At 44.6% G+C, this 125,326-nt stretch overlaps 1 protein-coding gene and 1 long non-coding RNA gene across 9 annotated transcripts; both read right to left on the bottom strand.

Annotated features, from left to right (window-relative positions):
* Nucleotides 1–33,703: 33,703 nt before the first annotated feature.
* On the bottom strand, nucleotides 33,704–42,492 carry LOC106036404 (uncharacterized). Of its 2 annotated transcripts, none has more exons than XR_007166152.2 (4): nucleotides 41,756–42,492; nucleotides 34,515–34,613; nucleotides 34,315–34,410; nucleotides 33,704–34,194 (listed from the first exon to the last, which is right to left on the bottom strand). It is a non-coding gene; the product is annotated as an uncharacterized lncRNA (long non-coding RNA). The 2 variants fall into 2 exon arrangements; XR_007166151.2 differs by having other exon boundaries at nucleotides 34,510–34,613.
* Nucleotides 42,493–52,753: 10,261 nt separating this feature from the next.
* Nucleotides 52,754–115,669, bottom strand: SV2B (synaptic vesicle glycoprotein 2B). 7 transcript variants are annotated; one of them, XM_048072005.2, is made up of 14 exons: nucleotides 115,347–115,669; nucleotides 110,516–110,623; nucleotides 83,807–84,699; nucleotides 72,139–72,319; nucleotides 71,470–71,621; nucleotides 69,333–69,466; nucleotides 68,599–68,688; nucleotides 66,311–66,421; nucleotides 65,115–65,203; nucleotides 64,185–64,349; nucleotides 61,815–61,948; nucleotides 60,676–60,876; nucleotides 58,545–58,704; nucleotides 52,754–57,583 (listed from the first exon to the last, which is right to left on the bottom strand). In XM_048072005.2, exons 3-14 carry the CDS (start codon nucleotides 84,321–84,323, stop codon nucleotides 57,400–57,402), a joined length of 2,118 nt encoding a protein of 705 aa, XP_047927962.1. In that variant the 5' UTR covers nucleotides 84,324–84,699; nucleotides 110,516–110,623; nucleotides 115,347–115,669; the 3' UTR covers nucleotides 52,754–57,399. The 7 variants fall into 7 exon arrangements, with proteins under 7 accessions (XP_047927962.1, XP_047927960.1, XP_047927959.1 ...); XM_048072003.2 differs by lacking the exon at nucleotides 110,516–110,623; XM_048072002.2 differs by lacking the exon at nucleotides 115,347–115,669 and having other exon boundaries at nucleotides 110,516–111,457.
* Nucleotides 115,670–125,326: the final 9,657 nt, after the last annotated feature.

A 125,326-nucleotide genomic window follows, 5' to 3' on the forward strand; every position in this document is an offset into this window, starting at 1 on the left:
ACCACTGTATACAAGATTCTTATTTTAGGCTGTTTCATTTAATTCAGTGACGAGCACCAGAGTTTACACGCAAAAGGAAGGTGCATCTGCAGAACACGCGGAGTTCGTTTCTGCTGCCCTATGCAGACAGCGATGCGCTAGAGCTCCATGGGAAGAGGCAACACAGCAGCACGCAGCAGTGACCGGTTCCTGGGGAGCATTTCGCCAGCCCTGAGAGTTTGCAACCTGTGAATATCTTCGTTTGGGCCCAGCAGTTTCCCCCCAAAACCCTGACTACTTGCTGAGGCACGATGCGGTGCAGCTGGGCAGCCGAGCATCCTGCCTCAGCCCCCCTTCCCCTGCCCCTGCTCGCTCTGCACGCTTGGTGCCGGGGCCCCTCCGTGTTCTGAACAATTCTTCATGAGAAAAAGGCCACAGAGTCAGTGCCGGGAACATGGGGATTGAATGACGAAAGCCCCATTGAACCGACAGGAATTTTGCCTTTCATTTCAGCGTGGCCAGGATTTACCCACAAGAAAAGAGGGGAGAGTTTCTCAGATTTCATTCAGTTTGGATAAGTACCAACAATTTGTTTGGTTATCCCAGAGCCTTTTATCTGCAGTAAATACCCGAAGAAAAGGCCTTTGAGCAGACAGATTGAGAGGGTGTTAAATAAGTTGTTACCCTTTTGCTTATTCTGAGTGCAAGTAGCCAGTTTTCATTGATGGAGGCTTTACAAGGCTGCCTACATTAGATCAAGAAGAAGTAAATTGCATCTGAGACTTTAATGACGGAAATTTAACATGCTGCTTATGGCTTACCCTGGCCGAGCCAGCAGATCGATGCACGAGGGTCATGCATTATTTCAGCTGAAGAACTGTTGACAAGCAGTGCTGTCGAGTTGCAGAGGAGGATTCGAGAGACATACCTACAGAAATAGCTGCCGGCAAGGAACGTTTTTCCTTTACCAAAACACACAAAAACCTGATACAGAGAGGTCTCTGCTGCAGTGAAACTTCACCTCGTGACTTCTCACCTTCAAAAGTCTCTGCTTTTTGCTCAGGACAGACTCCTGTGCAATGCAAACAGCGGTCTGGTTTCAGCGTAATTCTCAGTGCTCATGCCAGAGAGGTTTAGTAGCAGCCACGAGACTGAATCAATATTTGCAACAATTACACGGAACTTTACCTTCAAGCTTTCTGAGTTCAGCCGTCTTTTAAATCTGGCAGAAATAATTCTCCAGCATCTACCCGCTGGTTTTTAGCAGTAGACTTGAACAAACGGCCCTGGCAAGTGGGCCAACAGTCCTGTCCCTGCTACTCATGCAAATTTGACTCAGGATTTACATGGGGCCACACCAAAAAAGTAGTAAAAGTGTTCTGAGAACCTGAAACACCCAGTATCGTTTGAGCCCTGTACTCTGAGCAGCAAATACTTCAAGGCAGCAAATTTATTGCCCTTAAAAGAACTTATGGTTGATGGTTCATGAGTGTTTAACGAGTCTCCTATACGGCAATTCTTTCTCTGGCAGGATATCGATCCAGCCTTTCTGCCAGTTCCTGTACCAGTATAGTTACTGCCACAATTACTGCTACAGCAGTAAAATTTCTTGAACGGACGTTCATGCTCTGCAAGGTGGAAATGCAGGGCCGTGTCTGCTCCTTCCCAGCAAGCATCCATCAGTCTCTCAGGAAGCAGAGAGCTTTGAACATTTCTGGAGCTGCAGACTGGATTTTCAAAATTGGATGTTAAGAACAACAAAAAACACAGAGCAAGCAGGAAAGGAACAGAATTCATTTTTTGGTCTCACACTAACCAGTGTTCACTTCTTCGAGGTACAGAAATCTCTTCCTGCACCTGCCTGGTGCAGAACAAGCTGTGAGCACTGCGTCTTCCTCCTTGCTCTCTCCGCTTTCTGTCCTCCTGCCCCTGGTAAATGCTGCACAAGCCCTGCGAGGCAGCTGGAGAAGCCCATTTGTATGAGAAGATGTGACCGCAGAGCAGAGACATTTGGGTGAAGGTCTGCTCTGCCCCCATGGCCAGGTGCCCACACAGTGCTGCTGTCACGGACACAAGGAGGAGAAAGGAGTAAGAGGGGCTGCAGCTGCTGTGCCACTACTTTTCCATTAACTATCAAGAAGAGCATGCGATGCATCCCTGTACCCCTCTAGCTGTCAAAGGTATTAAAATGCCCAGTGCCATCTGACTGGGAATGGGAAAGGCAGTGGTGGAAAGACAAGTCACATTAAGCAAGCAGGAAGCGAAGGGGCCAGCTGGTATCTTAAGAGGGTGTCATTTGTAAGGCACAAATGGGTCCGAATGAGCAAAGGGAGGCTGCGACCCTGAGCACTGAAGCACGTACTTCTCTTTAAGCAGTTGAATAATTCCACTAAATTCATCGGCAACAAGATTTTTGCCCAATTCTTTTCTGTGCCTAACGTTCCCTGGATAACAAACAGAAGTGATAATATCAGCTTGCCAGTTGTTGAGGCTTACAGGCTAAATGTTTGCAGAGTGCTTTGAGATAGGAACCTAGGAAACAAGCCCAAAAGGGACTCCAAGGGAACCAAATCTCATAGGCACATCCACTGCTTAATATCTTTGATAAATTTAACAAGCTCCATCCTGAAACCTGTTAAATTTCTCACCCCTAGTAGTTTGGCTGGCAAACTATTCCCAAATGTTACCTTTCTGAGGATTAGAAGAAGAGCTGTTAGTATGGGTGACTGATGAAAGAAGAAAAGCCATTTAAAAAAAGATTATCAGATGCATCATGAGCCAAAGGGAGCAAGTGCACTCTGAACAGTCCATTTGCTTCCTGCCTGGCACTGGGCACAGTCCCCCCCGTCCTCTGCCACCCTTATATCATTGTTCTCCCTCCCTCGCTATTTCCAGGCATTATTTCCCCATTGCCTCCTTCTGCTCTCTCCAAGCACTGCGACATCCTAAGCCTACCGCCATCTTCTTCCTAACAATTCTGGGATACTGTCCCCCTCATCCGCCTTATTCCCACCTGATTTAAACATCAGAAATCCAGTCTTCCCCTACACCCCTAAAGCACGGACATTTGCCCCTTCCCACTGAGCTCCTGGCGCCCCATTAGCACCCAGCCCCACCCCAGGCTGGGGCCAGGAAAGCCTGTGGTTGTAGAGAAACCCCTCTAGGTTTGAGAAGATAGCATTTCTTCCCCTCGTGACGAAAATGAGTTTTATGGAGAAAATGGAGAGCGTGATGGAGGGGTCTGTGGGTAGCGTGGCTGTACCATCAATGTGGGGCTCCCAAATCCTGCTGGTAGCCATTGGGGCAGGCTGGCGGCTCAGTCAGCACCAGGAACAGCGAAGGCAGGAATGAACTAAATCTGCAGTAACAAGCCATTATTTTTCATCTCTTTTCAGTCATTATTTCCTAGGATGAGAAATTGCTTTTGTTAAACATTTTAAAATTGAGGCCGCTTCGTGCGCAGCAGTCATGATCTGCCTGTCACTCTCAGCTGACGGCAGGGAGAGGACCTGGTTTTGGATATCATCCATCACTGACTGATCCATGCTGCCATGTGACGAAGGGCAAGGAAGGGAGGAAGGAGGGGGGGGGGGGACTGAGAGGTGCAGAGGGCTGGTAAATAGCATACAGAAATTTCATTTTCGGTTGCCAGCTCAAAAACAGCCCCAGCTTGCCATGGCCCAAAGCCAATTCCCGTTGAGCGCGATGACTTTGGTAGTTGCTCTGCACTTATTGGACAAGCAGCCAAAAAAATCAACAACAAAAAGCTGTCTTTGGAAATGATCAGACTTTGCTAACAGCAGCTATCCATCTTGGTCTGCACTTCCCCTTGGAAACAGCTCCCAGTAATTAGCAGGACTCGTGCACCTCTCATGGAAGTAAATAGAAGAAGTTAGATAACCCCAGACCTGCCGCCATCTCTGGGAACATCCTCAGAGAGAGCGAAACCCGCACAATGTGTTCGCAGCAAAAGCAGCAACTGGCACCACCAAGAGCCAGTTTGCTCCCTGGAAAAACGTTGCGAGCATGCCAGTGGGAGCACGGCAGGGTGAGCCAGGAATTACCGCCCCACAGCCACCCCCTGCCAGTGCAGGGCTGGTCAGGGCAGCGAAGCAAAGCCCCCTCCATCCTGAGCTGGCAGCTCTGGAGGCAGTCCCCGTGCATCTGCTCCCCTGCACACAATGCCTTTACTTCTGGCTCCACCTGATGAGCTCCGAGCTGGCAGCCAAGAGCGACGGCGATGGCGGCGTGGATCATTTCCTAGCCCAACAGCTGTGCTGGCAGTGCCGATTAATGTTTCAGGATAACTAACTTCCTCCTCATCTGTGATTCCTCTGCATCTCTTAGTCCGCTCATGCGGAAATGGCTTAGCGCAGGATTTAAGCGGCGCTCTTCCGCAGACACGCTTTGCCGGGTGTTTGTTCGTGTTATGGCACATATCCACTTGAAAGAAAAAGCGTGTTTAGGGTAACGGAGCAGAAGGACAGAGAGTCATCATTATTTTTTTAAGCTGCACTGGGGATTCCAAAGAAATCGCTACCCGGCAGTGGTGTTCTTGGTGGTCAACCTCCAGCAGCTGCTCCACAAATAGGAGAGTTGGCACGGAGCATGGAAGCTGTTGGCACCACCAAAACTTCCCCATCAGCCCTCAGAACCCTTCTAGCTAAAGAGGTGGTGTACAACTTGCTGCATGGAGGTCTCCAGGAGATTTTGTTCCCACCAAAGAGCAGCTGGTGGTCAAGAAGGAAAGCACAGCGCATGCTGCGATAAGCATCTGGCCTCAGGTTTTAACCTCTCCATCGCCGTAGAGTCCTGATTTATTTTCTTGTCCAAAGGAAGGAAAAGATCACAGGGCTTGGTGTTTTCCTGCTCGTATCAATGGGATGCTTTCTATTAACTTGAATTGTGAAAGATCAAGCTCTCAAACCACGCAGGAATAACCTGCGTGAATCTCAATAAAAGTCTTTCCCATCCTTTTATAAATTGAACTACCTTGGAACAGTAATACAGAAACAGCATCGTGGAGGAGATGGATGGAAATATATATATTTTTTTCACTGCCAGATTGAAACTGTCTGACTCTCATGATATTTCATGTTTTTCTTAGCACTGAAGCTCCTGCAGATGTATGATTAGATAGAAATCTCAGCTACTGGTAAAAAGAGGGAGTATGTTTTCAGCCTTCAGGATTGCATAGGAAAGCTTGAATTCAATGTTAGGGCTTAGGAAGCAGAAGGTGCATTAAAAATAAGTTGAAATATCATGTGTTCTTGGAGGCTGACTCATGCATTGGGGACTGCAAATTCTGGAAATGGTTAATTAGTACAAACACTTGAGACATTCTCAGCTTGAGCATCTTCTGCGCCAGGATCACAAAGGGCCAGGAATTAATCTATGTATACAACAGCAATGGGAATTACACACCCTGTTGTATTTTAATATCCATCAAGAATTATGTTGGCATATTTAGATCCCTCTGCAGCTCTGCACCACAATGGGGTTTACTCTTCTTTAAAACAAGCTAATCAGTACCTGCGGAAGGCACAGCAGATTTCAGCACAATTCATTAATATATTACATGTTATATATAAAAATATGTATTAATGAATCTCTCCTGCACCAGGATGTACCTCTTCAACAGAGGATTGTCCAGCTCATATTGAAAAGTGATGGTTATAGATGCAAAGGTGTAAACTAGCTCTTATTTTCATTTTCTTATGGGAGGTCACACATTCTGTGAGAACAATTAAGGATCTGCTAATCCAAGGGTCTCAGATAAGAGGCTGAGTAACTATTAAGACTTAACTGACTTAACTTTATTGAAGGAAATAGGAAACACAAAACAAATTCTTGACATTTCATTCCAGAGCTACCCTTACAAAACATGAGTCCTGTCATCTATTTGCCTTGTCCTTGAAAAATATACACACAAAAAGGGAAGATTTTACAGCAGAAAATATCAATAATGTCTTGAGGGAGTCAGGCAAAATTGGTTTGTCTGTTTACAAATCAATACAAAAAAATCCTCTGTAAACCCAGTACTTATTTGACTTCGACGCCTGAGCATTACTGTGGGTGTAAAGGGTTGTTCTATGTAACGTGTCATTGTGCGGAGCAGTGAAGCTGATGTTCTGCGTTGTATTTCAGCTTTTCTCTCCGTATGCCTGTGTCGGTATTGTCCCACACCGATGTGCTTCATCTGTGACTCGGGGACCTCCTGAGGCCTCCCTCGCCTGTCCGAATGCTCCTGGCATTTAGCACCCCTGTCCTAATAAGTTTGGGAGTAAGTGGGAAAGGCTATGTAAACTCATCTGGGACAAGAGAAGGGAGCTCAGGACTTGTCCGCTGAAACCCAGGGAAGATATTCTCTGCAAACGTCCTCCTGGGAAGGCTGGGATCTGTCCCTGGGAAAGGGGATGGTTTTGTACCTGGGCAAGACTTTAGCTGGGGAAAAGGAGAGCCCAGAAAGCCCAAGGGCATTCCTTGTGTAATTGCCAGGAATCTGAAATGTTGCCCAGAAAAGGCACGAGGTGGGATGCAGAGGGAGAAATGATACCTTTCATTAAATTAGCTGAGCAGACCGGTTGCAGTACAACAGAGGAACAGAGAAAAGGCAGCTGGCTCCCAGGCACACCGGCCCTTCTGCGGGTCTGAGACAAGGACAGCAGGCTTGACAAGCACCGCCTCTGCCTTCGAGCACAGCACAGGCCCCAGGCACCAGCCTGAGAGCTACAATTATGAAAATATTGCCCTTAATGGTGTGCAAACATCGCTTGTAGGAAGAGGGATTGAACAACCTAAAGAGTCAGCAAGAGAAAAACTGACTGGGATGAAATTGCATAAAATGAAGGTCAACACCCTTTCTATTTTCTCCATCAGGATTTAAAAAGAAATAAAGGAATAAAGTGTAGGACATACAGAAAGGCCAACAACAAGAAAGAAGTTGGTTTTTGTTTTTGCTTTTGTTTTTGCTTTTTGCCAGCCAGCAGTAAACAACAGACATCTTTCAGAAAATGAGACATGTCCCAAGGAATTTGAGATGGATCATTGCCTTTTATGAAACATTAGATGTGTCTGGAAGTTAACACTGAAAATTAGAATGCAGAGAATAGGCAGACCACAGAAAAACATCATTATGTGCAATGTATTGACTTTCCTTTCATTGTGGGGAAAACAGTATTATTGTTTAGGTAAGTAAATGAGAATTCAAATGGGAGACCAAATCCACCTTGCATCTTGTTTTTCGGACATGATGAAATTTGCTGCAGTGTCCTGTATTATTGCATTATACATTACTGCCTGGAGAAAAGTTTCTCCCCAAACAAGCGGATGAAAATATTTTGAGAGAGATCACAAAGGAGCTTAGAGCAATGAGCAAACACCAAACAGGCAGCACCAGCGTGATTAAATTGTCTCTGCCTGCTCCCCCGTTCGGAGAGGGATGAGCTGGGAAAAACATGGTTATTTGCAGAAGAAACAGATTCCTATCATGACAAGATCAGGGAGAAAACTGCTTTGAATTCTCCCTATGCCTTTTGTGCAGCAAATTCTCCGACACAAAGATTTAAAACTCCCGCATGTTGGAGTGCTATCACATTACTATTTCCAGCGACAGCGGTCTGCGTTTAGATGCTTTTGTTCTCCATCCCTCCCTTCCCTGCTTCAGGTGCTCTTTATTACAGCCATCTACCTCTTGGTTAACAAATTATTGTGTTACATGAAGGGGAAGACTGGCTCTCTGAGAAGCCAGGTGATGAGCCGGGTGGTCTGTGCTAGGATCTTCTTCCTCGACCCTTCGCAGCATCACATTTGCAGCCCCGGGAGGACGGGCTGTGTGAGCCCCAGACATCAGTGTTGGCACGGTTGGTGGCTGCCTAGGGGCCACTCGGAGCACAAAGGCGGTTGAAGAGCCCTGTCACCGCTCCGTCCCAGCTCCGCAGGTGTCCCTGGTGGCACAGCCTGGTGGTGGATGGTGGCCTGAGATCAGGAACCGGCGGCCGTGCTGCGACTTCCCCACCTGGTTTTGCGGCTGAGCTGGAGGTGCACGTAACCATGCCCCAAATTCAGGAGGGGGAGCTCGGAGATTTCAGGTCACCTACTTTCCGAGGCCGCCCACCTCTGTTCTCATGGCCCCGCGGAGATGAAGCTGTCGTGTCTAAGTTGGACACCTCTGTTACGCAGCCTGATCACCGCGGGGCCGGCCTCAATCTGCTCCGTGGTTTTGCTGCGCTGCCGTCCCTGGGCAAGCAGCGGGGACGCTGCTGCATCCCCCTGGCAGCAGCAACCTCTCCCTGCCCTCTCCCAGGGGACCTGACCTCAGCTGCTGCCAGCACGCGTCCTCTCCCAGCTTCTCCTTTGTGTTAATCAATCCGGAACATTTATCAGAGGGTTTGCAGTAGCCTGGCATTTGTACTGACAGCGAGCCGGGTCAATGTGTAAGGGATGGCCTCAGCTTTCCCAGGGATTCAGTGTCATTTTGGCCTCTTTTAGAGACCTGTTATTCTTTTTTGTCCCTGAGAACAGGTCCTGTTTGTGTCGGGGATAAGTCCAGCAAGGGCGACTCTCAGATAAGTCAGAAAATATGCAAACAAGAAAGATTCGGAGGAAGGCAAGATATTTTTCTCAAGGTTCGTGTGCTTTAATGAAGGACTGAAGACTAGTTAAAACTTTATTTCAAGCAAAAGTTCATGTGTGTAACTTGAGATTAAAAGAGATCAAACGCACCAACCACAAGACTCTAGGGCCTGCTGGAGCTTTTTTCCTTTAAAATCATACTTTTAACACTGAATTTTCAGTGTAAACCTGTTTGTCTCTCTCTGTGGTCCATTAAATGGAACGCCAATTTCAAACTCCTGCTGAAGACATCCTACAAATATAAGTAGGCTTAAAGAAGGCGGAGACATTGAAAAAGCAGTTTTCTGGGGATAAAGTGCATTGCATATTGCCCAGCTGTGGTTTGGAGGTTTGCTCCTTTTTCCTCCTCCCCTTCATTTGCTGTGTTGTGTCTTCCCTCCTGGTAGTTAGCAAGAAACTGACACCTCAGAGACGAAGTGGGTGACTGAAAAATCGCCAGGGCCTTTGCTGGAAAGCCTTGACTCAGAGGTACCTTCCACTGCAATTGAGTACGAGCTTGCGTTTGGATATTTGATGGAATCTGGCTGAATTCAAATTAAACTGTAGCTGGGAGAGGAATAATGCGAAGGCAATCTGTAGTAATGGTCCCAAGTAGTGCCGTTTGCAGAACGACACCGTGCCACTCACTGCGCATTGCTGCCGCGTTGTTAATGAGACCTCTGAACACGCCGAGCCCATTAATGATGGGGAAAAGCCTGCGGGGATTTTCCCTGATGGGGAAAAGAGCTGAGCACCCGCGATTTTTGGAGGCCCTCGCCACGCTCCCTCTGCCAGCTACAGGCACTTCCGTGCACCCCGCAGCACCCAGGGGTGCCCCCCTCACATCTCTCCTGGCACGGCACACGGGAGCCCTCCCTAACCCACTCCAGGGTGCAGAGACCAGCACTGCAAACAGCCCGCTACTTTGGTGCCTTGAGCTCTGATTTTGCTAAGGACGGGCCAGGAAATGCTCCCAGCAGCAGCGGCTCAGCTGCCTGCAGCGTGGGCAGCACCGCAAGCCCTGTCCCACGGCGGGCCTCTGCTCCAGCATGGCTGGAGAAGCAGAAAGGCAGGATCTCCTCCCTCCTCCGACGGCTGCTGAAATGTTTTTGCCTGCAAGCCGCTGGGCCCTCTGCAATTCAACAGTGTCATCCGCTGCTGCGACAGCTCTTCCTCCTGTTCCCTCACTGTCATGCGGCTGCCAAAGCCAAAGGAAGGTTGTTTATAGACCTCCCCCCAAAACAAACCAACAAAAACTCTCCTGGTTAAGTGGAAGACTAAACCTGGAGATAAAGCTGGCCAAGAGGTCACCTCTGAACCCCTGCAATGGTCGGAGATATGCACGGTTCATTTCTAAGCCGGGTAAGATACTACAGAGGTCGCTGAGCACAACTGGTGAGGTGGCAAGCGCTACCAGAAAGCCCCCTCAAAGCAAGGAGCTTCAGCAGAAAGGTAATCACACCTTTCAAGCAGCTGGCTTCTCGCCAAGCGAAATAAAGAAACTTTGGGCCATCACCACTTCCTCCAGCACTGCTGGGGGGCATTGGCAGGGAGAAGAAAGCGGACATCCCCTCAGAAGCTCACACTGATCTCCTAACTGCATCCCCATTAAACGTCGCTTCCTGACCTTCCCCATCCCACAGGTGTTCCCGACGGTGTCTGTGTCTGAGCACTGATCCCTGCTCACGGTGGTGGAGACCCTTTCAAAGAGCTGTCACCAGGCCAAAGGGAAAAAGACTTGTTTTTCCCACTTCTTCTCGCCGTCCCCATTCAGCATTTGGCGCCGCTGGTTAAACCGATAAGCAGCAGATGAGAGGGGGGCTGCTGCCATTTGGATCTCGTTAATGGCACTCTAAAGTCACAGTGGATTTTTCACTCCAGCTTTCCCCGGATGCAGGAGAGGACGAAACCACTGTGGTGACAGGCCCGGAGGGATATGCTCTTATCTCACATGATGGAGAGCTTGTGCTGGACCTGGAGATGTGAGCAGGACAGGGCAGCCCCTGGGGGACACATGCAGGAGGCACAGTTAGGAATGGGGAGAGAAATTTATCCTAAACAGCAAGTGGGAGCAAGCAGGCATGATCTCTCTAAGTGCTATCTCTGCTTCAAAAAGAAAATCCTCAGAGATTAAAACAGAATTTAAAAGATCAAGTGGCAAAAGTTCTTCCATTTTAGGCGGCTTCACAAAACAGGAGAGAAGTTGGGCAGATCCTTGCCCACCACAGCTCCAGCGGGTATAAAGCTGCTTGTTGCAGGACACGGACAAGCCTTTTGCTCTGGGGACCAGGAAGAAACACGTCCATGGAGCAGGTCACTGCTGGATCTACCCCTGCATCTTCTGGATTATCTGGCTCTGCCCGTGCCTGGAACAGGGTCTGAGATGCAGCAGGTCCTGGTGTGGGCAGGTCTGGCTATTTGGGCTCTGCCTTCCATCAGCTCAGACTCTGCCCTCAGACCCAAAGAAGAACCTTTCTGCCAACATTGACCATTTAAACCCAAATTTTGTGCTCAGAATATTCATTACGTTAAAGAAGAAATCATTATTGGACCAGATTCTGAGGAATAACATTCACTCTGGATTTGTAATACAAACCATAGCCTTGTGCTGCCCCATGGGGCATTTATTAAGCTTGGCCCTCAAAATGGGTTATCAAGCCCCTGTCCCAAGGTATTTCTATTTGCTTTCAATTACAAATGAACATCGTATAAGGACCCCAGTTTGCCTTGAAGTAATTGATTTATCACTTAATAACACCCCTGCTGAGATGGGGCAAGAGGAGGCAGAGCCTGAGCAATGGTTCTGTTGTGCTGTCAGTATAAATTAGAGCTAAAGACATTACTCTTTAACCACAAGCATTGGGGTTTGTGGTTGTTGTTGTTTTGCAAGTGCAATTTTCAGCTGACAAAAGGTTTTTCTGCACAATGGATTCTTTCCTGTTTAGGGTTCCCTTCCACACAGTTTTCGCAGCCTTGCTGCCCTCTGAATCTCCTGCAGGCAGCAGCGTGCAGGGGGAGAGAGGGTCAAACTACAAAAAAAGAGAGATTTCTGCTTTCTGCTCCATAAATTGCAACATACAGCTAAAGATGATAATTACAGAGAAAAGGATCATCAATTTACACTCCACTTTCTGAAAAAAAAAAAAGTTTCAATAGACCCAGGGAAAGTAAAAATTAAAAATGAAGAAATCTGTTCTACTTTATGTATTATTGGAGAGGAGAAGAGAGAGCTGACTTTTGAGAAGCCCACATAAATTGAAGACTCGATAGTCCCTGAGTTTACCCAGCCCAAGACTCAAAGGTAGCATCAATCAGCCTGTGATTTCTTTGGGCAGAACAGGAAAAAAGAACCCAAACTCTATAAAGTAATATAATCCAGTGCTTATGGGGTTAACTTACTATGGCATAAAGAATTATAGGGGGGAGAAAGATTTATTTATAAGTTAACATTTTTATACACACACACGCATAAACTCATTAAATTGCTAGAATGTATAGCAGGAACATTTAATACATTCTTCAACTGCAGAGAAATTTCTGTTCAGCTCACGAATTCATCACCAGCGAGAGATAATGAGCTTTTTGCTGTAGGATGTAGCTCCTGGTGAAGGAGAAACTAGAAAACCACACTCTTCTTTATATTAAGGCTAGACCAAGAAGAGGAAACTGGAGTTAACCCCTGTCGTTTTTACTAGGTATGCCCATAAAAGCCATACTAAAATTAGTATAAAGAGGTAAAGGCGTTTTAAACAGAAACTAAAACAGAACTGATGTACTTCATTGCTAATAAAGAACAATTTCTTCTAAGCAAAACTTTTCCAAAATTTTGTTAGACCTTTTGTACTCACAGTCTCTTTGGTCTGGAAGAACAGAGTGAGAAAATCTTGGGAATAACTTTCAAAACATTTTCTTCTAGAAATTATTTAATTTACATATCCTTTTACCATTACTGTACAGTATATTGGGTCTACCTTATTGCAATAGTTACCTAATTCCTTTGTATTAACATAATTTCTTCACTTTTATCATGATTCAGTTCACAATGATCTTACAAATATTTCCTGAAAATCACTTTGGTTTTCAGTAACTTTACCGATATTTTGTCCATACCCTCAATGTCAAAATGACTTAAATTCAGAAATAACCTCCCAAAACCTTTGCACTCAGTACACATTCTAACCAACAAATTAACATTTAACTCGAATTCAAACTGTTTTACCCATATAAGAAAGATTTTTTTTTTTCCTATGTCAAAATAGCTGCTGTTTTGCAAAGGGGGAGGTAGAAATAAAGTCCTAAAGATGCCTTTACTGTTCTCTCTGATCTCGCCCCACCTTCCATTTGCTCTTGCATGGAAAACATTATTTGTTAATAAAGATTTTTTATTATATCAGAGAGATACAGATCAGTACGTCAGTGAGTGATTTGGTACTCTGAAAAAGGATACGCAGACCTTATTCATTTTTCCCCCCTTGTTGGTGAAAGAGAGATTTATTTTTTTTTAAGTTCTCTATGTTCTTACAGACACTTCACAGAATAATTGAGCATTTCCCTCTCTGCACTAATAGGACAGTCATTTCAAACCCATGAAGTTAAAGGAGAAGCTCTTTTATGAGCTGCTGAAGAATGCACCGTGCCATCCAACATCAAACATTCAGTCAAAAACATAATTAAGCCATTCTCTAAGTAATAGTAATGATCTCTTGTATTTTCCTAGATGCTTTCATCCCTGCAAGTACTATATCTGAGAACTTGCAGACCTTTTCCTGTCTTTCTTTCTCAATAGAAATTAAAAAACAAAACAAAACAAACAAAACACTTGCTTTGATGAGATAATTTATCCATTATTTATTTATTTATCTATTCATTTTTATTTTAATTTAACTTTCTAAATATTTATTAATGGGGCAATTTTTAAAAATCATGGCTGGGTCATGTATGTATGTGCATGAATGTATGCCCAGGCTAGAATTTCTTTTTCTGGCTGTTGAAGGGCATCAGTCTCTTCACGGTACTCTGCAGCTCTCCAGGACTAGAGGCCACTTTATCAGATGAAATCAAAGATGTGTTTCTTCCACATTTTCTTCTCCACATTTTGCATAAGTATGCAAAAACCCTCCAGACCTGCAACATATTTTTTTGTTTTGTGTGTGGTTTTTTTTTTTTCCCCTAGAACAGGAGGCCTCCCTTTTTCTCTCTCTCTCTCTCTTTTTTTTTTTTTTTCTTTAAATTAACACATCTTCAGGGACAAGGCTGCGAGTGCTCTCTGAAGAGCCTTGACTGCAGACAGAAGCCCTGAAAGGCGTAGGTGGGCAGCAAGGCGAGCGTCACCGCATCCGCACTTCGTGTTGGTAGCCAGCCCACACGCCGGTGGCATCTGTTCATCTCTTCATTTAAGCTTGTCTCTCCCTGCAGTCCTGGGAGAATGATGCCTTAATGCAAGCAGACCCGGAAAATCAATATAAAGTGTGCCCCCTTCTATTTTATTTATTCCTTTGCTTTTATCTTTTTTAAGGGAAGGAAAAAAAAAATCTCTTGCTTGTTCATCCCTTGTGAGGGATTTTAAGGTAATCTTTCATCAGCTTTCCTTACAACCACAAGAAAAAAAAATCTCTCTCTCTCATTCTTACTTCAGGCAACTGAAGCATGAAATGGGAAATCTCATCCACAGTGGAGATCAAATGTGTCACTTTATTTATTAATTTCATGATCAGCTGAAAACTTTGATTCAGTGGACAACACCAGCCAGAGTGTTTTTGATAAAAAGCAAGAATAAGAACTAGTCCTGGAGAGGTTGCTGAGGATCTCCTTTTGATTATTTACATGGAGATTCAATGACAAAAGTTGTTTAAAATTAAGAAAGAAAGAAAGAAAATGAACAAAACCAGAAACCCTTGTGTTTTCCCTTCCTCTGCCAAGTCTCTCATCATGGCTTTGGCCACATCATATACAGTCCCATGCCTCGATTTGCAGATTTTGTAGGGGTGTAGCTTGGTTTTATGTGACCTTCAGTTCAATTTAGCTCAGCTGTTGTTATGGCATGGTGTTTTCAGACCCTGAAGTCCTAGCTTCAAGTTGTCACTGAAATAGTATGAACATTATTTAAATATTTGCAGTGCTCACATAGTGCTTTGAGCTCTCAGGCACTGTGGAAACGTCTGGTATTTTCTTTGTAAAAAGCATTTGCATGTATTTGAACATTTAAAATCTTGCAAGAAAAGGAGAAGGGGACATACTAGAAAAGGAATTTTGTGTTAAAACTAAATGCCTCTGAAATGAATATTAGTAACTTTAATAAAAACATCTTCAGCCTCGCTGGGACTTGTAAACCCCTTATTACTTGATATCTACATATTGTGGCTAAAAAATAGTGGTCTACTAATTTTGAGACATTTCATCCACCCAAGTAAATTTCCCATTTTTCTGAGAATGACTGTAGTAAGAATTTTAATCATCTAATTATAGTCTGTGTAGTTTGACACCATTAGCACAGCACCTAATTGTACCTGTGCACTGATCCCAGTGCCAAGGTCCTGGCAAAACAACAGCCTTATGAGAGAAAAGAGAATTAGCAGGTACAGCTTTGTGTGGAATAGATCACTGAAGCACAAAATTAAGATACCTTATTACCATGAAGGAATCTCCAGTGAGACCCCTGAGCAATAGCCAAAGTTTACTGGGAACATATTTATTAGAAAGGTGGCCTCACGTTTTATTTAGCTGTATTTGGCAAATAGAACACATAAGCACTATCTTTCAAAATCTACATTTTCCTTTTTTTTCCAGGGCAAACATAAGGCACCTTGCACATAGAACCAGCATCATATAAATCAGCCAAAATTTGCAAAAATACTCAAATTTGTGGGAGCATAGTGAAGGAGATCCCTATGTAACACTGAAAAATGAGCTCTCAGATACAAAATCAGAAGAACTGTAAAGGCAGAGAGACCCTACCAGGCACAGACATCAGCTTAAGTGGATAGCACGTCCCATTATGATATCCCCACTTTAAGAAGGATACTGAAAAATTAAAGAGGGATCAGAAAATATGTGAAGATAGAGCAACCTGCTACCTGTCCAAAAATAATAATAATAATAAAAAAGACATCTGAACTGTTTAGTGCATTGCTGATGAGCTTAGAGGGCAATGTATCATCATCTTTAATAGCAGCAGAGGGAAGAAAAAAATCAGAAATGAGGGCTCTTCAGTGTTGCAGGCAAGAGCAGAGCAAAATCAAATAGCTAAGAGCTGAATTTGGATCTGTCTGCCCTCTGACTAAGAGATGGCTGTTAAACAACGTGGCCACTAGCAACATTTCCCCAGGGTCATTAGTAGATTATGCAGTGATGGATATGTTTTGATTAAGAGTGGACACAGCTTCCAAACCTCTGATCTTCATCCAGATGTTAATTCGGAGACGTCTTCTGGTCTGTTTTATGCAGGAGAATTGACCAAGATGATCTGAACAGTCCCTCCTGGTACAATAATCCATGAGCCTTATCAATAATTTACACCATGGCTCCAGACTTCACCATGGAATCACACAGGCAAAGGATGTGATGAAGAGGAACAAATCCAGCCCAGATCTTTGTTGAAAGCCGCCCTTTTAAGTAGGATTGCATATAATGGTTGATTCACCCAGCCCCCCTCCTTGGGCCACCATTTAATCATCCAGAGGGAAAACAGACTGACATTAGGGATGTGCACATATGCAAACCAACCTGTTTTATTACTATGAGGCAATTAAGCTCATAGGTACAAAACAATTATGCTTTTAAGTTTGCTTCTTTCCTTAAAGAAAAGCCTGTGGCATTTAAAAATGTATGTTTATTATTGGGATGCAGTTGTTTGTGATGTTTAATGGATGTGGGGCCAGAGGGTTAACCGTGCTGCTAGATGGATTTACAGTAGACATCAAAAAGAGCATGAATGAGTCCCAGTTTGACAGCTTGTAGATAAACTGTAGATGGGAGGCATAATTTATATGTATTTTAAAAATTCAACAACAACAGCAAATAATTCAAGGGACTCTAGCCAGCTGGTCTTCCTTCTAAAACTGGATATGGAAAGCAGGGAGACTTTGCACAGCAATGGTGACATGCAGAAGCCTTCTATATAAATTTACACATTTATCAAGTCTTTGTGGAATAATAAGCTACAATCTAGCCAGCCCGGGGCAGCCTGCTGTAATTGTTATGATTTGTTTTCCAGATACAGTACAAATTCCTTGGTAATCTTTCCTGAATTTTAATAAGGGGAAGGGAAGACTTAATTAAAGAGGCCTTTGTGCTGTTCTATAGCGACTGCCATCTGCAAGTGCTTCAGTTCGGTGTCTTATCTCCATCGTGCAGCCCGCAATTTCGCCTTTGTAGACAGAGGTGGTAACTTAGGCTTGAGGAGTGAAAGAGCCGAGCAGCGTGTTTTTCGGGGAGCCTGCACCACTCCAGCATCTTCAGTGGCTGCTGCAGAGAGGCAAGGACACAGCCCTTTGATCTCCTCTGCTGCATTACAGGCTGCTTAATAGCATTTATTCCAAGATAAATTAGGGAATACACGGTTTACATATGAAAGAGGCACGAACCTTTCTTTTTTTTTAAGGGGTATGTACAACGTAATTGACTTCTATCAAGCATAGGCTCTGGTGTCAAAAGGGCCTTTTATACATTGAGCCAAATAGGCTTTTATTTTTGCAACAATGAAATGAGCAAATATATCTTCCCAGTAGCTCACTGGCACATCCCAGAAGACAGAAAAGAAGAGATGAGCTTCTCAGCTACAGTTCTATATAAAAAAAAGTTTAAGATTTATTTGGAAATAAATCTCCCTTTCCCATATTTTTGGGAATAAGCAACTTGTATTACAGAGCTTATAATTAAGCATGGCCACCCAGTTTACAAGGCTCTGAAAATCCAGATAAATGACAGATTAGCTCACAAACGTAACCTGGAAACTGGTTTGGGATTCAGAGTGGATTACATCTGACAACAGGCAACAAGAACTCCAGAAATTGTCTCCTTGGCTTGATGCAATAAGAGCAAGCTCCAGGGACACCTTATCGAGCCCTTGCTCCCTCCTTTTCTGCTATTAGGTTTCTGAGCTTGTGATAGGGTTTCGGACATCTAGGTGCACTGATATTAGATGGTCTTAACGGGAGGTATGCAGGTGGCAGGCACTGAGATAAAATGGTGAGGATACCTATGGTCCATGTCATACATCATATACACCTAGCTTCTGTTGCAGCAAGGCAGTCAGTTAAGTAGCCTTGGCAATGTGATTTGGTAATTTATAGATAGCCCTATAGATAGGGGTTCAGGATGGAGCTCTGCCTCAGAATATAGGGGCTGGTCCAATCTGATTCATGCCAGGGGTCCTCACCAGGGCAAGAGCAGCCTCTCCACCACTTCTCACCAGATCAGACCTTTGGTCCTGGAAATAACATTGCCAAAGGGCATCCTTTGACTTCTGATACGTTTCCCCTTCAGAGACATATTTTACAGTTCAGGTCAGCCCACACTGTCATCTGTTGGTTAAAGACAAAGTCATCACTTTTCCACTTGCATTCACAGCCAGGTTACTTCAAATTTTCAGTGAACTCGAACCAGTCGTTTGAAGTACAGGTGAAGTAGAGTCAATAGCTGCAAAAACCTCCAGGGCAGGACCATTTGGTGCAGATTGTGCCTCCTTTGCAATGAGATGTAGGACATATTTAAATTTTCTAAGGAAAAGAACTAAGCAAAGCTCAGTTAGAGGATTCTGCTGATTTCAGCAGCCTGGTGAGAAAGGGTATCCGTCAGTCCTATGGCCAAATCACAAGACAGGTGGGATTTTAAAGATAAAAATAAATAGCTGGAACTCCACGTAATTACACACAGAAAACTGTGAAAGGGCTTGCTTTGATCAGCAACTTTGACGTATGTTACAGGAGGTATTAATGTGTTTCCTCAGAATAATTTTACTGGGAAAAATGCACATGTATATAATTTTATTCACATTTTGCTATAAGGAATTAAAATCTTGGCCAACGTCTAGTTCTTCCTGTTCTGTTTAAGGAAGCCTAGTACAGTTAGGCAACCTTTGCTATTTGCTCTTTGCTTTCTTTCCTGATATTTGCTCTTTGCTTTCTTTCCTACACCTCTCTCCCCTACCCACCTACCCTACATGCCCGGTGGGCTGAGGAGCTGCTACGGCCCCAGTCCTGCTGTCCAGGTGGGAATCCTCAGCACCTGAATTGTACTTGCACCAGGGAGAGCTTTGCTTCCACGCTGATCCCCCACAGGAGCAACCAGGACACTAATTATTAATCAGTTAATGTGGTGACTGAAGAGCCAAAACTATGATCCCTAACATCCACCCCATTTAAACCTGTCCTTAATATGTGTGTACCGAAGAAGTGTCTTGGAACTTTCTGCCTTCTGCTGCACCTTGATATGAAAGCCCAGGGTTCCCCTCATGAGGAGAAAACAGCAGCAGACCTGGCAGTGCAGGTTTCATTATTTCCTTTCTGTAGAGAGATAGCACGTGTGGCACGATGCTGCTGCGTTAGCTGATGGGTGGACGAAAGCCTAAACTGTGGACACGGGGAGTAATTTGTTTAAGAAAATGAGGATCTCATTTGCTTCTTTCTCTCCTCTTTCTTATTTTATTTTTGTTTTCATCAAAACCTATTCAAGCAAACAACTTTTTTACTACATCTAAATGCATTCAGTCTGTATTTTATTATTATTGTACTTTTGTGTCCTTCCAGCTCTGTTAAGATAGATCAAAACAATACAGGAGCTTACGTTACTGTCAGATTTAATGTGCCGACCTCCTTATATCCCCCAAAGCCTTTTCAGATGCAGAGCTACATTTAAGTAAGCAATTAATCACGGCATACCTCTTCCAATGCAAACACAATTTGTTGGCAATTTAAACTGCAATTCCAGCTCTTTTGAAGTTTCCTTTTCGAGCTAAGGCTTGTGCAAATTTTGATCTCAGGCAGTACCTGTCAAATCATCAGAAGGCACTGGGGAGCCTCTGCGTGTCAGGAAGGATCTCCAGTTCTTCACTCATCTCAGTGGAGGTCAGGGACCAGGCAAATTCAGTCACACATATCTGTACATGGCAACCACTGGACTAAAACCTCCCTTTAAAAAAAAAAAACAAAAAACAAAAAACTTTACACACAGTGTCTCAGCTAGCAGGACGCAGCCTTCCTATAAAAAGAGGAGGAGAATATTTAATTAAATCTATGATGCTCTGAAACAGTAGGCAAGAGGGTGTGCTTGGGGAGGGAGAAGTGAAGTGAAATTCAAGTGCTTTTCTGAAGAGATGGGCTATCTGTGGTTCAGCTGTCATGCTGGCTGCAGACAGGACTGTTCCAGCAGACCCAGAGCCCTGACAGAGCTGGGAAATACTCACACTGGGGCTGGGGGCAAAATATGTCTTTCCACTGGAGCACTACAGGAGGTACGATGGCTTGTCATGCTGTAAATCGTCTTCGCTGTGTGATAGATCACCTGCTCCTAACCCAACAGTAGGCACTAGAGCCTGTGGACAGCAGACCCCATAAATACACAGAGAAAAACCAGAGGGTTAACACAGGGCTTGTTGTGTTGATTTTTGAAGGAGGGCATATAATTCATCACTTGGGGGCAATCACGAGAGGGATATTTAAATTACTCTGAGAGCACAGAGCATATAAATAATAATGAACAGAATAAAATGCAAATGGCCTGGAAGGAATCTATAGTCATGAATGAAATCAGCCCTCTGATCCTAATTGAAATGAAAATGAGATGCATATTCAATATGTGCTTAATAGAATATACATAATATGAGCATCCTGAGCTAATGAACAAGACTTTTCAATCACACGGATACATATGGGCAGGCACCCCTCCTAGGGAGAGAATGCCAACAGAGGCACCCACCCCCACCAACTCTGCACACATAGCTATGTACATATACACATGCATAATAACTATGTATATACACGCATGCATACCATATAATGGAAACAATGAACTTTTAACCAAACGGTGCTAGATCACAACTGCAAACCTTTATGAAAAGACCAGCTGTGGTTTTTGAACATCTTTGAAGCAGGTATTTTGCACACCGTTCCAATATTTATTGGAAGGTTTTGTTTGTGTCGGAAATAACATGGGCCAGGGCTTTATTCTGCTTCGCATTTTGTGTCATTTCGCAGTAATTGATTGGGTGCTCACATGCTAATCGGTGTGGCTGGTTTCTCAGTTGCCTTTTATTGGAGATCACTGACCTACACAAAGCAATGGGAGCTGTTGCCCTTTGAATCTAATTACAAGGAATCAAATTATTTCCTGACACAGGCTGGAGTTGGGTATCTCACATCTCAGCAGATGTGCACTGTTGCGATGATGCCTTACTCTACATGTTCAACACTGGCACAGTCCCTTGAAATAAGAAAAGAGCTACCTTTTTAAAGCAGATCTGTGGTGTTCTGAGTCTTGGAAGAATCACCGTGCTGTCCACCACACTTGCTCTTTCCTCACCGCAAAAAAAAGGATTAGACAAATTCTATTCCCAGGTTAAAACCCCAAAGCCTGAGAATCCCGGCTGCAATTCTGCCACTGCTCATCTCAGAGGTGTCTCTTGCAACCTCTGTGCCTCAGTTTCCTCATCTCCACTTCACATCTCTCCTTTTTTAACATTGCAATGGGGTTTTGAAAATGTTCTGTGCTAAATCCTGCCTAAGAGTACCTAACAGTTAAACAGATTGAACCTAGTTTATTGCTTTGCAAAGCAAATGTCATCTGTATTGAATTTCTTTCCTCATATGCTAATGAAATGCTCCTCTGATATTTTTTTTCTCCCCATTTCTGTGGAGGCAGTGTTGTTGGGAAGGTAGCTGAACACAATAAATTAAGGGCTAAGATTCTCTTTCTTGCTTTGGTATCCAACAGAAATGCTACTGCCTTGTCACTGCTGAGCCAGGGTCCCAGTGGATATCAGACTGAGGAGGTCTTCATCTCAGACCTGGAAGAGACATTATTTGTCTCCCACTTAGGATAGAGGTGCTCAATGAAAGCAAAAAAGTAAGTTTCATTATTTCTTACATTGTATGCATAAAATACTGTGGCTGCAGCGGTCCCGGCTGAGCTGCTCCTGCCCCCCATGCCCCATTGCTCTTCCCAGTCTCAGCTGAGGCGTCCCCTTTCTCGGAAGTGAACATGGCCATTTGGAAGGCCCCTTGGCCAAAAGCAGTTCATGGAGCCAGCTGAATAATTGTTCCAGTTATATGCCTTTTTCTTCCAGCAGATGGTTCTCTATGGCTGTTCATTTGTAATTTTGCTCTTTGTGTATTGACTCCAATCAGTGGGGAGCCAAGATAATGGGAAACGTTGACATGACGGATCTATCCTTGTCACCTGGCCTGGATCCTCTCACCCTGCTTGCCCAGAACGGGAGTGCTGGGTTCCAGCCCTTCCTCCCAAGGACCCTACAGCCTCTGCTTCTTCAGGAAGGTGGCTGTGAGTCATAAGAAATAAGCTTGTAAGAACGTGAATCTATCCTAGTCTACTGCTGCCAGGTACAACAGATGCTATCCATTAGATTTTACTTTCCCAGAAATTCCTCTGATTCATAAAACATTCAGGACTGTGGGCCTCTATTTGGTCCACTCCTGCTCCCCACTGTGTAGGCTTTGGCAGTGGAAAAGGGTATGAATGATTATGGAGCAGGTCTTCTTCTCTAATACTTTGGTTGGCCAGAGCAGTATTTCCTAATCTGTGGGCCTCTGATCCTGGGGAGTCTTCAAGGCATTGGGAAGTGATTTTCCAGATGAGAAGAAGAAAGAGAAAAGAAAAAAAGGAGATTTAAAACTATACACACGAACACCCATGGATGCAAAACAAAACAAAATTGAGAAGAATTAATTCAAGAGCATTCAAAGTTCAGCCTTATTTTAGGTTTTTATAAATGAAAACTCATGTAGCTACACTGCATCACAGTGTATTTGGAATTTGTTTCTTTATATTTCTTTTTCTGGATTAGGCAATCCTTCAGCTGAAAAGGCCAGGAAACTCTGAGCTGAGGAGCTCAGGAGCTGAGAAGAAATTCCTCTTGCTGTCTTCCCTGTGGAGCAGCACTCCAGGGCAGATGTTTGTCCCTGGGCATCCATGACGGCTCTCAGCACATCCCTTAATAATGACACAAGACAGACGAGAATTACAAGGATTAATCTAGAGCACACGTTATTGCTGCTGGCCCTGGCAGGAGAAAGCGCAAGCACATGCTGAGCTCAGTGCTGGGAACTCAGTGTCACAGCTTGCAAGGAGGGTACATCCCTGACATGACGGGGACATGGTGATGAAGCTGAGACCAGATTTGAAAACCTGAACCTACACCTCGTATACCAAATGGGCACCATTGCCAATGCTAGAAGATACCAAGAGTGAACCAAGAGTGATGTGAGAATGGCTTCACATCAGTAAAACGACTGTTTAGATGAACTCTCCTTTTTGGAACATCAAATGTACATATGCAATAATACATCAGTAAGATACACCTATTTCTAAACTTACCCATGCTATATAGAATATGAGCAGGAATCATTCACGTAAGACTCACGGGCTGATGACAAGACAATACTGGAAGCTTGCGGAAAAACTACAGTTCAAACTGATCTGGAGAAGTAAAACATTCAGGATCAATCTCACCCTCTTCCTCACCAAGACATCCTTACCTTCTGTTACTAGACTTCAAAAATTATCAACTTCCTTTTTCTCTATACCATTCAGGACAAAACTCACCCTCTTCTCCACCAAGTTGTCCTCACCGTCTACTACTAGACCTTTTCCCTACTGCAATGTCATCCTCATCTTTTGAAAGACTGTTGCATTGTCAGTATCAAGATGAATTCAGTACTTGCTATGCTGGTTTCATTTTTTTTTTCCCCTAAGCAGAATAGATTTTATTTTTAAAAGTGAAATTACCAGATGGGAAGCTAATTTAATAAGCTGATAATATCTGTTCATTTTAATTAGAAGACTGCACATAGAGCTGTTTGCTTGAATTACAACCCGAACACAACTGAAATATTACAAAATTGCCAGATTTGATTTTTTTTTTTTCTCCAAGCAGGAACTTGAAAGTACTTTATTTAAAAATGCATTGGAGAAGATAATATTTAATCTACAAGGGCATACTTGAAGAAGACTGACTCAGGCACTCAGAGACTTGGAAAATGACACAGGTAAAAGCAACTGAGTTGATATACAGTGAGGACCACCAAATAAGAAGCATAAAACCTGCAAATAAACAGACCAGTTTTGCCATCTAAACCCTTCTTATGGGCAGAATGCTTCTGTGATTCACAACACAGAGCTTATTTTAATATGTTGCTCTCTCTGCACATATCTTCCACAAATGGGAGAACTGGGCTTTACCTTTGTATTCTCAAAGTGTTTCCATCAGAAAAACACCTTACAGAAACCAGACTGACTGGAAGTAAATGCAGAGTTTATGGATTAAAAATGCAGATACACAGATGCAGGATAAAAATCAAGATGTATCTGCAAGAGAGAATACTATGTAGACCCCAAAACGTAAGAGAATATTCTGCTTTTACATGTACCTACTTCCTAACTCCGTTTCCACTGGAGGAAATAATAAATTATTTTTTAAATTCCATTTTTGCCCATGGAGCAATCTCAGAAACATTAATGAGCAGGAAATGTTGTCTGATAGTAATGTGGTTAAGAAGCACATTACTTTATAATCATTTTACTTGGGTTCAGATTAAGACTTTAAGTCCCAGAAGAAATGTTTCTCACTTTTTTTTTTTTTTTTTTTTTTTTTTTTGCCAGAGATTGTGTACTTAGACCAATTCAGACTGGAGGTAATCCCAGCTTTATTTTACACTGGAAAAAGGTTAAGGTAGAACACATCATGGGAAAATGTTGCATAAAGATGCATCTGACCTTGTATATCAGTGAAGACACAGAGGAGGTGTGAGCTACAGGAAAGGCAGTGATTTATCTAGAGGAAATGGGAGGAAGGGAGATTTTCCTTGTTTCTAGAAAAAAAAAAAATCCAGATTTCCCCCTCACCCCCAACACTACCCCATGTATGTGAAGTAGTCAATGTGAAATGAGTTCTTGTTCTTCAGCTGCTTCAGCATGCGTGTCTGCTCCACCAGCTTTCTTAGTTTAACTTAATTGCAAAGCCCACGAGGATGGTGTTCCCTCTCCCTGCTGCTACACCACTGCAGCCAGCGTGGGTTTCAAGCACTACTGATCTTCACATGAACCAGAGGCAAATCTTAGGGTTCATTCCTTCTCTCTTGTGCTACTAATTCAATTCTAGCAAGCAAAAAAGTGTTGCCTACCCCTGCCATCATTGCAGCCCTATCACTTAACCTTGGAAAAAGACTTTCCGGAAAGAAATAATCCTGGGAATAATTGCAAATCTAGGACCAAAAAGTCTGAATGACCTCCTTTTAAACACGACAGAAAGCTGTTGGCAAACCTTTACAGCTACATTATAAGATAAATATCCATCCACTCTTGGTTAAATTTCAAATGAACATGATCTAACTAATCAATTGTTGTTTATTTAACATGCTCTAACTACTCAAGTAAATCTAAATTAATGGCATGAGTAATTGGATTCATTTAAGACCTTGTGTTTCCTCTCCTTGTGCTCTGCTGCTCACTGCTGCTTAAATGGAAGCAGCCAAGCCACTTTGTTCTGCGGGCCACACAGCTGATACTCTGATCACCCGGATCTGGGGCCCTGCTGCCCTTTTCAGAATTATTCAAACACAAGCTCAGCATCTCCTACACGAGATACCTTGTGATTAAACCTGCCAGGTAACTCTGAGCTCCAGAACAACTCAAAGCTGAGATTTCTAGCAAAGAAGAGTAAGGTGTACAGAAGAGAAACTAGCCAGGGTTGTTCCCACTAATGCTTTCTGCCTCAAGGCCTGCTCTCCCTCCTTTAACGTCCAGTGACACGCTCTCCCACAGCTCTCCTCCCAACACACGTCCCGACACCTTTGTCCCATCCCACGAACCACGTGCTGTGATGGGTCCGCATGTGCACAGCACCTACCCATTTGGTGGACTGACGTACAAGTTTTCCACTCTTTTCTGGGGAGCTGGTTCTGCAATATTCTTGATAACACAGCACGCCTGTAGCTTCTTTTTCACTGCGCAGCAGGGGATGTGTGCTGCTCCTTGTCTCAGGTACACACATGCTCCAAGCACTTTCGCATTGAAGGATTTAAAATGTTTTTTTAACCTCTCCCTTTTTGAAAAGCCAGGACTTGGGGGGGGGGGAGGAGGGGTAATTTTCCACTTGCAGCTTGCTAATGGCTGGTTTCAAGAATCACTTTAACTTCTCTTATTTAAGCTGCAGCAGCCTCACAGATCAGCCCTTCCCTGTCAGTGCTTTTCTGCCACACTTGTAGATGAGATCTTACGGCCCTTCTTCCATCAGTGGCCCCCACGCTTTGCTGTGCGGTCCTTGACACTCCTTTCATCTGGCAGCTTCTCAAAACAGCAACAGGGAGCCCTCTCCGAGCTGCTTTGTACAGCTGCTCTGTCCTCCCTCTGCACCGAAAGCAAACAGACTCCAGGCATTCACCTCGACTGCAATCCATAGGAGAGGGGAAAAAACTCCTTGCTCTTTTACCTGCTGCTGCTCTAACGGATCTCCTGCAGGTCTGGGCCAGCTGTGGGTAGCAATTCTGGTCCAGCACGAGGTAGGCTGACGTTAGAAACAGGAAAGTTTTAAGCACTATTTACAGCTTTAAGTGGTCTTAGACAGTCAGGGGTAAAGGCAAGCATAGGGCAGCACTTAACCGAACATGAAACAAGCAGGGTTACCAGCAGCCCGCCTCTCCTCTGCTGCTCCTCTCCTCTTTAGGCTCCCCAGCAGGTTTCAGCTGAGTCTGGAGGCATCTCCATCACCACCACCCCCAAGGAAAGCTGCTTGGTGCAGGGACAACAGCCCAGACCCTAGCCTGCATCCACCCCTTGCTGCAGGAGGAAAACAGCTCTCCAGATAAGCTGGTTCCAAATACGCAGTGGCACCTCTTCCAGAGCCTCAACTGCAAAAATGAATTCCTTCCCCTAATGTTGATGGGCATTAGCTGCTGGAAATCAGGCTCCTTTCTGTTCTCCTGGAAGCGAGGACAGAGAGGAGACCTTCTCCACAGCAGACACTTTGGCATCATTTAATCCAGGCCTGGGGTTTCTGATGAGCCTGTAATCCAGTTATTCAATTAGTAATCAAGAAAGACTGCACGCTTCTTCCATCTTATCACAAGGAAGGCTGGGGCCTCCTGTGGCAGCTCTATTTATAGCTCCCTTACTCCCCGTCCCCTCTCTCACAGGCATGGGGAAGGGTAAATATTTGGGTAGGAGACATGGGATTTTGCCAATGTTATGTCACAATTCATAGCATTTCCAAGACTATGTCTGGAGGCTTCTTTTTCTCTCTCTCTATATATATATTTTATAGAACAGATATTTTATGGAAACAAAATAATTTTCACCTAAAATCCTGAAGTTTTAGTAAGGTGATTTAGATCCAAAGGGGATGAAATATGTTATTTCTACCAGAATATTTCTGGGAGAGAACAACTGCCTTCTGGACTCTCCCTGAATAGATCTGCGCTCTCCATATTTTAGCTAAAATGCCTCGTGGGATAATGCAGGTTTCCTGAGGCCCTGCACCCCTTAGCCCACCTGCATGGGTAAAGTAACTTGTGTGAGGACGGACAGGCAGGAGAGCAGGACACGGTATCCTGGGCCAGGAGCAAGCTATATTATGAGAGCAGCTGATTTTTCTGACTCTGGCCATGCAATTGCTGACTCTGTTTCAGATTATTTTCCCTAACTTTCTATAAGCACTAACAGGCTATAAATAAACCCACAAAAAGTTACTGCCAGGGAAGGCTAATGCCTGCTGCATTTAACAGTGTTTAGGACTTTCTTTTTGTGCCAGATAAAATCACTGGGATGTTGGCTGTGTCTAGTACTGCATTCCGGCATTCCTTTGCTGGTTCAATCAATGACCCTAGGGTGGGTTTTGCAAGATGCTGAAGGAATTAGGTGCCCAGCCTGACTTATTTTGGCCATTTGGCTGCCTAGATTTACCTTAAAAACGTAAACCTTGAAAAAGCACACCTTGTATTCAACATGTAGCCTACTGAGCAGTCTTCAGAACTAATGAAGTTCTTTTTCTTTGGGCTCTTACTTGAAGCCTTCCTTTGGCTTCTGGTCCATACAGCAGGCAAGAGACAGTGTTGTGAACACCTGAAAAGCAATTTTAAAGTCAGCAGCTGTTGAGGGCCTGCTTCTTCATTGCCCTCCCCTGAAAAGTTTCATGAAACACTATTTGCTTTCCTTGAGCTGCTAAAGAAAATATTAGACAAATTATGGTTCCGTGCAGAGGTGTGTGCCTGCCCTAACCTCCCACATCTCTGTGGTATCTGGAAATCTATTGACAAATTATTTCCTATCTGCCGTTCACAGTTGCTAGATTCATGGGATGAGAAAGTCTTTATTTCTTTGCAGGGCAGAACTGAGTCAACTAGATTAGAAAATGTTACTTTCTGATAGATTTTCTTTTTTCCTTTAGATGTCCAACAGAATGCTATACTGAGGTGCACTGAGAAAAAATAAATTCCACACCAGAGATATGATTTTTCTATTAACCCTCTAACCCCAAACTTCTTCAGGGATTTTTTTTTTCCTTTGAATTTCTACAGAATTCTTCCATAAGAGCTGAAGAAGTTTGCAGAAATAAGTCGTTCATGTCAGTATTTCCTAATGCTTATAAAACTGTTCATTGTTTTTAAAAATTGATTCCTTTTAAATATATAATCAAGTTAGAGATGAGATCTTTTGAAGCTTCAAGGATTATCTTGCAGAGCCGTTCATTACCAGGCTCTGGTAAAACTCCAGCCCTGTGTGTTACCAGTACGAGCTTCCAGGAAAAAAAGGCTTCCCTGAGCTGATATCACACACAGTCCTCAGCAGAAAGCTGGCGTTTAACAGGACTGGAACATTAAATGAAATTGTGCATTATGGACCGGGCATTCGCTGGCCCACGTGGAGCAAGTACTTTGCAGCCACGATTGCCAGCAGAAAAACCCGCCTGTAAAACAGTCACTGGTACAGGTAGGGGCATGGAGAGAAGCACTGTTAATCAAACTTCCTGAAACATGAAAAGAATCTATTTAGTATGCAGCGAGTGTTGAAGACAGCTCTGAGCAGGAACATGCCTCCGTGCTCCAAAGGGAGACTTTCCACGTTTTGATTGCACGAGTACTTGGAAGAGCAATACGCAGAGCGCTGCCATCAGGGTCACAATTGCCATTTGCAATCAAACACAGCCTAATGCAACGTTGCTCCTTGTTCTGTTATTTTTATTTATTTATCTTTTTTTTTTTTCCTCCATACGAAATTTTCTCTCCCTCATTCCTCCTCTATTTATTGTATCCTTTCAGGCATTAATTTCATCACTGCTAAATGTAATTTCCTACCGACTGAGATGGAATGACAGTCAGGCTAGGATTTACACTTCCAGTCTAATGAAACCAGTGAAAATGATTTTTAAATCAATGCAGGAAAATGCAGGAGGGGAATTTCAAGGATCCCTGCGTTCATGGGCATGATTGTATGGGATGGAAGTAATAACTTTGATTTGCTTTGATATGAAGAGTTTTCTCATGATTCTCACACAACAGTTGTCCTATAGTGCTGCTTTATAATATCTAATCTAAAACCAGTGACATTTGCTACTGGTAGGACCACAGCTTAACAAGACTGTCCTTTCTTCTCTACCCAGATCATTTCACTACCTTTTTCTTTGCAAATGTGCTTTCTTCTGGAAGCTGGGGTTGATTCCAAAAAGAGTTTTACTCATACTCAGGTCAATGGGCAACTGTGTATGATACAATTTAAAATGATCACATACAAGATATAAATTCAAGATAAGCAGTGCTGACAAAAAAAGGCACAGTAAATATTGAAACCATCTTCTCCTTGTTTTTATTTCCTAAAACTTCAGGACTTCTAGTAGCTTCTTGTAAGAGACAACTAAAATTTGCTCCAGTACTCGGATGATTGATGTTTGCTGCCTAGGGTTTGGGATTTTATCCTGAAACCTGGGGAACTACTTAATTTCAAGATTGTTCATACCTATATCTACATTTAGTGATTCAAGATGTCTTTTAGAAAAAGGCCAAGGTAGCAATGACTCCCTTCTATTCTGGGTATGAATGTGAGTAGCCTGACATTTCTGTTCAGAAGGCACCCAACAAACTTATTAATCTTGCTGAAATTGTTTAGGTATTGATGCTTACGTCAGTGTTTGGTGTTACTAATTATTGTATTAGAAAATCAGGGATATAGAACTATTCCTAATTGTTGATGGCTGCTGTGTACTAACAGGAATTTCTTACCGCTTGGACTAGAGCATGATTTTACCTAAGTAGATATAATTGACTTCACTCTGCCTTCCTTCTCCCTGGTGCACTATTACTGGTGCTCTGTTGCACTCATTCTTTAGGGCAAAAGGATTCACCAATTAAAACAGTTTTAATTCCTGCCCACATACCATTGTGTTGCAATGCTGTTATTTTTCTTTAAATTTTATCTGTCATTTGCCTAGTGCACGTGGAGTTACGGAGATGAGCACAGTAAAAAATGATGCTCCAAAGACTTTTCAGTCTTCCTTAGTTGTGGGAAAGATCTGCTCTGCATGCTGAGGTTGTGCGGAGATGTGTAAAGGGAGTAATGATTTGCCAGACAGATGTCCTGTTGGGCTTTCTTATGCCTACGTGTTTTGTTTTTTTTTTGTGTTTTGTTTTGTTTTAACTTATTCTATGTAAGTATATGCCACACCCAATCCCATGGCAACTCAGTGTACACACACACAGACATACACAGACAGGCTGTTACCAAGGCATCGGCAACACACACACGTGTTCTCTGTCACTATGGTGACAGCAAATATTTTATGCTTTTTATATGTGGGTACATACGTATATATTCACGCATACATATTTGCTCCATTACAGCTTTTTATGCACCCCTGATGCAGTACACAAATGGGGCCAAATCCTGCAAGCTTAGAGCTGAGTAGTTTTGCTGTGCACTTCTTTACGGAGTCTCATAAGTCAATGGGATTTTCCTTGGCCTGAGTTATATACAACAGACAAGTGTAAATACTTCTGAGGTTTGCTCACAATCAAAAAAAAATCTTGAATTATGTTTTCATCCAAAAAGGTACAAATCCTTTCATCATCTATAACCCCAATGCTTTTCTCAAATAATTAAGCCAGCTTGCTGTTGGTAGCCATCACATTCACCTACACAAGCCTAAGACTTTCCAAGTTCATGAGATGAACATAAGAAATGGCTTTCATAACCAAAGCTGTTACCAGCTCTCCCTCTATTTCCCAGTTTATCTCCAGGTCTCTCCCATACCAGATTCCCCGTGAGGCTGGCCTCACGTTACAGCGGCATGGCAAGAACCCCCTCTCCTGAGAACGTCTGTTCCCCCTGACCCCACACAGACACAATGACTGCAGTGCACAGAGTGCAGCAATTACCCACGTGGCAGAAGTCCTGCCCAAAGATTTATTTACTCTCTGCTCTTAATTTTGTCCTTGTTCTGCATCCTACAAAGGTTCCTGTCCCGCTGCCAGGCCTTCGGTGCCTGCTATTTATTTTATTTACTGTTGAGAAAATGCAAAGATGTGTAAATCCATAAATAGCTAATGTAAGAAATATTGCTCCTGTGACATAAATCTGAGACTTTCCACCTCTTGTATCAAATGAATGGTCCAATGGGCCAGGCAGCTCCATCCAAGTCTCCCAGGATCCGGTGACATTTAAATAAAACTTAGCTTTCAGGGTTAGGGGAGAAGAAGAAAGGAAGAACTGAATGAGTTATGAAAATATAAATTAAACTGCACTACAATTGATTTACAGCATCCTGGGTCACATTAGACAGCCAATGTGTCTGTTCTGAGACCTTGTCTTGTTGCTTTTACATTTATGTAAACTTATTTCAGTTAAAAAGAGAGCAAGAAAGGAAAAATCAATTGAAACAGAGGACAGATTTAATTTAGCTGGGGGGAAATCTGATCAAGGAAGGAAAATGATGGAGATAAAAGTAACCCCTGTCCCAATGTAGAAAGAGAGGAGCTGGCCGTCTGATGTTCATTAGAATTAATTAACAGTGTTCTGCTCCTCTGGGGCCTGGGGGTGAGGAGGGTGAGATTTGCTGCTGTTCTGAGAATGACTTGGAAACACAGACCAAAGGAAAGGGGAGCCAGGGGTTCTCCCTCTTTTCTTTTTTAAAAAGACAATGGGTTGAAAGCTCTGGGTGCAGAGCGGCAGAAGCACGGCCGTTCAGCCACAGCCCTTTCCCACCACAGCTCTGTGGAAGCAGGCAGAGAGAGACTGGGAATCTGTTGTAGTTTACTGGCAAGGGAGGGGAAGATGTCACCAAATGCAATGGGGGTGACAAAGCCTCGACTACAGGAACTTTCGCACTCCAGGGTGAATCTGTGGCCAACCAGAAGATGATGGTTTTTGGCCAGTTTACCTGAGAAAATGAGGTTTATGTGATCAACTCTACATATGCAACTGTTTTCTCTTTGCCTATGGCTCTCTAAAAATCGTTAAGAAGTCCAATGACTGATTTGAACCAGATATGTGAATACTCTGAAAAATGTTAAGTTCCCAGAAGGAAATAGTCCAGCAAGTAGAAAAGAGTCTGCATTTATGTTCAGGTTGATACTAGGGTTAAACCCCTGTTCCTTATTAGACACCAGAGAAGCAAAGAAAGTCAGAGCTATTATTAGTGTTCCATGGGAAAAGCTGCATCCCAGACTATTAAACCCAGGATAATCCAAACACCAGACACAAAATGGCAGGAAAGAGGTTTCATAAATTCAGCTACTCACAGATCAACATGTTTTTTTTTGTTTGTTTGTTTGTTTTAATCCATCACCATGAAGTTCTGCTAGGAAGCCTGCTCATGCCAGCCCTGACAAGCACGGTGCCCGCACTCCACTCACTACGTGCCGGAGGAGGCAAGGCAGCCAGTCCAAGAGTGTAAGTTAACCAAGAAACCTGCTTCCAAAAACATGGTAGGCAGCTGGGACAGAAGGACACAAACTGTTTGTTTGCTTTGGATTGAAAGGGGAGGTTTATTTTAAACTTCATTAGGATTTTTGGGGGATGGAAGAAATCAGGCTCTACTAAACGCAGGGAAAAAGTGAATTTTCAAAACCTGGAGGGGATCAGAGCTTAAACAAACAAACAAAAAGTCACTGAAATTTAACCATGCAAATGTACTTGACTGATTCCCTGTTCAGAAAGTAGTGCCCAAGAACAAATAGTTCTTTGGCTGCTGAAATGTTACAGGATATTGGCAGCCCAAAGAAATGAAAACAACCCCCTGAATAAAGACGTTCTGTGCAGCCTGAGCTGCTGTGCTGCTGCCCTGTGGTCAGGATGTGGGAGCGCTATCAGGATGGTGATGGCTGAATGATTTATGAAGTCCCTTTTTCAAAGGATGCCTTGATAGGTAAAGCTGATCCTAGCCAGCCACGGCATCAGTCACTGAAAACTCTACGTTACAGAAAAGCAGAGAGTGGGCCATAGCTTCACTTGCTGCTTCCCCCGTCAGTTTGGAGAGGGATGGAACATGAACAAGGTGGGTGCATCATTCAGTCTGGCATTCAAGAAACTAAAAGCAGGTGAAGCAAGGGAATAGGGATAAAATGGAGGGCCCCATTAGTGTTTCCATCTCTGCCTAGAGCCATCTCTCTGGACCTGCAGCAACCTCAAGCCTTCCTTGTTTGGGAAGGTATGATGTTGTTGAGAAAAAAGGCTTTTTAGTTAGGAGCAGTTGCCCAATGGAAGAACATACACAATAAATATCCTAACTGCAGTCAGGTTTAGGCAGTGGGAAAAAGACTGGCGAGGAGCAAGAAGCCTCTTGAACTGCACTCTGACAATCAAAATTGTCCAGGCATTTCAGCTACAAAGCTACCTCCAAACACACAAGCAGGATGAAGCATGAACGTAGACCAAGATCTGAATTAGGTAGGTCAATCTTTCTTCAGCGATTCTATCACACTAAATTCAATCTTTAGTTCAGAGAGGAGGCACGGAGCTGAAAATTGGAGCTCAGCTATAGAAATTGAATCTCACGAAGGCAAGAAAGCGGTCAGGCACAGAGGGAAAAGAAAATAATTTCTTAAATATTTTCCCCTTTGGTTTCTCTAGCTAAAGTCAGTGTTTGCCAAGAAATAATCCATCCATGGCTTTCCCTCCTGTGCTTAGGGAAGTAATCCACTGGGGGCTGGAATTTGAAAGCCCAGCACCCACCAGCCAAGTTTGAGCTATGTTACTGAGCACTGTTTTTCATAACTAGTCCTGCTGGCTCTTCAGAGAGGAGAGGGAACCCTTCCCTCCCCAGGGGAAAAGAAAGTCAGTCTCAGCCGTGGTTTGCACATATCAATGACCTCGAGGCAATAGTGCACAGTCATCTGGTGCCACTGAGATGTCCATCTACCAGAATTAGATGCTCCGTCGTCAGTAGGACTGAAGAAGGAACAGATAAGTGTTCTTAGTCAGATAAGTGTCTCTCCCACTCCCACAGAAAGCCCGGTGAAGTTGTAGAGATCTACAGAGAGCCCTGTAATTTTTGTGGTTGCCACCTACCTTGGAGCTGCTGTGGTTCTCCAGGAGCCAAGGGCATAGCTCTGTGTGGTCCTTTGGGGACAGTTCAGGTCTTGGTGTGAAGAGTTCTGCTTTGTGCTATCCAGACATGAAAGTTCAGTCACAGAATTTTCTGCACCCAAAAATATTCAAATGAGAGACAATGAGTTGCTCCTCTTCCGGGAGCATTCAGATTACCTCACCTCCCAGCTTGGCAAAGTTCTTGCAGGCACAGCAGATTATCAACTGTAGTTATAATAGTAACTCTGTATTGTGATTTAACACATCTTGCTGGAAGCACTCTGCAAAGAACCAATATGGCAATAATAAATAACAATTTAGAAATGATCATCAAAGTGGAAAACCAACATAGATGAAAACTAAAAAGCCAAAGGGCATCATTAGAAGGAGGGGAAGTCTTTAGAATGCAGCCAGGATGCAGAAAATGTCTATTCATAGCCAACTTTCACCTGCTCCCTTTTCCCTTCAAGAAAAATGTGTATTAGAACTTAACTTTACAATTTATATGCATTAGATTTCAAAGAGCAAACACAGCCATGAGCTCTGGTTGCTTTGAGATCTCATTCACCCTAGCTCTCTCCTCATAGATATTATACAAACTTAACAGGTAGTAAAGGAATACAGATATCTCGACTGCAGTGGGGCTCAAAAATGTTTTCTGCTCTCACCTCAGTGAAAGATCAGGATTCTTATGGACTTGGGCCAATAGTTAAATTACTACAAGCCACAGTTGTACTGGTTATGACTGCATAGTCCAGTAACAGTGACACATGGGGAGAAGCAGGATAGCTTTAAAGTATTACAGACGTGATTTACCATGCTTCTTAGATTACTGTGACTGTACATTCTTATAGAAATCAAGGGTTTTCTTTTTTCTTTTTTTTTCTTTTTTTTTTTTTTCTTTTTAAGAGAACATTCATTTTCACTGGAGGGAAAAGTGCTGAAGAAATGTCTATTGTTTCCTTCAAAGTCTGGGAATGCGCCTAGAAAATAATTGAAGTTCTGAAAGAGAATATTTTAATTTTCCCCTGAAAAATACTGATCATTGACTGTCTAAATTGCAGCTTAATACAGAATAGGAAAAAACAATGAAAACAGGAAAAATCAAAATCTCACTATCAAAAACTAATTTTGACAACAACAAAAAAAATATATATTTTTTTTCCCCTCATTGGTGAAGTCTTTTCTTTCTGTAGGTTATTTTTACAAGTTCACTGGTACCAGCTATGTTCCTTTTCTCCTCTTCTAGGTGAGCATTTAATATGATCTTTTTCTTGACCACTCCAGAACATCTAAATATAACCCACAGTTTTAGGAGCTGCAACCTTATTTGCATCTACTGAATTGTTTCTCATATTTCTGGGAATTACTCTGGTTATTTAGCAAATGCTGTAGAATATCTCAAAGTCATTGGCAAACCCTCTTCTGGAGGTAACCAGGATTGGTTTTTCATGAGCAATCAAAGGCACGGTGTTGAAGGTCTCTCCTCCCCCCATCCCAACATCTGAGCACTTTTTAGCCTTTAATATCTTGGTGTGGGAGGCAGACAGGCCAGCAGGCAGAGCCAGGCCCAACACGTGGCACTGGAAAAGGCTGACCAACAAGGCACAAGTCCCCGACACCACATTGTCAAAAGCAACGTTCCCATTTAGTCACTTGCACTCAGTGTCTTTCAAGCCTCATTGAACTCCGACGGGGTAAAGAAGTCTTTGCGACGAGCGTTCTCTGCGTCCCCAGGACCGAGATGTTTAGAGGACGTCAGTGCCATCACTCCAGCCTGGGATAACGCTGAAACAACTGCTGTCAGCGCCGTGATGACGACAGGATGGGGGAACGCTGTTAACAACGGGCGGCCGTCAACACTTCCAAAACTCTCCTCCGAAATAAGGCCACTGGGTTGTCTCTAAATCTTGCTCTGGGTGCGTGTCTCGCTGTGAGCTGCGGTGTTTGGGGTCTGTCCGGAGCAGCGAGCGGTGCAGCAGCCGCCAGGACCCCAGCCGAGGGTGGCAGCTGTAGAGGCATCGTTACGTCCTGCCTCCCGCTGCGCCGCGCGAGCTACTGCTCCTAGCTACGATGGGCTTTTTTATTTCGGTTCGGTTTATGTGTGACATAATTTCCCCATAAAGGAGGGCTGATTGTAAATCCAGATGGAAATGGAACAGTTTGCATGAAATGCACTTTAATTAATTAGCTAAATGCTCGCAAAGTGCTTTGAAGATGTAAAGCACCATACAAGTGTTAAACGGTAATAATAATAAAATAACAATAATTAATTTCCCCAGGAAGCATGTGTACAGAACATGCCCAAAATATTCCTATCTAAGAGCAAAGAAACCAATAACAATAAAAATAAAAAAAAAATCCACTTTACTTCTGACATTCTACTGAGGGCCAAGAACCTCAATAAGATAAATTCATTCATTTATGCATCCATGGAGACAAGAGTTTGCATCTAGTCTAAAATGAAAATAATGTCCACGGTGCCCATCAGTCAGCGTGACAGACCAGAAGTATAATTTTGAGCAGTTAAGCAAGACAGAGCTGCTCAATATTGAGATGCCTGATAAGGGGACCTGACCACTGCCTAATCGCTGATTTCTTTTCCCATAAAACCAGTATAGCCCAGCAATACAATGGCCCGCAGTGGCTCAAAGTCTGGTTGTTGGTCCGTCTCCTCTGTCTTACAGAAGAGGAAGGTGAGAACCCAGGCTGAGATTTACTCTTTTACACAGTGCTCCTGGCTGCAGTCTGGAAAGCTGCTCCCCTCCCTTGAGGAATTGTTCATTTTGGTGCCTCCATCCAGAAAAATACTGCGTGCAAGTTAGTGAGAAGGAAAAGCTATTGCAAAGACTAATGGAAATATACGCTTGCCAGAGGATTTGCTCTGGAAGCATTTGAAGGTTGTCCTGAAGGCTCTGTAGGTCTTCAGGATAAATCATCTGTTCAAGTGCCAACCTCGTGCTGTATCACCAGGACTGCACTTGCTAAAGGAAACTGGGCTAGATCATCCTCACTTTGGAGGAGGGAGATGACAGCACAGTATTTCCTCAGCTTTGTGACAAACTTTCACTTGAAATCGTCCCAGAATTGTTAACCTAACCGTGACATCCCACAAAGTACATCTGCTTGTGCAGGTCGCTGTGGAGACTAAAAGGTAGGGCAGAGACACTCTGTAGATGGTCTGATTTTGCCTTGCATTTTTCATGCTTTATACAAGTGCATGGATGAACGGTGAAAGTTTATGTCATTAATCAGTGGCTTATACCCAGAGCATTAGGGATTTTAAAGCTGAGAAGATAATGTGACAAATGAAAAAACGATGTGAATTAATGAAAAACTGACTTTTCCTCTTGATATTAATTCAATTCTATGGCAAGGGTGCAATCAAATTCATGTAGAGGTTTTGATGGATATGGAGAGAGAGGAAAGCACCGTTTATCGCTTGGAAAAGCTTCACACAGCACAAGAACAGCCCCTTTACAATATCGTAACTGCAGGAGGTGTCATCCACCATGAAGCCTGTGTGATGGCTATGCCCCCAGAACTGGGAGGATGTAAGGGTTGCAGATGAGGTATTAAGCTTCTCTCAAGAGCCTGGGTCCAGGAGTTTACTTTTAATCTATGTTAGAATTACGAAGTTGAGAAGAAAAGCTGTGCTGCTTTCTTGCAGAAGGACTCTGGCACCCAGTGCATCCACAAAAAGAACACACGAGTCACAAGTCGAGCAGAATTCTGTGATTTTTTTTTCCCCCAAATACTGTTCTGTATAGTAGAGCATCATATAACAAGAGGCACTAAAATGAGAGATTTTAACTTTACCAAACTTGTACTTTATCTCTGTGTCTATAAGTACCGTTTAAAAAAAAAAAAAAGTAAAAAAAAATATGATTCTAGATGCATCTGTAACCTTGCCACCAAAGCCGAGAGAGATGCAATCTCCACCAGAAGAGGTAACGAAGCATTTAGAAGTATTTTCACATTTCTGAGTCCAGCCAGTTTCCCTAAAGCAAAACCTCAGCTTTGCCCCAAAACAGGAATGGTATCTGACAGTCAAAGAGAATTTCCTTGAAAAGGAAGCCTAGAGTATGAAGAAAAAAATTAAGATTTTGAGCATGGAAAAACAGGATAACTTTACCCTGATCCTGAATTCATCCCATTTTTACTGAGAAGCAATAGGGAATTTGAAGTCTCCACACAGCCCCAACAGCTCTGAATGAATAAAAAGATTGAGACTGACCTGCTGAATTTGACCATTATTTTAATGAAAAAATCCCATCTAAGGACTAAAGGACTTGGCCCTTGGAAATCCAACTTGTACTTGCAGAGCTGTTTACTGACCTTTTCTGTAAGCCGATGTAGTCACGAGCAGTAAGATCAAAGGCCTGATGAATGTCTGATGTGAAGTGAAAAGAAAAGGCTTCAGGCTCTTTCCCTTAGAGACTGATGAACACTCATTTCCAGTTAACTTAATAGGATATATGCTGAAAGAAAGGACTCCTGTATGCATTACGTTGAATGCAGTCTCTTGTATTTTCTCTGCCTAAGTGGCCGATCTGTTGTAGTGAGTCTCTGTGTTAACAGATACCAAACATTGTCAGATGAACCTACCTCTTCAGGGCTCAGCTTGCAAGGCTCTGGATGCACCGTGCTGTAGATATCAGACACCCAGGGCATACTGGAGGTTTGGGGTGGGTATAGAAACTCAAAGATATGGCTGGTTTGTGACAAACAGCTATGACCTAAGCCTCCAGTGGGACCAGCAAAGCTTCACTAGTTGGAGGGGAGCAACGGTGATAACAACCCTGGTGGTCTGAGTGCTGTTTTAGGGCTGTGAAACAATTAAAGCAAGGGCATGAAGGAAGAGTGTACTTTAAGGCAGCGATATCAGCATCAGACTTGAAGCTGACAAGTGAAATTGAATAGTGCATTTCCTGACCTGTGAACATTTTACTTCCAAGCCATCTCCAAGGACTGTTTTTTGGCATAGGAACAAAGCCACACACCTTGAAGGAGCAATGGTGAGCCCAGAGGGAAGCAGCCCACTGCCCATGGTACGGCTCAGCTTTCCCCATACACCTCTCAGCACCAACTCCAGCAAGCTCCATGGAAGGGAGGAACACAAAAATATTCCTATTCACATGCCCACTGATAGTTCCTAGCCCAATCCCCTCCGTACAAAAGTAAAACCCTAAGCAATTTGAAAAAAGACTATATATTCTTTCACTTCCACTTGGAAGATAATAATTCATTCCTATACATAATGATTTTGGAAGGGGCATAATGAAAGGGAAGATGGAAAATGTCAATACCATTCAATGAAATACATTTAGTGAAGCTAAGCGTTTGGCCTTTGTCAATCCTGCTGGGATAGTCAGGGCTGTAAAATGGTTCAGTGCTTGTCTGCACTTTTAAAACCTTTTATTTTATTTTTCTCCTACAGGAGATAGTGTAATGCTGGAAAGACTGCACATTTACCTCTGCAGAGGATCTAAAAGGAGACATGCTCCTAAAAGTGCATTTTACCTGGGGAAGCTGCAGCTGCTATACCTGTGCTGTACCCACACGCTACTCTTTCAAATTTAGCCTAGCACTCACTCTCTCTTTTCCCTGAGACTCAGCATTCCCATTCCATATCAAATGCATGTGGGATGCTACCATGCCAGTCTCCAAAAGAAAAACTGCTCCAAAGAAACTATAAACTATCTCTGTTGTAGCAGGTCCTAATTGCACAAGGATGAACAAAACGAGGTTTGCCACAATTACCCTCTGCAAATCAGGACTGCAGAGACAGCTCTGCAAATATCCCTGCCTGCCATGTTTTCTGCAGCCTCCTCATGGTTTTCTTATCCTCCATTCTGTTTTCTGTAGAGTTAGTCTTTGGTCCTAAGCACTTTGGTGCAAACACATTCTTTATTTTTTCTTGGGATAGCACTCACCACAGTGGCAGATAGGATTTTACCCAGGCTTCAGAGACCAGATGATGGTCACAATACTAATTAATAATAGCTCCAAGCACTGCTAGGCCTCCTCAAAGTTTTAATCTCTTTATGCTGGGTACTTCAGTTTGCTTTTGTATACAACTGTGTCCAGAATTGCCCTGACTGACAAACTGCCAGTCAGCAAGAACAGCTCTGATTTCATTACCTCCCAGATAGATGTACACTGGAAATAATCAGAAGAGCAAAAGGGTCAAGTCACTTCTATAACTAACTAACATAGGCACGAATTTTGTCTGAGGTTCCAGTCCTTAAGCAGTCATCCTACAGCCTGTCTGCTGTGCCTTACAGACACCGTCCACTTTAACTAATTAATACAAACTTTGGGTTTTAAACTAGAAAAATGGAGATGTCAGCAAGAAAATGAACCAATTCAGGAGCTTCAGCCCTTCCTGTGCCTAAATCCAACTGCTAGTCTCAACGGTAATAAATTAGTGTTTAAAACACTTCAGCTTTTCATCATCCATTAGAGTAAACATCCGCTGCTCATTCATTTTCCTTCTGCAGGATCATTGTCTTCACAAGTCTGAATGAATTGATTTCTTCAAATTGGGCTGGGTATCATGAGAGGGCTAAATATTCCCAACAGACCAGAGCATGAACTGAGTGGAGTATGCGTGTGAAATAAATTCGCATCCAAAGAAGGAGGAAGTGACAGATCAATACAGAGCTACCATTACAAGTCCTGGAGTGCCAGGAAAACCACACAGCACACATACAAGTAAAATGGGGCCTCCTAGATAAAAAGAAAAGTATCACTTTTCCAATTTTATATGTAAAATGGAATTTCAGGATGGAAATCAAATTATTTGAGAGAGATCAAACAACAGGCAAACCTCAAAATGATGAAGAAAACCCAGGAATCCTGGGTGTTACCCTCACACTCTCTGTTCCCAGCTATGTTGACATCTGAATTTGTAAGAAAATAAAATATACAATAAAATAACCATGGATCATAAGTCATTGCAATTTAGGCTGGCAGGAGATACCTTAGGTTTGCATTTCCCAGATGAATCAGAAAGCAAAAAGACCAGGAAAGTTTGTTTCCTGTCCAGTAAAATTCCATTACTGTGTCTGACTGGTTTTGCATACACATACACACATGTGCGTGCACATGCATTCAATGTTGCTCCATGATAGTGGGTTTTCTGGCTTGATCTCAGAACTGGCATCAATTAGAAAATAAAGAGCTTCTCCTCTGCTGGTTTATGGGCCATGAATGAGATTGCACTCATCTTGATGATCCTTCTATTGGGCCATAATTCATGACCGTAGTATAGCCTGCCCCTAACAAAAAAGAACACACCCATACGAGGAAATCCGTCAGAAGGTGTCAATGCATCACTCTGAACATACCCAGGAAATACCTATTTGTCTCTCTTAATTTAATCTAGCTTTTCTTTTTTCTGATTTCTTTCCCTTTTTACCTGCTCACCCAATGGAATCGCGCTGATAGGAAGGCAGAGATACCAGCTGCTCTGTAACTCTCTCCATTTATCTCTCTTAGGTACTTATGTGCCTGCTTAACAATATGCACCTGCTTGAATCCATCCTTATTCAGTGAAACATTCAGAACTCATTGTGAGCCCCGCTGATACCAAGCAGAGTTAAACACAGTTAATGTCATGCTTAAAATTCAGCCCAGATGAGTAGTGCTTTGTCAAATCTTTTTATGGCACTGAATACCTTAGCAATGCAGGTGCAAATGACCTTCAAAAAGCAGCTTATTACAGTTGTTCATAGGAGTTAAGGACCAATATTTTAGGGGACAGTTAAGGAAATGTACCTGACTTTAGATCTTTGCCACTCACAAGCAAAAGTTCAAGGAAGCTGGGATAAGAAGGCGCAATCAACTCTCAAAAATCACAAAAGCTCTGAGAAATAAATGCACAAAGATGCTATTTTTAAAGTTCTTGGGATAAAAATTGCTCTTAGCTGCCATAAAACTCAGAAGGCTTCTGTATGTTTCATTTTATCTGCCTAAAAGCTTATTTTACATGTTTTGAAATATGAAGGTAACCTGGGGTGCTGTTTCGTAGCTGCTTACCTACAATTTTCAATACCTGAAAATCATGATCAAATAATGAGACCACCACAGTGAAAACCTTTCAATATCTCGGATGCTATCCTGACTCATCATGACCAAAGCAATAATTTATCTCTGTTACAATCAGTACACTTATTCTCCAACAATGACAGAAATAACCTGAAAAATGTATGGAGTGGACTCATAAAAGACTATGCTGGAGTAAGAGTGGAGTGGAGCGAGGACTCCAAAACTGTGCCTGTGGTCTACGTATCCTCAAGAATATAAAATAAATGAAACTGTTCCTAGCCTAAAGAAAATTTGTCTGTGGTGTTTGGAAGAGCCACCTGCTCTCCAGGAGATCGTTGACCACTGCACAACCGGAGTGGCAGTGCTTAACGGGAGGCGGCTAACAGGCAGGTGCAGAGAGCAAGCTGAACAGCTCGGCCTCTAACTGCTACAAACTGGTGCTGGTTGAGCTGCCTGGCTGAACTGCCAATGGCTCGGCCATTAGAGGGCTCAGGACATTTATCTGCAGACAGGTTTAGGGCTCTTCATCAATTTTCAGCTCTCTGCTCTTTCTAACCCTCTATAAACTCCATCTGGTCTTTGGATCTGCCTGGAGCTTTGTGCACGGTAAAACTCATGCACCCAGGCTGGAAGGTGTGTGAAAGCCGTAGAAAAGGAGTAGATTTTGTAAGGGCAAACATTTACATTTTTGTTTTCTGTTCTCTCTGATGCAGCCACAAGTACCCGTATCACTGAGAGCCCTACCGAGTCCTTTCCAAGTGCTGGGAACCTTTCAGGTCGGGTGTGCTGTGGAGGCACCAAGGTCCCAGGGCTCGCCAGTGCCTCAGTGCTGCACTTCATTATGGGCTCAAATAAGTCTTTTGCCTTGAGAAAGCTCTTACAGAACATGGTTCATCCTCCTAGCAATACATTCACCATGGGCTTGCCAGAGATGACTGCTTTGCACCGCTTCCCCTGTTCAGTCTGCTGAGATATTTGTGTCTGGCTCTGCCTGCACATGAAATCTCCCTACACATGAAACCACTGAAGCCACTTTGCTATGAGGCACCAGTGAAGCTCCCAGCTAGTAAAGCGAGTGGTGAGGCAGAAGGCATGGCCCCTGTAGGAGGCAAATCACGACAACACAGCTTGCAAATAACAGCAGACATCAACACGCTCATCCAAAGCCAGCCAAAGCCTCTCCTGTTTGAATTCCCCTGGTCACCTCTTTGCATGCACACGGCACAACTGCTCACACACGCAAAGCCAATGACGACTGCATGGAAATAAAAGTACACAGGGTAAAACTAAATCTAACTCTGCTCCTCCTGCCAGCTAGAAAAGGAAGGTTGGGGTGTTTATCGTTTTCCTATTTTTTACCCTCACAGTGAACCATGAGAGCCTGTGACACTGGATACCTAATAAGAATCTGTATAGAAAGGATGCAGCAGTATAAGGAGGACAAAAATAACTGAAACAAGCTCAGCCCCTTTGCCCGGAAGGCAAATTCATTGCTATTTCACTCCAATGCCTGCTGAAGCTGTGGACTCCTCCCTTGGTCTCAGCAGTGATTTTATTTCCTTAATTAATCAATTACACATGTAACTGTGGTCCATTAGCAAGGCAGATGACTGTCTTCAGTCTCTGATTACTGGTTTTGGAAGGACCCAAAAATATTTCAGTTAAGATGAATAGATTTCCTCTATGAGGTTTTAATGAGACCATTTAGCATTAAAAAACAACAACAACAAAAAACAGACAAAAAAGAATTAAAATGGGCATAATAAGCCAACTCCACCTGCATCATGCACTTGGGAAAAACAACAGGCCCCAGTTTCAGACCTTGTCTGTGCTTAATTGTACTTGGAAGAGCACATAATGGAGGGCTAATGGTACCTATGTGTTTAGTTCACTTAGCAGCACAAAGGGGATGATTTCCTACATGCAGTATAGCACTTTGCTTGGCTGCTTTATAAGATAATGATCAGGAGACATACATTAGTAATAGACTGCCAGGACCAGCGTGTCCTGGGTTATAAACCCCAGCTGGTCATGATCATAGTTATTAATAATAACAGTAATTTGCATTTGTAAATCACATATGACCACAAAAGCTACCAGAGTCTGTTTATATAATACACATATTACAGTAAGTCTAATTTCATCTGTGTATAAATATATGGGCATTTTCCAGCGAGGGGGCATGTTTTCAAAGAAGCAAAACCTGGGTTCTCATTGCCACTCAGTGCACTGAGCTGCACACAAATATCCAGCCAGGATTTCAGCACTCGCTTTTCTGACATCTTACTACACAGCGTGTGTATGCTTTTCATTAATCTGCTATTGACAAGGAGAGCTCAGCACAGTGACTTTAAATATCATCTGGAAGTCTGAAAGCCTCTAGTCTCCAGCAAGCGCTTGCCCCTGTGTCACTGCCACTATTACTGGCTAATTTGCATTTACATACTTTGTTTTGCATTGTATTTACCACCTTCTGTCTGTTTTCCTTCCTGGCACTGAGGATGCAAACAACAATCAACATGTGACATCAGCTACTGCTTACAACTGTCCCTATCCCTGTTGCCTTTCGTCAGCCTTTCTTAATGTTTTACTGATTATTTTTCAAACTGAGAGGCTGAGAGCCAGGAAATTCCTGAAAAATTAGTTCTGAACACAAGTGCTAAAAATACACATTTCATATAATGCTGAAAAGAAGACAGTGTTCCCCCAACTACATTTGCCAAAGCATCTCCGAAGTCGAAATAAATTAAACTTCTTATTCAATCAGCTCTGCCAAGTAGATGGGTACAAGCATCTTGCTCTCCAGCAGTGAGCATTGGATAACAAGTACATTAGCCAGATTGTAGGACTTATTCTGGTCTGTTCTACCAACAGTAGGAGGACCAGGGCCTTCAATTCTTGCTGGAGCAGAGTGCCCTGCATCCCTGACAGAGCATTTCCAGAGCTCCTGGTGTTGTCCCAAGCTACGAAGTCAACTGGGCTTTCACCCCTCTATCTTCTAAGAATATTCAGGCACCACAGAGGAGTGAAATGTCAGGAATGAAAGGATAAAATGGCCCAAAAGCCAGGATGAAGGCAGCTCACTAAGACGCAATTTGCATTGTAAAGAAGCCTCATAAATATGCAGCCTATTAATATCTGCCTCCGTTTGTGACAAATGTCACCAGGCTGATTTGAGTTGCTTTGGAGGCAGAACAGATAGCAATTATGTATCACCCCTGAAGACTCTCTCAACAAATGATTCACATTTGAGGGGATGTGCTTTCTTTTGTTGTGTTTTCCTGAATGGTAATTTCAACACTAAAGTCCAAGTTTTCAAAAGGCCTCAGACTTAGGATCACCTCTTTGTGCCATTTGCATCTCGCTGCCTCATCCTCCCTATTGCACTTTGTGTTGCACAAACTTGAAAGCAAAACCTGCCAAGGATCAGAAAGTAATGGAGACAATTAAGTCTTTGGGCATTTCACATAGCTTTAGGGCTATGATGGCTGAGGACAAGTTTTCTGAAGGTGTGTCAATACAAAGTCTTGCAGACCTGACTCTTGAAGGTTTCTACCGCAAGCTGTGGTGAGATCAAGAAAATATATCCAGCTCCCCTATATGAAAACGTGAGTAAATTGAAATCTGTGGTGCCAGAATGTCACCTTTTTAATCCTGACCACCAACATTTTACAGCCACAGACTTGTCCTTCTGCTTCTAGCTCATTGCATCCATGTCTTCAAAGAACCAAGTATCTCTTGCATATCTATCAGTAACCACTTCTAAGCTGTGCCTTTTCTACCCTGCCTTTCTAATATCTTTCTGTATTTCTGTATCTCAGGACAGACAAGCAAAAGACAGAAATTTCCTGGTATGTGAATAGTCTGACTTAGGGACATCTTTTTTTCCCTTCAATTGCACACATACCGTTAACAGGCAATAAACTTTGGATCTTGAAGTAGGGCACTCAGAGAGATGAGTGAAGGTTCAGGAATCATTTGAATGTGCTCACCTAACTTATTTATATTTGTATTTAGTTTGTGGAATAAAAGTGTAATTGAGCATCTTGAGTGCAATGTGTAGCTTTTGTAGTTTCAGATGTTTCTGAAAATCGTCAGAGAAATGTGCCGTTGCCTGACCCTTTCTGTAGTTTGACACTTTTAAGAAATTTGTCATAGAAGAAATGCTTTTACCAGACCCAAGGCATTCAGAGGAGAAAACAAGCTCAAAGAGAGGCCAAAAAATCACTCCAATTCACCTGGTGGACTCTCAGCAAGAAGGCCATGAAACAGATCCCTGGGTGGGGGAACAGAGTACCAGAATCTGCTGCTTCCCCAGAAGCTGATGACTGCCGATGGGAGCCGTCAGTCCCCAGACACCATGAATCCCTACCCCAGCAGGCACTGACTGGGTGCCTTGTTTTACATCCCATTACAGAGGTACCACTTCTCCGCTGCCATCCAGTCCTCTCCATCTCTCAGGCAGTTTAAGAGGCAGTAATGGCAAAGTTATCAACACCTTCACATTTTCTGTTTTGTTACCTCCGGTACAAATATCCATTACACATTCTGACAAGGGGAAAATGAAATTGCAAAGTGTTAGGCTGCAGGTATTTAGTTTAACGATTGGGGCTGTCTTTAAAACACTATAATGACACCATCCCAGCCAGATAACGTAGAGATAGGGTATTATGGACATTCCTACACTTTGAATTTAAATTAAAATTTGCCGTGATTTAAGATGTTATCTCCTTTGAAGGTCTGTGCTTTCCTTGGAGAAAATAATTATTCTCAGCTAATAATGTGAGTCTCTAGGCTAGTGATTAGTATTTTTGCAACAGTGTAAATTTGCTTTCTATTGTCAAAGACTCAGGTGCACTATTTACTGCGTGATAATTGATCTGGAATGAATTTTTGACTCGAAAGGACATCTATTCTTTAAAGCTCATCATCACCTTGCCCTGCTTTTGTTTATGCCTCAGATTGGAAGCTATATTTTTCTTTGTGGTTTGCAGAAGTCATTGCCAAATGCTTGAAAGTCCATCAGCCATGTTACCTTGAAAATCTCTTTTATGAATGATAACAACAATGATGACAATAAATAAAGCACAATTATGTCCAAAGAGAAACAAGGTAGTTACCTGTGAGGTGTGATTGCAAAGATAGTTCGTAAGAAAGATGTAAGGCCAATACAGTCAGCATCATCCCCATGTCTCAGTTTGAAACACAATTAATCAGGCCCCCATCCAAGGACTTCACTCTAAGTTTCAATGTCAGGCAATAGGTTCTTGTTACAGATGGAAAGGGGAACACAAGAACTAATAGCTCAGGGTTATGACCACAGAGCTGCTCAGACCAAATAAATAAATAAATAAATAAATTGTATTGCTTTGTTCCTGAATTAGCTCAAGGGCAGACACCCAACTAGATTAGGAGCCCTATACGGCAAACACAAAGATGGAGATTTTCCTCCCTGATTTCCTTAATGCTTTGTGTCATTATACTCAGAAGTATACTTTAAAGTGGTCTGGGGAGGTATCTACCAAACAACAGCAGAGGAGATCTGTTAGGAGTCATCTTCCAGTAAGAAGTAGCCATAATGCACTATACCATGCCTTGTATATGAGCCTCCCTCAGCAGAGTGGGCTCGCAGATATCCACTGTGTGGTTCTTTGCTACCAGAGCACCCTCCTGTATTTGGAGAATCCCAGAGATCGGGTGCACAGGAACCTACAGCTTCCTACTTCTGAAAGAAACACAAGAAAATCCTGCGAGACACGCATGCCGATTAGCTCAGCCCTTATTCCTTCCCTGGCACTATCTCACATACTGGGAATTCCTGGGACGACAGTGACTGAACATATTGGATTTACATAATCTTGCTTAAAAATCAACATGGAATTTGCATCGCGTTGCCAGATTTCAGTTGCAGGGGTGGATCTTTGGGGAAGACATACCTGAAGATAAACAAATAAAACAGAGAAAGAAAGTGACAGGAGCTGATTTTCACATATTTTTGCTATGCATTGAATTATCTCAGAGATCTAGTTTGGAAAGTCTTCCTTTTGAAGTGAGAAAAAACTGCCAGTCTTCCAGTGAGCCACAGCATTGTCCTTATTCTCATTCAGAGAACCTGCCACCCACGCTCCACTGGTTGGGGCTTGCATACGTGATAGAAATTCAAGGTGAGGTTTTTTGCTTTGCATTTTCATCACTGTTGTACCAGGAGAAACCAGAACCTGGTGGAAAGGCCCATTATAATGCCTCACATCAAGCAGATAGTGGTCAGAAAAGGGTTTGGATTTTAACTTTGTTTTATTTTATTTTCTTTTTCTGTATGTTTTCTAACATTTTTATGCGTCATTTTCCTATTTGGATTTCTTCATCGTGAAATCCTGTCTCTTAAACTAATTAAAGGCATTTTTCATCCCCAGTGGACATTGGAAATTTGCAATAAACTTGGTCATGATGTAGGGATACACTAAGCTGCAGCCTTGAACTCTGAGGTGTGTATGGCATTCACGCAGAGTTACCTCTTTTATCTCCTTAATCAATATTTCTTCCACTCAAGTTTTCTACTGAACCTTGACCTAAGGAGACAGGGAAACTTGTTACTTGGAGTTAAATTTGCACTGCTTTAAAAAGAAGCTCTTTTAAAATGACCTGGAGGAGGCACACGCTGAAATACCACAATATGAGGACACTGAAAGTAAATGACCCCCACAAAGCCTCTAAAAACCTGCTGAAGAAGGTCTCTCAGCCACCTAATGCATCGGTGACCACACAGAGAGGAAGACATCTGCCCCCAGAGACCAGTGCAAAGGTGGCACTGTTCCTGTCCCCTTCCAGGTGGGACACAGAAAGGACAAAGTGACACAGCAGCACCCTACAGCTGTGGTGAGCCAGGGACACAAACTCTCTTTGGTTAGGTCAAACGAGGGCTGCAAAAAAAGTTGTTCTGAGACATTTAAAGGCCTAAGGGCTCAGTACATGGCTAGTTTCTGCAGAGCAGTTTGTTGTTCAGGGGCCTAAGAGAAGTAACAGGGCTGCTGGGAAGTTTCCAAAGCTCTTCTATGCTTATCCTGAATAGGAAGGGATGAAAACACTGAGTTTATCATTCAAAGATGTGTTTCAGGAGGCCACGTACAATAACCTCTTCCCGGTCTGCAGCAGATTTCAAGGCTAAGAAAGGGCTCCCTCTGGAGAAATATTGCCATCTCCTTGTGAAATCCCACAGCCTGCACAGAGCCTGCTCCAGCTGCTGTCCTGCCAGAGGCATTTCTTCACGGAGAGGGGCTGCAGCCCTGGGAAGAGGTGTCAGTGCTGGCATAAGCCTCTTTGCTTTGCCAGGGCTACAAAAGAGAGGCGCAAGCCACTTGAGATCTGGCTTTGGTCTCCTTGTAATTAGGTCTGCTTGTATTTACTGGATAGTTTTGTTTTTGTTTTTGTTTGTTTTGATTGTTTATTTTTTATATTGAAGCAGAAGTTTTCCAGGGGAACCCAGCCTCCTGGTTCCCAGATAGAAACCCTCACTATAAAATGCACATTGGACAGCAGCTGCAGCCAGCCATGGTGGTGCAGACTGAACAGACCTAGATCACAAATCTGGGGTGTAAAAACCCACTTAACCATGTCACAGGCCTCAGGATGGGCTCCGTGATTTCTAGAAGCTGTAAGAAAGGCAGCTGCACCATTTGTTTTTGCTATTGGGTTATTTTTCAGCAGGCTCAGTCCTCTGATTGAATCATATGCCACCCATATCGGAAAGGCACTGAGGTTTTGTGGCTGTGGGTTGTTCTGAGATGGTAAGCAAAGTACTGACAGGTATGTGCGATGCCCTTCGTCTTACCTTTGTGGCTGCTGCAGGAGCCACGCTGGTGCCGACCTGCTCCTAGCTCTGTGGGAAAAGCACTAGCCAGCCCAGGGTTTTTCTCATCTAACTGGAGTCTCGCCACATTTTGACATGGTATTTGCCTCTTTGCTGGAAAACACAGAGGAGCTGCAGGCCAGGAAAGCTTGAAACCCATTGCACTAGACTGTTGAAGCAGAAACTCTCATTTTCTCCTCCATAATTACATTTGCTTTGCTCCAGGTTTGCACAACTCCCTCTTCAAAAGCTCTGGTGCGAGGCAGGGCTCCGTCCTTTCAAAACTTTCTAACCATTGCTCTCTTTAGCCGCCTTTCCCTTACTTTCCTGGGGGACCAGACCCCTGTGCTCTGCACCCGATGGCAGCACCCGTGCCCGGTGCGGGTCCTGCTGGGACCCCGGTGCTGGGCGCATCCACCAGCAGCCGGCACTGCGGGGGCTGCCGGTGCTGTGTGCAGCTGCTGCCATCTTCTGGCCTGAGCCAGGCTCGTTTCTGATCCACAAGGGCTGGGGCAGAACCAGCAAATGCACCGGCGACAGTCGAGGTCACTATATATATGCACGTGTGTGCACGTTGATGTAGGTATAGGTACGTGGCTGTTTGTACAGGTGAAGCAAGTGATGGAAAAAATAAGCTCTCACTTTTCAAATAGTGCTTTTAAGGATTAATTAATATCTATAGCGCACTCAAAATGTAAAACTTAGGTACAAGCCCCAAACCTTATCATGGGTCAAGGATGCTGCGAGTTCCTCAGTTCCCACTGAAAAGAGTCAAAAGAAAAGAAAACAAAACAAAAAACTGCTGCAATCTCTTTGGTTATCTTTCTTTGCGTTTTATAAATCAGCTTACAAAAAAAGAAAAAAAAAAAAAGAAAAAAAAAAAGTGATCTGAGAGCTACAGACTGAACTGATATCAGCCACAAAGCTGTAGGAGTGTTTGCACATCAGCAGGGTGCTCAGCCTGCAGCAGTTTCTGCCCCAAACTGGAAATTCGGGACTCCAATGCCCAGCACCAATTGCCCGGCCAAGTGGTTGACTTTTGAGTGAGTGTGAAGTCAAACTGCCAAATTGTGTTTCCTCTTGAAAAGTCTCGAAACCAGTAAAGTTCTGAGATGTGGGAGCATTGACAAAATAATGGTCTAGGTTACCATACACCAACTCAAGTCACATTCCCAATATCCCAATTCACAATTCAAACATCACTCAGACCTACTGGATTTAGTTGCTGCTGAAAATGCCATCATTTCCAGCCTTTTTCCTCCACCAGGTAACCTTCTCTGACAACTTGGCTGAACCTGCACATCCAGGGAATCTGGGTCATTTATTGGTGGCTACGGGAATCTGTGCCTGAAACTCCACCTGGTGAGGAACACGAGATGGTCAAGGTAAAATCATCAGTATGGAAAAACAGCAACACAGATTTACAAAGCTTTTCTTATCGTCTAGTCTATCCCATGTTATCTCAGGCAACTGTGCCACATAATCCTGTTCTTAAATTCCCCGGGTCCTACTTTAAAACTAGTCTTTTTTTTTTTTTTTTTAACCTCCGTTTTTTTAACCTCCTCTCTCAGAAACCTTGTCTGCCCATTCAAATATGGGATTTTCCTGCTTAATGAGATTGCAGCCTTACACACAGAATGTCAGATAGCCTGGAGTAAGGACCACACAGAAGCACCTCTGAGGCTTTAGGTACAAATCTCTGACCTTTATTTAACAGCCTGCTTCTTCTAAGAAAATTATTTTTGACGGTGGTTGCTAACACACAGCTTTCTGTATAAAAGCAGAATACACACAAGGGACTTATGAGCTGTAGACACTGTAGCTCTGTACTCTGTAGCCAGACATGGGTATTGCAAAATTCCCAGCTGGCACCTCCCGAAGACCAGTCCCTACCAGCTGCTGGCTGTGGCCCACCCAGTAAGACCCCAGCGCAGATGGGTCCTATGGCATCTGCGTGAAAGCAAGCTGAGGAAAAATGCCTGGTTTCATCTCCTGATGACTGGTGAACCTTCATGATTCCTTTATTATATTTCCAATATCTTACAGCTGTTTAACTTTTGTTTGAATATTAGCTTTAGCATGTTGCATGTGTAGTGCAAGCGAGGAGAGAACTGGGCACTGAAGGACTTAACCTTTCTGCACCTAAATATCTTACCAACAAGCCTGAAGAGAGCATTCTATGTCAAACGGTGTATGTAGCTACAAGAAACAACATTTTTATTGGGCATGTTCCTGTTGCAAAGCTTTCTGTTTCTACATGGCACTTAAAAATACGTTATGCTTTCTTCACCAGAAATTTTTTCAGGCTATAAAGTTTCTTATGTAATGCATTAGGAAACGCACAGTGTGATAATGCAGTAGTAGAAGGGAGTCTTAATTGAGATGGGATGGTGTGAGATAGCAAGGATGCACACATTGCAAACATCAGAGGAAGTCCCCACATTTTCAGAGTACAAAGTCATCCACAGTAGCACTTGTAAAAGGACTCAAAGTGCACATTAAACACAAACACTGCAGGAGCCATTCTTTTTCTTCCAGCTTTTTAATGTGACAGGGAGAACAAAAACAAAGTCCATTGGAACAGCTGCAATTTCCAGTGACAACCAGACACAGATCAAATTTAAAAAAAAAAAAAGTTTCAAATGAAGAGGAACCAAGGAACCAAGGGATTGGAATTGGCTATCTCACACACGCAGCCGACAGAACACCTAAATGAAACATTTCATTAAATGCACGACACTGGGTGTTATTTACAGGGGAACTTGCAGTGTGTGAACATTTATACAGCTCTAGCATTACACACAGCAAAGAAATTTCTTTCATTTTGTTTCCTTCACAGTTTCCAGGCTTGATTCTTCCTAAAAGCAGCATTGGCTAATATGAGGGTGAGAAACCAAGGGAGAAACTTGATGGAAATATAATACATGGGGCTCGAATCTACATAAACCTAAAAACATACTCTCAGGTTTTATGTGCCCTTTGGAGAGTCAAAGGACATAAGCAAGGACAGAAATGGACCTAGGACGTCCTTAACAGTGTCAGAGTATACTCTGTTGTTGGAAGTCTCAAAGCAGGACCTAGAAGAGACCTTCAGACCTGCAGAACGCTCAGCTCCATACAGCTTTGCTCTGTGCACATGTGTGAACCCAGCCCAGGGACCAGACAGCTCCTAGGCTCAGGGAATGTCCTCACTGCACCTTTCCCCTGTCACCAAAGGACATCAGCTGCTGGACTTCTCCCCAGAGTGCAGAACATCTGGCTCTGGGCTTGGGTTTTCCTAGAGTGACCCTTTTCTTAGTCCAAAAAATCCACAAACCGCCATTTATAAATTGCACAGTATTTCTGAGAGACGAGGATGATATGGGCAAGCAGGGGGTCACCCCACCCAGCCCCGAGCAACAGCCACCACCAGCAGGATGTGGCAGAACGAAATGTGATAGCAGAAGCAGTGCTGCACAACCAAAGTTTGGGAAAAATAGTACAACAACCCCTTAAATCAACGGGACCATAAGGAGGCAGAACGCTTATTGTCATACCACTGGTCTTTTACAACAGTAACAGTGCTTTCTGTTCCTCTAAAAATCTGTTTCTGCGTGCTCAGGAACCCAGCAATGAACTGCTCCAGCAACCCCGTTACTCCGCTGTATGGATGAAGACACCAAGACCCAGCAGGCCGGTTTGGGTTCCCTACACCCATCTCTCCCATGCCACAAAGTCCCCGGTGGAGTGGCTGGACTGGCGTGCCACATATGCATGAAGAGCTCCAACTGTCCTCTACAGGAGGTTTTTGGGATTTAAGGCAAGTCCCCTGTCTTGGTCCTCTGTGCCTTCATTGCCAAAAAGTTCATGAATCCGAGGAAATGGTGCTCAGCGAGGATTGTTATTGGGCTGTGATCAGCAGTTTTCCTCTTCTCTGCGGATGATCCAGTAATAGCAGAACTCCAAGACACGGAGACTGTTCACTGTGGCAAGTGTAGGCGGGGGGAACTATTGGAGGAGGCCTACTAGCACTTGCAGCGCAGCTACGATGCTGATTTTACAGCAGAAATGAAGCTGAGCCGTCAGAGGAGGTGCCCGATGAGAAACCTCCCCATGCACGGTGCTTCGGTGCCCCGTGGCTTGGGCTCGGCCTAGCTGGTAGCACACAGCCTGAAACTCGGAGCCAAATCAGAACTGAGTGGCCACAGATGTTCACTGTTTCTTGTAACTGGGAGTAATGGGAACCCTGGGCGATTAGTTTGAATTCAGACAGCTGACGCGTAGGTGTCTAAGGCTAGCTTATGTGGTTTCCCCTCAGCTTTTCATTTCGTCCTTCTCTGTTGTCCTTGCCAGGCCCTGGTGTACCAGCTGCAGTGTGTGTTTGCGCTTATGTATCTGGTCATGAACTCCCTGGTCAAAAGCAGGGATAGAAACACTGTCAAGCCCCATACCCATTGTCCCCTAGCTCCGAAGTGACCGACCCATGCATTTTAGGGGTACAGTTACATGGGTAGCCAGGGTGACGCTGACTGCCAGATCCTATTGCTCTTTACCTTGCCCCAGCCAATCTCTCGGACGTGAGGTTTACCAGGCAGACCCTGTGAAGGACCCATTCTGCAAAGAAGAAAGTTTCCTAAGATTGGATAACATTTCCTGACGTTACCTTACCATTTCTATCGCCTTAAGACCTCAATTTCTTCTTTTTAAGGAAACCAATGGTGAAGTTTTGCAAAATAAGTGATGCCATTTTGGTAACTGTGCAATGTCAATGGAGAACACAAACAATCAGGTTTGCTGTCAGAGCACCGGATAGGGATGTAACTAAGAGTGCCCCATGGAATAAATAAAGATAAGTTCGGGCTCCACAGAACAGCAAAATAGAATAGTCCAGACCATGAAACAAACCTTTTTTCCCTGTAAATACAATGACTTAATGGGCATTCACAACCCCACAGAAAGAATGAAACATAAAGACCATGGTGATCTTTTGTGTTGAAACACATATTTAGCTGCTTTTTACCATGCAAAGGGATCAGACATTCTTAGAGAAAAAACACATTCTGGGCTGTGATTCTCAACAGAAGCTGTGAACCACTGCCAAAGGACATAATTACATTCACTCCTACCTCAGCGAAGGAACCTTGCTGTTTTGAAGACAAATCAGAAAAAAGGCCCTAAGCTACCCATAAAATGAGAAATGAGGCATAATAAGCCGCGCTATTAAAGCCGCTTGTGATTTTATCAATTTCATAAACCTCAGAGTAAATCTATAAAAATCCCAAATAGCCCATTGTAGTCTAGCTGCTCTTTAAGTGCTTATCCCCAGCCAACACAGTGACGAAAGTGATGCTGTTTAGACACTTTTGTCTCATCGGCAAGGGTTTGCTTCTTGTGATCTCACCATACTTTGTGTCTTTCATCTGTCCTCTGCAGTGGTGCTGACACCGACTGCCACAGCTGTGCGGGGCTGGCCCTGGTGTGAGCTGTGGGTGTATTTGACTGCCTCTGTGCAGCTGAAGGCAGAGGTGGTAGATTTCAGTCCTGCTGGATTTCAGCCTAGCACTGCTTGATTTATTTTCTTAAAAAAAAAAAAAAAAAGGAACCAACGAAAAGTAAAAAGGTCACTAGCAAAAGTACAAAATAACTTATAACTTTTAATGTCAGAAAATATCACGGTGAGACAAATTCCCTGCATTATGTGACCATTTCTACTCAATTCTGGTCTATGGCTGAGCTTGTCGAATGGGTCTAATTAGCACTATCTAGGTATTAATATGTGTTATTTAACAGTATACATTTCATTCCTGCTTCCCAAGAAAATATATCCAAAAATACACAGCTCACTTTGCTTTCAGGTGCAACAGAACTGAAGTTGTACAATAAAAAGAGCATATGAAATTCAAAAAGAGTCTTTACAGGATATCAAACTTAACTGTCCCACTTAATGGAGAATTTAATGTTCTGTACAGTGAAAGCTTGCTGTGTGCATTCCCCATGTAGCAAATTAAATGGCTATACGTAACTGTGCTTACAGTGTTTCGATGAGACCCAAATATGTAAGAAAATGAAGCATCATATTCTTTAACTAATATGGCTAAAATGCTGGTAAATTCTCTGTTAACGTACTCTAGGTATTAGACAAAAAGTCCTCTATTTACACTGGATTATATGTACACATTTGGTTTGTGGAATGCTCCAACATCATATCAATTTCTCCTCCATGAAAGTTTGTAGGAAAAAGATCTTTATCATCATAGAAATATATACTCCCAGTCATCAATACATTTAAATATTTGGTGTCTGGTATAAAGAATGATGTGTCACTAAGTTGGTCATAGCTCCAGATAAACTTGAATTAGTGGTAATAGTTTTTAGTGCCTCTCTTAACATCTTTTAAATAGTGCAGAAATTAAAAATTATAAATTTCACTAGCTGATCACTTCAATATGTGCACATACATTTGCAAGTAAGTGTAAATACGTCTATAGATATAAAATTATGTATATATTTCTCTCCCAGACCAAGAAGGTGCCTAGTGATTCTTTATGCCCAAGTGAAGACAGTAAGGGGCTTTGAGATACTGAGTCTTCTAAGAGAGCTGAGCACCCACTCTCAAATCCTCCAGAAACCAGGATTCTCATTTTTTTTTCAAGTTGTAACCCCCAAATCAAGACAGCTAAGGTCATTGGTCACATTTATAGCTCTTGCTCCTGTTGCTGGATCTGACCTATGGTAGGTTTGTTACCTGCCTGCCATTTGGGTGCCTTTTGTGTCTGAGCACAGCTTATTTGAATTGCCAGGGAGTGCTCGGCAAGGCAGGCAGGCTGTCACAGCTCAGCTCAGGATCTGCTCACACCCCCGCAGGCACATGCACGCACAAAGCCCCTGTTCGTGTCTTGTGTCGCTACACAGGGATGGAGAGGGAAAGGACAGGCTCCCAGTGTAGGCAGGATTAAACCCAAACAGCAAAGCTCTGCAGAGTGTGTGAAGTAGCTGCATGCACCAATCATGGCTGTAAAAGGGTCAGATACTAAGGGGCTTCATTTTATCCCTTTGGGCTCTTTCGCCTCTGCTCCCTCTCTTTGAGGTATCGACAAAACGGAATAGAAAAGGACATTTTGATTTTTCCAAACATGGCTCTTTTTTCTTCTTCTTCTACGTCCACCCCTGGCCCCCCTGGCCTCGGTTGCTCACATCAGGACCTGGTCTCGAGTCTCTGGCAGGCGCAAAGCGAGCAGGCCACCTCCAACCAGAGCAGACGAAGCCAGAAGGATGGGAACCACCTTGGTTATCCCTACAAAGGAGGCAAAGATCGAGTTCCCCAGGATGGCACCAAACTTGCAAAGCCCATTGAGGATGCCGAAGGCTGTTGCCCTGTGGGGAAGAGAAGCAGAAAGCAATGGTTAGGAGGGATCTTCTTGGCATAACTACAGAAGATCTGGATGGATTATTTTGTGAATGCTCTTATGTTGCCTAGGCTACGCTCCCAGCAAGTAAGCCAGCCAGAATAGATAGTAAATAAATAGTTATCACTGTTCTGCATGTCTGTCTGTATGAGGTAAATGTCTGTGTGTACTCGTTTTTCTTCATCTTAACTTCTCCCTAGCTCTTGAGTTGCCCACTCTGACAGCCTTTGCCCTTCCCAAGGAAAACAGGACCCAAGCTGCTCTAGAATTTCTCAAAGCCCTTCCAAGCACTGGCTGAGGTGGGTTGTCACCAGAGCAACAGCCAGGTCTCTCCCTCTAACCCTGCTTCACCCAGCAGCTCAAAGCATGCTGTCTTCATAGCACAGTCTTTCCCCTTCACTTCTGGCTCTCCCCAACAGCTTGGAAAAGGAAAAAAAAAAAATAAAAGAAAAAAAAAAAGGTTTATAATGATGCTGGCAGGAAAGATCTCATCTGCAGCTCATTCTCCCAAAGTTTCCAATGCTACCTCATCTCCCAGATCATTCTGTGCACGTGGTTGTCTCTGTTGTGGAGGGAAAGGCTGTTGTGGTGATGAGCTAAGATGAGAAGCTGGAGGACACAGTCTGAAGAGCCAGACCTCATGCACATACTCAGAAATGATGTGCTCTCTATAATTTATCTGCCTATAATCTCCATACCACCCCCGCAACTCCCTGAGTACAAGCCATGGTGCGTGCAGAATTATGCTTGCAAATGTCTATGCTGATCCAGTATAGCCTCAGGACTACCAGGCCACTAAGGCCTGCTTAAAATAAAAATAATACAACTCCCCCATCAACGTGTCTAGAGTGAGCATTGGCCTTTGCTATCAGGAAAAGAGAGGCCAGAGTCAGAGGGCCAAGAATGGAGAGGAAGAAGACTCTGAGCACCTCTTATCCGTGGGGTAGAGCTCCACGGTGATCACGTCCAGGGCGTTCCAGGCGGCAATGCTGGCCCCGCAGAAGAGGCACTGCCAGCCGATCATCGCCGACTCGCTGTTGCCGAAAAAGAGGAAGAAGCAGCACACTGCAGAGATCAACATCGAGCCACCTGCGGGGGAACCAGGAGAAAAATGTTGGCACCAACTTCCCTCATCCGTGGCTGGGCTGCCACAGTGTTGATAAAGATGGCTTCTAAGTGACAGTGCTTCACCCCGAAATGAATGAAATCTGCAAAAATCCAAAAATACCGTGATGCTGCCTATCTGTCTCTGTGTGATGCTGGAAACCAGCCTGAAAATGTTCTCAATAACCATCTGATCATGCTGATATTCCTGCTCTACGGAGAGGCTGAAGACAGGCTTTTCCAGGCAGATTTCCAGCACCTCAGACTTCCAGATGGACCCAGGAAGAGTAGAGGCAAGTAAACATGAAAGCCAACAAGGAGGAAGAATCGTTGTGAAGGTTTTTCAACTTGAGTTTTGAGTGAAGAGCTAGAGCAATTCACATCTTATTGAAATCACTTGACACATTTCTAGACTCAATTAGGATAATTTACAGCCGATTGTAAGAAGCACTTGAGGTCTCTTTTAATTATAAGAACATCATTAGATTTCATGGCACATTTGCACAGGAGCTATAATTTTTTGAACACCACTGAGGGAGAAAGTGAGAGCATTCATGCTCAGTTAGCCACAGTTCAGATTCAGGAATATTAATGGCTACATCAGAGCCTTCTTCCCCAGTTGGGAATTTTCACCTGAAAGAAGCAATTTTGCAAAATCAAAATCTCTTTCACCGGAAAGTTCTGCTGCTGCTGAAATATCTCCATTTACCACCAGGAAACCAAAGATTTTTTTTGTTTGTTTGTTTGAGGTTTTTTAAATCAGTTTGACACCAACCGAAATGATTTGGATGCTGAACTGGAACTGAAATGCTTCATTTTGTATATTTAGTTGTATTTTGCCACTGTGATGTTCTGCTTATGGAAAGCTACCATGCAGGACCCCTGCCCACTTCTTCTCCATGGCCAAACCACATCCCTCTCTGTGCAGTGCAGATATTTCCTCTGCTGCAGAGGTACAGTGCAGCATCAGGGTCACCGTGTGTGCCCCAGATCTGACATTCAGCACAGGAGAGGATTTAGTGGAACATGATAAAACTGAACTGAAGTCCCAGTGAGGCACATAACACAAAAGAGAAATTCAGTTTTCACGTTAAGCTGACCAGAAATAATATGTTCAGCAGAGTGATACGGGTGGGATGCCAGAAGGCCGTTTCAATTGGAAATTCCATAGTGAAACGTTTCAGCATGTCGTTACCAATTTTTGTCCTGTACTTTTCATTCTGCAGAAGAAATAAGCACTTAGGTTTCCAGCTGTCATCTCAATTCCAGATGAAAATGCTGAAATGCTGACATGTCTGCAGGGTGGACAACCTGATTCTCATTCAGCTTTAATTTATTTCCCACAGACCCACTCGTTTGTTTGGGTCTTTTCTAAATTCACTATATAAAGGTTCATTTTGCCCTCCAAGTGTAAATTCCTGACACACTGATGGGATCATCTTCCTTACCTTTACCTGTCTGACAGTGAAGCTCAGCTAACTAAGCTTCTGTCTGTTCCCAGAAGAGAGAAACAGGTGAGATACTCAAGAGAGTGTCTCATCCCTGATTTTACTAAGCTCACTTGTCTATCCCTTGAGGCATGACTCCACAGTACCTGGCAAGAGAGGAAGGTCTGCACCCTGGAGCAAGCAACACCAGAAATTCCCAAAGTAATCAGAAGTTGTTAAGGTGATAACTTAGTCCCATATGTCTAATGGGTGGCATCTTGCTTGGATGTGACATGGGCAATTAATCTACCATATGTTTCCTGAAGCTGTTTTTAAAATCATCTGAAGATCAGAAACCTCAAAGATGGATCTCCTGGGCTGTCAAACAGCTACAGAAAGTAATGTTTGTGATTTTTCATCACTACAAGCAAAACGTGTCATTTATTTATACAGAACGCTGTGGAAGACAGCATCAACTGCACAGCACCAGGTGGTCCTGCTTCAGCACAGACCCCTACAGACCACTCACCGATCATCTTTATCCTCCCTATTTTGTCCATGAGCAATGCAGAGATGATGTTACCCGGCAGCACGGACAGGCTGCCCAGGAAGCTGACCAGATAGATCAGGAAATCATTGTCCTCCTCGAAGTCCAGGTGGCAGCCTTCCTTCTCCTTCAGAAACGTGCTGTTTATGAGCCTGCAGTTGATGAATTTGTGTTCGTAGAGATCTGCAAGAGGAAGAGGCAAAGTCTTGATCCTGCTTTACTGATGTCCTTTCATACAGCAAGGAGCCAGGATCAAAATCAACTTAAAGGTCTCAGAGATGCTTCTCACTGAATGAAAACAGTCAGGGAGTTTTTATTTTAGTGGCAAATTCTACCTGCATGCCTGATAGCTGGTGGCATATTTTATTTGTTGAATGACCTGAACCAGTATCCCCATGCCACATGGATGGGGCAAAGCAGACTCTCACTTTCATGGCATTATGGTTTATTCTCCATTAGAATAGAAATTAAAATCTTTTGCAGGACAAATTAATGAATATTTTATTATCTGTAATTATCAAACCAAAAGCTGAATATGAATTAAAATAGAGAACTATAAAATATATTTTAAGCTAAATTCATTGGATTGAGCTTTTAAACTGCTAGGCATTTTGCCACTACTTTAATGTGCCGAGGCCTGAGCACAGACTTTTGCATTTCCTCTGCAGTAGCAAATGAGACCGGGAGCCATGTAGTTAAAAACACTGGGAGCGACCTGGAGCATCCTTCCAAATGTAGCAACAGAAACACAGAATTAAGCAAGAAACAGGACCTGAACCACAGATGGGAGCAGCCTCAGCCCTCGGGGCAATGCTAGTGGAGGCACACTTTTTTTTTTTTTTTTGGCAGGCTGATGCCTACATGGGAAGCTAAACTCAGTTAGTGAGAAAAGAAATATGTCTAGCTAAACCATAAGGCAAAAGCACCACCATAACCCCAGCCAACCAGCCATAAAGGTAAGATAGCAGCCAGTCCTTTAGCCTGCCTTCACCCTCTTTTTTCCATCACCACTCTCATTAGCCAGCGCACACACACACACAGATCCCTATCATCCTTCCTCCCAGAATCTGATAAAATGGCTCCTAATTACAGGGCTGAAACCATATCAGGAATCCCATTACCAGTGTTATAAAAGACAGTAGAGATGATGGTGCAGTTTTCAAAGAAGGTCTCACTGGACGTCACGTCTTCAAAGTAGCATTCCTCAAACAACGAGTCCTCAAATCTCACTTCTTTGAATTTCATGCCGATAAATCTGTGGGGCAGGAAGCAGAAGTTTGTACTTTGAGGTATTTCCTACATTATATAACATGCAATGTTTGTTTCAAGAGACAGCATTGCTGATAATTTCTAGGGTCATTTACGGAAAAGGTTTTGCTTAAATGCGTAACTGATCTTCCAACAAAATGCTTTTGTACTTTATTAGGAAAGACATTTTTAAAGAGATGGATCTTATGGAATTTCTGGCAGTTTTTCTATTCCTCAGAGTAGTCACAAAAAAGAAAATGTGCTTTTAAAACCGAGTGGACACGAATCCTCTCATTTTAAATGCTAGCCCATCCAAAGAAGACAGTCTCACCCAGTGCATGGCATTTTCCTTGGCAGTTGACCTTCCTGACTTCTTTATTCTGCCCCTTCCTCAAGCAGAAATAAAAACAGACATTATCAGGAGCCCATTTGGCCATTTGGTGAAAGGTTTCTGACAGCTGTTTAAACTCAAAGTGATTTTTAAAGCAAAACTGCTGTAAGCTTTCTAGAGGGAGCAGGGAGATTATGGGTACTGCTTGTAACCATCTCTGTTCGAGGGTTGTTGCATATCGTGTAAAGAAAACAGATTACTCTAAAAATAATCAACAGTGTCAGATGATTGATTTCTCCTCTGATGGGAAGCTTGACATGTCTGACCTGCCTGCCTGAAGGATGACACAATATTGATTTACCTGTGAGATTTTGCAGGGACACTGGGAAGATGTATTAGTTAATGCACAGACATGCTTGGAAGATCTAAGAGGTACTAAGTGCAAGCATTATCGCTCTAGCTGAGGACGCCACAACTGTCACCAAATAAAAAGGCTTACTAACATATGCCCAGAAACATAATTGAACTGAGCACTTACAAGACAGGCTAACATGATGGCTATTTACACCATTAAGTGAACACTGCAGGGCTTCTTAACCGAGACTACAAACAGATATTATTAATGCTCAGAATATAACAAGAAGACTACTCAAGTCTTTTGCATCGTGTAGAAGGTCTCACAGGTTACAGCAACACTTCAGCTGTTCTGCATTTGCCCAGTAATAGCCTATGATGTATTTACTCACAAAGGCTGTTAGAAGTCCTTTGCCTGCAGTTTGCTTTCTTAACATCTGTCTTTAAAAGAGTCACGCAGCCATGGCCTGGTGTTCAGTGGAGTTTTAACTTACAGTCAAGGGCTAGAGGGAAAACGGAGCTATAAATCACAAGATATGCTTTGGACGTTGCTGGAATGTAGCTTAATCAAGTTTGAGTTATTAAACTGGAGACGACAAAGGCAGGAGTGTAGTGATACACATCACAGTTCTACATGTTCATCCTGGAAGGTGCTGAGCATCCTCACTTCCAGTTGAAGAATGAAATAATAAATCATTTTGTAACAGTGAATGCCCTGTATGATCCCCCCATAGTGCAAGAAGCTGGAGTAACAACACCCTGTCTAGGCCCTCTGGGGCAATGGGATCACCATAAAGTTTACAAAGGGGTATTTTCCCACCCATTATATTGGGATTTAGAAAAGTGAAAATGTCCTGCTACAAATCACTAGGATTTATACTGCTGCGGAGCTTACAGTGGTTGAGGTCAGGCTGGATACAGAAGAAAAACCTAGGCCCAGCCCAAAAAGAAGAAAGGGAGGGAAGCTATAATGTTCTCCTAGAGTACCTTCTCTGACTTCAGAGCACTGAAAGAGAAGATGGCACATTGTGGGGAGATGCTGGCCGGCACACCAGTGCAACTGGCCGTGGCACTGCTCACGCTAATGGGCTGCAGGATGGACACTTGGGTAAGTCATACCGAGGCCTTCAGCGCGACACAGCTTTTTATTTTCAAAAAAGACGTTTCAAGTGATGGGCTCTGCTGCCCAGGACCAGTAGATGTCAGTGTGTGCTAAGGAAAGAGAAGTCACGGCTGCATCCCGAGCTGCCCAGCACAGCCCTGTGCCCCCACTGCCCTAATCCCAGTAAGGGTGCTACTGGGAGCAGGACACGTCGGATGCATCCCCTTGGGTATGGAGATGTGAGTGGCTGAGGCAGTGTGTGTGAAAAGCAGGAGAAAAAGGACATTTGCTCTGTGGATAACTAATAAAAAAGAGCTTACCAAAAATTAATTTCAGTTACTCTGCAATCAGGGTTACTTCTTCAAATTGTATGTGTGTTTTGGTGGATGTCATCCCCACATCTGCTCACACCCTCTTCCCTGTCAGCATCAACCGAATCAATTTCTGTTCACTTACTTATCATTTCTGTATTCCCCATTTCTATGGATCTGGTTTTCCAGGGTGAAATTAAAGGTGAAGTGTGACACTTCTTCCTCGTCAAAGATCTTCACTCGGGATTCGTATGCCTCCTCTTGGAGATACCGGATCATGTCGGGGAACCAGACAATAAGGCCATAGTAACTACAGCACAATGGGAGAAACACATTAGGGATACCAGGTCCTAGCACTGAAAATACTGCAGTGCTTTTCCCAAGCATCTACTTCGTAACTTGTAAACCCGTTAAATTCCTAATACAAATGCCTTTCTGAGAGAAATTCTTGCTTAGCTCTGACATAGGAACAAGCAAAATGTCTCCCTACTCTAAAATGCTGCTCTCAGAAGTATGTTGGTCCATTTTTGTTCACTTAAAGCAGGGCAACACATTTAAATTTTACTGACATTGACACCTTAGCTGGAAAATACAACAATGTTCTGTCCTTGCTGCCCAAGAGACCAGCAGAGTGGCAAGAAATTTGGAAGCTTCCTCTGGAAGGTAGATTTCTGCAAGTGTGAGAGTATAGAGGGATTTAGATAAAATTTACTTGTAGATTAGATTCGAGCTAACCTGAATAGTTGTGATTTATACTGATGAACAGTTAGAAGTGGGTAGGTTTTTTTTGGTTTTGTTTTTGTTTTGTGGACAAAATTAAATGAAAGGACTAATGATCAGAAAGTACTACTGTCCTACTGACCAATTCTCAAGTCCTGACTTGTTCAAAGCACCTTGTGTTCACATATAAAGCAATCAGATTGATCAATAGTTCATCAGAGACAAGGCTTAGTACACAAACAATCTTTAAAGTAATACCAGCATTAATATTGAAATTGTTTATTTAAAAGTGTAAATAATTATTCAGACTCTGAGAGCCCTCTAGTTTCTTGAAAATGTTGTAGAAGTGCCTTACCTTAAGGCCATAGTAAACCAAACCACAGCCAGAATCAGTGTGTTCATCCTGTACTGGGCTGTTAAACAATATAGCACGTTGTCCCAGACCTACAAATCCACAAGAAATAATTATCTACAAGGAAATCCTCACAGAGACTTGAAAGATTAATTTCTGAGTGCATCATAAATTTAACGTTGTCAGTAAAAAGGGCTCACTAGGGGAAGGTCAGATGCATGTCTTATATTCAGTATTAGTTCAAATTCATGTTTATAGAGATGAATGGTTTACAGAAAGATCACATATTCAGCTGTGTGCCAGGGTACTTGATCTGAATGCTCTGTAATGAGCTGGAGTGCCTGATGAGGGCTAGCTCAGGTGACACACCATGCTCCTCAGCCTACACCAGTAAATGTGGTTATGAGCCTCTTCTCAGACCCTCTGAAAATTTTGTCTTTTCACATATAAGTATGACCTCAGGAGAGCTTTCAAAACAAGCTCCAAATCTCATTGAAGAGCAAAAATCCAAATTCAGTTGGCACTTTAAGAGGGGTACAATGAACTTGGGTAGGGATGAAGCCAAGCAGAGCAGGATAGAAAACAGGATCTGCTTTTCTTGACCTACTGCAGGAATTACTGACAGAAACATACAGGGACATACTTCCTCATGTTCCTAACTTGCCACATAAATATAGTTTAAACCCACATTGCTAGTAATTAAGAAGGACACTCCTTTACTTTAAGCTCATTCTCCTAGACTAGAATCATCCAACAAGATTTTTCACAAAGTTCTACATGTGTGAAGGGTTAAGTTAGCTGAGGAGATAATGTAAAGCTGTTAGAAACTCAGTCTCAGCAGGAGCAAGGAACAAGCACTCACGAATCCACTGCAGGAGGTAAATTCACTTAGGCTTGGGGGAGAGGAATCGATATCTATCTGCTCTGAAGGAGAGTCAAGTGCTTGGGGCTGTGGCTTTATGCTGCCATTAGCACAGCGTGATTGCCATGCTGGGCACAGGGGCATTTCGGGGCCTGGCTGCCACTGTGGCATCTTTCATGTGCTCACCTCTGTACAGAAAGTTAAATCCAACTACATCTCTTAGCAAGCAGCATCAGGTTTTTGAGTGAGAGGGTTTCAAGATGCAATGACCTGAGGCGATGAGGCACTGGAGCCCCAAGCTCAAAAGCGCCTCTGGGATGTTTTATTTTCTCTTTACCTGTTTGAAAGTGGTCGTGATTCTGACCAGCCACCGCTGGTACCAGGTCCCTGTAGAGCTCTGGATTTCGATAAATTCATCCACTTGCTTTGGAGTTTTGATATAGGAAACCTAAAAAAAATAAAACAACATAAAAAATAATAAAATAAAATAAAAAGAAAGAGAGAGAGAGAGAAAAAAAACAATTTGGACCAAAGTTTACAGAACTGATATTGGGTGGATTTTAAATTCTGCTGTCTTCTGGACAATGTTTCCATGTGATATCCCTTACTATCTTTTTCTTGAAAGTTATCACAACAAAGGGAGTTAATTGATTTATTTACAACATGAGATCTTACTATAGAAAGAAGCCTCCTGCCTGCCCTCCTTCCCTCCATCTTTTCTCTCTCTTTATTTCTCTGCTTCCCTGAAGTATTTGAAGAGCATCACTTCCACTTCAGTCTTTCATGTATTGGTTAATGTACCTATGCTCTACATTACTTCTGCATCCCTTAGATTCCCACTAGGAATTAGGACCAGACAATTACAGTAAAAAATATCTTCACGATCAGCCACTTGCATCTACATCAAACTGTGCCCCAGGATCTCCTTTTCAATCACAAATGGCAGGAGCATTTCTCATTTAGCACCTTTTCATTACCCCTGGCAGAACCTTTGTGACAAATGAACAAGTAGATGGGAACCTTTGCATCTGAAAATGCCTTCGCTGAGCTCACACCATGCAATCTGTTCACTCCACCAAAACAGCCTGAATTTCCAACGTTGAACACCTTAACTGAACTGCTCAAGAAACCTTAAAAACAAGTCTTGGAAAATATTTGCTCAGTAACTTTAAATAAAGGATATGCTCAAGAAAACCATGATCAGTTTGTAAATACAAGGAGGAGGTGAAAATCCGCTGAATAAATTTCTGAGTGTGAATGAGCTCCTTGGCTCAGCTGCAGAGTCTCCGTGTTCCTCTTGCTGGCACCACTTAAATGTCAGCTCTGGGGGCTGTCCTGGTTACAGCTGACTCACCACAAACTGGCAACTTCTGACCTATCAGAAAAACCCAAAATCCGACAGTTTGTAGTACACCAGCCGAACCCATCGTCTGCCTGTGCCAGTGGCTGCCAGTCAACCTCGGTTCAGCCGAGGCTCCGTGCCTGGAGGTGCAATGCTCAGCTCAGCCCAGCCCGTGGTGGTTGGATGGAGCAATGAGCACAACCCGGTGCTGCACGGCTGCTCCTTGGGTCTCCAGCACGGCTCAGACTCTCACAGGGCCTTACTTACAGATATACACATTTTTAAGCCTCTCTCCTCGTGGATAAGCAGCAGACTGGCCAGCCCGATGTGGCATTACAGGAAAGCCAGGTAGGCATTTAGAGATGCTGGGCTCTCTCTCACCTCTGCTAATTCACAGCAGTCTAATGGGCTAAAAATAGCACATGCTCATTAAGGTCTTATTTGAACTGTGTGCAATTGTCAGGTAGGGAAATTAATCTTTTATGTTCTCGAAGGATCATTCCTGAGGGGCATTGTTTCATGACAACTCTTCTGAACAGGGAGCCTGGCTCAAAATTTTGTTCAAAATGATATGTTTTGCATACATACATAACTCCTTTTCTTCCTTCTTTCTACCATTCAAGAGCATGCATCTTCTTATCTTTAAAAGCATAAATCAGGAGCTGTTCCCCAGCTGGCTCACTGGGAGTTCACAACTGAATTACAGCAATTTGCAGCTAACCCCAGCATACACCTTTTACCTGATTTTGCTATAAACCAGGACCCCTGGTGTGACCTTATTTGCAACAGGCAGCCGACTAATGAGTAGTAATCACTCATCTTGCTTTCTCTTGGAGACTTTTAAAGATGGGGAATGAGGCAGATGGAGTTTGGGAAGCTCATTAGAAGGTACATGAGGTTTAATCAGAGTTTGATTAGAAGCCGGAATGGATAAAGGAGTGACTCAGATCTCCCACATGACTAATATCACTCTTACTTGGTTTTAGTCTCTTAGAGCAGACCAATTACGTGTATATGTAATTGGAAAATCGCTGTTCTATACAATGTAGTGGAACATCAGGAATGACTAGTATTCACAGCAATTCAAAGGATTGATTGATTCTTGAAAAAACAGGCTGGCACCTAACTTTAAATACATGAAGTGTAGCTCAGAGCCCTGATGGCTGGGGGTGGTCACACTGAAAGGGAGGCTCCCAAGAAGGAATAAGCTGGTGCTGTGCTGCACCAAGGAAATTATGTCCTGCTTTTTTTTTTAAAAATGCCAGTGGCTTTGTAAAACTCACCGTAAACACCCTCTCTGGCTCGCCCTTGGCCCGCATGTTGGTGTCATGAACTTGCTTGAGGATCATCCAGGCTTCGTCATGCTTGCCCATCTGGAAACACCAGGAGAAAGGAAAATAAATGTTGCAATTCCCAGCTGTCTAATTCAGCAAAGTGTAGAGAGAAATCAAAAGGTCGAATATACTGGAGAACACCCATACGGCCTGGCTGAGTTAAGGGCAAAGAACTAGAAGTGTGGTTTGTATGCACAGTGCAGCATTTCTGGGCTGGGAAAAGGTGTTACCCAAAACTGTCTGGGGCAGGAGAGGAGTCGGGAACAGAGCATTATGTCCTAATCAGAGAAGAGGAGATGTACGAGGAGACCTGGGCTCTACTCCCACCTCTGACTTGCAGGGGCTGTCCTTTGTGTTTCCACCAGCATTCACTAGTTACATGCCCAGACTTTGTGAGATGTTTTCAAAATGCCTTGGTTGGGCTTATAAAATTCCTGGCACCCAGCACCTTCTTCCTATGCCTCATTCACCAGTAAAGCACTGGCCATCATTGATTAACCCCATGATCTGCAGTCTTTGGGGTTTAAGCAATCTGCGGGGCTAGTTTAGATGTGTAGGACCACTTTTGCCCCTGTGCTTGTGCTGAGTGTGTTTGAAGGGGCAAAGAAAGAGAGATGGTGACATGCGATCACCAGCTGTCCTCTGCTAATACCAGGCTGCAATGTTCACATGAATCATCTTACCTCCAGCAAAAACCGCGGGCTTTCAGGCATGAATTTCAGGGCCACCAGGGAGGCGATGCAGGGCAGAGAGCAGACGAGAACAAAGACTCTCCAGCTGTGGAAGTGGTACTTGGTTCCCATGCTGAACCCCCAGCCTGGAAACAGCAAGAGCCAACAGGTGAAGACACTGACCGGGGAGCCTGATTTTTGTCTCCTAAAGCAGCTCTGAACTCTACAGCTCTGCGTGACATGGGGACAGGTTGAGAGTTTGCTGTTCTTAGTAATGATGGCTTTTAGAGGCTCGATAGCATGTTCAGTAGATAACAGCAAGAGAGTTCATGTTCATTACAGAAAATTGGACATCCTTGCTCATGCTCTGCCATTTAAAGGTCTTTTATCTTTGAGTTTAGAAATCATCTAACAGTACAAATAGCTCTATGCAGATCTAAGCAAGTAAGACTGGGAAAGGGTAGAGGAATCAGGCCATAATTTATTGCTTTTCAGTACTGCTACAGAAAATTTACAAAGGCTAAATCTTCTCTGATCTGGCAGGCATGTTAGAAGCAGCTCCTTTCCTTCTCATACCTCACACATGTACTTCACTTTTTATGGAAGCAAGCTAGGGAAACAAGGTGTTTTTTGTTTGTTTGTTTGTTTGTTTGTTTTTCCAGAGCTACAGATACTGAGCTGAGATTCAAACTCAGAAGAATCAAGACCCTAATCCAGAATTTGGGATTCCTCCTCTCCCACCTTTTCCCTGATGTCTGACCAGGTCAGTATTCCCCTGACAAGGAGCAGAAAATACAGGATCATTCTTATGTTGCTCCATTAACAAACTGCACCAATGTAGATACTTTCTTAAAATAAAACAAAAGGCAATTAAAGAAAAAAAATTAAAAAAAAAAATTTGAATATAAGCTTTTTTTTTTCTTTAATTTACTTTCCCTAGACACAAATTTAATTGGGAAAATTTACTTTATTTTTTTTCTATAGACATTTTCTTTAGACATTTTTATTCATGTAGTAATGAAATAATCAAGCAACGGCTTTTTCAGAGGTTTCATATGAGTCAGTCATGGTGCTCTAATCCTTTCCTCAAGTTCCAAAGTAGCAGGGAACCTTGGGAAATCAAAAAGAGAAAATATAAAAACACAACCCCCCCCCAAAAAAAATTAAATACATATATATTAAATATATATATATATATGTATTTACAAATAATAAAAAATACATACTACAGCCTGACACCACTACACAGTAACTTTGCACATTTGTTCCAACGGCCTCTGTCATATTGCTAGCATTTTATTTTATACTGACTGTGTTTTAGACATAATAAAACCAAACTGATAGATGCATAAATGTTAGTGTTTTTCTTCATGGTCTTTGTGGCCTGCCCTACTTTCCTCAAGCAGGATTTTGCAGACAGCTGCTGTCACTGAATACCGGGGGAATTAATCTTTTCCAGGAGATATTTGCTTCCGATGTTTTCCTGGGGTACGCACGCGAGCTGGGAGGAGGACCACGTCACAAGCAAATTTTGCTCCTCAGAGCACTGGCGCAGCTCAGGGTTCACCCATCGAATTTTTCTCTCCCACTTGGAGCTCCGTGCAGGGAACCCACCCACCCCTGAGCTCCGTTAGGTGAAGCCAGACATGACTTCAGCCCGTGGCACGCCGGAGAGATGTGTCACCAGATACACAGCCCCGAGACTGCTGACACTTGGCTGAGGAAAAGAACATGTGCTGTCCTCACCGCTAACGTTCACAGCACCCAGTAATTCCCCCATTAAAGTTACTTACTTTTGACAACCGGATCAATTTTTTGCAATACAATCTCAGTCCAGTTTTCCCTTAATACAATGTCCCTTTGATTAACTGCTTGGGCTCTGGAGATACGATTCCTGCAGTGTATTTGAAGCTTTTGAGGAAAAACAGCCTTCACATGAAGCAGTCCCTCTTACAACCTTGGCATCAGCCAAGCAATCAATCAGAACATTTATCAGCCCCTCTGTGTGCACTTCAGGTATCTATCATTTTCAGTTTTGTTCATGCTGGGCTGCGTAAGGACTGACTAATGTTATCTGTGCGGGATTTTGGGGTAGTGTAGTGTTGCAGGAAGGTGATGTTGCCAAAAGTCAAAAGCACAAAACAATTACCGTAATGGGGGATGATGCTCCAAGCCATTGCTGAAGCAAAAATGCCACCGATCATCCAGAACATGCAAAGCCAGCTCAGGTGCTCCCCCCTCTTCTCACGAGACAGGAATTCAGAGAAATAGGCAAACACAATGGGGAGGGATCCCCCGATACTGAGGAGAAAAAACAACACATGAGAGAAATAAGAGTCTTCAACATCACATAGTCGGGATTGTTCATGTTAAAAGGGAAGGTCACACCAGACGTGTTGCACAAAATGCTGTGCAGGAAAAATGCTAATCTCTTTTTGGCTGGACTGGTCTTAGATATCTACAATAAACAAGTTTCTTGTTATCTCTGAAAGCTGCATTTAATGCCCAGTTTGTATAAAGCCCTGGCAACCGCGACTGCCAACTGAGGTGGGCATTGATCAGTCTCCCTGGCCTTTATGCATAATTTGGCAGTACCAGAAAAAAATGTTAATGACCAAATGTTCTTGCTGATAAAGCTTTCAAGAGCAAGGTAACACAACCACATGTGTTAAACCACAGTGACCCCCTGGCTCGGTACCGGAGATGCATAGCCCGATCTGCCTTCCTCGCCCACCCCGCACCCCTGGGTGCTGCTCAGGAGCAGCCGAGCTGTGGTGGGGCTCCTCCAGGACGTGCGACAGATTCACCTGCTACCCACCCGAGGCCTGAGATAAGGCGGCAGAAGAGGAAGAATCCGTATCCCTGGACGAAAGAGGAGAGGAACGCGAAGGCAGCATTGATTGAAAGTGATATGATGAGGCATTTCTTTCTTCCCAGTTTGTCAGCCAGGCCACCCAGCATGACGGCCCCCACCATCATCCCTAGGTAGACTATCAAGCCTAGAAGAGAGGGAGAGAAACAGTGAGTTTGGTAACACCCGTTATCCTGTTTGCCATGAGAAAATCTTTTGCTGCTCCACACGCGGCCAACACCAGGTGCTGGTACCCCAGGTCACAGCCAGCTACCACCCAAGAGGGAAATGAGGATGGAAATGCCAGCGAGGGCGTGTGTGCCTCACAATATTCAGGCTATTTCAATGACACGCCAATCTTGTCAGGAACCAGCATACGTAATGCAGAGTGAGACCTGCCTCAGCCAGGCTCTGCATACCTCTTATGACTTCTTGTTTTCCAAAAAATTACAAAGACAAGGCTTTTCAAAATCAGTACATGAATTTGAAGAGAACTACATTCAGGTTTATTTAAAACCCCCTTTTTTTTTTATTTTGCAGGTGTCATCAAGAGACACTATCACTGCGCCAAGTAATAATCATTAGTATTTCCAAATAAATAAAATAAGGGCTGTTCCAAAATCTAACACTCTACTGTAACTGTCATATGTAACTCTGTTCATCCCTTTTAGGCTTTTCACTTGAAGAGTCAGCAAAACCTATTCTGAACCCAGGGCTGGTGCTAGGAATTTCTACATGAAGCTTAAAAGCTGCCCCTGCACTGCACACTGCAGTGAAGAATGATACCCCCGTTCTCCCCAAATGAGCCATCTCAGATGAAAGAACCTCTATCCGTTGGCAGAAGCTAATTTCCCCACCTATTTGCCCATGACCTTTCACTGCTCCCAATGCATCACATCTTACAGTACGGATATACCCTCATTTGACCAGACCCACATCTTTCTTTCCCAGCCTCTCTGCTCGCATATCCCCTGCACGTAAGCAATGGCCAGGCATAAGCAGCTTAGGGTGCACGTGTCCCAGCTGTGTGCCGCCACCGGCACAACAGAAGTCTGATGTCTTATCTCTGCTAACCCCCCTGAGCGCAGTGGGACTGAGGATGTGCAAGGAGGAGGCTCCCTGGCTGCTGTTTATACACAGAAGCCATGAGACAGGGACTGCTAAAGCACGGATAAATCCCTTTGCAGGTTGCCCACCCTGCCCATGCTTCCTTTGGAATATATCATCTCTTTCACTTGCTGCTTCTCCTAGCAGTACCTGAAAGGATCAGTCTGTTACCGATCTGACCTGTGTAGCACAGATACTTCCTTCACTACTGAACCAAGATTTGGTGTCTAAGAGAGCAGAGTCTTCATCTGAACGTTTCAGGAGAAGGAAGAACCTGCTGCTTGTCTTGATGGTTTGCTCTATAGAGTAACCACTCTGACATTGTTAAGAAAAACGGGTTCTTTTTAACTCAACTTCATTAGATCTTTTACCGTGGGGTCCTCGGAACACAGTTTTTGTGAACACATTTAGTGCAGAGTGAATAGGAGAGAATGGTTTTCTTCTCCAAACAGGCTCCTCATATCCAGCTCACTATGTGCCTGCAACTCTGGCCTAAAGAAACAGGCAGTTTCCCTGGCTCTTCTACCGAGACCGTCACTGGAATGGCCATTTATTATTCTACCGCTTCCTTTATGAGGATACCAGCACAAATTAACACAAATTAATAATGCGCGCAGGTCCAGGACTGTTTTCATTTTCATTTCTTTAATCTAATTTCAAGATTTAGAGACTTCACTGAGCAAGAACATTCCACAAGCTATGCTCCTTTTGCTGGCAAAATTCCTGTTGAAGCCTGCAGGAGTTACAATGTGAAAGAACAGCAGGATCAGATATTAAACATTTAAAATCTGATAGCAATCAATGCTGCAGGGGTTAGAAAAACTGATCAGCTACAGTGAAAGGTTTTATACTGCAGATAGGCATAGCATCTGGGAATTGGTTAGTCCAGCAGTTGGCAGCAAATGGACCAGGTGTTTGAACAACATGTGAGGATGGAAGGGGTCAGGCATGAGCATGCGTCTCCAAAGCTCTTTGGAGGGTCAGTCCACACCTTGATCCAAGTGCTGACTTCTCTTGAGAGCCAACATCTCTCCCAGGACCTGTTTTGTCAAAGCCATCACTTGGGAAATAAGGTGATGATGAATATTTTTGCAATTCATTAATGTTATAGCAAGACAATCAGTCAGATGGCCAAGGCCTGTTTTGTACCATCCAGCAAAGCTAGCTAAGGACCGATGCAGAGAGGTACTTGGCAGCTGATTCTGTCTTTCTTTTGCTTGCAAATGCCTGCACTTGATGTAAAATACATTACCAAATTAAAAGCTATGCAGCAGAGAGCCACTGCGGCATTCAGAAGGATGCTCGTCTCACACTGATCACAAGCGGGAAAGTTCAGACTCTGAAACACCGTGTTCCATCGCAGGATGGTGGGATCACCTCTCAGCGAACAGTTCAGCTTTCTTTTCTATCCACACAATGTCTATGGGCAGTCAGGATTTTGTGTGTCAAAGGCGAAAGACTGATGTATTCTAGCTCCTTAACTGCCTTTGTAGCAGAGCAGGGGCGTGGGATTTTGCCAGTGCAAAGTGTGGTCGTACCTCCACGGTGAGCACTCGGCTGTGTGCAGTCCATGCCCTGCTCAGTGCTTGCCCTGCTCAGCCCTGCTGCCCCGCCAAGGGGAGCTGAAGGTGTGCAAGGCCTTCAGACAGCCACCTGCAGCCCTCAGAGGCAATACACACACAGCTGGAGACCTGGGATCTCTTTCTCTACTAGATTCGGGCTGCCTCTTGTTCACTCGAGTGCAAATTACAAGGGAGAGCTGAGGAAAAAAAAAAAAGCTTTCAATCCAAAATATTTCTGAAGGAAGAACCTTAATGCAGTGCCGTGAGGCTTAATGCTTTTACCCTGGCTCCTGAGCTACATCTGATGGAGCTGTGCTGAGGGCAGCCAGCAGCACAAAGTGAGGATACACCCTGTGCATCGCAGCCACCACCTGACAGCACGGCACACACGGCTTGCGGTGCTGCTCAGCCCACGTCACCAGACCCAGATGAATTAAAAAAAAAAATAAAAACATCTGCCTATGCATACACATATAAGGGTGTTTCTATTGTTGTTGTTGTTGCTGCTTTTTTTTTTTTTTTTCTGAGAAAATCCCTGGATGACAGATGTTGATCCAAAGCCTCTTAACAACAGAAAAGGTCCCTCATTAGGAGGAGGTGGAGGATGTTGTTACTGTCTTCTAGCCCTTCTAGCCTGGGATTTTTTACAGCCAAGTGCCCTAGCTGGTGCAAGGCAGCAAGCTCTGTCCAGGGCTCAGCAGCCTCCCAGCTCGGAGGGAAGAGTGGATGCCATGGACATAGGAGTGGAGTTCAGGAGTTGGGTTTGACTAGGTCTTCAGTGTAATTTGCCTCATTAATAGTGACCACAGGGATATGGTGAATATAAAACTTTCTGTGTATGCCATCTTGCAGTAACTTGTGTTCAATCTATTTATCAGATCAACAGCTTGTGCTCCCCAGAGCTTAACACATCCACCAAGCCCTGAGAAGTGTAAAAATCTGTGGAAAGACAGTTTGGAGACAGGGCAGTTAAAATGTTTCACATGTGATTTCCAGTGTCCAGAACAGAGCAGATGCAGCAAAAAGTTCTCCCTAATCAGGAACACAAAAAAGAGACTGATCATGTGGAGATTTCTCAGGTTTTCTCAAATTGTATTCATTATTCCCAAAGACTCGGCCAGCTCTAAGCACCAGTACAGGACTCCCCTTACTCCAGGAGCCCAAACTCATGATGGGAGGGAAGATTAAACCTCTGTAACACAACATCCAGTGAGCAGCGTAAAACACAGCAGAGCTATTAACATCAATAAGTCATTAAGAGCACGTGGCCTTAACTGGTTATCGTTTGTGATAAGCCAATGGATGCATTGTCCCTTAGAAACTTAAAGCAATGAAAATCTTTAGTAAAGGTAGCCTGAGGGATGACCAGGGACTGTTAGCTCAGCCAGTTTCTGAGGGGAAGGATGCTGGCTAGATAAATGGTTACTCCAGGGCTGAAAGAAAATCAGCAAGACACTTTATGGTGATGGAGAGGTCCCTTCTGGGAAGACTGCGTGTTCCGGCCGATATTACTAACCCTTCTTTCGGGGCAGCTGCAATAAAACACTCCATCTGCTAACAGATCTCGGGGCCCAAGGTACAGAACAACCTCAGGCTTTGCAGATTCCTGTGTCCTGGATTAGCACCCCACCTTGGCTGTCATTCCTCCATAGCGAATCACTTCTGAAAAGCTGTGTGCATCACTTCCCAGCAGCGTTTCCAGCAGACAGCAAGTTTCTTACAGAGCTCCCCTTCCTGTTGGCTCCCTGCTGCCTTCATCCTGCACTTCTCAGCTGTTTCAGGGGGCTGGTGTACGGCCACAGCTGTACAACCACTGGGCCAGAAAGTCTGGCCGCCCTGCACTACGGACTGCATGACATAACTTCATTAATTTTGGGGAAAAAAAAAAAACATAAGCTGATGGAAAGATTGCTCAGTCAGATCTGACCCAAGCACTGCCCACACTAGCAGGATCCCCAAATCACTGACTCACACAGCACTGTCGCCAGTAAGACGCTAAATTGTTCAATAAGGTGGTGGGGACCCAGGGCTGAGTGGAGTAGGTACTCATATTAGTTGCTACTCATACTAGTTACTTGCCCATGTAAGAGTGACAGTCTTCTGGAGTACTGCCAGGAGAATGTGGCAATGGTTGTTTCCTTTGTAAGAGAACCATCTCATAACAAGGAAACACAAATTTTAGGGAGAATTGGGCCAAGAAAAGTGATCACTAAAACGGTATTTCTTCTGCTGTGTTCCTTCTGTCTACCAGTTGTTCTAGGGAACGACATTATAAATATCCGTACCAGAAACTTGACTTCAAACCTCAGCTTCAAACCATATAGCTTAGGCTGTGCTAGGAGAGATCAGCTTCCAAATTAACACATGCAATGGATGGGTGAAATGTTAAGGGTAACTCTGAATAAGCCATTATTTGCAGACTGTTCCACGAGTAATGGAGTATAATGAATGCCTGCGGGAAAGTCTGCTATAGCCTCCTATAAAATCTGTGGAAAACCAAAGAGCTGAAATTCTAAGAATAAATTTTGGGTTATGAGTCATCCAATGCTGAAGTTATAAGGAAAATATGTGACCACTGACTGGGCTTATTCCCACTGGAAAAGAGGTAACACATACAGAATTTTCACATTAAGCAATTTATTAGCCTTTACTGAAGCTATGTGCTCCATGTTAGACAGGAATCATGGACATAAAGGGTAAAGTTCTAGGAGTAAAGAAAGACAGATGCAGGACGTGGCTATGTATGTGCAAACTGTCTTTTTACTGTTTCAACATCATTAGAAGCAAACTCATAAGGACTTCAGAAAGAAAAGGAAAATTTCAAGATTTACCTAAATCTCCATCACAAGCCTGAAGTACTTTCATTGACCATTAATGGGATTAAAGTTCTTAAAAATGAGGCACATCTTAAAAGAATCTTTTTCAAGTTGTGCAAAGGACTCAAGGAATAAATGGGAAATCCAAGCAGCAAATGGGAAGCATTAGTCCCAGATCCCTTCGGGCTGTCAGAACAGCGAGGAAGCTGATGGGTAGGGGTGCAGCAGCAGCTCACCTCTGCCAACAGGTCCACACAGAGCCAGGAGCCACAGGAACGTGGGATTTCTTACCTGCGTTTAATACACAGGCTGCTGGCAGCACAGTAATAAGAGCGTTTTTGAATGGAGAAAGCATTCTGATAACCCAAAAGGATTAGGACCTTATTCATCTTGTGATTCAAACTGTAATAAAAACAAAATTGAAACTCTCTTATGAATACTCTCATGAGCTTAGCATCTATTATATAAGGATGCATTTAATGGACATGACCGAAATGCTGTGAGTCGGGTCTGGCCTATTTGGGAGACGGATGAGACAAAGCCAGGACCCATTTGTGTGTGAGTGATTTGAAGAGGAATAAAACCCAGCAGTCCTGCCTGGCTTGCGCTCTAACGGTGGCCGGCATTTCCCAGACAGAGAACGGTCTCAGCAGAGGGTTAGTTCAGGGAAATTTCTTATCTGCCCTTGCTTGTAGGCTTATTAGTGCTTTACCCTTGAATTGCACTGATCTTTTAAATAGGAATCAAGTGAAAGGGGAGTCTCATTGCACTCGCCTTGTTGATTAAATATCAGCAGAGAGACCTCATCTACGCTAATGGCTCTACTGCCGAGAAAGGATTGCAACTGTGAAAGGCGGTTTTCCATTTTCAGGGCTCTGGGGGTGGATACAGAGCAAATCTAGCTGTAGAGTTTGAGGGGATTCTGCACGGGAAAGCCAAAGGTGGATGCGTGAATCCACGAGCGCTTCGGCACGGCCCCAGAGAGGCAATGCACGCCGAACGCCTCAGCGAGCGCCGCCAGCACGGCGTGGGTGGCTGCTTACACTTATCCGGCTTCACAGCCCCCCACAGGACTCGTCCATCACTACAACATTCACAGGACCATCTGGTCCCCCCATCCAGCCTCTCTGCTTTTGTTTGTGCTGGCTCTCTGCAGATGAAATTCCCGCAGCATTTACAAAGGGGGGCTCGGCCCCCCCCATACCAGCCCCACATGAGGTGCAGGGTGTTCTCAAATCACAAAAGCACCTTTTTTTTTTTCTGCCCAGCACATCCCCCCTGCTCAGGATGCTGCCACTCGTTGGGCCACGGGAGTTTTCCTGCCCAAGAACAAGTGTGAGACCAGGACTTCGGGCGGGATGCTCGGGATGCCCGTGCAGGGAGGTCAAGGTAGGTTTTGGCATGGAGGTGGGAAAAAGCAGGGGAGCCATGGCTGGGCTCCTGGTCTGCATTTATCCAGAAAAATATAATTAATTAATTAAAGAAGAAGAAGAAGAAGAAGAAGAAGAAGAAGAAGAAGAAGTGGAGAAAAACCACTGAGCTGAGGGAATTAGGATTTACTGTCATATCAGGTGAATTCAGGTCAATGAGAAGATGAGGTCGAGTTTTATCGCAGTTGATAAGAAAGCATCCTCTTCACACAACTAAAAGAAAGGATGGTGTTACACATCTGGTTTAACCTGACTGACACAGCCAAGCTTGAATTTCTGCATAACTGCATAATTACGAATAGGATCTATTTTAATGGTTTTTGATCTAACATTATGAGTCTAAGAGTCTGTAAGATGATATTCTCCTTCAAATATTATTACTATACCATAAAAAGGAAGGGGAGCCGTGTGCCTGAAAGACAGATTTTACTCTCAGCTTTGGTGTGGATGTTTTGCAGTCATGGGCAAAGGGCTTTACATTTTTCTCGTCTCAGTTTACTGAACTGTGAAATGATGATAACAACTGCAGCCCTGGTGTCTGGGAAGTCTGATGCTCTAACTGTGCCTTCAGTTTTTTATACATAAGATGTGAGAAAGTTTAAAACATTACTGTGACACCATCTCTTTTGCTTGTTGTGTACTTACTACTCCATGCTTGTCAACGTAAGATTTAGCCCTCTGGGAGGTGATTAATAGCACTTGAAGATGCACGTTTGTACGATATTTCTCCAAAGAATTATGGTGTGTGCTTTTCAGCACATCAGCAAATAGAAAATTTATAGCTCTCCATATGATTGTCCTTATCAAATGAAAATACAGACTGTTTCTGTCAGGATATGTTATATTGAAGATGAATATACTGAAATATACTGAAAAAGAATATACTGGTGCAATAAATTTAACAAATGGATTGTTATTATGACTATTGCTGAGGAAAGCTCAGCAAAAGCAATTATATGAAATGAATACATTAAAACAATGTTACAAGTTAGCAAGCTTATACTTAATGACTAGTTTTAAAAATTATAAAATCAAACAGCTAAAACACCCGGAGTTGTTGGCACTTTTTTCTTTTTTCTTTTCTTTTCTTTTTTTTTTTTTTTTTTAATACCCCTGCAGTCATCTTCAAGATAACAATTCACATCACAGAAAAACTCTAAATATGTGTTTTGTCCCACGAGGGATAGTAAGGGCTAAAATAGCTGTTAATTTGCATCTGATGTAGATGTGTTTATTTTCAGAACAAAATGTAAACGTTTTCTACGAAGTGTTAAATTCATTTCACACATTTCATAAAACACTGTGGGCATCTGTTTATTTGTAATTTTTGCATAATTTGGCCATAATTTGCCTGATATTTTTCCACTCTTGCTTTCCGAGGGAGGAAAAATAAGCAATACACAGATTATTTAATGAGAAATGTCCTTTAAGCAAAAGCTGAACTTTGCTAAATTGGTCTTTAGGGGGCAGCTACTTTAGTTCTCATTTGTCCCTTCCTATTTCTGTGAGTTCAATTACTTACCTGATTTATTTTCTCTCTCTCTCTCTCTCTTTTTTTTTTTTTTTTTCCCTCTTGGCCTCCCTGGTTGTGGCTGAGACCTTTCAGGTGTTTAACCATTTGCAGCTGCGTGGAAGCGACCCTAACGCCACCTGGATAAACTGATATAAACCTGGGATAAGGTGATTGTGTTTCCTTTGCAAATATGTGTTGAGATGAACGGTTACCTGGGAATAAAAAAGAGCTTTCTGCAGGGACCTGTTGTTACCTGGTGATAAGGTAAGGGACAGCAATGCCTGTGTGTGTAGGGACCCCATATCCCTAAAACCTCAAGATAATATAAGGGAAACCTGCAGCCTCCCTGCTGACCCTTCCCTCCGCTCGGTGCAGACACACTCTTACAATTTCATCACCACACGTTAGGCAGAAGTGGAGGCGAAGAGCTCCTTGATTGCCACCCATTTCTGTGACAAGTCAGCCTGTAAGTGCCACTGAACCCCGGGTATTACCAAGATCAATTTGCAATAGCACAGCCCAAAGACCTTCGAGGGAATGGAAACCCTGAGAGAAATGAGCATATGTTGGAGGCCCTGAGCTTCGTTAGCAGCTAGCTCCTTCTTGTCACCACTGGATGGGTGCTGAAGCTAATCCAGGAAAGGTTTGGAGGAAGATTATGTTCTCATTTCCATCAACAGCACTTCCCCAGCCTTGCCTGTCAGGAGTCGGTGTCTGTCTGTCCTCAGTGTGCACCCACAGCTGCTCCGAGCAGGGACGAAGCCTGGGCCACCAGGCTGTGCTGGAGCCAGCTCTGCCCCAAAACTCACCGCCCTGTGCCCGCCAGCAGCCCCGTACACGCTCTGGCCTCCTTCCATCCTCACTTCTTGATGCCTTTGAGTAATCGTTGCTTGTACCAGTGCAGTGCTCTGCAGCCTCATGCTTTCTAAGCCACACTTAATTCCTTTTTTTTTAGAAAGGATCATCTGGCAAACCTCAAATCCAAGAGGAAACCTGCAGCAGAGAAATACCCAGCTGCTGAGGAAGTGTGTTAACAAGAAAGACACCGAATCACAGACCTTCCTCGTGTACAACACGCATCAGTAACAAACGGGTGTTACCATCAGTATCCACTTTCTTCTCTTTTTAGTCTGTCTCAGACCAAGATGAATAAATTTTCTTGTTGTTAGGAAAATTATTTCTTTTTCCTTGTGCTTAAACAACAAAATAATGAGTGCAAGCTCTGACTGCAGATCCCTCAATAGGACCAGGCTAAGGACAGAGAAAACTTCTGCAGAACCGGGTTCTCAGAAGCTGTCTTTCTAAGCAGGGAGAAAAGGCAGCCGGAGGAGTGCTCTTCCCCCAGTCAGGAATTTTGGTTTAGCTCGGTTAATGTGCAGTGAGCTGGAGCTCAAGTTGGATATGGACCCAAATGTCTCCTTGTTTGTCCAGAGCTTATCAGAACACCCTGAACTTTCAGCCTTGCAAATACTGAGCTGGAAAAAGCAGAAAAGAAGAGATCTCTCTTGGGAGGCTTCTTGTTCTTTTTTTTACCTGTAGTTGTGCCAGAAATACTTCAAAGATAGATTTTTTGTGTGACATTTGAAGTTTTTTGACTCTGGCGCCTGCCAGAGACTGCAGAGACAGATATTTAAGGGGTCGGAGATTCAAAAGATCTCGGTTTTCATATAGTCACCAGAATAAGTGGCCTGCTTTTCAAAAAAGGTCTTGTCACTGAAAAGGCACCCAGCCTGGTGTTCCATAGGGAGCTGCTCAATTCGGAAGTCCCTTTGAAATCAAGATCCAAGTGTGAGCAATGTGATTTTAGGTATTTGACTCGAGCTATTTTGAGCTAGAAATTTTAAGTAGTTTGAGAAGCAAAAAAATATTACCAGACCTTTTCAGGCACAAAACCAGGAACAAAGCTAGCTGACTATGGGAATAAGCATCCTGAGATGAAAAAAGAAGAAACAAGAAAAAAAAAAAAAGAGGGGAGAGGAGTCTTGAGGACCTTGATACACCAAGTAGAGAGGTCTATATAAGGGTAATTATATAACACCTTTGTCACATGAAAATAATACAAATAAAATGGAGGCAAAGCCTGGGTTCTAATCCCAAATCCGCATTTACCTTGCATCAGGCAGGTCTTCTGGGTCAAATAGTATGCACTGCAGGCCACGATGATTTCCCTGTGACCCTGGTACGCTTCTATTCAGACACACCATCTCATCCTAAAGCAGCTCTTCCAAGACCTACTTTATTTTCCTTCCAGATGTGCTGTACTATTGCACAGCTGGCTCTCACTACGGGACATGCTGGATGCTTTCCTGGTTCTTAGAGATCTGGGAGACTTTGCCTTCTTTGGCTTACGATGTGCAAGGGGAAAAAAAGTGTTCATCCAAACCTTTCCACCCAGTCTCACTCACGATAAATAAGCCTTTGTATTTTGACCGCAGGGAGGTGTTAATGGTGATGCAGAGGGGATGTTGTCAGTAGCTTGGCCCTTTAGTCTCCATGCAGCACATTAATCTCATTCCGCAGGCCTAAGGAGAAACCTCTGTAGGCTACTTCTGACCCAGCACATATTAGCAATCTGCCCTGGCTGAGAAGTTAGTGTGTAGAAGGAACTGTCTGCACAGCTGATCTGCCAGCTGGGACTTCCAGCTAAAGAAAAGGGAAACCTGGGTGTAGTGAGAAGCTTTGGAGAGCAGGGCAACATCAGGAGCCATAACGTGACGGCAAAGTGATCTGGACCGAGCTGACCCCTGCCTGTTATATTCATCATACTCGGATGGTACTGCCTTGTGGACTTCTCATTACCATTTAATTTCTAAAAGCATTGAAATCTGAGTCATTAGATGTTTAATTAGGGAAAGCCAACCGTAACCTTTTATATATTTGACCCTGAACATCCCAAGGAGTTTTGCCTTGTGGACCTGCTGACTGTGAGCTGCCTGGTTCAGATCCAGCCTGTGGTGGCCAGTACCGGGGCCATAGCACATTCATAAGGTGGGCTGAGATGTGGCGTGATGCTGCTGCTGTTTTACAGTAGCTGCCTTCTCAGCAGATTGCAATCCCTTCTCAAATCAGATCCACCCAGCTATGACTCTGCACGACATGCAACATAAGAAAGGGGCCACCAAGGGTTCCCAAAGCTGGTCTCACTAGAAATAGATGTCCTAAGTACAGTCTGTTGTGTTAGGAAAGCAGTTTGCAAGTGGCACTTACCTAGCATGCCTTTGTTCGAACTGGATAAGCACATATCCTTCTCAGCACTGGGCAGAACAAATCCAACCACAAACAGCTCCACCCCATCTGCCATCAGTGCCAACCCTAAAACAAAGAAGAGCGTCCACTGGAAGCGTCCGTGGCCACACTCCTCAATGATGTTTTCATACTGGTGGGCGAGCTGTTCCTCATCCTCCATCCTCTCTGCCATAAGGTCAGCACGGTCTCTGTAGTCATCATCCCCGGCAGGAGCTCGCTGCTTCTGCTTGGCTTTAATGTCATCTGGGTGTGGGATCCCTTGGTACTCCCCCTCATAGACCTCATCGTCTTCATCGTGCCCTTCTGTAACATCACTCTGGGCATCTTCTTCATGAGTGGGCTCGTCCCCACCACGGTAGTAGCCATCGTTGGATGTGTAACCTTCGTAGTTACCATCCTGGTACCTATAGTCATCCGAAACTTGGTGTGTGTCCCTGCCGCCCTGATAGAGGTTTGTGTTTCTGTAGCCATCATCCATTGTGAATGCAGAGTTCTCGGTGCTGTAGGTCACTGTGTGCAGATACTCAGATATATGTATTGATTTGTGTGATTTTTGCTCTGAGTTACTTGAGCATATCTTCTCTCTGTTCTTTGGAAGTGATGTGATACACGGCTGCCCAGGCTCCGAGGGAGAATTTCTATATAAAGTTTCCCTCTGACAGTCTCACGCAGTTGTTGATAATGCTTCACTTTTCAGCTGTCATTTGTGACTTGCTGGCTTCTTCCTTGCTTTGGGTGGGAAGAGCTGGGGCTGCTGGCTGGTGAACAGCAAGGGAGCGGCAAACTGCACAGCCAGGGAGCTAGGAGGATTTGACAGCTTTTTCTCTGTTCATCATGGGGGTGAAGGTCACATCCTGAGGAAACAATAGCAATGAGACAAAGGTAAGCTCGCAAGCACGCAGGCGTTGAGTTTAACATCCAACATTTTGAACACACATTTTTTCCATTGCAAAAAATGGCAGCAGAATGTTTGGGGAGTGGTTTTGCATCTGCAAAACCCAAAACCTCAGGGGAAAAAAAAACAACAACAACAACAAAACCAGGCATGAAAAATTACCAAGCTAAGTGAGAACCTAGCATAGACTGCAAAGGAATCTAAAGGAGGTTGTAAGGTAATGTGTGGTCTCAAATTCTGCCATTCCCAGAAGTCTTACTTCCCACGTGTGGTGCTGGTTTCTGCAGAGAGCAGAACAGTACCGAGCTGGATTGCTTGAAGAGAGCTCTCTACTTGTCAAATCCGTGTATAGCCACCTACCCAGAGCATGCTCATCCTGAGTATCTAGAGTGGTTAACATCATAATGACACAAAATATGAGCTTGGTTTTCCTTTTCATCCAGATCCCCAAATTACTTTTATTTGGTGGCTTTTTTTTTTTTTCTTTCCGCCTGGTGTCTACCCATCTGTGTGACAGATGTACAACTAACAGGCAGTGTCTGCCAAGATAAAGTCACCCAAAGTCCCACCAAGCTCTGCTCTCCCATATCTAACCATCGATGGAGGATGATTTTCACAGAAAGCAAAAAACAAAGTTAGTATGGAATCACTGCAGTCTGCAGGGGAAACCAGGGGAAGCCAAGTCACATCTAAACACATTCTTATTTTAGACACCTGATTTCCATTATTTTTCAAGCTGTTTTCAGCCAGCTGGCTCTCCAGCATTCTGCGTTTGTTGCTGCACACAGCTGTAGACAAGGATTTTGAAAGGAGTCTCACATGGGAAACTGAGTAGAGTCACGCTAGAGGAGCCAGCACAGTGTAGGCATGCACAGAAATGTGAACTTCAATTCAAGCTTTGAGCTACTTGCCTAAATAAAACGTACACGAGCTAAGAAATGACTTGGGCTATACATGACTTTATATATCATAGAATCATTTTGGTTGGAAAAGACCTTCAAAATCATCCAGTCCAGCCACGAATCTAGCCTACTAAGTCCCACCACGTGTTCCTTAGTGCCACATGTGTGGCTGTTACCCACGCAGTTAGGCTGTAGAGCTGTGCACAAAAGCACACACTGCACCTAACAGTGCCATCCCTGCACTTTGTGACGTTATTTAGCAGACATGTATGGGTTTAAAGTACACGCAGCTAAAATGACTCCAGAGGAGAAATTCAGTAGAAGCACTCTCACAACATGCTCAGAAGGGCACCACTCCTACAAGTGCTTTGGATTTTTTGCGTCCCATATGTTCAGGGTAAAAGGAAGAGTCTCACCTATGCTGTTCATGGGAGTTGCTCTGAGAAAATTTTTAAAAGCTTCCTATTCATTTTTGTTTAGCTACCTCTATATTCATGTCATATAACTACAACACGGTCTCTGCAGGCCCTTCCAGAGCATCCTCCTTTGCTCTGAATGCTCTGCCATTTGTCACTGCTTTCAATGTGTTTCCTGCTCCTTTCTTTATGCTGAATCACACAATACATTTAATACATTTTGTATGAAGTTAAAAAGGCGGTAGGGCTTTATTCCAGGGCAGAAGAAGTAATCAATAAAGTAAAAAACTAAATAAAATAAATCCCATAGGCTTTCTGGTCAAGTCAGAAAGATTAGGAGACTACAGTGCATGTAGCAGTAAAGGGAAGCATTTGCACCCACAGTGGAAATGTTAAAATGGAGGGGAATTAATACATTTTACAGTCATTAAAAGCACTTAAATCAGCTTTACAGCTCTTGTTTCAATGCTGGAGTGTCACCACTAATGATTAAAAAAAAATTCAAGGGTATATTTGAGTCTCAGAACCTCCCAGTCTTGAAGTAACTTTTGTGATTACACAGAGATGTGTCATGACTGAACAGTATGTTCTCCAAGGCAGTGAAAATGTAGTTCCATAGAGACATAACTTCTTTTGAAAAGTAGAGGAAAGAACCTTAAAAAAAAAAAAAAAAAAGAACAATATGGGCTAAGGATCATTAGACCTTGCTTTGGAAGTCTTTAAACATCATTTGTTGGCAGGTCATATTTCAAAGTGACCTCAGACATCAGAGCAGGAATTGCAGTGACCTCGCTGTTCTCGTCCTCTGGTTGCTTCAGAAGTGGGTTGAAAACTGGTCTTAGGAAGTGAAGTATTAATACTATTAATGATTAGGAATAGGATTCATCAGATTGTAGATCTCCACAGACCTTACCTCTAGCCTTACACCTTCTTTTTCAAAAAACAAAATATGTTCTTGAAGACCAAGCACTGGAAATCTTTTCCTTCTCTATTAAAAAGCCATGGCTGGAAGCTGGGCACTCTGCCTCCTACAAACGCAGGAGCACAGAAGACAACAAACTCAGGAAAGACCTGTTTAAGCGTCTGTGCTCTTTCGCTGATGCACAAAGACGTTTTTTTACTCTATGAGTTCGCTCACATCATGGGCAGCATAGGAAATATTGACACGAGCTGGTGAGTCCCATAGACCAGTGACTGCCACCCGTGTGAGGAAGAATGTGTAATTCAGAAAACAAGACTCAGCAAATAAGAGTCTCTGGCTTCCTATTGAACTTGTAGGACGGATATTTTGGGGGAATTCCCCCAGGAGAGGGGGCAGTGCTCAGAGGCAGGCTGTTATTTAGTACTCTTCAATATTTCACTTAGACACTTCACACTACTTGCTTCCTTCCATTGCCACGCACGCAGGGGCTGATTCACTCTAGACCTGATTCTTTAACACCCTTTCACTTGAGCTAAGCTGCACTTACTCATATTAGCAGCCCCGTTTAGCATTGAGATGAGAAATCATGACTTCTCATAAAGATTGCAGGCTTGCATCACTGTAATTATACTTCACAGTGATGCAGGAAAGCTTGAGACAAATGTACACATAGCATCGAGCCTATTTCAAGCTTGGGCCCTTTTAAAATGATCGCTACCAAACCAAGGCATGCAGGCAAGGTTTAAATGTGCAACACTTGTAAGGTCCTAAGGCAGAGTCTGCAGGGGAGAGGGGCAGAGGCAGAGAAACTTTACTCTGGGTCTCCTCAAAGTGCTTCTGTCCCCACTAACCACAGCTTTGGACTCAAATAAATAAAGTACCTGGGAATACCGGGGGCACAAGGGAGTTTCTGGCAAAGCAAGAAGATCAAGGCCATTGCTTTATGGGAGCTGTGAGTGTATGAATGTATGTGGTGGGGGTAGAGAGAAGCTAGGAGCTGAAATCTGGATTCTCCTCCCTGCCTTTCCCCATTCAGAAAGGGGAAGGTCTCACGGAGCTGAAGGGGAAGGCTCTGTTAATGCTAGTGCAAAGGAAGGAATGGCGGGGAGCAGTGCAGGAACACTGCAGGATTGCTTTCAAGGGATTTTTAGCATTCATCAGAAGAATCCCTGTAAGACAGGCAGCAGAGAGTTTTAATATTCTGCCTGAAGGGCAACTCCTCTGGCAAAGCATCCCTGCCCCCAGAGCTGCCTTCTGTTGGCAGCAGTGGGAAGATGCCCAAGATCCTGCCGCGGCCATAAGGACACTGCAGTCACAAAGCTGGCTGTGAAGGAGCTGGAGAGGAAATCCTCCTTTCGGAAAGGGAATAGCGCAGATCGCTGTTACTGGCTTTTGTAAAGTTCCAATCTTATCCTCTTAATGAGGATGCAATTAATGGCTCCATTTGTACACATGAAGGAGCGGGTTTTTGAGATGCTTAACAACTCGCAGCTCCCAGGGGAGCACTAGCCTGGATTTCAGACAGCCAACATTTACACGAGTGTTACCAGACTGAGGGCTGTAGCAAGGTCTGGTCGCCACGCTGCTGGATGGAGGTGTTGCAGCACCGTGCTGCAGACCCTCTGAGCAGCCTTAGGGGACTGTCACTTAGCTGCTTGGGGGTCCAAAGCTCCAAATGGGAAGGGCACAGCATTGTCACTTGATTGCTCGAACCCTTTGCAGCTGTGTCTGCATGAATAGGTGGCAACTTGTGCCCCAAAAGCCTAAAAAAATTGCAGATGAGAGATGAGCTCCCTGTGTTCCCTTTTCTATAAATGAGGCTCAAGGGCTTTGTCAGGTGTCCACTGACCTCTGCAGTCCAGCTTCACAGTTCTTAACTATTAACAATTATTTTCCCCCAGAAGAGTTCTAAAATTTTTCTTTCTTTTTGGAAAGAAAAAAAAATCTCAAATTAATCTGCAACCCCACAATCCACAAAAATAACACTTTCAGATCAGGTCCATTAAGCTGTTTCACCTTACCTATGGCAGAAGGCTGCTCTGGAATTGTTGAATTGTTTCAAATTGAATTGAGAATTGTTTCAAAAGGAAAAACAATTTAGGAAGCGCCAGCCTGTCAGCTACTCGATCCATTTTTTATTAGAAATGTTTGTTGAAACAGTTTTTTACCTGAAAAAATCACATTTTGAAAAGCTGACACTTTTCTTATCAACGAAAATTTACTTTCATTTATGTAATATTCTCTAAGGGATGTTGTTAAGAAAGGAATATAGAAAAATATAATATAGGAAAAGTAATCCTGTTCTTTATATGCATGTGACTGAAAGTATTCGACCTCTGTTGTGGGGCAGAAAAAGGCTTTTTTTTCATCACAAGGCTCTGATTATTTTTTTGTTTTGTTTTATATATATATATTTTTTTTTGCTAACATTAATATTGCTGCTCCAGCTACACAATTCAACATCCAGAAGAGAGCTTTGCAGTATCATCATTTTCCTGGACAGATGGCAAGGCTGGGCTTTTGGCAAGGATCCTGCAGAGGGAAAAGTGGCAAGATCTGGAGAGAATACATTTGTGAGTGCAGTTAGAAAAAGGGAATGAGGGGGCTTTGGTGGCAGAGAGGTAGAAAGCAAGTGAAATCAGAAGTCAGGGAATGGGGATAACGGTCCAAATTTTGCTCAGAGGAGAGTGGGAAATGGCCAGGGAAGGATGGAAGCTCTGACAGGTTATTGATCCACTAACAGGGGGAAAAAAAAAAATCTATTCCTTAGTAATAACAGCAGCTCTTGCTTCATACCTGAGGATTATAAACCCATCTCAGGCCATCTCTGTCAGAGCTCAGCTGTAATCCTCGCTAATTCTTGCTTGACTTTTTGCAACTCTATTTCACTGACAAAATAATAACCAGACAGGGAGAAAAGTCTTGGAGTATATGATTATGAAATACTTTTGGACACAGTTAGCCGTGGGGAATATCACTCAGGAAAAAAAAAATGAAAAAAAAAGACACACCTGTTGACCACTTGAGGTAATTGTACCAAAATAGGCCATGTCTTGCATGTTTTCATCAGTCTCTTTCCTTGCTTTCTCTTTCCATCAAGTATCCTAATCCTAAGGTGGTGATGAGAAACAAGTCCCCGAGGAGTTTCCAGTAGGATGGTCTCAGATCTGAACACCAGTCCGTAAATCAAGATGATTTAATTCACTGAAGATCTGGTCTCTTTACAAATACAGGTCAGCTCTTCAGATAGCAGTTATATAGTTCATATATGATCGTGATGAGATGAAAGGATGGTGTATCTACCACTTAAAAAATCCTCCTGATTCCTCCCATCTCCTCTCCAGTCTCACAAGAATGGAAGAAATATTTGTCCTTGCAAATAAAATCCAAAAGAAACCGCGGTCACCAGGCCTTCTTGAGAGAGGACCACATCACAGTCCCAGGTCAGAGACCCTTGGATTTGGAGGAATGTCAGCTCCAGCCTGAATTTCTTAGAAAATCTAGCAGAAAACAGAGCTGTTTCATTTCAAGAAATCAAGGCAGGTGAGTGAGTCTTCTATTTATTTATTTTTAATCAGCCACATGGTAGCTGGAAGCAAAAGGGAGCTAGTTTGCCACTAAAGACACTGTGTATGTGTGTAGGCATGCCAATAAATGGTTTTCAGGTGCAAAGCTACTTGTTTACTGTTATAGCAATCAGCTGTCACTGCAAATACTCACAAGAGGCTAACTGGGTCTGGACAACAGAGATTTAAAAATCAAAGCTGCCTCATGCATGTCTGTAACAGGTAGCTATCTTAAAAAGAGTCTGAGCTCTGGATAAAGAGGTTTCTTTTGTTGTGGCTTCAGAGGAGAGCTCTACATTAAGTGAAAACTAAGAACAAAAACAATTTTCCCCTAAGATTTTTATTAAGAAGTTATTTAATAGATATGTAACGCAGGTTAAGAAACTCTCCGTGGAGCTTATTAAGCAAGCTATCTGTGCCACAGACCCTGCATGAGTAGCTGTGAGTTAAAAGAAGAGCAAGATGTTTGAAAGCCATTGGCTTGAAATCACCTGGCTCAAAGAACTGGTTTCAGCAGTACAGATGGCACCTAGTGATTGCTCCCCTGCAGCACAGGTAGGACATGTAAGGTAAAAGTCCTCTGTTCAGTGTAAAAATCAATGATTTTCTCTAATGTGCTGCTGGGATCTCTGGGATGGGACTCATTTATTCAGCTTGCTTATGCTGTAAATGGGAGGATGATCAGTGCTGATACAGCCCGAGTATATTGAGAAATGAAGGGAAAAGAGAGCTCAAGCAATTTGGTGTGCTACCAGCAGATCAGATTAATTATTTAACAGAGAAAGCAGTTCGAAATTCTCTGCTACAGAGTTTATTGAACTTAAGTTGTCTTACGGTTCCTGGATAATCTCTATTGATCTGTGGTGGTTTATACATATTCCTGTGCAGGTCCATACCATGTAAATTTTATTTCACCGTGGCAAAACACCTACTTTAATGTGTTCTGAGCATCCTGCGTTACTTTGCTACAGCAACATAATTTCTGTGAAGAGAAGTTATGTTTGAAGATCATGCGTTTACAATAGCTTGTGAATTTGGGGGCACAGCTGGATGTGGCATGAATGTCAGGAGTCCAGCTGTTTTTCATTGAGCCATCCTGATTTACATTAAGTAAGAACCTGGCTCTACTGCTCTAATGCTGTTACACTTTTTTGTGCTATTCCATCCCCAGTGTGCTGAGGGAGGTTTCTGGTTTCCAGCACATCAGGCACTAAAATCCAACTGCCTGATGTGGCGGTGACTTTCACAGCGGAGTGACTGTGGGTTGAACTTGTAATCTGCCATGTTACATTATGAACCGAGGGACAGAAAGTCCCCTAGATTGTTAAGGGAGATTATATTTTAAAGCCTGATATTCTTTTGGTACAGATGCTTTAAAGGTCATAGCTAAGACAGTCTGTGCTGCAGCAAGCTGGCACAGTGAATATGTAGCAGATGAAAGAAGGAACAAGCATCAGTCAAGCAGAATAAACAGCTTTTCTGAAGTTAAGGACACAGACTAGTAAATTGGGTGTCCGTGAGATACAGAGGAACATCGAACAGTAGGAGTTGGAAACCAATGGCTTAGCAGCACAGAGCTATATAAGGAGGGCCAGACTACACATTAGGATTCCAGAGAAAGGCCCTAAAAGGTCAATTTGACAAGCTGAATATGGATAATGAGTTAAGACAGATGGTATAAGAGTATGGCAGTTAATAAATAATGAACAGACTTGCTTCAAGGAGCAAAAGGAGGGAGAAATCACAGCTGAGAGCTTAGTCAGAAGGGAGGAGGTGAAGGGGAAAAGAACAAAACCGTGGATGATGGGAGAGGATCACAACAGGAGGACTAGTGGGAGAAGTGTCTGATTTCAAGTGCCAGAACTCGTGGAGATGGTAATTTACGCAAAGACAACTTAGAAATGCATATGCGTGAACTGGAATTTGGCCATCTTGTTGAGAGTAACTTCTTTTTGCTGGAGAAACACTCGTGGCCTATAAACGTCTCCTAGATGCCTATTCCCCCTTCTCTCCTGTTATCATAGCACCTAAGCACCTTACAGTGCTTGCGCATCCTCTGTAAGGCAAGGAAAAGTTCTTAGGCTTGTTTAACATATCACAACCTGAGGCAAAGAGAAATTAAGGCTTCAACTGCACGCTGAAGTGCTCTGCACTGCCCCGGAGTCCCAGGGCCCCAATGGACCAGCAAGCTGAGGATTTCTTCAGCCTTCACACCCAGCCGTCTTTGACATGACCAAGATAAAGGTGAGCATTGCTGCCCCACAAATCTCTTCCTAATGTGGAGCTGAAGTACAAACCCTGACCTGGATACCAAGCAACGCTCCCAGATATCCCAAAGCAGATGTAAATCAGGGAGCTTTCTTAGGGTCACCCAGGGAAGCCATACCAGTGTCAAACACTGAACCCACGTTTCCATTATGTCCTTGTCTTTTTCAGTATCTTAAAGCTAGAGTCTCTGGGGCTTTATTGCTTATTAATGAACCAGCCCCTCCATCAGCACTTTACCTGGCAGTATAAACCAATAGGTAATTCAGTGCTGATTCAGAAATAACTGTGCCCTGGTGCCCTCTAATGAGTTTGAGCATTTCCATGTGTACATGCCCTTGGACAGCTTCTAAGTTTCCTGGGCTTGGAGGCCCTGACAAGCTCCAAGAGATGACTGTAAGCAATAACCTTGGAAATAAACTGCCTGTGATTCAGCAAATTCTGACCGTGTCAGACAGCAAGCATGCCTGATTAACTACGAACTGCTTAGCTCATTGGCAAAGATGTGCCTCCAGCTACAAAGGGGACTTTTATTTCATCACACTTACAATCTGTGTTATTAAATAACGAGCTACTTAATTAACTAATTCATTAATACAGGGCTGTGATGAATAGATTTGCTCCAGTGGCAGAGTCATGAAAGCAAATGTAACCCTGAGTGATTTCCAAATGCTGCTTTCTTTCAGAAGGGATTTAATTTGAGCAAGTATCTTTATTCTACTGTCTCTAGCTAACAGAGTGGCATCAAGGTCTGCTGTGTCTGTATCACTCCAGCACTTTCTGCTCTTGTCCTTCCCACCTTTCTGCTGTGCCAAAACCTGATGCTCCCCCTCTGGCTCCTCTCAGATGATGTGTCTTCAGAGCAGTTGTGCCACAAAACCCCTTTGTCCAGAGTCATCACATTGCTGCAGCCAGGGTGCAATGTCTCATCGTTGTCCAGAGGAGGCCACAAGGATGCTCAGAGGGCTGGGGCACCTCTCCTGTGAAGACAGACTGAGGGAACTGGAGTTGTTCAGCCTGGAGAAGAGAAGGCTCTGGGGAGACCTTATAGTGGCCTTCCAGTACCAAAAGGGGGCTGCAGGAAAGCTGGGGAGGGACTCTTGTTAGGGAGTGTAGTGATAGGACAAGGGGTAATGGCTTTAAACTAAAAGACGGTAGGTTTAGATTAGACATAAGGAAAAAAATGTTTAGTATGAGGGTGGTGAGGCACTGGCACAGGCCTGGTCCTGTGGGAGATGTCCCTGCCCATGGCCAGGCGGGGTTGGAGCTGGAAGGGCTTTAAGGGCCTTTTAAAGTCCTTTCCAACCCAAACCGCTCTATGATCACGTCCTATTCAAATATGAAATGACTGTATTTTTTCAGTTAATGTAAAAAATCAGCAGCCTGTGCTCACCTTCCTGTTGGTGTGGGACTGACAAACCTCCCCACAAACAAGAGACAGGAGGACATATCCAATGCATTTCACACCAAGCCCTTGCAGGGTTGTTCTCTTGTTTTCCAAGACAGTGTCAAGAAAGGGCTCTAGCACAGAGATCTCCACTGGCTGAGCACCTTCCCTGCAGGGAACCGTTCCTGCTATTGGGAACAGCTCTTTCCCTGCCCAGGGTGCTCAGGCATCAGTCTCTAGAGGCAGTTGCTTGCCAGCTCCAGTGAAGTGTACCAAGGCACTGGCTGTGCCAGAACACAGACTCATTCCAAGAAATCCCCCGTGCCGCAGCCTGTCACAGTCACAGCCAACCTTATGCTTCCATCGTGCTCTTTAGTAGGTTTGTTACTTATGCTTCCTCTCAGAGCTACATGAAAATAGTCTCAGGAAGTGTAGTTATCGCAAAGCTAAGATTTAGATCAAATAAGAAGGGTGATTCTCAAACTAAATTCAGCATCTTTCTTTTTTTTCTTTTTTTAAATGAGCCCTCCAATACGATTGTTTTGTGGCCACAACAGCTTTCCAAATTGCAAATGCACTGTTCATTATACACCTTGCCTGTGGAGAAATGCAAGTGCACGCAGCAGCAGATTTAAAAAGATGTTCACTCTGAGACTCCTTTCAAGGTTATTTAACAGTGAAAGTACTGGAGCAATTGTTTTTGCTCCATCTGTTTTCATAGCATTTTGATTGCTTTGACCATTTTTTTAGATATGAAATACTACTGAGGAGACCTGAAATTTGTAGCATCCAGGATCATTCAACAGATACCATTAAGTGTTTATCGTATTCACAATGCACACCCACAGAGTGATGTTTTCTTCTGTAAGAAGGCAACTTGCAAAGCCTATCTTGGCTGGGAAACTGTACTGTGAATATCTCAGATGTCTGGATCTTTGTAAAACCTGCTTTTGAAACAGGCATCTTGCAGGGAAAAAAAATATATATGTACATATATATATATATATATATAAACGAGATTTTTTTATTTTATTGGCTAGCTGTGCAAACAAAAATTGTCATAGGGTCTGGAATATGTTGGTACTCATTTAACAGTAACACAAAACCTTGCATACAGCAACCCTACGTTTATACTCATGTTTTACACCCATGTGGAGGCTTCCAACTCACAAGAGCCCCCAGCAGTTTCTGTGCACTCATGCAGCCGAGAAGGAGGGCAGATAATTTGAGCTCATGTAGTAGGCTCCCTAACAGCGTGGAAAGAAGGATTGGCAGTATTTTTTCCCAGGCACTCCATATTCCTTTCTTGTCCTTGCAGGAGTTTTTAGGATAGCTCCTTGCAAGAGCAACTCGTTTATGCAGAGCCTTAAGCACGGGCAGTATCCTGACAGCCCAAAGTCATGTAGTTCTCAGCTGTAACATGGGTCTCCTACTGTCTTCTGGAACTGTGTTCATGCCTCTGCTGAATTGGCAAGGAAGAGGAGAGAAAGGGGAAAGCACTGATACAGAGCCAATATTGCAGCACCCAAAGAGGGAGAGAAAGCAACAGCAGGATATGAGATATATATATAAAAAAAAAGGGGGGGGGGGGGGGGTAGGACAAGGCAGGGTGAAGGAGGGGGAGGAGAAGATGTAACAGTAGCTGGAACACCCAGTCTTGGAAACTAATGTTACCTTGAGACAGTAAAAGGGCAAAAACGATGCAGTTAGGCATATGCGCAGTGGTGAGAAGGCAGCACATTTGCCGCCCAAACAGCCTAATAAATTCCTGTGTTCAGGTTGAACGTTAATGATGAAAAAGCTTCATCTCCAAAAATTAATAGCTTCAATACATCATCAGGCTATAGCACCATAGTTCATGTGTACGCAAGAGAGAAAATCCTCAAAATCACCTGTCGAGGCAGAGAGATTTAGCTATTATTTATTACTTAGCGTGACTCATGCTTGTGGGTAGGAATGCGGCAGTACATATGGGAGTTAAAGTCAAATTGCCATCAACGCAATTTATGCCAGGAAAGTTGAATTCAGGCTACTTCTGCTTATGTTTTACCTACGAGGTTTCTGTAAAATATGGTAAGGAAAAGGTTTGAAAAAATACATGTCTGGGCAGCCATTTGTCGGGACTCAGGAGGGTTTGGTTAGAGGAAGGATGGCTTAATGTCTTGGGAATCCCTTGCTGGGATCATCAGGGCCATGTTGACTGCTTGTTGCTCTGCCATTTTGATGGTCTTGACATTTAGGAGAGATGGCCACGCTCTCTGTGCTGCAAAGCCAGGCACAATGGGTCTTAAAGAGCACAGAAAGCTACTCCTGAAAGGCATTCTAGGGAGTGCTTGCCAGGATTTGGGTATGACTATTGCCAGCCCTTCCCGCAGCAGTGCACTGCCACATGGCTTCTGATGAGCATATGAGCAGGATCAAAGAGTGTGGGCTTTCCTTTAGCTCCTGCTTTCCTCAGTGCTCAGAGGGGAACTCTTAAATTTGGCATAGTGTGCAGCCCGAAGTGTGTTATTCACACCTACTCCTACTGCTGATACTACTCGTCCCCACCTAGCTTTAGAGATCACGTCCTGCACCACCGTGCAGAGCTCTATTTTTGCTCCACACTTCAACCCCAAGTTAGCTGGTGATGCTTTTCTGCAAGACTCCTTCTCAAGACTGCTGAAGTCAGCTGGTGGCAGATGGCACTGGTGGCCAAGTGGCTGCTGAAAGCCCGACCTGGGTGGAAGGAAGGCAGGACAAGGCAGCAAGCTTGGCGAGACGTTTCCATGCAGTACTTGCCTTTCTTATCCCTCGTGTAGGTGTTGTTTCCAAGCTTCCTCTGGGACTTAAGTATTTCTTTCAGCGTGAAGGAAAAGGAAAAAAAATCAGGCTTTTTGCCCTAAGACAGTAAACGGGATGAACTTATCTGCTGGCTCAGAATAGGAGACAATGAGACATCAGGAAATTCGTGAGACAAGAAATTGAAATCCCACACAAGCAAATCCCTATCTACAAGTTAGCATAAAAGCAGAGGCCTTGACTACATTGAAAACAAGGACAGGATGTGTCTGAGGGAAAGGAGACCATGAGCTTCATTGGCCTGGACAATCTTTTTTTCTACTAGGAGAAAAAAGTTCTTCAAGATATAAGCCAGCTATCAAGAGGAAAACTTCATGGTTGTGTTGCCTATTCTGTTGCTGTCTACTGAGGAGGTTTGAGATATATTTGCTGCTGCTCATTGTCAGAGGGGGGATCCCAGGCTAAAGAGCTCCCTTGGTGATCATTCCTGGGCAGCAGTAATAGGAAGGTTGTGAAATGGCTTCCCTTGACCAGCTAAATTGGGGTTATTCACATAGAAACGACACCAGGAGATAGTGCTATCACAGCAAATGGCTTCTGCTCCTGAGAGGGAAGAGAGAAATACAGTCTGTCACACTCTGAGTAAATTTAAGATAAAATAAATTCAAGACTTTTGCTAGAAGCAGGAATCCTGGATGATATAAAGCAGAAAGCAGGCAAGCAGTGGAGTGTGAGAGCAGGTGTCCTCCAGATGATGAGCCTGGGGGGATTCGCTGGCAAATTTCAAGGGGATAACAAATACTTCAAGGCAGATGGTGCTTCTTCAGGGGAAAAAGGAATAGAATATCCCAGGTGAAGGAAGTGGCAAGAAGAAGATGATAATCAAAAGTTATTTATCAAAGTGTAACATCAGGCTGACTTGAAGGGAAGCCAGGGAATGGCCTGCAGACAGTGGGTGGATACAAAGCCTTTCATCTCACCCAGACGGGTTGGGGAAAAAGATTTCTCTCTGATGACACTTCAGTGACCAATGCAAAATACGGTGCTGGCTGCAAAACTTCCCTGATTACTCAGGAGGAAGCAGCCACGGCAATGAAACCCAAACACCAAGCCTGCAACAGGTCCCTTGGCCACAGGCTAAGCAGAAGGGGCAAGAGCTGACCCCTCCCCTCAGAGGTAGGAAGAGGAATATGGACCTATGATTAACGTATCAGTTTTGGACTTTGGACATATAAAATCCTTTCTGTGTAACAGAATTTCTGTAAGACGTCGTGTGACTGCTGTCTCTGCTTCTATTTCCCCTTCTCAGAAGAGGATTGATTGCTTTCCGCCTCCCAAATGTGCTGTGAGGTGCTTGGGAACAGAGGCAGGTGATATATCTCACCTGGACAAGGGCCATCAAAAGGCTGTTACCCGGGGAAAGTGGTATGCCTGTGCCGTGGTAGAGGTTGGATTTCAGGGCCGTGAAGTCACTGCTTTGCCCGAGCACTAAATTCACTCGTTACCTTTCTCCTGTGAAGTGCAGATATGAGGAACCCAGGAAATGGGTACGGAACAAGGGCAGCACCGAGTCTCTGCAATTCCTGTACATATGAGAACCACAAATGGATCTCATGATGGGCACAGAGCAGTGAGTAAAAGACACCGAAGAGTCTGTTGTGTTTTAAGCTGCTGGAAGATGGCCAATACCGCCTGTATTTGACAGTAAATGGGTTTGTTGTGATTGGGCTAAGATGGGTTTTCAAACTGGTCTGTGGAAGGAGTTTTGTTTCCAAACGTAAAATGTTTATCAGTTCCCCATGGAGAAGCTGAGAGTTGGAGATGCCTTGGATGGTGGAGGCTTCCCAGGTTACTAATAGTCCTGATAAATAGTGCTGATGGTTACTATTCAGCCCTGCCAGGGCTGGTCCTGCCCAGACCCCCACGCTCTGCAGTGCTGCGGCCCAGCCTTTCTCCCGGGGCACTCATAGGCCTCATGCCCCAGCTCTGCCCCAACACGATGTGCTGGATGTTCACAGCTCACTGCTTTTCACTGCTGTGTCTGTTCAACACCCCACAGGACACAGGTGTGATATTTTTTTCCCCAGGGCTAGTGAGGAAAACACAAGCCAGCCACACTACACCTGCAGACTACACCAAAACAGATCCATCATCCTCCAGGTGAGGCAGTTGGCCTATCTTTTTTTTTGTTGCTGTTGTTGTTGATTTTTAAAAAAGCCAAATTTCTTGTAAACTTTAGTGGCTAAAACCAGTGTCCATCTTCTACAAAGTGCAGGTGACAGCTTTACATGCTTCCTAAGTGCCACCTGCCCAGCTGTCCCCATCGAGGACATCCAGGAAACCCAGGCTCTGCAGGAGGTCTCTGCTTACCAACTGCTGCATGGTGCCTGAATTTGGGGTACTGGAATTTGATATAAGGTCGAGAAGATAGTAGACATTTCCTCTCTGAAAGTGATATCCTTGGAAATTTGACTGTGAAATGAGCAGGATCTCTGGGAAATAACCACCTGCCTTCTTACAATTGAGTCTCTTGCTGGAAGCTGAGAAAACATTTCTTTCTCAGAAAGACTGCTGCTGTGTCTGAGTGCTATAAAGTCTGAGGGAAATCCACCATGGTCGGACAGAGGGCATCAGTCCAAGGGTGTCACTCAAGCAGTGGACTGCAAAACATAGCAGGGCTCCATGAACCCAAAGCCATCCCTCATGCTTGCCCCCTGTAATCCCCAGGGAGCCTCAGTGCTGTTCCTCCGGTCCGGTGCCCGCTTCTGTCCAGCTCATCTGGGGTGCCCTCCTCGCTCTGAAAGCCACTCTGTGGTGACACAGCCCACAGGACAGGCAGGGAATTTTTTACCTGGCTTCTCTTTCTGCCCCCCATCCCACGTGCGTGGCAGGAGGGAAGCGACGCCCGCAGCTCCCTGCAGCGGGGGCTTTCCCCGCAGCCTGACATCACGCAGAGAGCTCCCTTGGCTCGCGGACCGCGCTGATTTCTTCTGGTAGAGTAACCCTGGTTGCCAAGTGAAGGCAGAACTGCTGATGCTTCTGCACAGCACCCTCAGCACCTGCCCCTGGCCATGGGTAGATCCTTTCAGAGTCGTTCTGACACGACCCTGACAAATCGCCAGCTGCGCTGCTGCAGGTGGTCGAGACACCGCTAACTTTCTCTGCTGGAAGGTGCCAAAGCTTCCCTGCCCTTCCTGGCTCCTTCCTAGCTCAGGCATCCTGTCTGATTTTTCTTAACACATTCGATATAATTTGCAGGAACTTACCAGCCACGTTGGCTCGTGCTGCTGGTCTGTTTGTCCCTGAGCTCCGCGCTGCTGATGAGCAGTATCTGATATACTTCAAAGGACGTGAAAAAGCAGCCGTGCTTTGCTTGCTCTGTAAGCCTGTGTGAAGTGAGGAATAGAGAATCCAAACCAACCCCCTGAGCTGATCAACTCTACGAAGCTAAGATCAGAGGATATTTAATTAGGTTCCTAATTACAGTGCTTATTAGCAGTCGTAAAATCACCAGGGTTTGGATTGCATAGCAATGGGAACGGTGGATCTCAGAGATATGCATCGCATAGATAAACATGATTATTCCTCTGGCATGATCCCAACTGGAAGAATAGCATGCTGCACCATAAACGGCTGAAGATTTACCTCTGATGTGTCATTTGTTCTTTCCACAATAAAAGCAATATTAAAAAAAAATTACATAGGCACAGTTGGGTTCAAATACCAGTCAAGACCCACAGTATTTCAACCATAAAGTAAATTCAAAATAAGAAAAAGAAAAAAAAGGAGCACCATAGGAAATCCCCCACGCTACTTAAAGAAATACAACATTATTTCTATTTTCCGAATCTCTTCTAAAAATACAGCTCTGCTGACAAGAACAGACATTTGTTTCTTCCACACGGTTCTGACTAAGAGAACCCAGCAAACCTGGAGTCCACTGGAAAGATACTGGAATAACCTTGGGTATTAAAATTTGAGTCTGAAGTGTTTTTCTCCTCCTTGCTTGCCTGTTTGTTTCATTCAGGGAGATAAAGGTAGGAGAAGGGGCCAGAAAATTGGCCAATTTTCTATGAAAAAAAGGCGAAAACCCTTTTTCTTCATAACAGTCAATATTTTTCTTCAAAATTTGCCAGGTTTTCCCTAGAGATACAGAATTTTGCAGTGACTTCAGTCTCTTCCAATGAAAAAAGAACAAAAGGGAACGTCTGCTTCTCAAGCATTTCCAATTTGTTCAGAAGAGGTTTTTTTTTTCTTTTGAGAATAAAACGTTTGGATGAAAATTCTTTGAGCAGAAAGAGGGAGCATGTTTTCCAAAGATGGAGAGCTTCTCGTTTGCACTAATAGATTGGCCTCGCTGGAGTGTAAATGGACTGTCCGTAGTGTCCAGCTGGACCCAGCTGCACTGACGGCAGTGGCAGAGAAAATGAAGGAAAAAGTGCTACTTAATCCAATGTGAATGCAAGAACAAGGAGAGTGTGAGCTGGCCAGGAAGGCATTTCAGCTGGGAACTAAAAGGAAAGTTTCAAAGCAATCAATGAGTCAAAAAAAAAATTGTCTCTTTCTCAAACAGAGCTGGCTAGGTTTACCTGGGGAGCAAATGAGGGGACTGGCCTGGAGTGCTGCACTCCTGCTCATCTATCCCCAGGTTCACCAAATAAGAAATCAGCTGGGCCAGGCTCTGGGGCATTTGCAGCAGATGTGGAAGCCTGAAATTCAGCCTGAGGCTGAAGTTTAGACAGTGCCTGATGCCAATATTCCTGGGGCTGAAGGACAGGATGCATGGAGTACGAGGAGCAGGCGGATCAGTTGAGGATCAGTTGGTGGCCACTGCATGTGCTTGACTGCTGGCTGGCTCTGAAAGAGCATCCAAATGCCACCCAGCATTAAAGGGGATAAAGGCCAGGCTGCCGGGGAGGTAAATCCAGGGAGCTTCATCTGTCTGAGCATTTTGCTTGAGTCATCGTTGCTTTTGCGGTGGAGGAGCCCTTCACTGCAGGCAGAGCAGAGCCTCAGGGAGTGTGGAGACTCATGAAATATAGATAGGAGCCAGGCAGGCTCCTAGAACAGGGTAAATACAAGCACGATAATTGGCTCCATCTTCAAGCAAGAAATGTTTTGCATAAAGATGCAGAAAGGGCTTGTTCAGTAAACTTTGATATGCACATTTGACTCAGCAACTGCTGGGGAGAAAAGGAAAGAAAAGAAAGAAGAAAAGAAAAAAGAAAAGAAAGGAAAGGAAAGGAAAAGAAAGGAAAGGAAAGGAAAGGAAAAAAGAAAGGAAAAAAGAAAGGAAAAGAAAGGAAAGGAAAAGAAAAAGGAAAGGAAAAGAAAAAAGAAAGGAAAGGAAAGGAAAAAAGAAAGGAAAAGAAAAAGGAAAGGAAAAGAAAGGAAAGGAAAAGAAAAAGGAAAGGAAAAGAAAAGAAAAGAAAAGAAAGACCTTCCTCCAGTAACTGAGCTGTAACTGAACAAGCAACTCCATTTTGGCCCCTTTCTCCTTTTCCACTCTCCCTTTTTTCCCTTCACCCACTCAGCAGACTGTTATCTCCAACATCCTTTAGAAAGAGCACCTGATGAGCGCCGATGTGGTGCAGATGTGATACGCTGATCCAAACTACTTACAGCCTGCGTAACACCCCCAAAGAAAACGTCTGTCTGCCTGGAACAGGCAGGAAACAAATCGTCGCTGATCCTGGCATGGAGACAAGGCAATGGCTAAATGGGTGCTGTTGTTGTGAACATTTGTTCATGGCTCTTTTCCAGTTCAGGGACGTGCACACTCACTGGGATGCTCTGAGTTGGTGCAAGCTCCCTGTGGGGTCACTAAAGGCTTTGTGGATCCTCTCTGTCCTTTGCATGGGAGCTGGATCCTGAGAGATCTCTGCCTTTATGTGCTTTAACCATGCATGGCTGGTGAGAGCAAGCCTCCACTTCTGCAATGACATTTTTTATTTCTAAGCACATCTCAGGAGCCTCTTAGGCTTACCCTGATCTTGGAGCAAGTAGGTTTTCCCCCTCGGTGGGGAGATGAAATCTGAATGATGACCTCCCTGCAACCACAAGGCTGTCCAGACATGGGCAAACAGGACCAGACCGATGCAAAATAAAGCCATTCATGGAGTCTGCACTGAAATCTTACATAGGCATGCCAAAATCATAGCATTATTTCATAGCAGCTATGAGAAAAACAAACAAACAAACAAAAAAAACAACCAAGCAAACAAGAAAATAAGTCCCACAACCGTTAGTTAAATCCCTTCCTTAGAAATGGAAAAAATATTATCAGGTCCTGCATTTGACTGTATATTGTTTGGAGACGGAAATTCTGGATGGTTTTTAATCAAATGCCTTAGCTGAGTCTAGTAGGAATAAAATCTGACTCAGGTATTTGATTTTTAAAGGTAATAGGAAATATTTTGTTTTGGAAGTCTTCCAGCTGGAATATTTCTGAGTGCCAAGATAATTTTTTTTATTACAATTAGGAAAAAAATAATTGAAACTGAACAGCTACACTAGACACTCTGAAAGAAAAAATAATAATAATAATAATTTATCAGATCATTTCCACTACGAACAAACATCCCATTCTAATAACACCACCAGTCTGCTTTTTAATTTAGTTTCAGATATATTATGCATCAGAACCTCAGGGCTGTGGACGAAACCAGATTTGATCAGCTGCGAATTCATCCATGAGCCCTGTTGTGATTATGTTCTTCTAATCAAGTACAATTACCAGTGATCACGTAACGCCATTAAAAACCGCTTAGGAACTGATCAATGGCCAGCACAAGCTGAACTGGTTAACGTAATTTTTGAAATCAAGTTTCAGCATTACTTTCAATTAGCTCTAAAGAATAATGGCACTGCATAGCGAGCAGCAAGTTCTGCTGTGGACATACCACCTTAGTCTGAACAGGAAAAATAGATATGATCCCTTTTTCCTCACCACTGAAAAAAAATTAGCTGCTAAATTCCTTGGTGGGTTTCGCAAACCTTAAAGCAAACGCCGTCCGCGTCACTTAGGATGAAAGAAAGCAAAGCTTTGCTCATCTGCTTGCTCACAGGCGTTTCTGCTGAACTCCTTATCACAAGGATGCTACAACCAAATTCTAGGAGTACTTAGCTGAATTGTGGCAGATTTCACTGAATTTATAGGTACAAACAACAAGAAACCAATTTTCCACATCGATTATATATATAAGAAGGTATGAACAGCTATGTTGGACACTCAGACAGCAAAAGTAACTTTGTTTTCCAGGACAAACGTGGCTTCTCTGATTGCTCAAAGTGACTTAAACTGCTGGCGAAGCCCTGCAGCTGTCCCTGCTGGGATGTTCCCTGCAGCACAAGCACCACTGAGAGACTGAAATCACCACATCCTCAGTGGAGCTGGAAGCAGAAAAGAAACTGTTTTGCAGAAATCCATGAAAGCATGAATAGGCGTCGTTTCTGGGACCTCCGCGGGTGGCTCCACGAGCTTATCTGAAAGCTCAGGGGGGTGATGGGAAAACCCTGCTACCCACTGACGGCAGAAATTGATACTAAATCTCTGCCGCCAAGGAAGCCTGCCCCTTTCGTGCTCTGTAGGGAAGGCACCAAGCCACAGGGCTCCGGAGGTTCCCAGCCACGTGCAGCATGGAAGATGTCCATAGCATCCCCTTCACGTCCTTCTGGAAGATGGGAATGAAACAGCAGGCCTGGCTGGGGAGCAGGAAAATGGTCATTTTTTTTTTCTCCTTCCACCTGAAAACAACTCTTCTCTGTCTCTGAGATTTGGCTATGCCACAAGGCGGTGATGGACCTCCTTCCCCCTAATCCTCCAACCCGCCACAAACCCCTTCTTCCTCCCTCCTCTCCGCCTGTGCCTCCATCCATCACTTCCTTTCCCAGGGAAGTCTGGAGGTGATCCTGGCTGCAGCCTGGAGCGAGGCTGCTGTGTGCTCACCCACGTTGGGTGTCCGCAGCCGTCGCCTTTGAGCACCTACAACAGCCTCCGATGCCACAGTCCCTCTGATAACTCAGCCTGCCCCCCAGCTGCACTACCTCCTCCCTGAGCTCTCCCACAGCTTGCCTTGGAGTAGTAGAAGGAGTAACCTAAACCCACGTCCTAACAGCACCTTTCTGCTCAGACCCACAAAGCTATTTTTGCTCCGTGTATGGCCCCCCCCCCTTTAAGCAAAGAGCAACTGCGCCAGCGCAAACTTGTCCTCACGTAACTTCGCTGCCATCCAGACGGAAGCTTTCAAGCAACAGCAAGCAGACCCTTTCAATATTTAATCAGCTGCATGGCCTGAAACAGCGGGTACCAGCCCCAGCTGCCTGTGTGGAGCAGCCCAGGGGCGAGCCTGTCGTCCTCCCGGAGCCTCTCTCCTCCTTTGCGAGCTCGTTGTGGTAGGAAGCCAAACGGGAGCCCTGGCTGCTGCTTCAGCTTTCAAACAGCATGGCTTCGAGGCACCTTATTTTTCATTCCTCTGTTCCAGCTTCTCGGCCGCCTCCCAGGTGTAAACCTTGCTTTCTTTCCTGCTGATGGCTGGGAAACTGCTGTGCTCAGCGCCCTGTAGCCGTAAGTCAGCAGGGCTTGAGCTCTCGCCCACTTCTCTCTGTGTAAATCTTGGCTGCGGGCAGGACTGTGCAGAAGTTACATGCATTAGGCTTTTCCTGATCCACGAACATTTCCTACAAGAGGACCAGGGTCCTGCACCCTCCCTGAGCTGCTCAGCACCTTGCAGCCCCCCAGCGTCCCCTCGAGGCTCTGGTTTCTCCCTCTCCCACCGGAGACGTGGGGCTGGGGATGTCCCTGCTGCACAGCACCACGGGCACTGCGGCACGAGCAGCACCTCTGATAGTTTACAGTGTCTGAGCTCCTAAGTGTAAAAGATATCCTGCTAGCATAGTAAAAAAGACACTAATAGCCAACCCTAACTATCCTCATCTAAAAGAAAAAAAAATGCCCAAAGCACATTCAATTAACGATAATAAATGCAAGATTAATTACAAATTCTCCGCTTTGATTCACCATTCTCCAGCTCTGAGAACACACCTTTGCTTTCCCAAGGTGGCACAACCTCAGAGCGCAGCCACAGTCACCAGAAGGTTAATGGATGGCAGTGGGGACCGCAGGATTTGTCACACACACATGCTGGCCCCGCTGGAAACGGGCTCCGTGCTCCTTCTATGCTGGTCACAGCCGGACTTGGCTCACCAGGGAGGTTCAGCCTCCACCAAACCCAGCAACTCTGGGCCCGTGTCACAAGTGGAAAAGATCCTTAGCTGCTCCTGAACGCCAGAAAACCTTGACCTGCCAACTGCAGCTACACATCAGGAGAAGAAACCACTGGGATTTCTCAATCTGTGTCTGCATATAAATCATTTAACACCCCCTCCACAAGTGCTCTTAATTAAAGCACGCTCAATCCCTGCAATGAGACAGCCTTGTAAAAATATCTGTGAGTTTGGACTGTGAATGCGTGTGGGGTGGGGGTGCAGAAGGACACCTCCTTAAAGCTCCCCAAGTAGGGGCTGGTCTTGCTGGTGCCCGCTCTGAGCTTCAGGGGAAGTAGAGAGGAATTAGGGTCAGACTTCCTCACTCGTGTCTGCTGAAAGCTTTTGTGAGCCAGCCCTCTGTTGTTGCAGGTTTTCGGAAAAGGCCCACACCTGTCGTGTACCCAAACTCTTTGCACCCTCTCTTCCTCCTCCCTCCCACCGATCAGGGCGGTGAGCCCTGGCCCCCATATAGGGAGAACAGAATGGTTGCTTTTCAATTTTATTATATTATGAGGTGCCATATCCCTCACAATAGCCCATATATCTGTGCTTCTGGCAGAAACCCAGAAGAATTTTGCTTATTTTACTGGATTTGCAGCCCTGGGACTAAAATCGGAATCCACCCACCCAGGGATAGCTTGCAAATCTAAAGGAGCTTTTACCCATTAGTGTTAGCGTCTGCTGCAATAGATCCTCTGTGCCAAGTACAACAGGAGAAGGATTTTTTTTGTGTACTTCCATTCCCTCAAACCTCGCCAATCTCTTGGTCATCATCGTGGAGGCATCTGATTAAACCTGTCTTTAAACTCGTACTCTGGCTGTGCTAATCCCCCTATGACCGTGCCTCAGAGGAAATGGCAGCCACCAAAACAAGATGTCACCAGGCTTGTTTGAGGGCTGTCACTGCTGTGTCGGGCTGCTTCATAAATGGGATTCCTCAAAGAAACCTGTCACCGCCCTTACGGGGTTTTCCTCCGGCTGCCACTGAAGAGGGAGTCGCCGGGGGCATCCCACATGCCCGAGGAGAACAGGGTGTGAGCTCAGGAGGTCAGGAACCTGTGAGCTGCAATATTCAGAGTACTCAGAGCTGGTAAATCTGCAGCAGCCTGAACATGTGCCATAAAGGACAGGACAAACATCCCATGGAGGAGGCCAGTTGTTCTCTGCTGCCCGGAGGCTGTGCCGGGAGCATCCGTGAGACCTGGCTGTGCCCACCTGCATCGGGGCACGGGACCCGTGTTCAGCTCGCCACTGCTGAGTAAAACACAAGCATCACACATGCAGGAGCAGACTGGCTCCCGTTGCACTTTCCCCACGGTCAAAATCTCCTGCAGGGATTTTGCTCACCCTCGTACATTTTTAACACCCCACAGAGTTCGCGGGTGGGTGTTCCCCCAACTACAGGTCCTTCTTTTTATAGAAAATGCACAGCAGGTAAGACTGACTGTCATATAAGCCAAACTAGGCCGGGTCGTGACACCCTACATCTCTGGCACACAGTATTAAAATCTGACTGTAAGCATCCACTAGGACAGCACAAGAAAAAGAGATGAGTTGTCCTTCAGGTGGCCTGAGCTTCCTAGCTTTCTTGCCCTGGCTAAATACCTTTTCATTTCAATTTCAATTCTCTTCACCTTTTTCTGACCCAGCCCTCCTTTCTAATTCATTCCAGACAAGGGAACCTGAAAGGCCACCATGTACCTCATCTTCCTTATCCCCCCAGACATCAGCGTGTATCGACTGGCAGAAACGTGACGACAAAGTCGTGACTGCACGGGAAGAACAAACAGGCTGAGCAGATGGGCTGTGAGGGAGGAAGCCCTCGTTTAAAACACAAATAGCTGGTGATAATTTAGCAGATGTGGTAAGAAAAATCCGGAGAGACGAGCACGAGGTGACAGGATTCCAATTTGAATCAAATATTGTGGAATTTTCCCAGGCCAGGAAATGTTTCGTCTTCCATCTCCTTGCTTATCTCATCCTAAAGAGATAATGACACTGATGCTAAGGGTCTTCACATGAATGATGTAGGGTATTTTTTGTTTAGGATTTCATACGACTCCCTGCCCTTACCAAGTAGACTTTTCACAGGAGAAATCCACCCTCTGTAGCCCAAATGTCCATGAGAAAATATTAAAATTCAAGCAGAAGTCCAGAGTCGAAGACTTCAGAACCTTTCCTTCACTTCCCCGATACCAAATCAGCATCTCTCAGGAAATATCTTTGGGATGCTATAAAAATCTATACATCTAGCATATTGTAATATTAATTTGGCCCTAGAATTTCATCTTGGCAGGTGTACCAAAACTACCACAGATGGGTATGAGGATTTTCTCTTTATAAATATCACAGAGTACATTAATTACACAGAGGAAATGAACCCTTCTGAGCAGCACCGCAGCAGGGACCAGGAAAGCACAGTCACCCCTGGCCAACACCTCAGGTTGAACGTGGGAGAAACATCGGGTGCACACAAACACATGACAGATAGCAAAGATACTCTGGCGTCAACCTCCCTGCAGAGTTTATAACCTAGTTCATCAAGAAAAAAAATAAATATGGAAATTATACACATTTCTGGTGCTCAGAAGTGGTTTTCCTGCAAACAGGGAATGAAGGATTTTTAATCATTTGAAACAAACCATTTTTTTCCTTTTTTTTTTTCAGTCATAGGAAGCAAAACCTGTCCTCTCTAAGATTTTCCTACTGATACAATCATCAGACTTCCCAAAGACAATTCCTGCACTCTTTCCCTCTTACACAGTGCTGGGATTCAGACACACAGAGCTCACTCCACTTTCCTGTATTCACTTCACCCACTGGTCGCAAGACACAGATTTTGTACAGAAGATTGTCACCCTGAAACCCACAAGAAAAAAAAAAAAAAACAACAAAACATGCCAAAATTTGCTGTCTAAGAGAGGAGGATCCTTATCTTCAGATTTAATGTAACCGGCGCCTGAAACTCCAAGGATGCTCTAGAGTGAGCGCAAGGACCAGAGTGGCCCACTCCAAGTGTCGAGGTGCCCGACATCAAGGAGTAGGAAATGGGTGAGTTTGGTGCAGGTGGAGGTTTCTGCATGAACACTTCATGAGAGGAACATTTTTATAAACAAAACACCCTGCAATTTTCTCCAGGAGTAGCTTTTTTAACTCTGCCTGTCATAAATAAATCCAGAAATAATTTGGTTTTGGATCAAAAACCCAAATGTTTTCAAAAGCCTCTTCTCACTAAATGATCTTAGGAACTACTGGATCGAAGCACCAGGTTTTGGGTGGAATACAGGTCTGCGAAGAAGGTCATAGCTTTGTACCTGTCAGCAAAATTGCCAAGACTTCATCACTCCATCACTCTACTATTTCCCCCCCCCCCTTTTTTTAATTTTTATTTTATTTTTTTTATTTTTTCCCAACAGGAACATTATCTGCAGACCTCTGTGGATTCAATGCCACCAGGCTGCTAAGGCTGCTCTTAGTTTTATTACTCCCTGATCCTCTTTAAACAAGGGCCCTAAATTCATCCCTGGTCTACTCTGCCAGCAGTCGACTTAGACGCAGGACGCCCATTTTGAGAGCCATGCGAGCTAAATCGACTCGCGGACCTCTCATTCAGAGTAAGCCAATGCCCAGGACATCCGACAGCTCATGGTCCACGTAGTCCGGATAGAGCCTCTTCCTTCCTAGCACCTGCATTTGTGCCTCCCTATATAGCAGATACTTGCAATGCCTTGGGGGCTGGTTTCAGGGGAAAAACGCAGTGAGACCTCACACCAGAGAAAGTTTATCAGCTAGAAAAGTTGATGGGCTTTATGCACCGACTTAGGGGCAAGAATTCATGAATGACCATGCAAAACTCCTGCAGTGAAGAGCATAGGACCTAAAAAAGCAGCATTTGGGTAGCAGCACCTGCCCATCCTCTCCAAATATTCCCCAGACCAAGCTGGAAATACTACAGGAAAAAAGAAACAGAGTGGGCAATGAAACGGTATGCAGGTTAAAGCTGCTCTGATTGCCTCGGCACACACATTGTCTGATCCGCTCGGCTCCCATCCTCTCACTAACAGTAATTAAATTGCTTTGATGAGCACTGACCCCTAGAAAAGCTTCAGTGCAAACCCAGCTGGCTTTCATTGTGTTTTTTTTTTTTTTCTTTTTTTATCCTGTGGCTTTTTCAGCTCCCCTCCCTTTGCTTTTTAACCCCTTAAACCTTATTACTTTTACATCCCAACTGCTCGTCCAGAAAAGCACCAAGAGAAAAGCATCTCTTACCAGAGCTGGGAAATATTTCATCGCAGCCATTCACCGTCCATTTCCCTTCTTTCCAACCCGGGGAGCCGCTCCTGAAAGGGTCGTCCCTTTCCGCTAGGATGTCACAAGCTGGAGATTAGAAGTAAATGCTCTGCAAGCCAAGCCGATCAGCCCACTGCGCCCGCGTCCAGGTGCTGAGGCACAAGCAGTGGAAAAGTCCATCGGGCAGCGGCAAAGCCCGGCGCACGCACACACGCACACCCCAGGCACAAAGCGACGGGAGCGGGGGGAGGCTGGAGGCAGGAGGGAGAGCAGATGGGAGGGGGGTGGCTGGGGGGAACCAGGCAGCGGGAGATGCTAACGTGACAGATGTGTTGACTCCAAGTTAAACAGGAAATCGGGGATGCTCGGCACGCGGAGGAAAAGGCACCAAGCTCACGTTAAAGGCAAAGACCTCCCGTGGTCTTCCCCCTTTTTGCTCTCGCTCTCTTCCATCCAGGATTTCCCCGGTGATTTCTAGCTCGAACCTCGTGCTCAGAAATAAGGCAGAGCCTGCACAGGCAGAGCAGGTGCTGCAGGGCCAGCCGAGGTGTTTCCCTTCCTGGCTGGGAGCTGGGAGCCCAGCCTTTTATTCCCCTTCCAAATCAAACTGCCACAAAGTTATTTAAGTGGCATCCTCTAGATGCTGAGGGTAAACGTGGGAATGCTGAACAGCAGGACGAGGCTTTCTATTTGTCCCAGTTCTGGGCAGGGGAAAGTACAATAGGGTCTAAATCTCGATTTAGGTTATGTAGGATGTAGAGCAGAAAATAAACTGATTTAAATGCAGGGAAAAAATAAAGTGTGTTGGTGTATTTGGCTTCCCCACTAGCAAACTCTACTTTTCAGCAGTTGAGTCGGGGGTGGCCAGGGTGAGTCTGGGGGACGGCAGCTGCACCGTGAGGGTCCACGGGGTGAGCAGTGGGGGATGTAGCTCCACGGCAAGGTGGCAGGACCCCCAGTAAGTGGTAAAATGCAAAGATAAAAGACTGATTTCCTTGTTAAGACATGAAAAGCTGAGTGAAGGAAGACAAACCATACTGTTCTGAGATAGATTCCAGCTTCTGGAGATTAAGGGAGGAAAAGCAAGGGCCCCTCCGCACGCCCAGCCACAGATCAGCAGTGGCGCCGGCTCTGTCCCTGCCTCAGAAGCAGATTCCCCTTTTTGGCTGTTGGTGCAATTCTGCCTCCTTCCTCACATCCCATTCCCCCCACACACACTCGCTGTCCCCAGGCTGTGTTGTTGGCTTCCCTTCAGCGTTTTAATGGAGCAGTGACAGCGATTCCTTCGCACTCCGAATAGCTGAGCCTGAACTTGCGTCCCCAGCACTGCACTTCCAGAGTCAGCCCGAGCAGGTACGTTGGGAACATCTTCTCGGGGGCACTGGCTGTGATCCAAGAAACATCCCTTTTTCTGATTAAAGGAACAGCTTGGAAAAGCCTAGGGAGGAGATTACACCTCGGGAAACTGCTGCTTTGGGTCCCTTGTTCCTCCTCCTACCTGCTGCCGCACTCCCTCGTCTCCGCAATTATTTATAAAGCTCCGCGTTCTTTCCTAATCGGGATGCCATAATGTTCCTTTCTGTGTTCCTCTTTGTGCCGTGCACGTCACTCGGGTGTCACTCTGCGCCTGGGCCCCCGGTGACCTCCGGGAGCGCTCGGCAGGGCTGCCAGCAGCGCCGGGAGTCACCAGCAACCTGCCCGCACCTCCGCCTCCCTCCCCTGCCACTGCCCTTTCCAGCAGGGGAGGCCTGGGGGGGGTTAACGCAGTCTAATCCCCAGGCTGGATAATTCAGGGAAAGAGGATTAGCCCTTCTGTACAGAGCCCTCGCCTAAATATAGAGCGGCCCCCACTTTGTATCGCAGCTCCTTCGCTCTTCCCCATCCCGCCCCAGGGGATGCCCCAAAGCGGCTGCAACTGGGGAGTTACGGCACGAGAAGAGCAAGGGCAAGGACCCACTTCTGGGAAAGGCAGCAGGACCCTGGCAGACTCGTCCCCAGGTGTATATTTTCTCCCTAATGACTGCCAGACTCTCTCGGTAGGGTCACAGCTCTTCCTGTGTATCTGGAGACCTGTGCCACAGTCCCAAACTACAGGGCGTGACAGCAATGCCTCGGGAGGATAAAGGGTAGTGCTAAACCTGGATAATCCCACTGCAGGATGCTGCAACCAGCACAGCCACCCCAGGGGCAGGTACTTGTCGGAGAGCTGCTGAGAAGGAAAAGCACTGAGCAAGGAGGGACCTTCCCTGCTTGTCCCTTCACAGAAAGAGGGATAAAGTCGGGACCTTCGGTCATCCTCTTCCTCCCGTCCGCCCCAGACACGAAGTGAGGTCTGGCACAGCCACCACAGGCTCTCTTTTCCTCCTGTGTCTTTATTTGGCTGTCAAAGCCCTAATGGGTCCTTCAGTTACTGTGATGTTAAACGTTCATTAGCACGGGAGCAATTCCATAATCTTTTCAGACAGGAACAATTTCATGAGTTTTCAGCTCGTGATCTGGAAAATTAATTTGCCGATCTGGCAGCGCAGGAGGAGAATTTTGGAAGCAGGCTTTGGGCTTTGGCTAGGACTGTTCCTAGCCCTGGGATTTGGTACCTGGGCCAGGAAAGGGGAATGGTGAAGCCGGGGGCTGGCGCTCGGCGTGGGCGAGGCGGGGAGCCTGACTCATGCTGCACCAGGCGCGGGCTCCTCCAAACCCCGACCTGCCTCGCCGTGCTGCACGGGCTGCAGAGCATCACCGCGGGTCAGCGGGGGCTCCTCTGCTTGTTGCGCCTCTTCACTGCACCAAAAGCAACGCTCCCAACCCAGGGGTTATTACGAGCAACAAAAAACCCTTCTTCAGCACCCTGCCTTTTTCTGTACTAGGACAGACCGAACCAATTCTTATTTTGAATCTAAACTCATGTACCCCCTGTACCAAATACCAGGTTGTGTGCTCTTACACTCATCGTGGGACCTTCCACATCCACTTTAACAGCACTTCCAGAAGTTGGTGCCCACCCCCTACCTGCAGACAGGCAGCCAGATTTATGGAGATTGCCTGCATGGGCCAGGCCGCCTGGCTGTATTTTGGGCACCACCTGGCTAAACCCGGCAGGAGGATGCACAAAAGCTGGGCTTCCACCTCCAGCTCATGCCCCTCAATAAATATTTGTCAGGTACCAGGGACTTTCACGCAGGGATGTCCCAGAACATAAAAAAGGGTGCAAATAACAGAACTACTTCATGGGGCAGAGCACTCTCTGCTGGGCAAGCTGACCAGGATGCTGTCCTGTGGGGTGCTTTCTCTTTGTCTTGCTTCGCTGCTCTGGTAGGGTTCCTCCAGCTCTTCCATTACACTTTGCAAAATCATGTCGGGAAAACCAAAGGTGTCAGTTCAGATCTGAACTCCCAGATCTCCCGCAGGGAAGAGAGAGGTTCCCTTCCTCTTTCTGCTGCAGGATCCGACTCCTAGCTCAGTGCTTCACCCTGAGATGACCAGTGAGGCATTACTGTATATTCAACCTATATAGGCATATATATAAAATAATATATCTGCCTAAGTACGGCAGATAATTAGCCCTTTCCTCTCTCTTCCCCCAAAGGATAACACCGGGGAGCCAGAGGAGCCATGAAGCAGCAATTTTCACGCTAGGTCGGACACATGACTTACTCTCTTCCTGCCTGTAATTTTTGCCCAGACCTCCCATGGCAGAAAAGCCCTTTAAGCTCTACCACTGTGCTTAAAAGCACCCGATCTCAGCACAGTGAGGGTTCCTCTGAGCATTGCAATCCTCCTCACCTGTACATTATAGTTGATGAGTTGTAATTCTTTTTTTTTTTTTCTTTTCCTGAGACAAAGTGATCCATTACAATTAACTTGTCTGTGAATCCAGTTCCTATCCGTGATTTTTAATGGGATCCTGGCATTATGAATCATATTACTGCAGCTAGATGAGTATCTCCCTTGAACGACATTTGTCCTCTAGGAGAAAAAGCAGTCCCCGCAGAGATGTAGGTCTGGATGTGTTGTGGGGAGCAGAGAGGTGCACGCACACACGCACAGGAACTTCCCACCGGAGAATCCACGTCCTGCCACAGTCACCGGTCAGAGTGCCAGCCCCACCAGCACCCCAAACCATCGCTTTCTTTCCGTGGCTTCATTTCATCCTTCCTAACAGAGGTGACGAACTGCAGTTCTCAGTTTTAGCTACGTTTAAGGTCTCCCAGGGTCTGGGGAGGACGATGACAGGGGGCAATCCGAAGGGGTGCTGGCAGCGAGGTGTGCAGCGGGGTGAGCAGAGCCACCTTGGGGTGCTACACCCACACCCACACGGGTGCGCAGAGCTCCTGCATGGACACAGCAGCCCCTTCCCCTGTGATCTTTCTTCTCCACCCCAGCCCACCCCGACCTGGACACACACCGTGAGCACTCATCTAAAAATTACCCGAGCCCAAGTGAAGAGTACAAAAGACAGCAGCACATCCCCTTCTGGAGAGAGCACGGGCAGCTGGGCAGCGTGACGGGGCGAGTTTGCATCGCTGCTTCACTCCTGGCTGCCCCGACACCTCCAATCTCCCTCCACTAACACAGTCCCCGACGGTTCCCGTGGATTCATCCCAACTCAGCCACCGGCTCCGCATCCTTAAGCATCTTCATTTCATGGCATCTCCTGTATTAATTTTTAGACAGAGCTTTGCCCTGCCTCTTACACTAACCTCCCCGGCACTCAACACGGAGACCCCAGGAGCTGCCAGCTTTCCATCAGCCTCTCCTCACCCTTTTTTTTTTTTTTTATATATGGAGCACAGAGGGAGCACCTCGCTCTTACCTTGGGCACCCCGAGTCGTGTCCGGTGCTGCTGGCTGCGCGGCGCAGCGGGGCGTGTGGCAGCGGGAGGCTCGGAGCCGGCATCTCCTCTAGCAGTGATGCAGTCCTGCCGGGCGCTGCATGCCAATGATGCAGCCCTGGGGATCCCAGCCCGGGGAGCCCAAGGCGGGGAGGGAAACGGGGGGCTGCTCGCCCCACCCGCAGCGCCACCCACCCCAGCCCTGCTGCGGAGCCGAAGGGGAGGGAGAGGAGGGATGGGAGAGAGCGAGAGGCTGCACAGCAGGCAAGGAGGGAGAGAGATGAAGCTCGTGTGATTTCCTCACGGTAATAAAACCCAGCCCGCTGCCTCAGCGTTACAGCTCTAGCAGAGTTCTGCATTGCATGGTTTTTTTTTTTTTTTTTTGCTTATTTATTTGTTTTATTTTGATTTTTACTGCCGTCATGCAGGCGTGTTTCTGCAAGTAGAGGGGATCCCAGCATGACTGAGTATTATTCCGGCACCCTTCCTCTCTCCACTTTATGCACTAACCCATTGCTTCATGCAAGACCCTGTCCCTGGGGTGAGGCTGGGGAAGGTGTTTTTTTTTTTTTTTCTTTACATGCCACGTTTAGGGGATAATCCTGCTGCAGAATAAACCTCTTCTGCTTAAATCCCCCTTGTATTTATAAACTGAGAGCTCATTGTCAGAACACCAGCAGCAGAAAAACTCCCAGTGTCCGTGCAATTTCGTGCTTGCAAGAGACCGTGTGGGTAAAAGTGTGGAACTTGTTCTGCTGCAAAGATCCATCCCAAGTCACTTTGTAGAATTAAAAGAGGTAAACAACGCAAAGAGGCGTCTTACTGGGAAGTAAGACACGCGGAGCTTGGCTACGCTGCAATCCAGTTGTAGGGCTGTCACTCTGTAGGCTGTAACTCTGCTCTGGCTTCAGCTGAGCTGCCTGGATACTGGTCACAGCAGCACAGAGCTCAGGCTGAGCTAACGCCTGAGCAGCTCCCCCCAGATCTGGCACCGTTTGCTCACCTCAGTGCGGTTACGGTCCCGCAGCTTGCCTGCTTAGGTCAAGCTGGGGGCTGCTCGACAGGCTGCTCCCAGCACCAGACTGCAGTGGGGCACACTCTCCACGTGCCCACTGAGTTTATAAGAACTAAGAAAGCATTGCCAGAGCGGCTGGGGACGGGGGGCACACCCTGCAACCTCCCTGCTGCAGAAATGCCAGATTAGTCCAGATGATGGGGAATAGTAATAGAGATTTTCACTGGCAGATTTCCATTGCTGCTTCTGATAAACTAAAATTAAAGAGGAGCATGGAGCTACAGGCTTCTCAGAGGAAATGGGGACTGAATTACCCAGCAGCAAGAATCCCGTGTACTTGCCAAAGGGACAGAGCAAAGATTTGGGACTGCAGACCCAGCCATTCCTCCCGGCTCCATGTCAGCAGGTGACAGCTACAAAGCCACATCTTTGCCCCATGCCTCAGTTTCCCTACCTGTGAGACTCTGCTGGTGCTACTGGCCTCTCCAGGCTGTACCAGTACTAGGAGTCATCATTCATCTGGCTGTTTCCAAGGCCTCTCTGTCCTGTACTTTACAGCCCATTCACTTGCCTCAGCTCACCTAATGTGAATCTCCAGCTCAAATGCGTTTGCAACTGCTGACGGCGTTATAAATGAGGCCTAAAAATTCTTTCTTCATCCAATTGTTTACTGGTGCAGTTCCTGTGACTGTACTGGTGGCACCACTTCCGTATGCAAAGTCCAGGAGGTGATTAATACACTTATTTTCACTCCCACTCATTTAAAAAATTGGAACTAAAATCTGAAGTTCAGCTTTATTCTCTCCAGGGTGATACATTAGTGTAATTGCATTTTGTATTTGGTACAGTGCATTGACTGCTTTGATGTGGAAGCACTTCAGAAGTCAAATTATTATCAGCCCTCCTGTACGCTACAGGCCAAGGCTATGGCAGAACAGAAAACAAAGCAAATCTATCACAGGGACACTGAGCACCACTTTGTGTGCACATCACCCTACACGTCATTTCTCCAGCTCATTAAATCTTCAAATTCTTCAGATCACAGTAATTCTGCTTTGTGTCAGATTCATTGCACCTTGCGTGGGTCACGGTCAGAAAGTGCAGCACCTTTCTTGATTGCATTTCCCCAGAGGGGGCTTTGGGGCAGCCCCAGAGGTGCTTTCCGAAGTCCACTGCAGCTGCTCTGCCTCGCGTTGCCTTGCATCTGCAGCTGGCATCACGGGGAAGAAGCAGCAAACCAGCTGAACAAGCACCCCACCGTTCCCGCTGGGCTTTTCTCAACGCCCAGCAAAGCCCCTCACTTCCATACCTGCACCGCTTTCTGCTGCCTATGCGTGATGGAGCTAGCTAGAGTAAATTTGTATTACGTCTCATTGCAGGATAAGCAAGGAAGGGGACAAAAAACCTGGGAGGCGTTCCTTATCATTGGACTGTGATCATCAGTGCTTTTAATTACCTCTGCACCCCAGGCGCATCCCTGCCTCTCTCTGTTAACTGCTGCGTTGTGGAGCCAGGCAAACAGGGGAGCTCCTCTTCCGCAGCTGCTCAAATGCTGTTGGGAAGGCGCACAGGGGAAACTGAAGCAAAGCAAGAAGGCTTACAGGCTGTCCAGTGAAAGGAAGGTAATTAGAGAAAAAGAAAGACTCCAAAACACACAAGCAATGCGTATTTCATGGCTCTGCCGGAGCTATCGCTTGCAAGCCAGGGTGCTTGCTGTGAGAGGCACTCAGTATCCCCGGTGTTGAGAGACCAGCAGATGGTCAGGACAGGGCTTTGGGGTTTGGGTTTTAGAGTTCTCTCCTCACATGCACACCCACTTGTCCTTCTTTGCTGCCCTGAGCCCTTTTGCATCATCTGCGTGCAGAGATCCCAAGCGATGTTTGATTCCATCTGCTGTTGTACCTGGCGAGTGGCATTACTAATACGGATAATGAATACAATGCAAAAAGCAATACAAGTGCTAGGTCTAATTACTGTTATTGCTGCCTGTTTGCTGGCAGACGTAGATAAAATGCGGATGGAAGAAATCTGGATATCAATAAAAGAGCTGTCAGTCCTCTGCGCTGTGGGTCTTGCTGCAACAGGGTGACATTGCCAAGACCCACGAACAAATTGTGAGGACAAAGCCAACAGCAAAAGGAGAAAGCCAAGCTGTGCTGCGATGTGGGAGCACTGCATTGCCTCCCACCAGCACAGGTCAGAGCTGCCGTGTGTTTGGGAAATGGACGGCAGATCCTCCCCAGCAGATAAATATGGCATAAAGAGTTTTATGTCCAGTGTGAAATCTGTCATGCTAAAATAAGGAGTTGGATCTCTGAAAGCCTTCTGTGCCCATAGTTCAGGTATATACGGATACGGATATGTTCATATATACGTGACACCTGAAGCATGACACTTGCTAGCTCTCCTTGCCATCTGCTGATGTTAATATTATAAGGAGTGACTAACGGCTGGGACTGGGAGGAAGGGGAAACAAATCTCAATGCATTTTACCTTTTACATTGAAATTCTAAGCTTGTCTGTCTAAGGCTTGTTTTCATCAAGTGTAATACTTTTTTTCTTAGATTAACCAGTCACTGTCTGTTTGGCACAAGCACTGTTTATCACAGCAAACTGAACCACTGCAGAGTCAGTGGCTCATCTCAGAGAGGTGATACACAAGAGCAGGGCTGCAAGATGCCATCTGTATTTGTGCTCTTTGATGTACTCCAAAATAAAAGGGCTCCCACACTACCTAAAACTGGCACATCTCCACTGATGCTGAGATTTCAAGGCAAAAGTGCAGCCATTGTGGCAATATCAATTCACCTGAGCTGAAGATGTGAACTGGAGAGGCTGGGCCACACTAGAAAAATAGCAGATGAGCGTAATAATAAGAACTTGGCTAAAACCTACTTGTGACATTGAAACTTTGGTTTTCCAAAGAGCTCTTAAAAGGTGCCCCTGATGCATGCTGCGACAGGCTGGTGAGATGCAATGCTGAAAGACTTCCATCAGCAGCATCGCTGGCTGCAAATGGTTGAGCATGAAGGGTTAAGGGTGCTTAAATTTCTCTAATCCAGCAGAAACCATTCCATAAGACAGGCCTGAGCAGAAAAACACAGCTACGTTGGCAGGTGTTGGTGCAAAGGCCAAGCTAATGAGCATGGTAGGACCTGTGCTGACAGTGTCAGACCCACTCAGGTGTAGAGCTGTCACTGTCACACGAAGGCTCTGCTAAAGGCACTGCACTGTGTCGTCATGTCTCTGTAATGGCTGCATCCTCGACAGGCATCTCCAGGATCACTTTAAACTTTATCCTTTTTTTTCTTCTTTTTTTTTTTTTTCTGCTAATGGTTCTGTTAGTCACGACTTAAAATCTCAAGTAAAATTGCAGTGAACCGTTAAAGAGCAGTTCAAACATCTTTTTCTTCCTTTTTTTTTCTTCCGTCTTTCAAAAAGGTTGAAATGGTGGAACGCATTATCAGGTTAACTATGACTCTGCAGAGCTCTTATGTGCTAGGCGGAGTTTATTTATGTGGAAAGGATGAATAGTTCCCTACATGTTAATAGCACAATCAACGACAAAATCCTTGGCATTAATATTTAACATCCTTTGTTATGTACATGCCTGACTGTTATCCAGAGAGGGCTGAGTCAGGAGATCAGAAGCTGCTGGGAATTGAATAACCATTATTTGTGGGATTTCACAGAATGGAAGCTGGAAAATAGAAAAGACTTTGTTTTTCTATATGGCAGTCCAATTTTCAAGAGATTGTATTTTTATGGATAGTCTGCAATATAAGCAAGGAGTTATTACAACGGTGCTCTATGGCTTTTTTCAACACCTGATTTATTTAACATTATAGCCTGCTTAGTCTCGCTCTGTATGTGTATATAGGTATTAATTTTATGAGAAATGAAGGAGAAAATCTAATAGCGTAAACCCAGCATGCATCCCCTGCAAATTCATAACAATTCATGTAAGAGTAGGACAGAAATCAGAAAAAGAGTTGGCTCTAAGGAACAGATATATACACATATTTAATATAACATATATTCTATATGTTGCATTAAATGCATATTAACCTTAATATGGGTACTCTTCCTTTGTACCTATTGTGATACAGATGACGGTTATAGGTGTTTTTTCCTGATGCCCTGCACAGAATAAGTTGTCAATCTCGGATATCAATCTAGTTACGGCTGTTATTCAATTTAAATTGCCCATAAATGCTACGCTTGCAAAGCCTTCCCACATTTCCACGATCGCTCTGTAATTACAGTAAATTTTCTAGCCCTGGTGTACAGCACTCTTTTCATGTGAGTAATTTTCAGGAACACTCTGTTTTATGTGGGCATCTAAGGGTGTAAGAAAATGTGCTATATTATATTACAAAGTTCTATGTGAACCTGTGATACCAGAAACAAAGAGGCAGGGGAAGGTGGGGTTTGTGTTTCATATATTTTTTTACTTGTCTGGAGGAGCCTTTTTTCCTAAAGCCATGCTTTCTGGGGAATTTCCTTGAGGGAAGCAAAGGGGCTTCCCCCTCCTTCAATAAAAGTTAGAGAAAAAAGAATTTGGGGGATTTTTAGTGGAAGCTGCTCACTCGTGTCCTTGCATCCCGGCCTATACACAAGGCTGCTCTAAATCGCACCAGAACTGTTTGCACGGGGGAAGAAACCCGGTATAAAAAGAGAGAGTAGGGGGAGGAAAAAAAAATTAAAAATAAATAAAAATCCCGGGTGCAGAAGTGAAGAGGGGGCGGTGGAAAGCAGGGAAAAGCACCAAGGCGGCAGCACAAGCACCAGGAGGCGCAGGGCCCAGCCGCCCCCAGCAGGCGGCAGCAGGCGGCACGGGCCTGCCTGGCTCCTGCGGCCTCCTGGTAGCTGCTGGCCAAAATACGAGCTGAAAACAAATAAATGACTGAATAAATGAATAAAGGGACAAGGTCCTGCGCCTGGGTGGGGGCAGTCCCAAGCACGATTACGGGCTGGGAGGAGAATGGATTGAGAACGGCCCTGAGGAGGACCTGGGGGTGGTGGTGGATGAAAAATGCGCCGTGAGGCGGCTGCATGGGCTCGCGGCCCAGAAAGGCAGCTGCACCCCGGGCTGCACCGACAGCAGCGTGGGCAGCAGGGCGAGGGAGGGATTGTTCCCCTCTGTGCTGATCTCAAGAGATCCTGCCTGGAGCGCTGTGTTCAGCTCTGGGGCCTCCAGCACAGGGATGTGGAGACGTTACAGCGGATCCAGAGGAGGCCGCGAGGATGCTTATAGGGCTGGGGCACCTCTCCAGTGAAGAAAAAAAAAAAAAGGCCAAAAGAGCTGGGGTTTACGTTATGGAGAAGAGAAGGCTCTGGGGAGACCTTCTGGTGGCCTTCCAGTACCTAAAGGGAGCCCACAAGAAATCTGGAGAGAGACTTTATCAGGGAGTGCAGTGATAGGACAAAGAGTAATGCTTTAAACTAAAAGATGGTAGATTTAGTTTAGATATTACAAAAAAAATCTTCACAATGAGGGTGGTGAAACACTAGCATGGGCTGCCCAGAGAAGCTGTGGATGCCCCATCCATGGAGGTGTTCAAGGCCAGCCTGGATGGGGCCTGGGCAACGTGCTGGTGGGAGGTGTCCCTGCCCGTGGCAAGGGGGTTGGAACTGGATGGGCTTTAAGGTCCCTTCCAACCCAACCCATCCTGTGATTCTGTGATTCTATGAGTCTTTGAAATGAAGACACAAAGTCCACAGGCCAAGCAATGTAAAGAAAGTGAGAGGCCCCTTGGGCCTCTCCCCTGAGGAATTGTGTGGTTCTGCTGAAGGAGCTCTGGGGAAGTACAGGTGGGACTGTGCTGAGAAGTTTGGCCCCTGCCCATATTCACCAAGTTAAGGCTGGTTTTGAGGACAGTTTTCCCTCAGAATCAGACTCATTGGTGCAGGTGCGAACACAAGTGTTCAGGTGTAGTCCTGGACCAGCACATGAGCTACTTTCAAGAAAAAAGAGAGGAGATTTGCTTTTCTACTCTCAGACATGCCCTGGTATAAGACTAATGTAATAAAATATCAGTTATATATAAACAAACATAATGAGGAGCCGTTCCAATTTATGACTGCCATTCCTGCCTCCTGGGAGGCCTTCAGGGAGCCGCTCAGATGCAGCACTGCATTCACTGTAATCCCAAGCCCCACAACTGACAGACCATTCCCCAAACTGTGTCCTCCCTCTCCTCAGGAGCCAGCTGGATGCCAGTTGCATGTGCATGTGTGCCTTGCAGCAGGAATTTCATTAGCTAGGATTAGATAGACTCCTCCTTTCACCCAGCCCCCGGGGTAAGTCAAAAAGGAAACCCACAAACTTTTGGTTTTGCAAAGCGTGTGATGGCTCTTTATTGAAGCTAATGAAGAAAACAGTTTGCAGGTTACATGACTCATGCTTATATCCTCTCTAGCTACATGTAAAACCAGTGTCAGAAGCTCTCATCAGACAGTCTGACAGGTCAGCATGTGACCACAAACACCACTGCCAAGACACATGGGGTTTGATCCTCACAGTAGGGATGGGCACGCAGGCTTGCTCAGTGCTAATAAAGATGCTTTTGTCTTGTCCAGCTGGAAGCAGGACTAGCTGGATACCCCATGGGAGGACTGGCTCTCATGTGATTTCCAGACCACTCTTTTCATATCGCACAATCTGAAATGACGTTAGAGACAGAACCCAGTCCTGCTCTGAGCTTCTGAGGCAACCTTTGGTTTGCCATTCCCCGCACAAGCTCTAGGCACAGTCCTCTGTTAAGAGTCATTTGGGAAGCCCTCTGGGAGACCAGGTAGCTGATAGATGCCCCACATAATGTAGATGACTCTTTTAAACACTGATGTGCAGCACCACCATAGGACAACAACGTTTTCATGCTTAGTGGGAGACACAAGGCTTGCACTGCTATGTGATATGCAGAAGCCTAAGTGTGATAGCAGTCTCTGTCCTTGTCCTCTCCTTCATGGGGTTTGCTATAATCTCAGTGCTGTGTCAAGCACATCACTAAGCCTGTATGTTTTTAGGGATCTACCCTCATGCCTTTCACCATGGGATGTGCTGTATACTTCAGAGGCACCATAAAATAGCGTGCCAGGTGAACAAGAAGGACTCAGCACTGTCCATCAGTAGACTGTGAAGCTTGAAGCTTCTTTTGGTGGACCCCTATGTGATCCCCAGCTGATGCCTTGCCTTTCCTTCTTCCTACGTATGACCCAGGAGTGAGCTCTCCCAGAAGCTACAGCACAGCATAAATCTCATATACACAGCCTGAAGCCCTCCATGGCATGACCTGGCACATGTGGAGTAAACACGTTTCATCTGGAGGCATCAGGGTCCCTGACATCCTCCCTGAAGATGATATTATGCTGCCCTCTCCATTGATTTCTTCATCTACTGGTGAAGCAGGGCTTCTCGGTCTTCATGCAGATGAAGCCTTCTTCAGGGCCTTCATTCAGGCCTTCCTTCCATGAAGGGAGTTTTCTTCATTACAGACCCAAAAGACATTCAAAGCAACACACTTTTCATGTGCATGCATGCATCTGAGCTGGGGAGGGATCCGAGTCTTCCCTCTCCTTGCCAGACATGAAAGCAGCCAGATTTCCCTAATGTTTTGGAGACTGAACGGGGAAAATAGGTGCTGTGGGATTGTGAGGGCACTGCAGATTCAATTCCTGGCCTTCCTTCCAGCATTTGCTTGCGGCCTCACCTCTGCCCAATTTCATTAACAGGCTGGGAAGCAGATCATGTGCAAAACCCACCCCACTCCCTTAATCATCTCCTTTCACCATATGTGTGCATCTGCCCAGATGTGTGCTTGCTGCCTGGAAGATATATTCCCCATGCACACAGTTCGCCAGTGCTGCAAACAATCAACTACTATGTTCCTCTGTGGGCACAGCACTTCCTTGCACAAAGGAGAGAAGGGGAGGCAGAGGAGGGGACCTCCACACACACTGCTTGAAATCACTGCTTTGCAGTGTGCTGGCAGGCCTTGCAGTGTGTTGTGCTACATGTAAAGCTGCTTCCTGGGTTCTTTTTCTCCCATGCTCTGGCTGCCTGAAGGTGCTGCAAAAGAGCTGGAAAAACCAACCCTGAGAAAATGTTGAAGAAGTTTTCATTGTTTTATTTCTTAAGGAAAAAAAAAAAAAGAAAAAAAAAAAAAGAAAAGAGTTCTGACCCCAAAATGCCCTCAAGAAAACCTGACCTTTGGTTGGACCAACACACCAGGTCATGAATAGGTGCCTTTTAATGACCTCGCAGCCCAGGACACAAGCACAGAGCTGCAGCCAGCTGAGATAGCAATGCTAAGCAGGATTCACTGTACACTTCCAGACTCTGAGAGACCTGCAGGCTCTAGCATGATCCTTCCAGCAGCAATTCAGTGCATGAATGACCAGAGAGGTTGAAGTCATGCCACAGAGCAGGGGTACAGGAAAAGATGGCTGATGCTGCATGTGTATAGTGGGAGAGACGAGAGAAGCCACGCTAGGAGGGGAAGTGATGAAAATGTAAACCCAATTTGTTTCCACCCTTCTCTCTCTCAGAAGGCATCTCAGTGCCAGTTATCTCCTGGGATTGCTGGGTTTCTGAACCTGGAGATGCACGCCCTCACGGGAGCAGCTGCCTGCAGGCTCCTGCTGTGCCAAGAGCTGAGACACTTGGATGCCGCATATCCCCTGCCCTCATCAGGTGGAAGCATCTCATCACCATCTCTAGTGGTGCATTTCTCTCTCATGGATGTGATGCCAGCCAGTCAGCAGCCTCATCTGTTTAGAGTTCAGCCTTGTCCCTGTTTTGTTTGCTTCTTTTCATGGCAACAGACAAGCTGCAGAGAAGGTTTTCACCCACACACTCTACCTGATAACAGCCTCGAACCAGCATCTGTTTGCCTGGAGGCACAACTCCTTGCTGCTAGTTAGGGCCTATTTCTTAGGAATTGTT

The sequence above is a fragment of the Anser cygnoides genome, chromosome 11 (assembly GCF_040182565.1).
Source record: "Anser cygnoides isolate HZ-2024a breed goose chromosome 11, Taihu_goose_T2T_genome, whole genome shotgun sequence".
NCBI lineage: Eukaryota > Metazoa > Chordata > Aves > Anseriformes > Anatidae > Anser > Anser cygnoides.

Excerpts from the sequence above, each read along its gene's own strand:
- SV2B (XM_048072003.2), bottom strand. The coding sequence starts at position 84,323 with ATGGATGATGGCTACAGAAACACAAACCTCTATCAGGGCGGCAGGGAC. Across the intron at positions 72,320-83,806 it reads TTCGAACAAAGGCATGCTAG|GCTTGATAGTCTACCTAGGG; the intron begins GTAAGTGCCACT and ends CCTCTCTTCTAG. Across the intron at positions 65,204-66,310 it reads TCACGACCACTTTCAAACAG|GTCTGGGACAACGTGCTATA; the intron begins GTAAAGAGAAAA and ends GTGGATTTGTAG.